General features: G+C 38.8%; 9 protein-coding genes, 2 long non-coding RNA genes and 1 pseudogene across 14 annotated transcripts; 7 read left to right on the forward strand and 5 right to left on the reverse strand.

The window, feature by feature from the left end:
• The first annotated feature begins 1974 nt into the window (after window positions 1-1974).
• Window positions 1975-3806, forward strand: LOC122659895 (protein AGENET DOMAIN (AGD)-CONTAINING P1-like). Its single transcript, XM_043855054.1, has 2 exons — window positions 1975-2442; window positions 3278-3806. The coding sequence occupies exons 1-2, from the start codon at window positions 1993-1995 to the stop codon at window positions 3788-3790; spliced, it is 963 nt and encodes a 320-aa protein (XP_043710989.1). The 5' UTR covers window positions 1975-1992; the 3' UTR covers window positions 3791-3806.
• A 6496-nt stretch (window positions 3807-10302) lies between these two features.
• Window positions 10303-10845, reverse strand: LOC122657522. The gene has a single exon (XM_043852244.1). It carries the CDS (start codon window positions 10797-10799, stop codon window positions 10311-10313), a length of 489 nt encoding a protein of 162 aa, XP_043708179.1. The 5' UTR covers window positions 10800-10845; the 3' UTR covers window positions 10303-10310.
• Window positions 10846-18822: 7977 nt separating this feature from the next.
• LOC122658600 lies at window positions 18823-46910 on the forward strand. Its single transcript, XM_043853625.1, has 10 exons — window positions 18823-18995; window positions 23296-24235; window positions 40008-40137; window positions 40239-40690; window positions 41129-41209; window positions 41307-41405; window positions 43443-43598; window positions 43716-43802; window positions 45489-45560; window positions 46233-46910. The coding sequence occupies exons 2-10, from the start codon at window positions 23399-23401 to the stop codon at window positions 46554-46556; spliced, it is 2238 nt and encodes a 745-aa protein (XP_043709560.1). The 5' UTR covers window positions 18823-18995; window positions 23296-23398; the 3' UTR covers window positions 46557-46910.
• Window positions 44457-44720, forward strand: LOC122658602. Its single transcript, XR_006332467.1, has 2 exons — window positions 44457-44613; window positions 44647-44720. It is a non-coding gene; the product is annotated as an uncharacterized LOC122658602 (long non-coding RNA).
• Window positions 46911-76531: 29621 nt separating the features above from the next.
• Window positions 76532-88300, forward strand: LOC122658100 (long chain acyl-CoA synthetase 1). The gene is made up of 19 exons (XM_043852990.1): window positions 76532-76736; window positions 77050-77113; window positions 77230-77319; window positions 77437-77493; window positions 77596-77644; window positions 81738-81814; window positions 81923-81962; window positions 82060-82154; window positions 83864-84031; window positions 84561-84671; window positions 84813-84900; window positions 85004-85070; window positions 85170-85245; window positions 85548-85665; window positions 86599-86844; window positions 86934-87073; window positions 87179-87361; window positions 87839-87958; window positions 88050-88300. Exons 1-19 carry the CDS (start codon window positions 76591-76593, stop codon window positions 88095-88097), a joined length of 1983 nt encoding a protein of 660 aa, XP_043708925.1. The 5' UTR covers window positions 76532-76590; the 3' UTR covers window positions 88098-88300.
• A 3200-nt stretch (window positions 88301-91500) lies between these two features.
• LOC122658098 (pentatricopeptide repeat-containing protein At3g48810) lies at window positions 91501-94645 on the reverse strand. Of its 3 annotated transcripts, none has more exons than XM_043852989.1 (3): window positions 92384-94645; window positions 91797-91843; window positions 91501-91671 (listed from the first exon to the last, which is right to left on the reverse strand). In XM_043852989.1, exon 1 carries the CDS (start codon window positions 94621-94623, stop codon window positions 92605-92607), a length of 2019 nt encoding a protein of 672 aa, XP_043708924.1. In that variant the 5' UTR covers window positions 94624-94645; the 3' UTR covers window positions 91501-91671; window positions 91797-91843; window positions 92384-92604. The 3 variants fall into 3 exon arrangements, with proteins under 3 accessions (XP_043708924.1, XP_043708923.1, XP_043708922.1); XM_043852988.1 differs by having other exon boundaries at window positions 91501-91674; XM_043852987.1 differs by lacking the exon at window positions 91501-91671 and having other exon boundaries at window positions 91673-91843.
• A 116-nt stretch (window positions 94646-94761) lies between these two features.
• On the forward strand, window positions 94762-96358 carry LOC122659552 (pentatricopeptide repeat-containing protein At4g02750-like). The gene has a single exon (XM_043854654.1). The coding sequence runs from the start codon at window positions 94762-94764 to the stop codon at window positions 96322-96324; it is 1563 nt and encodes a 520-aa protein (XP_043710589.1). The 3' UTR covers window positions 96325-96358.
• Window positions 96359-96807: 449 nt separating this feature from the next.
• On the reverse strand, window positions 96808-108164 carry LOC122658101 (importin subunit alpha-4-like). Its single transcript, XM_043852991.1, has 10 exons — window positions 107810-108164; window positions 104351-104447; window positions 104164-104255; window positions 103908-104039; window positions 103608-103793; window positions 103238-103401; window positions 102949-103027; window positions 100105-100233; window positions 98399-98526; window positions 96808-97341 (listed from the first exon to the last, which is right to left on the reverse strand). The coding sequence occupies exons 1-10, from the start codon at window positions 108023-108025 to the stop codon at window positions 96960-96962; spliced, it is 1605 nt and encodes a 534-aa protein (XP_043708926.1). The 5' UTR covers window positions 108026-108164; the 3' UTR covers window positions 96808-96959.
• A 2541-nt stretch (window positions 108165-110705) lies between these two features.
• Window positions 110706-111373, forward strand: LOC122658102. Its single transcript, XR_006332416.1, has 2 exons — window positions 110706-110813; window positions 111307-111373. It is a non-coding gene; the product is annotated as an uncharacterized LOC122658102 (long non-coding RNA).
• A 6258-nt stretch (window positions 111374-117631) lies between these two features.
• Window positions 117632-123496, reverse strand: LOC122658097 (annotated as a pseudogene).
• A 2974-nt stretch (window positions 123497-126470) lies between these two features.
• LOC122660104 (nuclear poly(A) polymerase 3) lies at window positions 126471-139367 on the forward strand. Of its 2 annotated transcripts, XM_043855283.1 has the most exons (10): window positions 126471-126769; window positions 126887-126964; window positions 127744-127851; window positions 128463-128525; window positions 128612-128773; window positions 128959-129072; window positions 135382-135444; window positions 135590-135895; window positions 137538-137702; window positions 138941-139367. In XM_043855283.1, the coding sequence occupies exons 1-10, from the start codon at window positions 126512-126514 to the stop codon at window positions 139319-139321; spliced, it is 1698 nt and encodes a 565-aa protein (XP_043711218.1). In that variant the 5' UTR covers window positions 126471-126511; the 3' UTR covers window positions 139322-139367. The 2 variants fall into 2 exon arrangements, with proteins under 2 accessions (XP_043711218.1, XP_043711219.1); XM_043855284.1 differs by lacking the exon at window positions 126887-126964.
• An 845-nt stretch (window positions 139368-140212) lies between these two features.
• LOC122659553 (pentatricopeptide repeat-containing protein At5g66520-like) lies at window positions 140213-141754 on the reverse strand. The gene has a single exon (XM_043854655.1). The coding sequence runs from the start codon at window positions 141752-141754 to the stop codon at window positions 140213-140215; it is 1542 nt and encodes a 513-aa protein (XP_043710590.1).
• Between the last annotated feature and the right edge of the window lie 2425 nt (window positions 141755-144179).

Below are 144179 nucleotides of genomic sequence, written 5' to 3' on the forward strand. Positions count from 1 at the left end.
GCTAGGGTGTAGGAAACATGTGAAGGTGCATGTAAATACATAGGAGGGTATATATAATAGATGGGTAAAAGAATTGTGTCTGGGAGAGCAAGGCCTACGAATGTCGCACCCCTTGGAACCCAAGAAATTATCAGTGGTGTAGTGGTCATTTTGCACGCCCTCGTGTGAGGTTGCAAGGACAGCGTGTCTGGCGCAACCGGGTGGCATTCTTTCTCTCTCCCAAAAAAATTCTCTAATCAAAGGGTGTGTTCATAGGGATGGGACCATTGGCAGGTACGATTGCACTCATGAAATGCATGAGGACTGAAGACAGTTCAAACAATATGAAGGGTTTTGTTCCTCCTCTTGGGTTTCTACTCTCTACCAAGCTGTCTCACCTGACTGTCCTCTTTGGCTCCAAACCTGGAAACGAGAGTTGGGAAGGAAGCCATGGAAATCCCCATCAAGCTCTGAGTGGGTGAGCTATCAAACCATTCTATCTATATTTCTTTATATAATTATATTATATTTTAATTTTATGGGCTAAAAACAAGGCTCTTAAATTGAAAATTTACTTTTTGTGGTACTGAAGAAACATCCAAGGAGCTTTCAAGAAAATGAAAGATTATTTCCGCTAACATTTTATTGTGCCTTTTTATTTATTTAATCAATTCTGCTTTTTGTAATTGCATTCTTTCGTTGATTTCATGGACTGGTTGCTTGAAATAAATAAATTACTTAGCTAGCAATATTCTCTCTATTTGTTCTGATTTTTATTTCCTTTTTTTTTTTTTTGGCCCTTTTCTTTCAGGAATCAATGCATCCTCTTCGGGGGATGGGATAAGAACAATATCAAATATATATATATAGGGTGATTGTCTAGTATTTTACCTTGCTAATCTCTCAAGCATTAAAGAACAATATCAAGCCTGGATTGGTGGCCAGGGATCCTAATAATAAGGTTATGGTCTGTATAAACTAGGGAGTTTCACCAAGAAAGAAATAGTGCCCTCAAGAACTTTTGAGTGGAAATGCTTTTGCATTAATCCAATTGTTTTTTAAGGGAAAGAGAATGCTACCTCGTGTGCGATGTGCGACCTTACGTCTAGAAACAAGACGTGTGAAATGACCATCGCACCCTCTGAGATTTCTATTTTTTCATGGGGACATTGTGGTCATTTCGTGTAACCCTGTGTTTAAGTGCAGGAGCTGCGCCTTGCATGCGACGAAGTAGTGTTGTTTCATCCTTTTTGTTTTTTTTGTATTATACATACATTGACTTAAGCTGAAAAACCACACATTATTTCTTATTCATGTAGAATTATATATTTGGAGCATCTTGTTGTAATCACATACAACAAGGGTGTCAAACAGTCAGTTCGGTCTGGTTTGGGTTGATTTGAACCAATCTTTAGGCTGGACAAGGGCAAACCGAAGCCAACCCGATAAGGGAAGGCATGGTTTCTGTTTTGGTCCAGATTGGTTTCGGTTCTCTCTTAATGAGCTTTTATCAGTTTTAGTTTCAATCCTATTCGATTTCAGTTTACCATGCATTCATATAAAGTTATAAACAGCCATTGGAAAAAAAAAAAAAGAGCACACATTTTTTCTGGTTTTTAGTTTGTGTCAGCTTTTGTCGGTTTTGATTCCAATTTTCAACCTATTTCATAATAGCCAAACTGAAACCGGCTCGATTCGGTTTGATTCGTTCAGATTCGTTCAGATTCGATCGGTTTGAGTGATTCAGTTTAGGGTTTGACAGTTGACTATATTCTTCTATATTACTCATGGGAAATAGATTTTTTACTTTTTCTTCACCCTTTTACTTTATCAAAATTACTAAAATACCTTCTTCCCAATCTTGTAATGTGGGTCACTCGAAGAGTCGAATTAGTAATTCTCCATATTCCTTAATCCAACGGCATTTCCTCCCGCCAAATAATCAGGAACTTGCCGTAACCCCTTCTCTCTCTCTCTCTGTGCCGTTCTTTCTCTGTGGGAGTAACAAATCTTATGGGTTGCAGAGCAAAAATGGAAACAAGGCTTTTCAAGAAGGGAACACAGGTCGAAGCTTGCTTCGATGAGCCGGGCATCCGGGGTGTCTGGTTCACGGCAACTGTAATCCGACCGCCCAGAAGGGACAAGAAGGTATATCTTGAGTTCCAAACTTTACTGAACGAAGAGGGAGGCTCAGAGCGGCTGAAAGAGAGGACCACTGTACTCAATATTAGGCCTTCACCTCCTCGTGAAGTCCATCGGACATTCAAGATGAATGAAGAAGTTGAAGCATTTCACGATGATGGCTGGTGGGAAGGAGTCATTACCAAAGTTCATGATACGGATAGGTTTTCCGTTTACTTCAAGGTTAGCAAGGAGGAACTCGTTTTTCCTGCATGCAACCTGCGTCTCCGTCGCGAATGGGTTGATGGCAGCTGGGTTCCTCCCTTTGAAGAAATCGACAAGGTAACAGAGCTTTAGTATTTGGATTCTTTCTTGGGTTTTTCTTCTGTTTTTCTGCATTCTACTTTTTTTTTTTTTATAAATTTGTTCAATGTTAAATGTAAGTTTTTCATTTGAAAGAAATTCTTAAATGTAATTCTTCTGATGTACCCATTTTATCTAGAGAAACGGTTTTCTGATGGATATGCAACCCTAGAATAAGAAAATCAAGACCCAATTTGTTTATCTTAAGCAAACAGGCAAGTGCAGGATGTGGAAGTAGTCCGATGAAATATAAATTGAAGAACTTGGGTTTCAAATGGTCATCTTGTGCGTATTTCTCGACCTTTTTCTGCTGTACTGTGTCCAAGAATAGATGCCCAACCAAATATGTAGTGAGAACAAGAAAACAGCTGTAATTATTAGTAAATAAGAACTTGTTTCCCCCACCCCAGCCTTCTTCTTGGTTGGATTTTGATTTAGATGGGAGTGTCAGATCTCTTCTTCTGTTTCTTCACTGCTGTCTTCTATGGCTGGTATCTTCTTTGGAGAATGTTTATCTTTACGAGACATTTTTATAACACTTGATTTCCTGTCATGTTATATTACTAAATTTGGTTTTAGATTCTTTTCTTTACTGCTTGCAGTTGTTAGTTTTCACATGGATTCCTTCTTTTATAGCATATCGTAGTCTCTGTTCTTCTGTAATGTTAGGCGTTTTTTCTGTTTAATGCTTGAAGATGAGTGCTTGCTGATCCAAAATCTGGGGATCTTCAAATCAAATGTTTTATAATGTTCATTTCCTATTCGTTTTTCTTGGTTGCTCAAGTTCTCTAGTTTCTAATAACTTGTGATGCAGAGTAATATGTGGAGATCAAAGGGGAGTAACATGCTGAAACCAAAGGGTCCATCAAAAAAGTATTCATCAAAATCTAAGATTAAGTTTGTAAAGGGAATGCAAGTGGAGATTAGCAGTGATGAAGAAGGTTACGTTGGTGCTTGGTTTGTTGCAACCTTTGTCAAAAAAGTAGAGAACAAGTACATAGTGGAGCATAAGCACTTCACAACAGATGATGGGACTGAGCTTTTAAAAGAAGAGGTGGATGTTCAGCACATCAGGCCTCTTCCTCCTGAGATTCTAATGGTCGACCATTTCAAACTTCTTGAAGAAGTCGATGCTTGGTACAATGATGCTTGGTGGGTAGGTACAATCTCCAAAGTTCTTGACAATTCAAAGTACATAGTCTACTTCAAGAACTCCAAAGAAGAAATGAAGTTTGAGCATTCGTCTTTGAGGCTTCATCAGGAATGTGTTGATGGCCAATGGATCAGGGCTCCCTGGGTAATGTTTCCTTCATACTCTCAGTTCTGATTTTCTCTTCCTCATATCTTGAAATTGAGACAGTATAGCTTTCCTCAATTGCTATTGTCTCCACAGCCCACAAATATAAGCAGTCAATCCTTCTGGAAATTCTCTTGCATTTGCATAATATGAATCTAGTTTATTTTCTGAGATCATTCCAAGCATTAAACTCAATCTGCATTTATTTATGACAAGAACCTGTGTTTTCTTAATAAGAATTTTCTATGGGTGTTGATATTTGGCTTGTTGGGTCCTTGCCAGGTTTTGGTGTGATCGATATTAGAAGTGCGGGAATTTTGCATAACAACCTTCCATCTGGTGGCATATAATGTGTATCCTGCATCTTGAGACATCTTTACTAATAATTCAAGCCTGTGGATTGTTGAGATATCAATATTGCATATCCGATCCATGGTCTCACAATTCATATGGAATTTAGCAGTGACTTGGCTTCTCTAACCCCCCCCCCCCCCCAGCATGCTTACAAATTTGTTAGTCTTTGAAGATACCTGAACTGTGATAAACCGATAACTCCTACAAGGCAAGATTCTTTGTAATTTGATTATTTCAATTGGAATCAATTCACAGTTTATGTGCGAACTGCATACTCCAAGTCTCCAACAGTGATTTGATTCACTGTTTCATTGATGATCTTCAGACAATAGTTAGGTTCATTGTTTACGTCCTACAAGCTTAATGTCTAATTTTGTGATGTTACTTCTTCCATAAGAAAGTATTTGCGTGATATTATAATGTTCAAAGGAGAAATTTTGCTTATGATTGTGGCACATTAGTTTTTGTCAGATCACATGAAGTAGACTGTTGGAAACAATCCTAAATGGTATGGTGTGATCCATGATAAAGTAGTTTGGATGGACCTTTGAACATCAATTGGAAGTTCTCTATTTGTTCTTCCAATACTCAGTAATCATACTTTACCCCAATGTGAGATTGATTTCCCCCATGCTAGTTTGGAAGATTGGTTTCAATGAATAGGGTATTTGCAGGAGATAGCCTGTCAGGCAGGGTTTAAAAGAATGGAATCAGGATCCGGATCTACCCTGGAACGGAATTGGTCTTTGGCCAAAATGTGCCCTAACCCTAGAAATCCTGTATGAATCGACCTATCTCCAAATCCCGATTTGTAAAACACTACTTCCAGGTAGAGATGCCCATTTTGCTTAAGAGCATTTTCCTGAAGTGAAAGTGACGAAAAGCTCACTCGCTTGCTTAATGAGTGAGATAAACTGAATAACCTTTTATGTAAGAATGAGTTAATTACACTTAATTGATGGTTGGCATGCTGATGATGAGACTGGACCAAATCGAGTAACAAGAGTATCAAGAACCACCTTCTCACACACGAAGTGATAGTCAATCTCAACTTGCTTAGTACAAGCATAGAAAATGGGATTGACAGTCATATGCAACACACTAAGATCATCACAAAAGAGAGTAGCCAGCAGGGTTGGAAACACCAATATCTTGGAGAAGAAAAGAAAGCCAAGTCAACTCAACCTCTGTGGAAGCCATCGCACGGTATTCAGTCTCCATGCTAGAATGAGCGATGGTAGGTTGTTTTTTGGCTCTCCACGAAATATAGTTTGGAGCCAAGAATAGTGCAAAAAAACCAATAGTGGAATGCCGAGTGATAGGGCAACCAGTCCAGTCAGAATCAGAATCACAAAAGGCAGAAAGATCAAGAGAACTGTCTCGTACAATACGAAGACCACGATCCAACGTATCCCAGACATAACGTAAAATGTGCTTCGCCATACCAAAATGAGTCACAAACTCACACTAGGGGCATACATGTACTGACAGACAGAATTAGTCGTAAAAGATAAATTCGATCTGGTCATCGTAAGCTATTGCAGGCGCCAACAAGACTCCGATATAGGGTAAAATTGAAAAAGGGAGTATCATTTGGCGCGGAGGGACGAACCACCATAGGAGTGGAGACATGTTTAATATCAACCATATGAGCACACCTAAGAAAGTCAATGACATATTCTGACTGTGACAAGAACAATCCTTGAGAAGTAGGCGACACCTCCAAGCCATGAAAGTAATGAATGGGACCGAGTTCCTTCACCACAAAATACGAGCCCAAAGCAAGAACAAAAGCATCTAAAAAACCAGAATCATTACTAAGTAAGAACAATGTCATCAATATAGAGCAGCAAGATCAGTATATGGCCATGATGGCGATAGACGAACATAGAGGATTCTAAGGCACTACGGAAAAATCCTGAGGCAAGAAGAAAGTCACTAGAATGGTCGAACCAAACACTGAGATGTATCAAACCCCAGAGGTTGATACATATATACTGGTGTTCACATCAAGTTGATGAATGAACCAACGACGTATAGTAGCAACAATGAGAACTATATTAATCGATTTGGGATTGATTATTGGGCTTAATCAACACCCTCTTAAGAGATCACCTCCGCTATTTTCTTTATCATCATATTGATTTTGGCCTGGTCTAAACTAAGCCCCTTCCTCATGAAGAAAAGGAAGACCCTCTGCGTCTTGGAAAGATGGAAGTGCCTCTCCCTCTTAGATTTTCCCTATTTTTCTTAGTATAAAAAATCCAGATGAGGGTTTGGTAACTCAACATGATTTCCTCTATTTCTCAAATCATAACTTTGAAGAAAAGGGATCAAATCATTATAACTGGAAATAAGGGATTTTAGCATAGTTGTAACAAAATTGTCATAAGCGGGTCAAAGATTCGTAAGAAGTTAAAAAACCTTATGTTGGCCTGATCTCGGTTTCCTAATTGAACTTTTAGCCGACCACATGTTCTTTTGAAGTCAAAAAGGAAAGTAGACAGAGGTGTGGAGTCCTTCGAGAATTGAAGCTTTGACAGGAGGTTAATTTTATGTGCCTTTGAAGCTTGTGAAAACGCATTTGAGAGAGTACTCCAGATATCAAAAGTAGGGTTGTACACGGATCGGATTTAGCTCGGATAGTTCTATATTTGCAGTCATATCCTATTAGCTATCGGACAGATCCGGATAGTGCTAAACGGATATGGATACGGATATGGATACGGATCGGATATTTTATCCGTTTACATATAAATATAGCTTTTCGGATAACTATAGCCTATTCGTATCTGCATCCGTTTAGCTTTTGGACGGATTCGGATAGTGCTAAACGAATACGGACACGGATACGAAAACGGATTTCGGCTATTCATTTACACCCCTAAAAAAATTATTTGATTTCAATCGTTAGTCCAAGAACCTCTTTTGAAAGTGTTCCTATGATCCAAGCTTTAATCAAGCGGTCTATTCGAATCCATGATGTGAAGTAGGGTTGCAACAGGGTCGGGTTAGGCCGGGCTTTATAGAATCCTAGCCCAACCCTAAATCCCCTTAGCTAGGCCCAAGCTCGACCCGACCCTAACTCAAGGCCACCCTGACCCACCCTCAGGGTTGGGCCGGGTTGACCCTGATTGGCCCTGATCATGGGGAGGGGAAGAAAATGCATGGACTGAAATGGGTTGGAGAGAAAATTATCAATTTTACATAAAATAACACTGTAATAAAATGTATTATATCACTTATTGTCTTCATAAATAATATATCATATAACAAAATGTGGGTGATGTTTACAGTTTATAATATATATATATATTATGTTAATATATATTTTATAGTATAACTTAAAACAGGGTCGGGCCGGGCCGGGCCAGGCTTAGCTTGATGCCTCAATCCTAACCCGATCTGACCCTGACTCAGAACCAGAAATTTTCAGCTCTGACCCGCCCTCAGGGCCAGATATTTCAGCCCAGGCCCTATTCGATTGGGTGGGTTCGAGCCGACAGGGCCAAACTTGCACCCCAAATGTGAAGTATGGATCACCACTCTCTTTCCTTCGGAAGTCTCAATCTCCTAATCTAGCAGAACTCTCGCCAGTAATAAAACCTAGCAGATCTTGACTCTCGATCAGAGAAGTCATCTGCATCTCCTATAGAAGATAATTATCTTGAGTAAATTTGATTGTGACGAAATTAGCAACATTCAAAGTGATAGGATAAGGTAACAGTGAGATCGAATTTGAGGATGCCATTGTCATCTTCTTCGTGCGCTAGAAGTTGTCTCGAGAATATTCTAATACCATAAAGGCTTTTTACAGAAAGTGAGAGTGACGAAAGGCTTACTCACTTAATGAGTGAGATAAACCGAATAGCCTTGCATATATATGAGAAATGAATTAATTACACTTGGCTGATGATAGCTCACACTTAGTTCTTTACAGTATATTTTGGATCGGATACGGATCGGGTGTGATCGGAGCCAGATATTCTCTAATCGAATACGGATACCTCTAAACGGATTCGGATGTGGATCAGATTTGGATTTTTGACCATCCGTTTATATCTCTGTCTTGTGTAACCCAGACCTTCCCCCCCCTAGTGGATACAATTCACCCTCAATCCATATCTCTTAGATCATGATTCTCTTTTCATCATATTCTAGAACCTGTTAAATCTTCAACAACCCTCCAAATCATTATTTACTTAATTTTTATTATTAAGTAATCGAATTTTTTTTCAGATAGATTTTAATTGAAAGTACTCGAATTGTTTTCTGGATGTCACTAAATGGATATAGATGCGGATTCAACTTCGGATTCGGATTTCGATTATTCGTTTACGTCCCTACTCTTAACACATGCAAACAAAATGACTCAAACAGATGCAAACCAAGGCAGTTGGGTCACTTAGCTTGCATGTGTTGAATTTGTTCAAGTTGTTAGGCATGTACTTGAGTAGCTTAAAGGTATTGGGTTAGACCCTCAAACACGTTACCATAGCCTACATCTCGCCTTACCCTCATTCGGGCAGGTGTAAGACAGTCATTGTGCACCTCCTTGTGTCTGCACAGCAAAGGCCGATGGGGCAGCCGCGTGGTAGAGGATCTAGATTGCTACATTCCTTGTTGATTTGTCCACATGTAGAAACAGATATGTCGAAATTACATGGTTATGACTTATGCCACGAACACTAATCTCTCACTCCATTTTAGTTATCAATCTGGATGTGACACGAACGCGACTTCTCTCACACTCCAGCTCAGTTATTCAATCTTGTTGTTTAGGGAAAAACTTAACAGATTAACATACATTAGAGGTCCCTAATATTTGTTTTGTATAAAAATTAGGCTGGGTGGTAGCAGAACGTACGAACCGCCAATCTAATCTCACTTATCTTTAATTGTAGCTGTAGAATTAGTAAAAGATTAATCTATACCGTTATTTGAATTTTCGGAGACACTGGTTCTCGATTGTTACGATAAAACATTTTAAAGGGATCTAATTGCAGAAACAGATTGTGGTTACCTGATAAGAGGAAGAAGGCGGCGACGAGCCACCGACGACTCTTCCCAGGTGTAGAGAAGGTTGAATGAAATGTGAAACTGGATCGATTGATTTCCAATAAATTACGTGTAGAAACAAAAAGTGGCGACTGAGACTCTGGGGAGATGAGATTGTTGAAAATAACAATAAAGAAGGGGTGGGATTATATCAGTCCGTTGAAAGAAAATTAACTGCCTAAAGTTGAAGAAGATGGAAAGAATTGGAAGAGGTGGGGAGCTGAAATTAGAAATCAAGCTTTAGGACCATTTCTGTAACGATAGAGCTTGACAAAGACGTGGACAGCGGTGACGAAATTAACCGATGAAGCAGAGGCTCATGACGAGGATGACCATGGGAGTGATCTTCAAGCTCGGGGCGTCGTTCGTGTAAAACCTCAACATGGTTGCTTCTACTTTCGCCAACACCAAACCCATCGGATCCGCCTTCTCCACCACCGCCGAGCCTCCGCCGGATGCAGTTGCTGCCACAGAACTGCACGGGGCCATAATACCCGACTGGGTCGCTGGAGAAGAGTTGGGGGGGGGGGGGGGAGGAGGGAAGGGGGATATGGAGAGGCGGGAGGGGGGAGAGAGATGGCGGGGAAGGGGACTGAAATGGTATAGGGCGAGGGAAGGAGATGGGGTGAGCACTAGCAGAGTTGCAGAGGGGAGAGGGCAGGGTAGAGAGAGTACGGTCCCAGCCGGTCTTAGGAAAGTAATTCAATGGCTGAGATTGGATGGACTTAAATCAACGATAATGAACTGAAGAACGGACTATCTAGCTATTTTTACTCATGTACTGCTACATTTTAGCCTGAAAGTTATGATGAGATTATATTAAATTGGTAAATTTTCAAAAAATTAGGAGATGAGGATTCAATTTTTCATGTTCAGGCATAAAATACTTTGGGATTTTTTTAAAAAATATCCATAATTGAAAAGTTATGCCAAAAATTAAGAACTTTAATCCAAAAAGCATGAATTATTTATAAATGGAACTCCTTGGCCTCTTAATTTGCATAATAGTACTAATTAAATGTTAAAAAAACCAAAGACCATGCTACAGAGTAGAGGCATGGATAGTTCATAGATGGAGGTGATCGATGGACTTGCGAAGCCATTTATATGATTAGTACAGAAGAGTAGTACCAATAGGCTAGATTTCGACTACATTTCCTTGATTGGCGGTGGCGGCTTCCATTCCTCCTTGATCGTCGTTGTCCTCGATCTGAAAGGCAGATACCGGAAAGGTCTTGGAGATACCGACGCTGCTCTTGAAGGTGATTTTGTCGTCGGAAGGAGGATCGTTCACATGTATATCGGTGAGTGTGATCCACAAAAGCAGCTCCCTCACCTTCACTCCGGTCAGCTTCCTGATCTTCTTTTGTTCAACGTATGCTGTGACCATTTTAGCATACGATGTCAAATCTCCGATCTTCTCGAACTTGTACTCTGTCTTCTCTTTTTGCTTCACCCACACGAATCCCGTCTCTTTCACGTAACCACATTCCTCTATGTTCTTCAGCGGCAGCAATCCGTTCGGCAACTCTGCTTCCTTGAGGAAGAACTTCGTCTTCTGCTGCCCGATCTCGTCTCCATAGTACACCTCTGCCTTCGCTCTTATCTCCTCCGTCACTACAGACATCTTCTTTCTCTCTCAATCTCTATTTCCTTCTTCTTGAAGTGGACGATGTGAGGTTGCAAAGAGGAGGAGAGGAGATTAATATAGAGTTGTCGAGGGGGAACATTAATTGAGAAATTATTTGGTAATGGGGGTAATTGGATTAGCAGAGTAAGTAGGAATTAAAGAAGGAAGGGGGTAGTTGCAAGTTGCCCACTGCCTGTCAGGTCTCATTTACAAAAATACCCTTCTTCTTCGTGAGCTTCAAACCTTCAGCAACCCGGTGACTCAGGGTTTGAAAGTCCCATCAATCGAATCGGCAGATTCGAAGCCCGCTACTAATTCCTACCAATCCAAATTGGTGGATCCAAGAAGTGTTCCTAGTGTTCAATTCAATTGCAACCAGTTGGGATCAGGCTGATTCTGCCAACTTCTCATTCCTTATTGATAAAAAACAACGTCAGGATAGCACAGTTGGCTTGGGAGGAGGCCTAAGAAAATTGAAGGTCCTGAGTTCGATTCCACCATCCCCCTTGAGACCATTACTTGAGAGGAAACTCCCTAATGAACATGAAATCCCCAATATCTCTCTGGCCCAAGTATCATTGAAATTCGAGATGGGATTGAATCGGCCAATGTCAATTTCAAATCACATAGAATTAAAATCAGGCATAATCAGCCAGATTCAATCTCAGAAAACCTAGAATTGACCCCTCATATCTGAAAACCCAATTGCTATTATCCAGCAAGAAAAATCCTAGAATCAGATACATTAAAATATCGACAATAAATAGAATGGGTCACCAATCCGAGTTTTGAAAGAGTGATGTGTTGGAGAGGATTATTTTCCTAACCCATGACTCATAAAAAACGAGAAGGCATGTGCCGTGTGGAGGAATCCTCAATCTGGATTCTAGCGTCGAGGGAATTTCCCAAGTATAAATATGAAAGTAGGATCGGGCTCCTCTACGGCACTGTCGCACTGGATTGCGTCAAGCCATCAAACATCTTCTGGCGCAACATTAGAACTTGCCATGTGGATTAGTTTCCATTTGAACGGTGTGGATCGAGTTGAAAATTTAAATTTTAAAATTAAGAAATCTCTCTATCCATCGCATGTGCAGTATGCTCAAGCGTGCTTCATCCATCCATGCCGTCCAAATGAAAAATTGTCCATGTGACGAGCTCTGGTATCATGCTCAGAAGATGTATGACGCACCCTGCGCCATAGAGGAGTCGATGATATGGAAGGATGGGAATCATGTAACTCATAAATGGTAAGGGGCAATCCGGGGACATGGTAAAAATGGTTAATTAGAAGAATTAAAGCAGCAATTTAAGTAGGAAATGGAGAGCAAACAGCATTAGTGTGGACCCACTGGTGCCAGACGAGTAGGAAGTAGGAAGGAACCTCAAGGTTGGGTCATAAATGCAAAAAAGGCCGAGAACACCTGCCCACCTTCCCTCATTAAATCACTTCTCTATTCAATTCGCTAAATTATATTCTGGCCGATTTCGAACCAATTCAGATTGAATTGGCCAGCATGGTTTGAGGCATCAATACGAATCGGTCGTATGAGGTGATCTATACACAAGCAGATCCTATATCGGTGGAACAATACAGACCATGGGTAAAACTGTCCAAAAAACCTGATTCTTTAAGAAAATCGGGGACAAAACTGTTCAATATAGGCCGATTTCTCAAGTTATTGGCATTGTTGAAATGTTCAACCTGGGGAGGAAACAATCTCTAATGTAAGGATTTTAAACTCAGAATCCAGGATTGAAACGGACCTTACCCATTCAGGTTAGAATCAAAATCGGCCCTAAGAACCCTAGAATTGATCCCAAATATGAAAACACAGCGATCCGATCCAAAATCAAATTGGGATCGATCATGGTCGTTTCCAATCTAAAACCACCAATTTCAATCCACATGGGCCGATTCAATCGATCTAATTCCGATTTTTTAAACATTTATCTGATGTGAAAATATATTTGTTCATGTTATTAATGATATGCAAAATTCAATGTTTAAAACTCAGAGTCAAGTATAAGATTGGTCCTCATCGATTCCAAATTGAATTATTCTGAAATCAATTGAAAAAAGAAGGCACTTGGCGTAACTCGATCGAACTTAGTATGCATAGAATCGGGTTTCATTGCAATCTCAACCTTGTGCTTATTTCATTCCTCTTTTTATGCTTGGGATGGTGTGGGGGATGAAGGAGGGGTCTGGTTCCTCTCCAATGAGCACACCAGCCCAATGTGCTTAGGGATGTGTGTCAGTCAGCCAGCCCAGCCCAGTCCAGCCGTCGGATGCCTCGTTAGGCACTTATTGAGCGGATGCCTCACAAATGTATTTTTAAAAGCATTGTACTTTGTAATTTTGGAAGGACAATGATTTCTCATATTGCATGTTCGATGTTTTTCTTTAAGGCATTATAAATACTTTGTGATTTATGCCAAGATGATGATTTCTCATATTGCATGTTCAATGTTTTTCTTTAAGGCATTATAAATACTTTGTGATTTATGCAAAGATGATGATTTCTCATATTACATGTTCGATGTTTTTCTTCCAAGGCATCATACTTTAATCAAGCATTGAAGATGAGTACTCTTATTCGGCTTTTTCTCGCAACTCCTTTTATGAATTTTCAAAGATGTTTTACTCCACATTTTATAGTCTCTTGAAACTAAATATTGAAAAAGTTTCCAACATATAAAATTTTACACTTTTACACGGAAACAAATGGAGCCTAAGTCCAATCCATTGTGGGAGTTCGAACTTGGATTCCCTTGGACATTTCCTAATGTGATTCTATAGAATCTCTCAAAATAATCATACAAAAATTATATCAATAATGCCTTTGATCACCCAATAAATAGTCAGTGATTGGCATCTCTTCTACGATTTACTTTACAATCCTCCCATACCTAAGAATCAGGGGACCATAAAACTCATCTATCAAACAAATAAACAAAATTGCAAGATAAGTTCGTCAAAGCGGGGGCTTGGAAAGGCATCTCTCTGAAGAGTGCCATGGAAATTATGATCGTTGAATATCTAGAGAATGATGCAGATTGGGCATATGTCAATTTAAACCTAATTTAACCAAATAACTCTTGTGTCTTGGCATACCATCCAAATGTATATCAAACATACTTACGATTGGATATTCAAGTTCTTAGATTTTTTTTTAAAATCAGGGACAAAAATTTTCAAAATAATTTGAAAGTCACATACTATTATATCATTCTCAAGATGTGTCATTATCTTACATATTTTGGATTACACATGTGAAATGAAAAGATTTTACCTTTTATTGAAGGAATTGTGTTATACTAAGGAAAAAAATTACGATTTTTTTTCACCGACTTTGATTACAATAATATTTTTTTTAATTCAAAATTTGTATTTTATTGCATGTAAAATTTTACCTAAATTTTTTTTATTAGAATGAAAACTTTACATATAAAGAACCTTGGAGTAACTTGTCGACAAATTTTGAGCCCCACCTAAACCACCATTTATCAAATATTAAGGGGCTGCTTGGATATTTGATTCTGAGGCAAACCTATTGGAAAACCCTCTTTCAAAATTAATATTTTGTCATTTTATATAAACAGCCTTCTTGCACTTCTTTTTTTATGGGACGGGGAGGGTTGATGAATAATTATCACTTTCAATTTGCGGGCACCTCCAATTTCTCCAATTCCTCTAATAAGAGGGGAGTGGACCCCACCTTGTGTTTTTGGACGAGGGATATGATGGTTATTTCTACCCCCATGTGAGGAATTGGATGGGATAACGATTCGAGGGTTGGTGGGGTTGAAGGGTGGTGTCCTTTCTTTTCTATCGCAGTTCCCCCACCCAACTAAATTAATTAACCAAATAAAGGATGCATTGATATCACCAGTAAACAATGGCCAAGGGGTATGTAAATTTGACAAAAAAAAATAAAAATGGAATATACTATTTATGTGGCTCCCAAAGAGTAGACTTAAGATGGAAGTCCAATCCGAAGGCTGAAAAGTGAGAGAGCATCTTAGCTCTGAGCCTCAAGATATATTCAACAGGTATTGCCATTTACTAGAAGGATGAGTTATTCGTCGCCCACAATGAAGAGCGAATCTCTACACTCATGGGTTTTGGCATTGGATGAGACTACTGGAACAGTGAAAATAATAGTTCAGAACCCAAACATTCATTTAGAGAGAAATCATTATGGAATCTCATTAGTGGGATTCCTTTTGTTTTATTCCATAAGTTTTTTAAACCAAAGATGAAAAAATATTTTTGAAATAATTTGAAGACAGACTTTTCATTATTGTCAATATCAAAAGATGTCATTGTCTTAAACATTTTTTGAATAAGCACATGAAATGACATAATTTATCATTATTGAACAAATAATGTGTTTTACTAAAAGGGCAAAAAAGTATACTTACAAGTTATTTGACACCATAAGGATATCAATAAGAAAATTCTTCATGCTTTAACCACGGTTATTGGATCGACAAGTCTATTCCTATTGGCATATGGTCGATTCATATCGGTATCCCGTAATACTTGATTGATACAGATCGGATCAATACAGTCTAATACAACCGATATATATTGAAATTAGTGACGATCGATACCGTTAATAAAAATCCATGATTTTAGCCAAAGAAAAAAATCCAACTTTGCAGAATCGACGAATCACACGGATTACCGAAGAGTTTCAGTGGCTTTAAGGAAATTTTCATAGAAAATGTGCATTTGACCATTATTTAGCTCACATGTGGCTTGTAATTTATGGGAAATTAAAAAAAGAAATGAAAATTTATGTTCACTACTACTGTGGTTTCAAACAATTATGTCTATCACCTCTAAAATTTCCAAAATTATGTCTGTACCCCTGAGTGCTAACTCTGTCAGTTTTATTTTGACAAGATAAGATAATTTTGCCCTTTCTTATTTGCTATTCGTTCCTCCATGTTGGAATCAATTTTGGAAGGGTTTGAGTGTGTGCTTATTGAATTGGACAACAAGAGTGTGATTTTTCTATCTACAAAAAGGAATCACGATGTCCCCTCTTCATTTGAGATCTTTCCTAGAGGATGTTGTTTATCTTTTACTTATTTTGAAGTTTGTAACTTCACTTTAATTCCAAAGGAGTACATCAGTATGACCGACTCTTTGGCAAGGAAGGCCCTATCAATAACGTGTACGATAGTATGACCTAGTTTCGATCCATGGCTTCTTGAGTTATGTAATTCACAGCTATGAGCTTTCACGTTTCTTCAATAAATAATTTTCTTTTACAAAAAAAAAAAAAAAAAAAAAACCCTCACCCCATCCACCCTTGTAATTGTTGCATACCTTGTTCCCTGGAGCGAGAAGGGTTTGGGAGCTCAAAGACGTTGCAGCTCCGACGACCACCTGCTAGATGCATGGACAAAAGTGACCAACTATTTATTTCTTTGCCCGTTTTCCACCGTGCAGAGAGAGAGAGGACTGAAAAGAAACAAAGGAGAATCCTATAAATAAGAAACTGAATAGGCAAAACCCAGTAAACTCCACAGCTAAGGAAATAACAAGTAAAACTCAAGTTGTAGAAAGGGGTTTATTGGTACAATTAAATGACAAAAGCTTTTTAAGGTATTTCCTTCATGAATCGTTATTCCCTTCAATTCCTCGAATTCCTCACATGGGGGCGAAAATGATCACTCTACCTGCTGCCTTAAAACACTGTCAAAGGTGAGATCCACTCCCCCCTATTAGTGGAATTGGAGGTGCCCGCGAATTGGAGGTGATAATTATTCTTTCCCTCACGCAAATGAAACTGAAGGGATAGATCGGAAACAAATTTGGAACACCACCAACACCGTATTCATTATAGAACTCAGAGAGACTCGCAGAGCCGCATAGATTTGTCACTTCTACTCCTCATTTCATGTTTCAATGCCTCCTGGACTGACCCAGTGACCCTGCATCAACGTAAAGCCAACTCACTACCCCTTTCGAATCTATCCTCCTCTTCTTCCTCTCTATTTCTTTTCTATTCCTTCCTCTGGCTCAGGGAGATTGCGACCTTCTCTGTTACAGACCTGCTTGTTTTAAAAAAAAAATCAGTAACCCCTGCGTGCTTGCTGCCTTCAGGTAGGTAAGCAGTTCAAACACGCAGAGGAAGAGTGGCCATGTCAGAGTGTGAGGGGAATGACGATGGCGGTGCTCAATGATGGTGATGGCGACGTCGGTGATGGGAATGGCGATGGCGGCGTCGATTGTTCGGAGATGGGAATGGCGATGGAGGTTTTCATTTTCACTTTTGAGAAGATGGTGGTTCATCCCAAATGAGGGGTAAATATGGAATAGCACTTCATCCCAAATGCAAGTAAATATGGAATAGCACATCCATTAAGGGTATTATGGTCATTTCGATTATATTTGGGTGATGACATCATCACTTAACTATTTTTTTATTTTTTTTTGTGAAATCATCACTTAAGTATTCAAATCTAACGGTAGGGTTACATTTGTAAGAATATTTTAAAAAGCAAGGGAGGTTTATGAAATAGATGAAGTTTCAAAGATGACAGATGTAATTGTTTTAAAACACAGGGATGATAAACGTAAATTTTCCAAAAAGAAAAGTATCAAATTAGTAACTGAAAAAATCATATTTTTCCTATTATATGGAGCAATATATACAAATCAATTTTCATACATGGCTGTGTAAGAAACCCGGTCAATAGTTCAGTCAATCACATAAAACTATATGAGAATCGAATATTCCTATCCAAATATTGTTGAAGTATTGATCATGTTAATACATCAAGAAGAAAAGATTCTCTTATCATAAAAAATAAAAAGATCCTTTAAACCATCAGGGAGGGTACACTAGCACCTCCCTCTCTCTCCTCAAATGAAATGACATTGCTCCCAACTACGTACGAAATCGTTCTACTGCATCTCATTTGTGTGCTACTCTATGCTTCCTCAGGTCAAATCAGGATCCTCTCCAATGAGGGCATCGCTCAATGATCCAACGGTTGGATTGCCTGGGCACACTAATTGGGCACACGATAGGGTGTGTGCTAGGCAGCCCAACCTTTGGATGCCTCATTGGGCGATCTCTTCATTGGAGAGGATCCGGATCCTCCTAAGGGAACCCTCACCTAATATACATACAGTGAAAAGGTTCCTTGAGCCACCAGTGGAGGGTACACAAACACCCTCTCTTTCTATCACTTTCTTTCTCCCATGAAATGACCTTCTTGCCCTCTTATGTATGAATCCTTTTTGTTGCACCTCACTGGTGCACTCTTCCATATCGCTTGCTCCAGAATGCCAATGTACCCTCACTTTCTCATATTGAATTTTAGGAAAAAGAATAGTTCTTGGTCGCGATCCTACATCCAAACACAGGAGCACGGAAATTATTGTCCCCCCCCCCCCATGAAATAAAAGATTTCATCCATATCGATGCCTCTACACGTGCTCTCATTGGCCCTGTGCTGGTGCAAGGACCTCTCTCACCTTTGATTTTTGTAGGGTGAGAGAACGTTGCCTAGGCCTCTAGAGGCTGCATGCGTGCACTGTCCAATGGGAGTGCATGCTCAAGCATCGACTTGGGTGAGATTTCCACTTCTCCATGGGGTTAGGACGATACTGTGTCTAGGCACAATAGCCATGCCAGCCATGTGACAAGTTAGCGTTATTTTTCCTATTTTTTTTTAAGGGGCATTGTTCTCTATGTCGCAACGCACGCTGCGCCCAGGCACATGGGAGTGGACACAATAACCACCCTGCCCCGCTGAGTGGTAGGCCTATGTGCCTAGGCGCAGCTTGGGCTGCGGCATAGAAAACATTCTCCCTTTTTTAATTATTATTTTCTCTCTACTCTATTCACATCATCATATGGAACTAATGGAAGCCGTGCTACCACTGGTGCGACATGGGAGATTCCCTTCTACACGAGCGTTGTGGGGAATCTCTCCCTGCACGAAAACTGCAATCTACAACTGGACGAAACTTAATTGGTAACATTTATATCCTTTGAATGAAAGAACTCTTTTTCTTCCATTCTCTGGCTTATCCGACCGCCGTCTAACATTTAGCAGACTCGCATCGCCAGCCCGCAACTGAGTCAGTGCCCTCGTCTGCCGACCTATGTGCCCACCGGCTTCTCTTTTCCCTCTGCCGAATTGCTTGCAGCTCAATTTTAGGTATTTCTTGTACTAACGCAGACCTTTTTTTGGTTCATCTTTTAATTTCTGCAACGCCTTTTTTTTATTTTTATTTTTTTTGTGTCGCTTTCATTTGTTTTGGGTTCGTTTTGATCGTCTTGATTCTCACTTATTCACCATTTCATTTTTCTGGGCTTTCGTTTTTTTGTTTTCTTTGAATTGGGTTTGTGTTAGAACTGTGAAATTTGGGGGGTTTGGTTCACGGGTCTCCGTATCGTCTCACATTGTTTAGTTACTGCTGCTTATGGTTCGAGCACCTCAAGAGGTTTCGATGTTACCCTAAAACTGGTTTTCTCTTCTTCAATTAATTTTTTATTCTCAAGAATATTACTGGTGGAATTCTTTTAGGAGATGGGTAGTTAGTCTACTTTTACGGCAAATCCGAATTCCTTACGGATAGGAATTGTTTGTTAGTCCTGTAGTTAGTTTTTGCACTGGTTTCAGACCTTCTTATGGTTCTTGCATACAGACAACGTTCATTCTGTATGCCGGTTTATTTGGGGCCTCTTCGTCCGTTAATAAGGACGTCCACGGTCCGTGTGTTGGGAGAGCATAGGAACTTCTACGTCACACTAATTTTTCCTCGGAGAACCCTATCATGATTCTGGTTTGAAGGAATTATGGGCCTCCCATGCTTATAGACTTAATTGTCTTATCATGTTTGCGTTCCATGAAACACAGAATTTGAGAAATTGCATGCCAAAGTTTAGACTAATCCACTGTTTATTACCCACAAAAGGGGGAGTTATCCTGCTCATAGCAACTGCAAACTGTGAAGACAATCACTCTATGCCTTTTCTCGAAAATGCCTGCTAGAATGGGGAATGTGTCTTTATGAGCTTAGCATCCGTACACCCTTACTCTTAATTTCTGCCCCAACTTTGGGGTAGTTGGAAATAGACAATCTAGGATATTGAATTTGGGGCAATATTCTTGGGGCCACTTGGCATGGATATATGATGATACAATTGGTGGAGGAGTCTAGTTCATGTCCAGGCGGCTTTCTGATACGAACCTTGGGAGAACTCAACCACACAAACCGACTTATAAGGTGGGGGAACCCAAGACTATATCAATCCAAACCAAATCCCTTTCATTACCGAGGTGGGATCAACCCCCGATATGACTGATATGGGATCGTAACACTCAGTTATTGGCATCATAGTCTGTTGAAGTCAGCTCTCTTTGGACAGCTATTGTGATTGTAATAGTATAGTTTGGCTAATGGAGATGGCTATGAATCTCTAGGAAAGTCTATTAGGATTTCACAGTATCTAAATAAAGTGATCTTACAGGCTTCACGGGGTTGAGATGTTAGGGTAAAATGTTGTCATATAATCGATAAACCGTTGATGTATTTATGTCTTGAGAATACATTCTTTCGTGATACCAAAACTCCTAGTAAGTAGGAATATAGCATTCGGATTTACAGTAGGCTTCATACTATCCTGCAGCAACATCATGGGTAGTAATTCTCCTTCATCCGTTTCAGAAAAGTTCTCTGGTTACCTTCAGCATTGAATACTGTAGCAGACTCAGCCCAGAGTAGATAATTTGTACTGTATCATTTTTTCTTTTAATATTTGTCTGTAATATTAAATATAGATTCTGTTGTGTCTATTGATGTTGTTTTATGTTTTAAGCAGGATGAGCTATACTTTTACTTCCTTTCCTTTCTCGTTAATAAGACCTTTCTTCTTTAACTCAGAGAGAGAGGCAACGGTGACAAGAAGACGTGACAAACCGAACACCACCATCTTAAAAATTTACTTCTTTATTTCAAAGCTATGAAATTTAATCGTCCTCTTTACCAGAGTGCTTTGTTCTTCACAAACATAAGAGCGCATATGACAAGTGCCTTTCTTTTTTTTGTTTGCAATGATTGGCCCCATCTGATGTAGAACTAGGTATGACTATCCTAACTCCAGACAGGATCACAATACAACCCCTAAACAAGTACTGATTTCACTTTAATTACAGTATATAAATATGAACTCAGCAGCATGTAACAGTAGGTTAGAACAACTCCCAGAACTCCCTACAATACTCAACACGTAGTATATAACCCCAGCTCCAAAGAGTAACAAACAGCAGCAGTAGCAGTGCTACCTCTGGCCTGGAACAGGGTCAAACAACCAGAAAATTCACCCGACTTTGAATCAGTAGCTATACATATTGGATGGGTCTTATATTCCGATTGAGTTTGGGTCTCAAAGGGGTGATTAACTCCTAAAAATCTCAGACTAAAACAATAGAAAGATGCTGAGATATTACTGTGAGACATGAAAATAGAAACTAAACTCAGAAATTAGTAAATAATGGAGTTAGAAAAACCCGGCCATCTGACGTACTCCAAATCAGCATCGAGTGGAGTTCTTGAAGAGGGGAATCAGTCCTCAATAATACAGATCAAGTTGGTAGCTCAATTGTAAGATCTCTCAATTCTTGAATTGAGGCACAAAATTGGGGATATTTGATATCTCATAAACGAAGGTTCAGATAGCCTCCAAACTCCAGTCGAGTGGAGGTACTCCTGGGTGTGTTGGTTTGACCCTCCAATTATCACCCAAAGTTGATGGGTGGTTGCTGAGATCTGTGAAATCGAAGTAGCAGCAGGTTCCTTGGAGAACCTCAGAACCACAAGTACTGGGAATCCTTCTCTGATCTGTAACCAAAGCAGCAGCAACTTGGGGCTTCAATGAGCACTTTAATAGAGATAATCAGCAGCTCCAATAAGGTTTGGTTGATCTTAGATGTACTCAGGAAAGAGAATCAGAGTGGGGAAAACAGAATACCGATTGGGGAAGAAGGGGAAGGGATAATGGCTATCTCAGCCAAGGGTTTCTCACCCCTAAAGGTCTCTCATCTCACAGCCTCTCACTGCTCCATGTTGCACAAAACAAGCAAAGTTTTCTCTTCATTAAAATCGTGGGGAGGATCCAAGAGGTTCATTACATTATATAGTTAAATCTTTCCAAAAATAAAAGATACGAAAATCCTGTTACAAAGAAGAATTGAGGCTTGCACAGCAAACAATCTAAGAACTTAGCTAATAAAATTTACTAAGTAAACGTGGTCTGAAATTAAAAAGGAAACAAAGTGTTAAAGAAATAACTTGCTGTCCAAGCTACACTAATCCCCACGATTTGGCTTTGAGTGAGCCAAAAACACCCAGCCTAAGCTAGTTGGCCCTATGGCCCATGGGCTAGCCCATATTTTTGAGTGATGGACCAAGCCCTTGTTGATTCCTGCGGTTATATTTCAAGCCCAAGAATCGAACTGCTTTGCCATCAACCTGAGATATGATAGAGCGCTCCGGAACTGGGAGCTTACACCTTTTCAATAGATTTCCATACCAAAAATTAATTTTTTTGGTTTAAAAAATGGTTTAGAGGATTCTCTGGATGTTGCCATTCGCTGAACTACCTAGAATGAGTTGCAGTAAACAATTGGCAGGATTCAAACCACAGCTGACCTATTGACATTAATGCGGTGTTTATCTGTGCTGTCAATCAGGTAAATGACCATACACAGTGGCCCATATTGATGAAAATTGGCTAGGCGTACTGAAATACTGGGTCATACCTAATGAGTGGTGGGTTCACCTATCTGCATGTGCTGTATGCATGTTGCATACTTGATGTTTAGCTTATACTTCTCCTTTTTCATCAGGAAGATGTAGTATTTTGACCTATTTTTCCATTTTCATCATCTTGAGTTTTGATAAATAATTCTATCTATTTCCAGTGCTGTCTTTTCTCTTTTTCCATATGCACATTCATACAAGGTTTAGGGATTGGGTTCATTGGACAGATTAGACCCAGGTGATTCCAATCCGATCATTCGGGATCAGATGATCCAATCAAACAACCAGCCAATCCAGGAGGAATAAAAAACTACGGAAGAGTGTGGATCGGCTGATCCGCTAAATGTACCAGCTCAACTAGTCCAATACTGAATTACTGATATTGATCAGACTATTCCATACCAACTTATAAAACTTTGCATTCATGAGTTTTGTTTTTTTGGATGAATGAGTTATGGTAATTTATTCTGCCCTGTTCAGACTGCTTTCTCTCTTTCAAGCATGCTTATTGTTTCCATATGCATCATTCATGAGTTCGTTGCATTTTTCCAGTGTTACCTTTTTCTCATTCAATCATGCTTATGATTCCTCATGAGTTTTGATGATTAATTCTGTCCATGTCAGGTGTTGCCTTTTATTGTTCAAGCATGCTTATGATCTTATACTGTGTTACCTTTTTTGTATGGGTAACAGGCATGAATCTTTCCAATGGAATCCAGTTTGCATTGCAGTGTGCTCTTGATGGATTGAAAATTGATTGAAGCAGCTTGTCTTTAAAAAGATATCTTATACCATCATGGCTCGGAAGGGAAATCAACAGAGAAATGGGTTGGATCGTAACTCTTTAAATCACAAGATTAGGGTCCCAGAATCAGGGGCTGTGTCTATGGCAGAGAAAAAGGAAAAGGTAAAGTCGCGCAATGGTAAAGCTGCTGATGGAGAGGAACCCATAACTGGTAATCAGACAGGTAGTCCTTCAGTGTACATGTCAACTAATACCAACTATACAGGAGATGATGAGAAAAATAACCAAAGATCCAGAAACTTCCCCTGCAAAGAGAAGCCTATAATGGATAGCAGTCCAGATTCAGCACCTTCGGTTCCTGCATCTTGTAACCCAAAAGAACCCGGGGGCCATGCATCTGCTTCGAATGCATCAGGATCAAGAGGAGACAGAAGATCATCACTTAGAGGGAACGACAGTTTGAACAAACTAAAAACTAGTCTTGGCTTCTTACTGCGTCATTTACCCACCAAAGATTTGATGGAAGCTTCAGTTTTGTCAGATCATGTAATTTGGAGAAGTTTGGGGGCTTCTGCTCTGTCTATTTTTAATGCAGCCAGTGGATGGGTAGAAAGGCAGAAGCCATTGTTTTTTATTATAACAACCACAATATTTGATGCCAGTGGTTATGCTCGACTCAAGATCCAGGAAGCATATCCTATTGTTTGGAGGTGGCTTGTGCAAATTGGGAAATTAATGCTACTTATATCCATGATTTGGTTGGACTGTAGTCTTAGGGGCCTTGACTCCCTTGTACGATTTGGGACAACATCCTTTTTTGCGGTCATTTGGTGCAGCATTCTCTCACTGGTTGCTATGATTGGGATTTTTAAATTTCTGATAGTCACGGTGAGTTTAATCCAGCCCCTTCCCCCCCACGCACCCACCCACTCAAAAGGAAAGGAAGAAGTCTCTCTACCTTCTTTATTATCTTTCATTTGTGTATGAGAATTTTCATTTTGGAAGCTAGAGTTCTAATTTTATTTTAATTGTTCAGCTCAGTAATATTGTGTCCAATGGCCGTTTTTTCTCCAATTCATTGAGAGTTTATTTTAAGTTAATTTACCTTGATCTCCAATCCAATTTCTTTATTTATCATTGAGTTGGAATCTAAACCTGCCCTTTATCTATTTGAACTTATTTTTGCTGAAGAATTAATTTTATAAGGGTGTAATCTTTCTGTGGCCAAACGGCTAAAGCTCAAGCACACTGCCAGTTTCTTGCACAGTCAAATGTCAATATGTGCCATTTTCTTGGAAAAGAGCCCAGTGGAAGGTAAAGTTTAGGGATGACAAGCAATGAGGTCTATGCACCTGGCAATCTATGATTTGGCATATAACTCTAATGCCTCTCTGTAAAATGGCATTGTTTCATGCATAGTTAAAATGATAGATATGCTTTTCTGTTCCTATTGTCAAAAATACAGATACAACAAGTAATTTTTTTTTATTAAAGTACTGAAAAAATTACCTCAAAGGAGTGTGAACAACCCAGTCTTCTGAAATCTGGATCTGCAATGCCAGTTGAACTGGTTGTCTTGCCAACCGACCTTCAGAATGGATTGCTGGGCAGGCCAGGTTTCAGAACATTGAAACAACTGAATTTATAAAGCATGAAAATATCAAAAGCAACAAAGAAGCACAAGATGGGAAATTAAGATTCCCAAATCAGTTCTACTCATGGCCAAAGTAGATCTTCAAACACCAGAAGACCCTGTGTTGGATGATGGACAGTCCACTAGCAAACGTCCAATATCTGCATAGATTCTAATCATGTGTCAATTTATTCCTTGAAAAATAGTTTCTAACTCTTGCCAAATGCCAGGCAGATCGCATGTGGATCCATTTTCCACGACATGCTGCTTTTCTTTCCAAAGAACCAAGTGAACTGTAAATTTCATCTTTTAACTGCTAGAGAGGTCCAGTTAATCCCCAAAATCTGTACCGAATAGACTGAACCACAATTTATTAAAAAGTGTGTAAATGACTCTTTGGCTTTATGATTCACCAACTTTTTGTATGACTTTCTGAAGTGATTTCTGTTTGTAATTACAACATTATCCTTCTTGTAACATTTTATATCCTCTAGTTACAAGGATCGATGTTAAGATTCGTGCCAGCTATTGTGGGTTGATCAGGCTCGTAGTCAGATGAGCTGAGCGCAAGAAGTCTACTCGTCGTTGAGTCTTTCTGTCTGTGAGAATAGCCACCCACTTCTGGTAGAGAATGTGGGTGTTTCTGTTTCTGCTGCCGGGGACTCCTGAAAAGGCGAGAGTGAAACCCTCAACAACAGAAATCAAAATTGCAAATAAAAAAAATATTCCTGCCACTTATGAAGCCCAAAAACTTATGAATGAAATTAGTGGGGAGAGAGATGGGGCTAAGAACTGAAGCTACAGTGTCTAGTGTTTGAGAAATCGATGACTGAAGCTATTTTATTAGTAGGCATTGATGGAAAAATGTAAAGAGAAGAAGAAAGATCTTCACTGTCAAATTCTGATTACAGAAAGTGTGTGGTAGGGTAACTAAATTGATTATTAATAGGGTTTTGAAAAAAGATCTCAAGTAAATTTGTTAAAGTTGTGAGTCTTGTGACGAGTTCAGAACAAGAAACCCAGATTCTGCGCAGACAAGAAGAAGAAGAAAAGAAAGGAGAAAGGAGAAGAAACGGGAGAAGGAAAAGAGAGAATATATGAGAGAAGGAAGAGTTGATCAAATAGGGTGCAATCTGCCCCCTAAGCGATATCATAAATTTATAAGATAAGAATCATATGATATTACAAGTAGCCCCATAGGCTTATGGCTAATTACCCATAAGCCCAAGAAATAAAACTCCCCTTACAATAAATCCCATATTGTACTAATCTACTGCAGTAACTTCAACACTCTCCCTCAATCTGGAGCATAGATATCACCCATGCCCAGCTTGGAACAACCTTGAAGAAACACTGTTTAATCAAGGGTTTAGTAAACAAGTCACCAAGTTGATGAGCAGAGTTGACAAAAGGAGTGGAGATCATCTTTCGCATCACATCATCTTGCACAAAAGTGACAATCAACTTTGTTAAAGTCGTGGTTATGTAACCACGATAAGAGGATTCCTCTCTATCGTGGGTGTCTATCTCTCTTATCTCTTTCTATTTTTTCTCTCTTTTTTTGTTTCCTAGTTGAGTTGTATTTGATCTCTAGAGTTTAGGTTTCTATTTCTATTTGTATTTTCCTAGTCTGAATAGGAAAGGTCATTGTCCTGATACGTATAACTATAAATAAGAGTTGAGAGGGGGAGCCAGATATCGATTTTTATTCTCTGTCTGTCTGTCTTCCCCACTCGGTTTTCCTCTGCTGGTGTTCTAGCTCTGATTTCGTTACTTGGTATCAGAGAAGAACTAATTTCTGGTCGATTGTTTGACTTCTGGTTGATAGTTCTCTCTCTCTCAAGCATTCTTGATCTTGGTTTCAGCTACCATAAAGCTGCCTGCTACTTCAAACTGCCCTAGTTGTTGATAGCTATGGATTAAACTAGGGCATTCTCTGCTTCATTGCTGCATATGAAGATTGAGTCCTTCAAGCCTCTTGATCCAAGTTTTTGAAGAAGCTGAAGCCTGCGATATTGTCTTCTGCAGATTTGATTTTCTGAAATTACTTTCTATTTAACCACTTAATGAAGCTAGCTTTTGAAGACTTGAAGTCTGATTTTAATTGTCAAGAGGTACACTAGCTTTAATTTCCAAAGCCAACTTGTGGTCTGATTGTTGGCAATTGAATCTCTTCTTCTGGCTGGCGGTACCCTGTTTAGGGTTACAAATCAGTCATTGTTACTGCTGATTTATTCCACCGATTAGTTTCAGTGTTGGGAAGCTATTCCCCTTCCCCTCCGTAAATACTTACTTCAATCAAGTTGTTTTGGGTTATTCTAACCCACTGATCGTGAGATACTGTTGTTATCACAACACTGGGATTGTAACAAACACTGCCAGCTTCAACTTTGTGATCTTTTCTTGCTGATTATACAGATTATTCCACTGATTATGGACTACTACTTGGTGAATGCTTCCTTTAATTCCTGTTGTACCTGTTTGCATGATGGCTGAGTCAAAGACTTCTATGGACAATGTCCACATTCAGATCACCAACATCAAGTTAACTGGTTTTTCAAACTATATGTTATGGTCTCAGGCTGTCTTAGTCTATATTCATGCTAAGGGGAAGATGAAATATCTTACTGATGATCCCCTTACCGCTGATCCTAATGATCTTGCTTCTCTCACTGTATATGAAGGTTGGATGCGTGAGAATTCCACTCTCAAAATATGGTTGTGGAGCAGTATTGATCTACCATTGCTGCCAATGTCATGTTTCATACAACTGCAAAAGGTGTTTGGAATGATCTGAAGTAAAGTTTCTCAAGAGAGAAATATCACCCGCACATATTTGTATGAGAAATTATTCAACTGTAAGCAGGGTGACAAATCTTCGAATGAATATTTAAGCAGTTACGAGGGAATAATTGAAGAACTCTAGGTACATCAACCTTTTACCATTGAATTGGAGTAGTTAAAGCATCAACGTGCTGAATTTCATGTTGCCAAATTCCTTGCTGGTCCACACCTGATTATCAGGTGGTTAAAAGCCAACTTCTGGCTTGCGAGAAAGTACCTTCCCTGAATGGAACTTTCCCTTGTCTTAAACGAACATCTACTGCCTCCAAGGTGGAACCTTCACCGCCTATCAAAGAAAATTCTGCCTTTACTGCTGGTGGAACTGGAGGATATGGTTTATCTGAGGGAGGTCGTGGTCAAGGTAGAGGCTGTGGCCATGGAACTGGTGGTCGTGGCACTGGTGGACAAACTGTTGATAAAGGTTCTCGTCATTGCTCTTATTATGGGAAGTGAGATCATACCGTAGAAACATGTTGGGCCAAACATGGTCCTGAATGGGCTAATGAATTGGTCAACACTGCTATGACTGACAATTCAACTGAGCAAGCACCTACTGGAGACACATCATCTGCATTTTCGTCCACTGTTTCTATGCCCCGTGATGACTACAATCAGATTCTGAAACGACTGCAACAACTTGAGGCAGCTACTACTTCCACAGCCAATTTAGCTCATACAGATCACACTGCTTTATTTACTACTGCTATTACTACTCCCTAGATCAATGACTCTGGAGCTTCTTCTAACATGATTGGTTAGACTACTTTATTTTCATCAATTCCTAAACTTCATAATCTTCCCCAGTTTATTCTTGCTGATGGCTCTTCTACCAAGTCTCCTGTCTGTTAGCCAACTTACTAAAGCTCTTAACTGTTTTGTTACTATCTATCCTTCCTATTGTCCTTTAGGACCTTCAGACAAGGAGGAAGGTTGGTGGCGGGGTTGAACAGGCAGGTGTTTACTATCTGGACGGCATGGGACCTTCTACTGCAGCTACTACACTTGCTGGTGGTTAATGCAAGGCTAGATTAGAGATAACCTAACACCAATAATACCCACAATACAATGAAATTGAAGCAGCAACTAATTCCCAAACCCAAGCCTAGTATGCTGAAACCAGAAATTAGAAGGTAAGCAAAACTAAGCAAACCAGACAGCAGTTTGATGCCAAACTGGGATCGAAAGAAGGCCTGGCAGCAGTGAGAAACCTTCCAAAATTTCAGTCGGATCTGACCAGTGGTTGCGGTGATGTGAAGGCCTGAAGTTGCAGCAGTATTGAACTAATGGACAAGGCAGTCAGATACTGGCTTGGGAGATTTATTATGTCTCTCAAATCTGAGGTCTAAAAGCCTTCAAAGGCTGGTCAAGTGGAGCTCCTGTGGGTCTGAAACAACCCTCCAAAACTTACCCCAATTGGAGAAAAGGGTGCTGAGATCAGAGGCTTCGAATCAGCAACAGAAATAGAAGGTTGATGTAGCCGCAGGTGTCTAGATGTCCTTTATTTTGTGGTGCGAAGTAGCAGCAGTCTTGTTGATGATTGTGGATCAATTCAGGTCTTCAAAGATGTAGTTGCAGCAGCAGCAGCAGATTGCAGTCTCAAGGTAGCAGGAACAGCAGGGGACCGAGTAAGGGAAGGAGAAGAAGATAGAAGATAGAAATAGAAAAAGGATAGGGTTGGCTCTCTCAGCCCTTCATCCTCTCACTGGGACACAAAGTTGCATAAAAGCAATATTCATTCATCATCAAATTGTTGGGGATGCCTCTAAGGGCAGTACATTAAATAGACTCAAGGGTTGAGCTTAAAATAGAAACAAATAAAATAGGAAGTCTCTTATAAGGCTGAGACTTGGGTTACAAGTAATGAAACTAAAATAGAAAGTGACTAAAAATAGAAACTCTAACTCAGCTAAGTAACTAAAATAGAAACTCTAATTTAGCCAAGACTAATAAGGACTGAAATAACAAAAAAGGAAATAACTAAAAGGAAACAAAATCTTCTAGAAGTTGTCCCATTGATCCTTGAGTGTCTTGCTGTCCAAGGCTTCTAGAATATTGGAAATAGAAGCTCATATAATCTAAGTTGGGCCCACAACATTGTTCATGTGAACAGTAATTCGGGTACTGTTAATGTGAACAGTAATTTTTTTGTGACTTTTATTTTGGTCCTTCTCCTCTTCATGCTTCGATTTACATCAGTGGTTCATCTCCTCTTTAGTGGCATCATCGTCTTGGTCATCTATCCTTATTCAAGCTCCAGCATATGGTTCCCAGTTGCAAGTCCATTACCTGTCTCGAGTGTGAAGTCTATGAATTAGGAAAACATCATAGTTCATCTTTTCCCTCTAGAAGTATGTCTAAGAGTCCGTCTTTGTTTCATTTAGTTCATTTAGATATTTGGGGACCATGTCGTGTCCGAAATAGATCTGGTTTTTATTACTTTGTTACTTTTGTCTATGACTACTCCAGATCGACATGAGTTTACTTGTTAAGATCTGAATTTCTTACCGTTTTTAAAAGTTTTTACCCTGAAATAAAGACTTAGTTTGATAAGTCTATTATTTTTAGATCTGATAATGCTCTTGAGTATGTTCAAAATGAATTTTCTCAATTCTGTTTAGATCATGGCATGACTCATCGGATTAGTTGTTCCTATACCCCTCAACAAAATGGGGTGGCTGAACGTAAGAATCAACACTTATTTAGAAGTTGCTCGACCTCTTCTGATTCACATGTAGGTTCCCAAACATTTCTAGTGTGATGATATCCTTGCTGCTTGTTTCCTTATAAATAGAATGTTTTCATCAATGTTAAATAATAAATCCCCCTTCTCTCTAATTTATCCAACTAGTCCTCTTTTCTCTTTACGACCACGCATATTCGGTTGTGTTTGTTTCGTTCAAATTTTATCTCCTCTTATTGATAAACTTTCTCCTAGGCAGTTAAGTGTATTTTCCTTGGTTATTCTCGAACTAAAAAGGGCTATAAATGTTACGATATTATTTCTCATAAACAATATGTTAGTGTTGATGTCACATTTTTCGAGAATACATCCTATTTTTCTTCTTCTGTACTCCCTTTTACTATAAGTTTGCCCAGTCCTGGTCCACTCCTGAAACTCATCCCTTGGGATGTTCCACCTACTAAACCCCTACAGGTGTATCAACAACGCGAGAAGACTCTGCCTCTAGCTAGTACTTGATTCTGGTTTTGAGGTCCCTGCCTCTCCTCCCATGCCACCTGATCCTGCTCCACGGATTTTCCCAGTGGATTCTGATCTTCCCCTTGCTGTTCATAAAGGTAAGTGTTCCTATACTAAAAAATCCTTGACTGCTTATCCTATTGAGCAGTATGAGTCCATTTCTCATCTTCCTCTTCAGTTACATAACTTTGCCTTTTCTCTCTCTACCAACTCCGTTTCTTATAATTACCATGAGGCTTTCTCTCACCCTGGCTGGAAGGTAGCAATGGACACTGAAATTGAGGTACTATTATCTCGGGGAACATGGACATAGGTTGATTTACTTCCTGAATCAGTTATACACTATCAAATACAATCCCAATGGTACTGTTGAACGTTTTAAGGCCCGTCTTGTTGCCAAAGGGTATACTCAGACATATGGTGTTGACTATTTTGAGACTTTTTCTCCTGTCGTTTGTCCGAAATTTGTTCATGTTATCATTTTTCTTGCTATTAATTTGGAGTGGCCCCTCTATCAGATGGACATAACGAATGCCTTTCTCTATAGTGACCTCCAGGAGGAAGTTTATATGGAGCAACCATGGGTATGTTGCGCAGGGGGGAGAATTCTGCCAAAGTATGCAGACTATATAAAGCTATCTATGGGTTGAAGCAATCTCCTTGAGCCTGGTTCGATAAATTCAACACTACTGTTACTCGCTATGGTTTCTCTCAGTGCTACTCTGATAACTCTATTTTTTTGTGTCATAAAGATTCCAAGATTGTGGTAATGGTTGTTTATGTGGATGATATAATTATATCCATAATACAAAAACTCGTTCCGTCTCGGTCGAGATTTCAAGTATCTCGGTTGAGTCGAAACGAAATGCAACATCAAATTGAAAAAATGCAATATTTCGAAAATTTCGGTCATCTCGTTTCGGAAATTTTGGAAATCTCGGTAATTTTGGCATTTTGTACCCACGGAAAAAATACCATATTTCGACGAAACGAGATTTTAAACCTTGATTATATCTGGGAATGATGCTTTAGGAATTGCAGCAGTAAAATCATATCTGCACCATTATTTTCAGTATTTTCTTGGAATTGAGGTGTTACGCAGCAAGAAAGGTATCAGTTTGTCTCAAAGAAAGTATGTCCTGGATCTTTTATCTGAAACTGGTTTGCTTGCCTCCAAACCTGTTGATACTCTTGTGGACCCTCACTAGAAGCTTGGGATTGATGATGGAGAAGAACTTGAGGATAAACATCAATACAAGAGATTGTTACTAGGCCAGATATTTTCTTTGTTGTTGGTGTTATCTGTCAATTTATGCAAAATCCCAAGAAACCTCATTGGGATGCCACTTGTCGAATCTTAAGATACTTGAAAGGTGCTCCTGGAAAAGGGCTTATTTATAAGTCTTGTCAGAGAGTTGATCTTATGGGATTCTCTGATGCTAATTGGGCCGGATCCGCTAGTGATAGGAGGTCTAGTACTAGTTATTGTGCTTTTGTTGGAGGTAATCTAGTCACTTGGCTGAGCAAGAAGCAAACTACTGTGGCACGATACAGTGGCGAGGCTAAATATAGGGCTATGACCCATACTGTTGTTGAACTTATGTGGTTGAAGTCCTTACTCACTGAGTTGGGGTTTCCTATTACCTCCCCTATGTAGATGTTTGTGAGAATCAGGCTGCTATCTATATTACTAGTAATCATGTGTTCCACGAGCGCACTAAACATATTGAAGTTGATTGTCATTTTGTGTGGGATATTGTTATAAAGAAATTGCCTGTCACTCCGTTCGTTTCCTCTAGCAATCAACTTGATGATATGTTTACTGAATCCTTGTTCAATCTAGCATTTCGGAAGGGTTGTTCCAAGCTGGGCATGAATGATTTGTATCCTCCAGCTTGAGGGGGAGTGTTAAAGTCGTGGTTATGTAACCACGATAGGAGGATTCCTCTCTATCGTGGGTGTCTCTCTCTCTGTTCTCTTATTTTTTCTTTCTCTCTTTATTTTGTTTCCTAGTTGAGTTGTATTTGATCTCTGGAGTTTAGGTTTCTATTTCTATTTGTACTTTCCTAGTCTGAATAGGAAGGATCATTGTACTGATACTTATAATTATAAATAAGAGTTGAGAGGGGGAGCTAGCTATCGATTCTTATTCTCTCTGGCTGTCTCTTCACTTGGTTTTCCTCTGCTCTACCTCTGATTTTGTTACAAACTTCAATATGCGTAGTCCTTTCGTGGAAAATAGAATTACTAACAATATAGATAGTTGTCTGATTATTACAATGCATATTGATAAGCTTATTAACTGGAAAATCGAGCTCCTGAAGAAGTGAGTTTGACCACATCAACTCAACTGCAGTATGCTACATGGCTCTATATTCAGTTTCAACACTAGACCTAGCCACTATAGTTTGTTTCTTATTCCTCTAAGTAACAAGATTACCACCTATAAACATCCAATAACTAGTGGTTGGTCTCCTAGCACCTTTAGCACTTTCCCAGTCAGCATCGGAATCACCAACAATATCAATATGGTTATGAGGTTTATAAATGAGACCCTTTCCTAGGGTACCCTTTAGATATCTCAAAATACGCTCCCAATGAGCCTGCTTGGGTTTCTCCATGATAACAACTACAAATAGTCACTATAAGATAGAGGAGTTTACCTACCAATCTTCTCTATTTATTTTTGTCTACAAATTCTTTATTGTTACAAACTCCAAGTTTCTAATAAGGATCCATAGGGATATCAATAAGTTTGAACTTAATGTGACAGCCTCAGACAGAAGATCAAGCACATATTCCATTTGACACTAACTAACACCTTTCTTGATGCAAACAAACCTCAATTCCCAGAAAATATCTGAGAGCATCCAAGTCCTTCATCTGAAGATGGTGTTGTAAGTAGGCCTTGTTACCATCAATACTAGATAAATTGTTACTAGAGATAATATCAACATAAACAACACACAACTTCACCTTGGAATCTTGGCAACGAACAAACATAGACTGATTAGAGAAGCACTGTGTGAATCCATAACTAGTAACAATTTTGCTAAATTTATCAAACCATGCTCTTGATGACTGCTTCAAACCATAATTGCCTCGCGAAGCTTGCATACTTTCTATGCATTCTACTCCTGAGCAACAATTCCTGGAGGTTACTCCATATACACTTTTTCATGTAAGTCCAAGGTTCTAAAACTTGGTCTCGACCAGGTCAAGTTTTCTGAGATCTCGGCGAGACAGTGTATTTTTTTTTTTTTTTTTTAATGTTTCGGAATTATGTTTCGGTGGGCATATGGCCATAGTTGGCTCCGAAACTTTAAGGTAAGCTTGTTTTAGGCTTAATAAACATATTTAAAGGTTCAAATTGAAAAAAAACCACCAATTTGGTGTTTTGGATTTGCATCCTTGGTTGGCAATAAAGGCCGAACCCTTTATATAATATTGCCTATTCTACACATTGTTTGAATGATATGAGACATAATTGGCAAGTAAAACAAGTAAATTATGCACATAATATTGAATAATTATTTAAGAAATAGTTAAAGACTTAAAGTTTCTACTACAAACCATAAGATACAATAAAGTGTTCACAATGCCTATTACATAGACACCCAACCTAGTTACAATGAATAATACATAAGTCATAGACACCTTACTACCCTAGTTTTCCACATCTTAACTCCCGAGTCCCAACAATACAATACCATGACTCTATGAGTACTGAGGAGGTTGAGATTCTTGAAATATTCGAGATTTCACCGAGATTCTCGAAATATTCAAAATCTTGGTAGAGTTTTCCGAAATTGTGCATTTTTTGTGTCTCGTATGTCTTCTCGTCTCAAGAAGCTCGAGTTTTCCGAGATCTCGGCGAGATTGTGAACTATGTGTAAGTCACCATACAAAAGTGTATTCTTTATGTCAAGCTGAAATAAGGGTCAATCAAGATCAACAGCCAGAGAAATAAGAACACGAACAAAGTTAAGATGGGCAACTGGGGAAAATGTCTCAAGATAATCAATGACACAACGCTGAGTATATCCCTTAGCAACCTAGCAAGCTTTACGCTGCTCAACTGAGCCATCTTAATAGAATACAGTCAATGACACTTCACAAGCTCTTTATCTAGAGGCAAATCAACCAGATTTCATGTCTGGCAACAAAATAGTGCATCCATTTCCACATCCATAGCCGATTTCCACCCAGGATGAGACAAGGCCTCTTGAAAAGTGGTAGTAATAGAATGTCCAGATAAAGACGAGGCAAAGCTACAAAGTGAAGGAGGATGGGAAAGAGAAACAAACTGAGCAATTGGGTAAGTAAAAACTCATTTTTTAGTACACAAACGAGTATCTTTCCAAAGGGCGACACGTTAGGTTAATGGTCAGATGTGGAGGAGAAGGATCCCTAGACAATGAATCTTACTATGTAGGGATTGGTTGAGAATGTGCAATTTCAATTGATGGAGGTGAATTAGAACTGTGTTGGTACACTTGTAGTGGTGCTGACTAAGATGTAGGAGGATCTTTAAGAGTAATCAACACAGGAAGGGGAGGAGAGCGGAAGGATTCAGGTTCCAGTACAAGGATACTACCCTTGGCAGAAAAATACGAAGTACTTTAAAAAAAGTAACATCAGCACTAATAAATTGTTGTCAAGTGACAGGGTCATAATATAGATGTCCTTTTTGAGTTCGAGAATACCCAAGAAAAATTCATTTGATGGCTATGGAGATAATTTATTAATTTCAGGTTGCAAATTCTGGACAGAACAAGTGCAACAAAAAACCTCAGGTGGTTAAGAAAACAATGGAGAGGATAGGAAAAAAATTAGAAAAAGGAGATTGATTTTGAAGAACAAACGGGAACATGCAATTAATAAGATAACAAACACTTAAAACAAGATCCTTCCAAAAAGTCTTGGGAACATTCATATGAAATAGTAATGGGCTTGCAATTTTCAATAAATGCCGATTTTTACTTTTAGCAACTCCGTTTTGTTGAAGAGAATAGAAGCGATTAGTTTGATGAAAAATGTCATGCTTAGAATAAAATAAAGAAAGTGCTTATCAGAATGAAATTTTTTTAAGCAAACACCAAATTAAGTCTTTATTTCATTATAGAATTGTTTGAATACAGGTAAAAATTTAGAATGATCTTTTAACAAATGCATAAAGTTTAATTGAGAATGATCGTTCACAAAGTAAACAAAATAAGAAAAACCATACCTACTCTTAATACGATGTGGACCTTTGTTATCAGAATGGAATAAGCAAAACAAAGGCGACTCCTAGACACATCATGAGAAGTAAAGGAAGTGCGATGATGCTTGCCGACCTCACAAGCCTCACTCACTACGTGAAATAGACTTGCAATTGGAACCGTATGCTGAAGCTTGTAGACTAATAGATGTCCAAACCGGTAACGCTAGTGAAGAGGAGAAGCACCACTAGAAGTAGTCGAAGCAGTTGTAGAGGAGGAAGCACCGTCAAGGTAGTATATCCCACCCTTCACATGCCCTTCACCAATTGTATTCTTTGTATTGAAATCATGAAAGACACAATAAGAAGGATAAAAATTGACAGAGTTGACTTACAAAAAGAATATTTAAAGGTATCTGAGGTAAATGAAGTATAGATGATAAGGATAAGAAGGAAGGAAGAGAAACAACACCATGATTAGAAACTTGAGTAAAAGAGCCATCACTTGTCAACGGTATGATTAATTTTACCAGTGTAAACATTGATGCAAAGATTGGTTGGTTGATGTCCTCCATGATCACCATAACCACGTCTTTGACCTTCCTCTAAACCATGACCTCTTCTTCACTATGAATTGCAAGGGAATGAGTGCAAGATGGGTTATAGGATAGGTTGTACCTTTTCCAACATAAGTTGTGAGAGGAGGGCCGATTATATGCGCAAGAAATCCATTACCATGACCATGACCATGACCATCGGTGTTAGCTACAAAGGCAAAACTGTCCTTGGAAGAAGACGATGAAACGATGATTCAGATTTAGTTAGGAGAGAGATGCTGGATACGGCAAAATGCTTCATTTATAGAAGGAACCTTTTTCAACAGAAAGAAGTTGTCTTTTGGCGGGTTGCAGGTCAGAATTCAAACCAAATAAAAATTTAGCCACCTACAATTTTGCATGTTAAAACAACTCCAAATCAGTAGTAAGTGGTTGGTAGACATTCACTTCCTTCCACATGCATTTAAGTGTACTACAGTATTCACCCACAGATTTGTCACCTTGCTTGAAATTAAAGATCTTCTCATAGAGATTATAACCTTGTGATATATTTTTATCTCGAGAAACACTCTCCGTTAAATCATCACAAGCACATTTGGCTAAGGAATGGAACATAACATTCACTGCAATAGGTGGATACATACTATTCCATAACAGACCAATAATGTATCATTCTCACTGATCCAATCAGCTAAAACATTTATACATTTTTTTTACTACATCAAAAATTTATGGCGCTCAAAAATTTATAGATTCAATGTCACATTAAACAAAGATTTATGATACATGTATAGGATGCATTCAATATGTTCGAGCTCAAAGTCTTTGGAGTAGATGGAAGTGCTGAAGTTAAGTAATTCAATTTGCCCTTGGAATTAATATAAACTTTCACAGCTTGAGCCCATAATAAATAGCTAGAAGCAAGGTTCTAAATCTTGGTTTCTAGGCCGATTTCGACCATGGTCGAAACCGAGATTTCCCAGGTTTCGGTCGAATCTTGGTATTTTGCTGGGCAAACTTGACAGGTCATGGTGATTCAGTATCAAGCCTGAAGAAGATCCCTCATGCTGTTTTGGTCTACATAAGAACTAGACCCAAACCACAGGGCCAAGAACCAAGCCCAGCCATGGTGTATGCTGGCCAGGAGTCAACCCCTGTGTTTCCCTTGATTGTGGGGGCCATGTGGTCCAATCCTTGAAGCTTCCAAAATTTTAGAGTATCTAGTTGTGTGTCTTTTCTTTTCTTTCGGTACTTGTCTTTTCAAATTCCTAGGTGTATTAATGTAACTTTTTAAATTCTTAGACTAGTAGTTTTAGAGTTAAAGTCTAAGTCTTCAATACTTTATTGGTATTAGTTTCTAGGTGAATTATTGTTTAGGAAGTCCAATAGTTGTATGCTACAAATAAAATTTTCTTGTTTTTTGTTTCTAGGCCTTTATTACTTCAAGAGTTTTACTTTTTCTTTAAGTACTACCTTTGTAGCGAACAAATGTAACATTGAGAATGAATTGAAGAAGTGAAACTGAAGCCTTGCTGGCCCAAGTAATGCGTTGAGCATTCCCTCTCCCCCCCCCCCCCCTCACGTTTTGGTGAGTTCTTTCTCTCTCCTACCCTCTCTCTCTCTCTCTCTCTCTTTATCTCTTTATCTCTCCCATATTTTCTTCCCCGTATCTTCTTTAACTTACAATCTATCATCTTCTTCTATTCTTCTTGAATTTGACCCTTCATCTACTGAAATGTGCGAAATATGGTTGAAACTGATTGAAACTTGGTTCGAGTTAGTATTGACTCAAGGTTTTGTCTTGGTTTCTGTTGAAACTGAGATTAAGAACTATGGTTAGAAGCATCACTTAGCTGGATAGCAGTAATTTGGACATTAACAGAGTTCACAGGGGGTTTTGAGTAATCCATTATCATAACAAAGATAGTTGCAGCACCAAAACAAATCATAATAACGAAAAAAGTTCACGACCACAGATCAAGGGGTGAAGGTACAAAATAACCAGATCTCAATTGCAGGCCACAAAGAAGAACAGGAAAAAAGAGAATATTCAAACAGTATCAATAAAATTCATCAATATCAACTTAGAAACAAGAAGAATCAATACTAGAAGCCACAAGACGGAGTAAGTCCAGATCGCTGAAGATCTCCAAAATCCAAATCACAAGGAATCAAAATCCCAGAAAAATTCTCAAGCAAACCGCGGGGCTGAAGAGTGCTCTGATGATGCTGAAAGTTTGTTCATATTTAATGCTTGACATATACAATAAGTGTAAAATATCAAGATCTGAAAAGGGAAAGTAGGGTTGTTGAAAAAACCTTCTTGGACATGGATTCTTGAAAATTGAACCAAGAAATAGCAAGAATTCATCAAATCATAAAGAGACTGATCAGGTCACATCACAAAGGCTTGATTGAAGGTTGATTGTCATCCACGCATGTTAACAGCAAAGAGGGCTTCTCCGTGCATAGAAAATCACTTGTTTTAATATTTTATTGAACAAAAGAAAAATCACGAACAAGAAAAAACAGCAGAAATTGCTGCACACTGCGATGATCAATTTAAGGACTCTCAAAACAGAAACAATGGTAATGCCATCACTGATTAACCTGCTCTGATTCCATGTGACAAGTTCAGAGCAAGAAAACCAGATCCTGCACAGAGGAGAGAAGAAAGGAGAAGAAATGAGAGAAGGAAAAGCAGATCGATTAGGGTGTAGTCTGCTCCCTTACTGATATCATATATTTATAAGATAAGAATCATACGATATTACAAGTAGCCCCCTAGATTTATGGGTAATTACCCATAAGCCCCTGAAATAAAACTTCCCTTACAATAAATCCTCTGCTGTTCCAATCTACTGCAGTAACTTCAACATATGTAAACATGATATCAAATGCACTGCTATGTAGAAATGAGTAGGAGTGTGATAATGCAAACGGAAGGAGCTAAACGATAGGGGGGCGAAGTCTGAAAATTATTTACTTTGAAGTAGTGAGAAAGACATGAATGCGTGTAATATGATAGATGGAATTGTGGGCCAAGACTTGTCTGGGCAGCACCAACTAATTGGGTCAAGGGCCTCAAGGCCTAATTGAGTTGAGTTGCATTGAGATTTTGTCATCTTATTTTATTTTCTGGTATGATGCTCTTTTTCCTTGTCAATATTATTTGCTCATTTTTGTTAAAGTACATTTAACATTTAATTTTCTTGATGATCCAGGCAATAGCAGCTTTGGTTGCAGTTTACATTGGGTTCACACTAGCAACTTTATTTGTTGCAATCTCTGCATCTGTTTTATTGTGGTTATATGGAAGTTTTTGGACTACAGGAATTGTTATCCTTTTAAGCGGTAATCTTCTGACCTTTCTTTGAACTTTAATAGAATCATCTTGTTGGTCAATTTTGTGTCTTTCTGAAACTAACTTAGGCTTCAGTTGGTTTAAAATGCAGGGGTGGCATTCACATTGAGCTACGAACGCGTTGCACTCCTAATCACTACTTTATATTCCATATATTGTGCAAAGACATATGTTGGATGGCTTGGTTTGCTTTTGGGAATGAATTTATCTTTCATCTCAAGTGATATTCTTGTATACTTTCTAAAGAATAACATGAACAAGCGTACTGGATCCTATAGGAACAGAGAACAGATGCCTGGGATGCAAGGACAATCATTTTCCTTCCATGACGAGGCAGTGCATCCTTCATTTTCTGAAAATGCTTCTGTGAAGTCAACAGATCGTTCTGCTGGAGAAGCCTCAACCAGTAGGGTTGATTCTGAGCTGACATCTGAAGATGAAGTTGTGCGATTGTTAAACTGCACTGATCACTATTCTGCATTGGGCTTTTCTCGCTATGAGACCATAGATGTATCTTTACTCAAGCGGGAGTACAGGAAAAAGGTGTCAGTTTTTTTTTTTTTTGGTTCTACTACTACAAAAAGATGTATCTTTACTCTAGCGGGCCTTGGTGCAACAGTAAGGTTGCTCCATTGTGACCAAGTGGTCATGGGTTCGAGTCTGGAAACAGCCTCTCTGTGAAAGCAGGGGTAAGGCTGCGTACATTATGACCCTCCCCAGACCCCACAGTGGTGGGAGCCTCGTGCACTGTGTATCCCTTTTTTTTTTCTCTACTACCAGAAAAAGAGAGGTGGGGGGGGGGGGGGAGGGGGTGCCTTGAGGACAGGAGAGTCAAACCCGTGACCTCTTCGGTGTCAGCTATTCTCACTGGATATCCCTATTAACCAGTTATCTGTAGCCACCTAACCCTAAATTACCTGGTTTTCTTTTATCCCTGTTGGTCACTTCGTGAGTTTAAGCCTTCTCTTATTTTATCTTCAGGCAATGTTGGTCCATCCTGATAAAAATATGGGCAATGAGAAGGCTGCAGAAGCCTTCAAAAAACTCCAAAATGCATATGAGGTACATCTTGGTTTGTACTATTTTCCTCATTAAAAAAACTCATAATTTTTATATTTCTTTTAGGTCCTTTTTTCATTCTATGGTCTTTCATATACAGGTTTTACTGGATTCTCTGAAGCGAAAAACATATGATGATGAACTCAGGAGAGAGGAGATATTGGATTGTTTACGTCGGTTTCAAAACGCCTCTCAAAGGGTGTGTTTTCCTGACCTTAATTCTGCAGTTAATTAGATTTAAAGTAGAAAAGCTAGTGAGTTATTTTCTTTGTTAGTGATGTCCGTGAAGAGAAGTACAACAAAAGTTACCAATGCGGTCAAGATCCCTGATGAATAGCTTCAAAGCCCTGAGAAGAAAGAAATCGAGAAATGAAAAATTATTCATTCCAGTATGCCATTATCTCTTCTCCATTAACTAATGAAGGAAAGGGATAAATGTAATACCTAGAGATGTGAAGGAACTCAAGATTTTGGAGTTTTAAGTGACCTTTCAGAGCTGAGTTCTTTCTTGTTTGACCATTTAGCACTTTTTAGATATTTCCTACACTGCTCCACAATCATTGGGCCTTGTTAAATTACTCCTTGATTTCTAGCAATCATAGTTGTCAAGGTGATGTCTTAGGCGTCCAGGCGCTTTGGGTGCCTTTGTCGCCTTGTTGGTGTCTCCTAGATGCCGTGACAACTATGCTGGCAATCAACTGCAGCATAAAAAGTTATATTTATTGCTTTACCATCTTTATACTGCTGTCTGTTCAGAATGACTCGGTTACAGGCTTACAGCCTGTGTTCTGAAAGCAGATCTTTCCATTGGACCATCTCTCCACTTCAATCTGTGGTTGCTAGTTCTTACCTCCTCTAGGCATATTTGAGCTAAAAAACTGATTGAATTGATTTGTTTTATCTTGGCTGTCACGACTTGTTTGGATGATCCTATGTTCCACGAAAATGAGACCTTGAACATCTGCATGGATTGGCAGCCCGCCCACCCCCCACCCAAAAAAAAAAACTCTTCCAAGGGAGTATCTCTCTGCTTGTCACCAATTCTCTGTTTTATTCTTAAGGTTAGATGGTAGAAAAACATTTTTATTTTTGGCTGTTCATGTTTGTCTACTGGATAGAAAACTTTTTTGTATTTTTTTTAGCTGTTTGATCAGTTGACCCCTGACCACCATGCTATGGACCCATCTTGTATACAGATCAGTAGATAAGTGTCATTGGAACTGTTGGTGACAAGATTGGCCCTTGTAGGTGTACAGCGGGCAAACTTGCTCAAAAGTCTGATCTAATTCTTGCATTCTGCACAGGATATTGGACTCTGATGTCTATCCACTGGATGTCATTTCCGTCACATGCACATCTGATCACATTGATGTATCACCCTTCTAATACGCTAGGCTTCTATAACTTAGTCTCTTGCATCCTGTAAGATTATGTACTCTTTAAGTAATGATCTGCCAGCTGCCATATAACTGGTGTTTAGTTGCAGCCTTGCAAAGAGAATTGAGATTACCCCTTAATAAGATCACCATGAGAAACATCAGTCCACATCCATAATTCAGGGAGGCCACAACAAGCCGGGAGAGAAGTAATCTTGTCGAGCATGTATAAACTCGAGAAGACCTACATATGCAATCAGCTCATAAAATACAGTTGTGAAGATTGACCGGTGTTTTAAATACCGACGAATCAACACCCCTTTTGGGATTTGACCTCATACTAACCCTCTTGTGGCAGAGCTACCTTAACCATTGAATGGGATGGGGACGGCTTTCCAGATAGGTGCCCAACTCATACCCTGGTGCACAGGTTACCTCCTGTAGTGTCTTCTAGTATCAACCTCTTGTCGAGGTCACAGTTATTTTCCTTGCAGGACAGCAATGAAAAATTCTCCCTTTGAGACACTCAAAATTGTTGCATGTGTTTGTAAAGACATTCATGTCACATGAATTACAAACGCAATAAATAGTTCATTTACTTGGTTTCTGCATTGCTTATACCCCCTCCCCTGACCCTACAAATGCACCCACACCCCATAAATCTCGTAGGCTTGTGTGAGGTTTTATGATGGGGACAAGGATCTAGGAACCTATTTTTTTGGTGGTGGGGGATGGGGTGGAGGATCTCTAGCATGTCATTGTTTATTGTTTTTATACTTTCAAGTTTCAAGCTCAAATTCTAAAGTTGGAAGAGTATCATGTGGTTTTACTTGAGCTTTCAAATATTCTTGATTCTCCAGAATGGAAGACATGGCCTATTTTCCTCCCGATTCACACATCAGGCCGATGGTGATGATCCTCATGGAGATTCTAGAAGAATAGCCTGCAAGAAATGTGGCAATTTTCACATCTGGGTCCATACCTTTAAATCTAAAGCTAGAGCAAGATGGTGCCAGGTTTCCTTTTCCCTCTTAAGTATATGCATGATTTTATTATTACCTATAAAGTGCATTGGTGTTACCTGGTTACTGATTTCTCTCTCTCTTTTTTTTGGGGGTGGTGGTTTGGCTTAGGATTGCAAAGATTTTCATCAAGCTAAAGATGGAGATGGATGGGTCGAGCAGTCTTTCCAACCCTTCCTTTTCGGGTTACTGCAGAAGGTATTGATCAGTGAACAATCCTAGTTAGCCCTTTGGCAATAGTAATTGCTAGTGGCTAAGGTTTTTCCAGTGTCGTTAAAAGGAGACAAGGTGGGTGCCTAGCTGTAGAGGCAAGGTGGCAATCTCGCTTGGCCCTAGGCAAAGTAACATCAAACAAATATGCATAGGAGTCATCTGGGCTAGACAGGAGAGATATGAATATACAGTGGTGGGTCAGATCTTGAGCTTTCTTGACTTCATCCAGATTTGGGCAGGATCCGGTTTATAAGATCCATATTCAACCTGTTTCTAAGACCTAAGTAGCACTTTCATACCTGGCTCCTATTTTGGCATTGGTTCCTGTTATGCGTCAGACAACTTATTAATTTAAAGATAAGTATTAGACAATTATTCATACATGATGGTGCAATAAATTCTTCACCCAATCATCTTCATTCTTGTAGACGATTCAAAAGTTGAGTTACAAGAGGTTTCATTGAACAAGGGCCTCCACCTTAGCAGCTTAACTTAACAAAAAATGAGAAAAGTAGGGAGCCGATTAAGACACCTTTAAGAGAGAGGAAAAGTATCATGTTCTTCATTTCATGCCCAAATATCATATTAAACCTGCAAAGGAAATAAGAAATCATGTAGGGAAAGAGTTGTTATTAGAAAAATGTACATTTATAAAATGGGGTAGAGTGAGACAGCTTAAGAGAATCGTGAATGTAGGTGCCATTTCTATTTTAAACAACTCTCAGAAACATATATCATAAGCATCATGCAAAGAGATGGGAACATAAGCAAGGACAGGATAAATCTATGACAAAATGTAGTTACCTTGTGAAATTGGGGAGGTTTGTAGAGATGAATCATAAATTGATGAACATCAAAACTGAAAACTAAGTAAAGACCTAAAAAGAAAAATATATAAAACAATAAAAAGGTGGTGGCAAACCAACTGAGGTGGCTTTTCTGCCTTGCTGTTTATTGGCACCCATAATTTATCCAGCATTACTCTTTGTCATAATAATGGCTCGATAATTTTTTGAAACAATCAACTCTCTTTAAAGACCAGTGATGTTGAGAAAACAAAGGTAAAACCCATACATGGTGGGCTATATGGTTGAAATAGTTACCAAATTTAATATGTGGCCTATCCAGGGGGTACCCCCTCTATCTGACATTCAGAACGACCAAATGATTAGTCATTAATGTGGCAGAAGTGAGTGCCTCACTTTCCAGCTTTTCCTCAGGCCTTTTGCTGGGAACGTCTAAAAACTAATGCATTGAAGGAAACAAACATACTTTGAAGAAGCTTGAATATCTGTTTCTAGTGAACTTTGGTATTGATCAGTGCCTGGTTTTCTGTTCCTAATGCCAATTATAAAAACCTCTGAAATATTGTAAGTTTTTGTTGGACAGGTTTGGATACTTGTCTTTCTCTATTTTCACCATTTTTTGTTTTGCTTTGGTTTTTTTTTTTTTTTTTTTTTTTTTGAGGGGGGGAGGGAGGTGGTGGTTGGGGTGAGAAGAACACTTTCACCTAGTCAACATGTCAAATTTACTATCCAAGGGAAAACTGTTTTTCTCAAACAAAGTCGCAAGTTGTTTACTGTTTAGAAAATTATATTTGCTCTTGGGAAGCACATAAATATGGGGAATATGATTTTTCTTACAATATTAATGCAGCATCATTTTGTACAGGTGGATGCACCCTCTGCATATGTTTGTGTTGAGAGCAGAATATACAATGCCACTGAATGGTTTATCTGTCAGGTAACAAATTACATCTTTTGAACTTCACGATGGATGGCTTGTCTCTAGCTTTCTACCATACACCATGAAAGTATTCATGGTGAAATCCTTCTATAAGGAAACCCAATGCACCCATTTCAGGGTTGACTTTGGCTGTGGCACATTTCAGGAAGCTAATCTTATATTTGAGCAAAGAAATAATATTGCTTCTATTATTACTTGTACAAACCCCTCTGAACTAAGGATGTTCTTAGTAGGACATGGATTCTTAGAAATATTAAAGTATGATGGAACTGATTACATTTGGGAATTCGTAAATGCTGTATGGATAGTGACTTTGAGAAGATGTTTAGATTGGAGCGCCAAGTAAAATACGTAATGTTCCACTGCGTGATTTGTGTGGATTATGTATGTGGAGAAAGTAAAATTCTATAGAAATTTAGAATTGGGGTGGTTCTTTCTTAAGAGTTGTTAGAATATGACTTGACCAATCCGTTAAACAAATGTTCCTTAGTGGTCCAGCCTAGCAGGTTTGGGAAGATACCCATAATCTGCCTTTTTTTCCCCTTTCCGTGCCAAAGTTGTCCAACCCCATCCCCTCTCCTTAAATTTATCAGTTTTTATGTTTCTTTCAAATTAGTAAAAGTAAATAAAGAAAAACTCACTGTAAATGTACATGGATTGTCATTACAGGGCATGAATTGTCCGGCAAATACTCACAAGCCAAGCTTTCATGTTAATACTAGTATTATCTCCAAGCATAGCACTGCCAAGGGAACGGGCTCAGGACAAAAGGGGGGTGGGATGCCAGCATTCAACATGGAAGAGAGCATGACAGAAGAGGAGTTTTTTGATTGGTTGCAGAATGCAATGCAGTCAGGCATGTTCGAAGCTGCAGGCGGTAGCCCTTCGACAGGGAGTCCTACTTCCCAAACAGGAAATTTCTCTAGGAGTGGTGGCAGTGGCAGTGGTGCTGGTAATAGCAAGAGAAAGAAGAAGGGCAGGAAGCAGTGGTGAGCATTTCTTGGCAAGGTTCTCACAAGCAATCTGCTCATAATTTGAGTCCCCTTCCATCAGACACCGGTTAAAGAAGGTGATATATGTATCTCTGTTTACACCCACCATATTAGCACCCTGGAAGTTGGGGGGAGGGGGAGAGAGATGAAAACCGAAAAGGAGGGGTTAGTTTTTGATATTCATATAGAGAAAATTTGGTGGCACCATGAGAAAGACTATGCTGGTATATTCGTAGTAGGCATCCAAGCCTGATATACAGAGAAATTTGTACAGGCGCAATTGGTTTGCGATACAAATCATTTGTTCTGATGTAAACGTAAAATGCCCGGAAGGAAAATAAGGTAGTATCAACAATTCACTTCCAGCTTCTTGTTATTTCTTTATAAAGGTGATGGAAAACATGTGGTGCCCTACAATTTTATGCCCACCTAGGGAAGATATGGCTTAAAAATAATACAGGAGATTTAGTCTTTAGGAAAGCAGTATGAATCTGCTCCCATGGCTATTGCTTAATCAGCTACAGCAGCCAGCAGGGAAGGTTATAGACTCCACTCCAAGCCCCCACAGAATCCACTATTGCTATTCCACAGACAACAAAACAACAGATGAGGACTGGACTTAGTTTTGACTTGGAATCATATCTCCTTAATTGGGTTTGTTGTTGGAATGATAATGAGGGCAAAACTAATTAACAAAGGGGTTAATCTAGACTAAGAATTGGTGTTGAAATGATTAAACCATCCAGATATTCTACATCTTTTGAATTTAACAACTCAACCTTTTGTGTTTTAACATTTTAAAACTTTTGATTTAGAACATGACCATTCATGCATGTAGAATTTCAAATCATGGTAAACATGTTGCGACAATTTAATTTAAGATCAGACCATCAAAAGTTTCTCAAAGTTTCTCTTTGGAAAGATATGGTTTAAGGTTCTGACTCTTCTACTTCTGTCTGCCCAGTACTGCCGTGCACCCCCACACACAAGCACGGCGGAAAGTACCACCTTACCCCTACTTGGGCAAGGCGCTCGGGCAGGGGTGGGGCAGTACATTCTGCCTTACTTGTGTGTGGGGCGCACATGGCAGTAGGGGCAAGCGGAAGTAGAGGAGTCAAATTGTATGGTTTAACCACATGTTTTTACTATCTAAACATTTGATTTAGATCATAGTTGTTCATTTAAAGTTTTTTACATTATTGCAAATATGATGCTATAATATGATCAAACGATCACAAGTATGTAAAATATATTTCAAGGGGAAGGATATGGTTTTTTTTTTTGGTGAAAAAGGGAAGGATATGGTTAAACCATAATGTTTAGGCTTTGTAAACCTATTATCTATATCATGGTAGTTCATCTAGCAATATAAATCATTACACAGACGATGATAGAATCTGATTTAAGATAAAGACTATTAAAAGCTTCTAAATGATTATGATCAAGAAGACCATATAAATTCATATTTTGGAACTTTCCTGGTGAAGATGTGGCAAATCTAATTAATGGATATATGGGAAATAGTTTCATGAGCCATGTCTTGGTAGTCTTAGGTTGCGTTTGGAATGCATTTTTGGAATAGAATTTTTTTGGTAACATTATGAAGGAGAAATTGAGAAGAACCAGATTTCAGAATGCATTAATACACAAATTCTATTCCGAGAATGCATTTCAAACATAGTCTTATATTTTTCAGTTCCTAGTTTTGCTGCTTGGAAAACTTATATTTGTCTAAGAATTGGCATGTGAGTAGGGGACATTGGGTTAAACCTGTCCATATAATTTTAGCTCAGTTTGCTTTGCCATGTGGTAGATCTAAGCCCACATTAAGGATGTTTTTCCTGTAATTTTCAAGGAAAAATCTAGTCTAGTCAATTTTAATTGCCTTCTGTTTTTTGATCATGTGGAAGGATGATTTGGAAATTCTAACAATTCGATGTTTAAAAAATGACGTGGATTGGTCGCATGTCAAATTTCAGACCATGAGTCAATATACCATCTTATATGTTGGCGTACCTTCTCTTGTATGTCCATGCACTTCCATGTTGTCCTATTAATAGTCACCAATTTTTTACCTTGTTTTGTCATTGGCAAATTTGATTAACTTGAAACTTATTAAGCAGAAAACCTCATAATCTATCTATATATAAAATTTCTGCCTCATTTGAACTACTATGTAGTATTATTGAAATTCACATAAGATCGTACAGGCACACCTCATAAAGGTGATTGTCATCAACTAATGATCCATCCTCATCCTATCTAATGGACATAAAGATGATTGCTATGAGTCATGACATGTGGATAACATTCATGGTGCCCTGTCAAATCAATTGACACATCAACCTTTTATAGGAGTTGCACAAATAGTTGGCACGGTGGACTTGCAAAGAATCTTTTGCCTGATCAAGGTATAAGGGTTTCATGTAAAGAAGGGAAAACAAGTGTACATGCCAAGAAACCTCAATTCTTGGGAGAAGGTTTTCTGAGCAAGCAGGTATATTACACCTCTGCACATTGTTTTTTGGGAAAAAGTTTTCTGTCCAGGAGTGCGGCCTATGCCAGCACTCCCATGAGTCTATCTCTCTCCTCCCCATGTGAAAAGATATCTTAGAGAAGGAGAGAGATAGACACATGGGAGTGCTGGCGTAGGCCACACTCCTGGACAGAGAACTACTTCCCTTGTTTTTTTTAAATCATTGTCTCTATCTCTTAAAAGCAATTAGTAAAAATATATATGTGAGGTGACATAGTGTATGCCTTAGGTCAGAGAACCTTTTTCCATGAAAGATTTATCAAATGATCCATTTTGTTATTTAGTATTACACTACAACTATTTCACTCGAATTGCTTAAGCTATTAAACTAACCATACATTGACCCAAAAAAAAAAAATAACAATATTCTGTTTCTTACGAAAAAAAAAACAAAAATCTAATCATATTTTGTAACATAAATAAATAACTAGACACATCTATGATTTATGACATTAGATACATTTATGATTATGACATTGTATGCGCATATACACATTTATCATGTTTATTATAAAAAATTCAGACCAAAATTCAATTTCAATGTACCAAACTATATGTTCGCACACCATCATATATGTTAAACTCTTTTAACAACCCTTTGGAGCGGTTCACAATCCAAATCATAGAATACAATACATCAATTCTTAATAGAATCTTTTAAGGAATACCGTGGATTAACCGCATGTCAAATTTAAGATCAAGATTCAATGTACATCTCATATGTTGGAGTACTTTCTCTTGGATGTCCGTAGCTCTCATGACATCCCATTGGTGGTTCGTAATATTTTTTTTGGCGGGGGGGGGGGCGATGTGGGGGAAGGGAAGAGTGTCAAGTAAAAGAGAGAGATACACATAAGGGTCCGAGAGCATAGGACACACTATGGAATAGAAAACAATATTATCCTTTTTTATTAATAAAATAAACTCAGTTTAGAATTAAATTTAATGGGAGAATGTTCTCCGTGCTGGGGGCGCAGGCTAAGCCCAAACACATGAGGATGAACACAATGACCACCCTGCTCCCCTGAGTGGCAGACTCATGTGTCTGGACACAGCTTATGCTATGGCACAAAGAACATGAGCCCTAAATTTAATGAAAACCCTTTGAATCGATTTATATATAAAATTTCACTCACCAAAACTAAGATGTAGGTTGTGTTGAGTGTGGAGATCATCTCCTCTCGAGTACACATCGTGCAGTTGGAGAACCCCTATCCAAACATCCCGATGTGCTGACGTGTGGATCAGAGACTCTGCTTAGCCGAACAATCTGCGCTACACACCGTGCCACGCGGGTGAGGAGCCCCAAGCCCCCAATCCGTCGACCAGCGGTCAACTACCATATTATTATTACGGTACGGTCATGCAGTCACGCCTCATGAAGGCGATTGTGATGACTTATGATCCATCCATCCCGTCCAACACTCCCAACGGCCATATTAATTTTTGAACGCAACTAATTCTTCCTCTCGTTTTCATCGAACATAAGTATCTCATGATACAATACTATCATTAGTGGGACCGGAAGTTGATGGCTGGTGGTGAGTATTTAATTTAAGGGCATGGGTTGGACATCCGCCCGCCCTCTTGACCAATGGGTGGGCTGGACGGGGTGGGGTAGGGGAACTCGTCTTTTTCTATTGGGGTAAGAAGAGAGACAAACACATGGTTCGTTGGTGAAGGTTGGAAAATAATTTAATAAAGGTGAGGGTTGGGCACGCAGTTTGCTTTTTGCAAAATAAAAGCATGCACCAAAGGAGAGGGCGAGATGAGTTGGACAAGGGCGTCATCTTACAGAGGTTAGGGAAAAAGACAAAACACATGATTGGGCAGCCCGACAGTGTGCCCACCCAACCTTTTCCTATTAATAAATAGGAAAAAAAAAGTTCTTACACCTTCATGGTCTATGTCTATTTTTAATATGAGCAAGAAATCACTTTCTGATTGCATGTGTAAGTCTTTGCACCAATGATGCGCTCAATGAGAGCACGCATAGAGGATCAACATGGATTGGATTTTTTATTTCATAGGAGTCGGGGTGGTAATTTTACGTGTTCTTATATTTGGGTATAGAAGCCACGTGACTAGGATTGTGTTACGATAGAATACGTCTTGTTTATCTCGACAAAATTCCAACGCCAAAAATTTTACGATGTTCAGTAGTTTCTCGATGGCTTCTCTTGCATTCCCCCTCTATCCAATACATAATGACTGAAGCCAACTTTGGTTGGTTAATCCGATCAGTTCATCGATGGTCGGTAGGTATGATAGTTCTAATGATGATCCTGCACGTATTTCGTGTGTATTTTCTTTTTCCTTTTAAATATTTTTATGGATAGATGATGTGGCTATTCTGACTACTACTGGGTAGAGAGGGCGCATGGTCTAAATTAGTCACGTGTAAAAGTTTAGAGTTTAATTCAACCCATCAAATGTCATCCCATGATTTGCATGCATTCCATGTAATGTCCATGTACACCTACATACTTCAACCACCCCGTGCACTTTCCTAGTTTCCCACACATGGATCAAGGTATCGGTATCGTATTGACTCTATTTGCCAATATTTACTAGTATTGTCAATATTAATCCTCAATACTTGTACGATATCAACACATATCTGGGGTACCGACCAAAAAGAGATGCGGTTATTAAATTTTCGTCGATAGTGGCCGATACGGCCCAATCTATATCATATTGGTATCAGTATGTTATGTGTTCAATACGACCACCGATACTAATTAATACATATATACCCATAACTCTTACATTTTCAAAACTCTATTTTAATATATGGAAAATCTTTATTGTAACCAAAATTGGTGAAAAAGAAATAGATATTTCTTCCCCATCATTATGTATAATGCTTTATTATTTGTCACATGTTAGTCCTATGATAGTGAACATTTGAAGGTTTTCCCAAAAAAAAATTGTGCCAAGTGAAGTATAACGCTTCAATATATGCCACAATAATATTTAATTTAAGGGCAAGGGTTGGGCATCCGCCCGCCCTCTTGACCAATGGGTGGGCTGGACGGGGTGGGGTAGGGGTCTTTTTCTATTGGGGTGAGAAGAGAGGCAAACATATGGTTGGGTGGTTTGGCGCTGTATTTAGCCTCTTTCTTTAATTTAATAGTGGTGAGGGTTAGGAAATCATTTAATAAAGATGAGGGTTGGGCACGCAGTTTGCTTTTTGCAAAATAGAAGCATGTACCAAAGGGGAGGGCGAGATAAGTCGGACAAGGGCGTCATCTTACATAGGTTGGGGAGAAAGATAAAACACATGACTGGGCAGCCCGACAGTGTACCCAACCTTTTCCTATTAATAAATAGGAAAAAAAAGTTCCTACACCTTCGTGATATATGTTTATTTTTAGAGTAAACTTCTAGTAGACCCCCTGAGGTTTGCAGACATGTCATGTAGCCCCCCTGAGAACTAAAATGTTACATACGGATCCAGAAAACAGATGGAACACTCGTCCCGTTAGAGAAAACTAGTGAATGGATGATGTCAGCAAGTCAAGGATAGGTAAAAGTCCAAATTACCCTTCTGCTAATCCCTAAGCCATCATCTTCTAACTTTACTCTTCTTTCTCTTCTTTCTCTTCTTCCTCTGCTAGGTTTGAAAGAGAACAGCGCCGTTTTCACCATAGAGAGGATCATCTTCTTCATTTCTTCATCTCTTCCTCTGCTGTGCACCGCCGTTGTCACCACTGCCGTGAGGAAGTATTGTGAAGGACACCGCGCTCTACTGCTTCATCTTCTTCATCTCTTCTGCTGTTGTGCACCGCCGTTGTCACCACTACTGTGAGGAAGGATTGCGAAGGACCTCTTCTTCACCTCTATGGTTTCGTTTACACAAGAAAATTGAAGGACCACCGCCATATCCCTCGAGCTACAACTCTTTGTATCTCTCTTTGGCTCTCTGTCCCCTCTTCCACCATCCACTAAGGTACTCTGTCTCTCTCTCTTACTCTCTCAATCTGTCTCAGTATTCTGCTGTATTACATTTCTCTGTCTCAGTATGCTGCTCTATTACAATTTTACAGTTAAGTGACACTAGTTTGATGCTTTCAATCCAAAAGAAAGTAAATTTTGGGCCAATTTTCAGCATTTAGGATTGCTAAATGACCCTTGGACCTTATCCCTTCTGAAATGGCTCAACTCAGCATGTCTGATTTGGATCATCTCAACCCTCATCTATAACCCCAAAAGCAGCAATGCCTACACCTAGGTTCTAATTAGACACAGACCACAGAGCACATTGGTTCTAATTACAAACCATGACCTAGACCACAGAGGCACATAATAAATTTCAGACTTAAAAAAAGCAATTTGCAGTGTAGAAACATTTGATCTTTCAACCCTTTCAACCAATTGCAGTTGCTGCCCCAGTATTGCAAAGTGTGAAAGTAGGCTTATGGGGATCCTTGAAAAAATAATTAGCATCATTGGGTGATTATCAGTACTTGATTCTTTTTCCAGTTGGCTTCTTATTATATTTACTGTCATTAGAAAATGACCAAGGCAATGGATAAAAGCATGAAAAGGCTAAATTTTAGAGAAAAGCTTGAAAATTAGAATAAGAGATGTTGTAAGCTTAGATTAAAAGTTATAAATTATCATTCCCAGTTGGCTTCTTATTATATTTACTGTCATTAGAAAATGACCAAGGCAATGGATGAAAGCATGAAAAGGCTAAATTTTAGAGAAAAGCTTGAAAATTAGAATAAGAGATGTTGTAAGCTTAGATTAAAAGTTATAAATTATCTAGTTATATATGGTTTGTGCTTTGCAGAATTGTAGGAGACATATTTGGGCTCACTCTGTCAATTGTACAGTAATGTCTGTGTTACATGAAGTTGAGTACAATTGGTATATGGTGAAGGAAACAAAATTTGTTGACAAGGATGCATATGGCTACTTGGACATGATCTCGGACATATATAATGGAGTAATCAAACATGTCCCCACAGGACATGATGTGACCTTTAAGGTGAAAGCCATACTCCCGAATAATGATGAAAAATTGTTAACAAATGATGCAGAGGTCTATAACATATATGATGAATTTGGGGTGAATCCAGTTAGATTTTTTGTTTATGATGTGCAACATAGGCTGTCTGAAACTGAAGGAGTGTATACAATCAATGGGCATCCCAATCACATTGTTTATAGAGAACAACCTCGGTCAGCCAGAAGGGAAAAACAACCAGTGAGAAGGGGTCCAGTTGTATGTAGGGCTACTACTAGTGCCACTTGTAGTGGTAATGGAACTGCTGCTGCTACTGCAAATGCTCAGCCTACTAGTAATGATAATTCAAGGGTTAGTAGTGTTGCCATTGGATATACACAGAGTCCTAACAGAACTGATGCAACTCCCATGGGGTTGAAGGATAGTGATCAGGTTGCTGAGAAAGTACCATGTACCAGAATGGGTTTGACTAAAGATGTTGATGTTGATAGCCAGAGTGATGGTACTGATGATGAATGGGCACAAAATAGTGACAATGAATGGGAAGAAGAAAGTGAACAAGAAGATGGTTCAAGTGATGAAGATGATGTAGAATATGAAATAGAAGAAGATTTGAGTGATGATGATTTAGATGGGTATGATTCTGAAGAATTTTATGGGCAGTTTTCCAATATAGATGTAAATGAAGATGAAGGTGAAGGAAAAGTGAAATTGCAGTTAGGTCAGGTATTTGATAATGTGACCAAGTTCAGAGCTGCCCTCCAAGATTTTGTGGTGCAAGAGGGGTTTCAAATGCAATTCAAGAGAAATGAGAGAACTAGAGTGACTGTAGAATGTGCAGCAAAGGGTTGTATTTGGAGAATCCATGCATCACCCATTGTTGATGGTGTGACATACAAGATAAAGTCTTATGAAAGTAAGCACATCTGTGAAAGGAAACAGTCAATTAAGCATGCTACAATTCATTGGGTTGGAAAAAAAATTGCTCCTCTTATCAAGTCTAATCATGAAATGAAGCCCAGTGCCATTAATGAGTTTCTGCTTCAGAAATATCATATTCAACTTCCTTACCAATGGTTGTACAGGGCACGTAGGATTGCTCAAGAAATCAATGAAGGTAGCTATGCAAAATCCTATGCTCGGTTACCTGCATATGGTGGATTGGTTCTGGAGAAAAACCCTGGGAGTAAATTCATAATAGAGTATGAGAGTAGACAAGAGCATGAGTTGGACACAGTCAATCCTATGTTTTTTAGAGTTTTTATTTGTTTCAAAGCATGTGCAAGGGGTTTCTTGAAGGGGTGCAGACCATTTATAGGTCTTGATGGATGCCACCTCAAGGGCAGTTATGGTGGAGTGTTACTGTCTGCTATATCAGTGGATGGGAACAAAGGGTTGTTCCCTATTGCATATGCTGTAGTGGAGGTTGAGTGCAAAGAAAGTTGGCTGTTTTTTTTTAATCTGTTACATGATATCATAGACCCGGATGATGCTAATAGGATGTTGACTTTCATGTCAGATAAACAAAAGGTGTGTATACTATACTTTCTTATTAAATCATGTCAATTGGTTAATAATGTATAATAATAGAGTATGTAACTGATATATAAAATGCATGTTTATGTTTGTAGGGTCTAGGAGATGCTATTGCTTCAGTCTTCCCTAATGCCTACATTAGGTGTTGTAGTCGCCATCTCTATCAGAATTTCAAGAAAAAATATCCAGGTGATGCATTTAGGAAACACTTTTGGACTGCATCTTCAGTATGTACTGTGAATCAGTTTGAAAGTGCAATGAATGGCATCAGAACCATGGATAATACAGCATATGAGTGGTTGATGAAAGATCCCAAAAGCATGTGGGCTAGACATGCTTTTGATACTGGAGCGAAGAGCGACCATATTACCAACAACATGTCAGAGTCATTTAACCAATGGGTATCCACCATCAGGACAAAATCCATTCTCACCTTGATTGATACCCTTAGATTAAAAATCATGGATAGAATGTATCACAAGTTTCAAAAGGGTCAAAGCTTCCAGGGTACACTTACACCAATGGTGAGGAAGAAAATAATCAAAATCCAGGAAGCATCAAGGGACTGCATTAGTCATGGTGGTGCTGATGATGAATTGAGGTAATTGAGCTTACTGGAAGAAGGTGTGTGGTGAAATTGAGACAATGGTCATGTACTTGTAAAGTTTGGGATGTCACTGGACTACCTTGCAAGCATGCTGCATCAGCAATTGCAATGAGGAGGTATCGAATTGAAGACTACTGTGATGCATATTACACTGTGGAGAAATACATGGAAGCATATAGGGAGATGATCCATCCTCTAGACGATTTGACTGATTTGAGAGAAGATGGTCCTGTTGGTGTGGTTCAGCCTTCAAGGCTGAGGAGGATTCAAGGTAGACCAACAAAAAGTAGGAGAAAAGATTCTGATGAAGCACCTACTGGGGAATCCAGTCAGAGATCAACAAGCCTCAGATGTAGCAGATGCAACATGGTAGGCCATAATAAGAGAAAATGTAAGGGACCTCCAGTAAAGGTTAGCAGGGCATCTACTAGTCGGATTGTTGGTGTGAAGGTATAACTATACCTATTTATGCTTCAATATATACGTGTCACACCTGTATTTGCATGTTTAACTAACCATATATATATATTTATTACTTATGTAGAGAACTCATGATAATATGAGCCAGGGTGAAATCAGCAACTCTTAGAGAGTGACCAGGTCACAGTCTTCTTCAGCTACCACTGTGAAGAGTAGCCAAGCAAAGACACGAGCCAAGATGGATGCAGCTACAACAAAGATTAGAGAAAAGAGAAAGGCAGCAAAGAAGAAGAACTGAGACTTTCTTTTATTTAGTTTAGTGTTGTGCTGTAGTGAATTTTATTGGGGTTGTTTGTATTATGACTTTGAAGTGGATGTTGTGTTTGTAATATGTACTTGGATTGGTTGTGGTATTTTGAAGTGGATGTTTTTTCAGAATTTGTATTAACACTTGGGTGTGATAGATGATGTTAAATCAAGTGTTCCCATGGGATTGAATGCATATTACTATGGTTTTATTTTTCAGTTATTTTCAACAGGGATATTGCTGCTACTGCTGCTGGCTTGCTGCTGTTGCTTGCTGCTGCTTGCTTGCTACAGCTTGCTTGCTTGCTTGCTGTAGCTCCAGCTCCAGCTTGCTTGGCTGGTTTTTTTTTTTTTTTTAGCTTGCTTGCTTGCTGCTGCTGTTTCAGCTTGCTTGCTTATGCAGCTTGCTTGGTTGGGTTTTTTTTTTTTTTTTTTTTTTTTTTTTTTTTTTTTCTGTTTTTAAGCTTGCTTGCTTGCTGCTGCAGCTGTTGATTGGTGGTGGTGGTGGTGGTGGTCTTCTCAGGGAAGTTGGAAGGATAGTGATCATGAATTGGGTGAGAATTGCTCTGAGCCATGATCCATAGAAGCCAAATCCATTGTGGTTTTGAGGTGTGAAGCTTGGCTCCTATTTGGTGGTGTTTTAGTTGTTAGTTTTTTAAACTTTTGAAGGGATTCAGATGTACCTACTGGGGATCTACCACCTATTATCTTTGACAATCCAATCCATAGAACATCAAACAAAATGTAATAAAACTTCCATCTATTATTTTATAATCATCACTACAAAGTTAATAACAGACAACACTAATATAAATTAAACAACAAACATGATTACAACAAGCATCTTGTGCACTTGGTTCACTGTGCTCTTCAACTGGAACAGTTCATTCTCACTTCCACCAACCACAGGGTTGTTAGCAGCAGGGTTGCTCCTTGCTGACTCTATCAAGGGAGTTGACCTTGTTGGAGCATCATTTGGGTGCACCCATTTCCAAAAGTTACAGGCATCCACTTCACATTTGTAGTATAGTCTTCCTGGATTTTTCTCCGATTCCGATATCTTCACTATAGCTTTACGTCCACAGTAGCATTTCTTGTTCTCAAATTTGATATAACCTGAGGTACTGTTTGTACTAGAAGCTGAGGCCATTCTTATCTGCAATAGTGGAAAAAATTCAAAGTGTCAAGGAACACATTCCGGTTTCACTCTAGTTGATGGAATCAAAGTGGGAAAATTTCAAAAAATCTAGAATGAGAAGATAATATTAACCAGGAAATTTTATCCTTCTCAGTTGGGGAAAATTATAGGCTAGGGTTCCATTCTTTTCTCTTACGGTTGATGTGCAGAGATAAACAACAGAAATCAAAGTGTCAAGAATATATTCCGGTTTCACTCTAGTCGATGGAATCAAAGTGAGAAAAATTCAAAAAATCTGGAATGAGAAGATAATATTAACCAGGAAATTTTATTTCTCAGTTGGGGAAAATTATAGGCTAGGGTTCCATTCTCTTCTCTTACGGTTGATGTGCAGAGATAAACAACAGAAATCAAGTTGCAAGAAGAATAGAGGTTAAGGGATTTACTTTACTCACCTTAAAGACTCTTCTATCGCCAAAATTTCAGTGACCGAAGAGAGAAGTCAGAGCTTTACAACGGTCTAAAGATTTCACATGGGGCAAATTTACATATAGGGAGCTTCAGATCTTACATGGGGCAAATGATGTTAACATAGAGGAGCTCCAGATTTCACATGGATAGATGTGTTTAAATAGAGAAGCTCTTCATCAAATCGCCTGCAACTCCTCCAACGGTCTTCGGTGCAACGGTCTTCTTTGAGTTCATCTTCTTTTCTAAGGTTGAAGAAGATAGAAGGATATAAATGTACTTTCCATCTTTTCACTTTTTCATCAAACATGTATAAGGGTATTTTTGGGATATAAAAGGATGACATCATCACTTAACTGTGGACTCTAACGGGACGAGTGTTCCATCCGTTTTCTGGATCCGTATGTAACATTTTAGTTCTCAAGGGGGCTACATGACATGTCTGCAAACCTCAGGGGGTCTACTAGAAGTTTACTCTTATTTTTAATATGGGCAAGAAATCACTGTCAAATTGCGTAAGTCCTTGCACCAATGATGGGCCCAATGAGAGCGCACATAGAGGATCAACATGGATTGAATTTTTTATTTTGTAGGAGTCGGGGTGGTAATTTCACGCGCTCCTACTCCTATGTCTGCGCATAGAAGCCACGCGACTAGGAACGAGTTACGATAGAATACATCTTGTTTATCTCGACAAAATGGGAGGAATAGATATTCCAACCCTAAAATTTTTACGATGTTCAGTAGCTTCTCGATGGCTTCTCTTACATTGCCCCTCTGTCCAATACATAATGACTGAAGCCAACTTTGGTTGGTTAATCTGATCAGTTCATCGATGGTCGGCAAGTATGATGGTTCTAATGATGATCCTGCATGTATTTAGTGTTTATTTTTTTTTTTCCTTTTAAATATTTTTGAATGGATAGATGATGTGGCTATTCTGACTACTAGGTAGAGGGGGCGCATGGTCTGAATTAGTCACATGTAAAAGTTGAGTTTAATTCAACCCATCGGATGTCATCCCATGATTTGGGTGCATTCGATGTAATGTCCATGTACACCTACATACTTCAACCACCCCGTTCACTATCCCAGACATGGATCAAGGTATCGGTATCGCATCGGCTGTATTTGCCAATATTTAATAGTATTGTCAATATTAATCCTCAATACTTGTACGATATCAACACATATCTGGGGTATCAACCAAAAAGTGATGCAGTTATTAAATTGTCGTCGATATTGGCCGATACGGCCCGATCCATATCATATTGGTATCTGTATCGTATCGGCTGTATTTGCCAATATTTACTAGTATTGTCAATATTAATCCTCAATACTTGTACGATATCAACACATATCTGGGGTATCAACCAAAAAGTGATGCAGTTATTAAATTTTCGTCGATATTGGCTGATACGGCCGGATCCATATCGGCTGTATTTGCCAATATTTACTAGTATTGTCAATATTAATCCTCAATACTTGTACGATATCAACACATATCTGGGGTATCAACCAAAAAGTGATGCAGTTATTAAATTTTCGTCGATATTGGCCGATACAGCCCGATCCATATCATATTGGTATCAGTATCTTATGTGTTCAATACGACCACCGATACTAATTAATACATATACCCATTACTCTTACATTTTCAAAACTCTATTTTAATATCTGGAAAATCTTTATTGGAACCAAAATTGGTGAAAAAGAAATAGATATTTCTTCCCCGTCATTAGGCCTAGTGAAGGTTTACCGAAAAAATTATGTCTAGTGAAGTATAATGTTTTACTATTTGTCACATGTTAGTCTTGTGATAGTGAAGGATTGAAGGTTTTCCAAAAAACAATTGTGCCAAGTGAAGTATAACGCTACAATATTTGCCACAGAGTAATACATGAGTTAGTCCATATGATAGAGGAGACAAGCATCTCATTGGTACAATTTAAGCTTAATATGATTAGAGGAAGTAGCTAACATTATAAAAGATGTCATCTTGTATTTTTATATTCATCTTCATTTGATGGCATTTTGGTAGTCTAATTAAAATTTGGGCAAGAGATCTCTACTTGGTGGTGTTTCCTACACTCTCCAATGAGTGAGAGATCTCTCATTTGGGCAAGAGATCTCTTTCTCTTAAAACTTTTAGTACAATTTAAGCTTAAAATGAGTGGAGGAAGTAGCTAAAATTACAAAAGATGCCATTTTGTATTTATGTTCATCTCCATTTGATGGCATTTTGGTAGTCTAATTAAAATTTTTATTCAGAGGTTGAACAACTTTCCTTGCTTATTTTGGACTAAAATTTGGCTATTGAGATGTATGTGAGATCTTCTATGACATGGACTAACCCATGGACTGTCATGTGACAAATAGTAAAGCATTATAATTCTTAACATAAAGAACTTTTGGGAATAAACCTATATTGATAATTAAAAGAAGGTGTCAAGTTCTAAATGACACCTATAATTTTTATAATATTATATAACACTTATTTTTTAAACAAGAATAAATCTTATTAGTTCACATCAGAGTCATAGTTGGAAAATCGGATTTTGATTGGGGTGAGTCACCCGAGTCGAGTCAAGTCAAAACTTTGGAAAACCTGATCAAGAGTCGTGTAGACTAGGTCAGAGTAAAAGATGATGAGACTGGGTCATTAATCATCCGAGTCAAATAAGACTCGGTATTTTTACCTGAATCATGACAAACTCGACGAGTTTAATCATTTTTAAAAAAAACCATAAAGCCGGTTCACTTAGAAACTGAGTCGAGTAAAATACTAAATATGTATTCTAACATCGTAAGAAACCGTCAACTCTTCGATTCCCTTCTCTTGTTCAATGGTATAAACTCAAAATGCATCGATATGTGATTCCTTATTTTATCCGTGTTTTTTTCTTCTTTTTTTTTTGTATTTTTCTATTTTAAACTAATTTATATAGATTTATTGTATTAAAAAAATTAAAAAACATGACTCGACTGATCGGGTTTGACAAGGCCGAGTTACCAGGTTTTTCTCATAGTTGAAAAACCAGGTTTTCTGACTCGACATGCCTTTTAGAAAACCTGGTGACTCGGCCTAGTTAAACCTGATCAAGCCGAGTCATGTTTTTTTATTATTATAAAAATAATAATAAATGCTACATTGTTTTTGGATTGGTTAATGAAGATTGCAATGTGGAGAGAGAGAGAGAGAGAGAGAGAGAGATCCAAAACATTAGTTTTCATAAGCATTTTTGGTCTTTATTGTTTTACACATTTAGTTTTACATTTATTAGTTGTTATTTATTATATTTATTGATTATTGATGTATTCACTCATAGTCAAGTAGCATTTATATTACCAAAAAGAAAAAGAAAAAATCAAGTAGCATTTATGTATTTAAAAAATGGCAAGACTAGCCTAGTTAAAAGTGACTCGAGTTTGAGTTTTGCTTGACTCGAGCGAGTCAATGCCGAGTCGCATCATTTTTCATCTTGGATGAGTCTACGTGATAGTTGACCAAATCTTTCAAAATTTTGACTCGATTCAGGTGACTCGATTGAATCAAAACCTGGTTTTCCAACTATGATTTTCCTAAAAGACGTGTGTCGAGTCATAAAACCTGATTTTCCAATTCCAACTATGCATTAGAAAATGAGCAAGGACGATTTTCTTTACCTAAATTTTGGGTCTCATTTGATCAATAACGTCTACCATAAATGCTCAAGGACGATGTTTTTACCTAAATTTTGCGTTTGCGTCTCATTTGATCTATTACATCTACATTAAATAAGCAAGGACGAGGTCTTTAAACACAAATCCATCTTTAAAAAAAACAATCAATTACTCTATCGTCGCAGTCTGTTTGAAGGAATTTTTTTTTTATTTTTTTGTTTCAGGGTTTTAAGAATCAAAATTGGATCGGTGATTTGACCGGATCAGAATGGGCCATGACTGATCCCAATTTTCACTAATCCGACATGATCAATTCACATCCAAAAACCCTAGAAATTCTCTGTTTTTTTTGTATCTGAGGATCAATTACAGGGTTCTTGAGCACCAATTCGAGCCGATTCGAATCCATTCCACATCAAAATGACCAATGACCAATTGCATTCCCGATCCAAGTTTTAAAACCTTGTTTTGTTCCCCATAGCATTATAATCTCGAGATTTGAGGATTGTTCCCCTCTGCAACCATAATTCATTGGAATCCTTACCCCCTCCAATTCCTCACATGGGTGAAAATGACCACCCTACCCCTTGCCCAAAAACACAGCCCAAGGTGGGGTCCACTCCCTATTAGAGGAATTAGAGGAATTGAAAGTGCCCGCGAATTGGAGGTGATAATTATTCCATTGCTTACCTTTTTAATTGATGATTACTCCTTGCCCCCTTTGAAATGTGTAACCGGTTGTCTTTATGAGCTTCTGAGATTGTTGCCAGGGGTTGCCATTGCTTTATGGGGATTTTTTTTAGGTAATGCTTTATGAGTGTGGGCCTTGCAACGGTAAAGTTGGTCCATTGTAACCAAGCGGTCCAGGTTTAAGTTAGGAAACAGCCATACCCCTTTAACAAGGGTAAGGTTGTATAATTACGCCCCTCCTCAGACTCCGTAGTGGTGGGAGCCTCATGCACATGATACGTTTTATGAGATTTAAAATGTAGATTGAAGTACCGGTATCGTGACTAAGGTTGTTCTATTGTGACCAAGTGGTCACAGGTTCGAGTCTATAAACAATCTCTCTATGAAAGCAGAGATAAGGCTGCATACATTATGACCCTCCCTAGACCCCACAGTGGCGGGAGCCTCGTGCACTAGGTACGTCTTTTTAATTGAAGTACCGATATTGTATCGATTGAATTGGCCGATACCGGAATCGTTAGAGATCAATATTATATAATACTAATATGGATCGGAGGTAACGGTTAAAAAGTGAATTTTTTTTTAAAAAAATTTTCATCTGATATTGTACCAATACGTCTTGATACCAAATTGATATAGATGTATCGTTATCAGTTTCAATTAGGGGTGTAAATGAATAGCCGAAATCCATTTCCGTATTCGTGTTCGTATCCATTTAGCACTATCCGAATCTGTCCGAAAGTTAAACGGATACGGATACGGATAGGCTATAGCTATCTGAAAAGCTATATTTACATGTAAACGGATAAAATATTCGATCTGTATCCGTGTCCGTATCCGTTTAGCACTATCCGAATCCGTCTGAAAGATAATCGGATGCGGATGCAAATATAGCATTATCCAGGCCGAATCCGATCCATTTACATTCCTAGTTTCAATATCAGATAACCTTGGTTTAATGGTTTCTTATCTTGTTTATTCTAGGTTTTTAATTTTTTTTTTTATTATTTTTTTTTTTTGTAAAGAGTTTTTAACAGAGTTCACACGTTTAGTTTGCATGGGTTTCCAATTCCTTGCTTTTTATTTTTCTCTTTTACTCAGATCTTTGGTTGGATCTAAAATATTGTCTTTGACTTCCAATTTTTCGGCTGGGAATTTAATTTTTTGGGGTCCCTAGCCTCTTTCATTCATTTATAAGTGATCATCTTCTAAGTAGTTGAGTTGGGTTGTTCATGTAATTGGCCGATACCGGGACCGTTAGAGATCGATATGATATAATACCAATATGGATAGGAGATAATGGTTAAAAAGTGGTTTTTTTTTTTTCAATTTTTTTTAGTCCAATATTGTACTAATACGCCTTGATACCAGATTGATACAGATGTATCGGTATCAGTATTGGATAACCTTGGTTTAATGGTTTTCTATCTTGTTTATTTTGGGTTTTTAAAAGAGCGTTTTTTTTTTTTGGTAAAGAGTTTTTAACAGAGTTCACACGCTTAGTTTGCATGAATTTCCAATTCCTGGCTTTTCATATTTTTCTTTTACTCAGGTCTTTGGTTGGATCTAAAATATTATCTTGATTTCCAATTTTTTGGTTGGGAATTTAATTTTTTGGGGTCCCCAGCCTCTTTCATTCATTTATAAGCGATCATCTTCTAAGTAGTTGAGTTGGGTTGTTCATGTAATTGGCCAATACCGGGATCGTTAGAGATTGATATGATATAATACCAATATGGATCGGAGATAACGATTAAAAAGTGAATTTGTTTCAATTTTTTTTTGTCCGATATTGTACCAATACGTCTTGATGCCAGATTTATATAGAACTATCGATCAGTATTAATATTGGATAACCTTGGTTTAATGGTTTCCTATCTTGTTTATTCTGGGTTTTTAAGAGAGTTTTTTTCTTTTAGTCTGGAACATTCTCTAGGACCCGGGCTGGCCCTCAGGATATTATTAAACTCAGAATCAAACAATTACAACCAAATACAAGGGTGGGGGGGGGGGGGGGGACATTCTTTCCTTACCCCAAACCGAATAACAAACAAGATCACACACTCGAAATAGTTACTCTCTCATTACAAAGCCCAAATGCACCTACTGCTTTCTTAAAACTGGAATACCCATTGCATCCCCACGCAAAATCCGTCTGAGATCCAAAGGAATATTTGAATCAGAACTAAAAAGAGAATTATTTGCCGAATCACAAGCAAATTTTGTCAACTAGTCTGCTGCCATGTTGCCTTCTTAGAAAGAAAAGGCAATAATCGGGTGAATAGCATCAATTAAATCCAAAATTTCTTGGAACCATACCAAGCTTTCCAAGTTTCGCATCTTCTCTTGCAAATACAATGAACAACCATGGAAGAGTTCAAGTTCACATGAGCTGCTGAAAATCCCATCTCGAGCAAAGTTTGGGGCCATCCCTCATCGTTCTAAATTCCACTATGGAATTCATACACTCCCCATAGAAGTGTTGGAGTTTTTCAACATAATGATGTTGGGAATAGTCCCACATCGGAAACGTTAAGGTAAATACATGGGTATATTTAATAAAGCTCTATCTATTGTTTAAGTTAATAAACAAGGTGGATGCTACAATGTATGTGCGAGGACTTTCGTCCGAGCGTGCACGCGCACGCATGGCGTGGGCAGTGGGCTATAAAGGCGCACGCACTTTGCACTTTGCACTTTGCATCGCATCAAGCAAGATCTGATCTGGACCGCTCCTTTTGATCTAGTGGTCCGATTTGAATCTGGATAAGATCATTGTATACAATTGATCAACAATTAAGATTATTTTATTTTGGATGGTTTCGATCGTACAGTTATGATCTAAAGGACCAGATTCAAAATTGATCTACAGTTATGACTGTTATGTGTTTGGATGATTTAGATCGTACGGTTACGATCTAATGGACCAGATTCAAAGACGGAAGAATCCATCTATTGGGAACAGGTGCCAAGTGGCTTATTAATATCCAGAGGTATTTCACATTTTTAAAAAAAATCCAAAAACGTTCTCTTCTCCTCATTCTCAAAAGTGGTCTTGCAGGGACTCTGTTTCTGACTTTGCTGCTTCTCAAAAGGCTTTCTGGAATCGTTCTTGGCTTCGTTTATGCGAAACGCAGCCAAGATAATCAACATAGTTTGAGGCTTCACTGTATCTTGGGAGACAATTCGTCTGCAACCTGTTTGCATCTAGAAGTAGGGACGAATTTCGTCTTAAGGAAAGCGACTTTGTAACACGCCTTGAAGTTTCAAGCTAACTCTTGTTCTAACAAGAAGTTGGCAAATGCAGCCAACACATGACCTTCCTGATCTCTTATAATGCCCCCTCGTCCCCCCAATCCTGGATTCTCCCTGCAAGCCCCATCCACATTGAGCTTCACCGCATTAAATGGAGGGCACCAATACACAGGAACAGGCGGTTTGTGTATAATTGGAGGATGAGGAAGATTAAGAATTTGGAGAATAAGAGCTTTCTTACGATGGTGGTTTTGGGGAAGAGAAATAATAGGGGATCTCCTTAATCCAATTTTTAACAGCTTCTACTATGAAACTAGCTGAACAGTTCTTCTCACCATGTCACCTATTGTTTCTCTCCTTCCAAAGCTCCCATATGATAAGTGAGGGAATAAACCCTGCGATCATCCCACATAGGTTCCTTCCATGAGCATGATTTTGCTAAAACACAATTCTATTTTTGATACCCTGCGATTGAATCACTTCCACATCGAAAAGCCTAAACCCCATACCTTTGTAGCTGTGTTGCCCTCCACTATTCACTAGGATGTTGACTCTTCTCTAAGGTGACCACAGCAATGACATTTGGATGCAAGAGGCACACCCAAACCCTTTAATGCATCATCTGTGGGGATGCTACCACACATTACTTGCCATGAAAAGAAACCAGTTTTTGAAGGAATAGTCTGGTTCCAAAACCATTTTGTAAAAAGTTTTGTCACTTTGGCGTTCTTGATTTCATTACAAAGGGATTTGATAGAAAATTTTCCATCATTCGCAAGTGTCCAAATTAAAGTATCTTCTTTATTGGATAAGCAAAAATTGTTGTCAAGGATGCTGTCACGAATGTCACAAAAATCTATTTGCATAAGAACCTCATGGTTCCAAATCCCCTCTACATTTAGAACATATCGTAATTGTATGCTAAGATTCAGATTGAGGGCTCCATCAACATGATCCATAGGAAGACCCCACCCCGACCAATTATCAAGCCAAAAAATTGATCTCTCTCGACCCAATTAGCTACCTTGATCTTGAAAGCATAAAGTCTTTGCACATTAATACTCTTCTCCAAGATATCGAGCCTACCGACCTCAACGCAGCCAAAGCAATGTGTTCATTTTTGAAAAAATTTGCTTTAAAGAAGGAACACCACAACGAGTTTTCAGTCAAAATTTTCCAAAGCCCCTTAAACCTCAACCCATTGCTAATGTCTTCCAGTCGACGAATGCCAAGATCTCCTTCAGCCTGTGGACGAGTAATTTTATGCCAAGCCACCCAATGATGTCGCCTCCCCCATATTGGCCCAACAAAAAAATCTGAGCAAATGCTATTGAATTTTTAATCAACGTGCTGGGAAGATCCAAAGTTGAAATAATGTGAATGGGCATAGAGGCAAGGACATGCTTGAGGAGAATGATTCTTCTACTTGTAGATAATAACTTTCCTTTCCAACCAGCCATTTTCTTGCTCATTTTAGCCAAAAAAATCATCAAAGAAGCTGATTTTGAGACGACTTGCATAAAGAGGATCACCAAGATATATAATCGGCAGATTCTTCTTGGTGAAACTTGTAACCATCTCAACCATACGACCTTTACCATCATCAACTTTATTCCCCAAAACAAAGCAGTTTTTTTACTTGTTTACTAGCCGTCCTTTGTTTAAGAGAATTTTTAAGACACCTTGAAAAAATTATCGTGTCATCTGCAAAGAGGCTATGGGAAATTCCTGGACATCCCGGAGACAATTGGTAATATTCCGCTCTACCTTCCACAAATAGAATTCTTAACCCTCTACTAAGCACTTCTTTCACTATAATAAAGAGGGGGGGGATGAAAGGGATCTCCCTTGCGCACTCTCCTTGAAGATTTGAAGAAACCAGTAGGACCCCCGTTCAGAACAATTGAGAATCAACAATTTTTCACTGTTTTTTTAATCAAATTTATCCATCCCTCCACAAAATCGAATCTGGCTAAAACTTGAAATAGAAATTCCCACTCCAGACGGTCATACACCTTTGTCATGTCCAATTTTGAAACCACATTACCACCACAGGATTTCCTGTTTATGTCATGGACAACCTCTTGAACTAAGGCGATGTTATCATGAATACATCGGCCTTAGACAAAGCCTGCCTGCTCCTCTAATATAATGGAAGGAAGAATAGAAGCCAATCTAGATGATATACATTTAGCAATAATTTTATATGAAAAATTATGCAAGCTAATAGGGCAAAAATCAAACATTACCTCGGGATTTTCTTTTTTAGGAATAAGCACCAGATGAGCTGACGTATAACTCCTAGGCAAGAAACTACCCGCGAAAAAATCCTTGACCGCCTCCCACACATCCTTGCCATCAATTTCCGAGCACACCACGAAAAAATAGTCGGAGAAGCCATCAAGGCCAGGAGCAATATAAAAGGTTTTTAACGGAGTTCACACGCTTAGTTTGCATGGGTTTCCAATTCCTTGTTTGTTCATTTTTCTCTTTTACTCAGGTCTTTGGTTGGAATTAAAATATTGTCTTGACTTCCAATTTTTTGGGGTCCCTAGCCTCTTTCATTCATTTATAAATGATTATCTTCTATGTAGTTGAGTTGGGTTGTTCATGTAATAGGCCGTACCGGGATCGTTAGAGATCGATATGATATAATACCAATATGGATCGGAGGTAACGGTTAAAAAGTGAATTTTTTTCAAAAAAAATTTTTGTCCGATATTGTACCAATACGCTTTGATACCAGATTGATACAGATGTATCAGTATCAGTATCAGTATCAATATCAATATCGGATAACCTTGGTTTAATGGTTTCCTTTCTTGTTTATTCTGGGTTTTTAACAGAGCTTTTTTTTTTGTTGGTAAAGGGTTTTTAGCAAAGTTCACACGCTTAGTTTGCATGGGTTTTTAACAAGTTATTCAAATCCTTGCTTTTCATTTTTCTCTTTTACTGAGGTCTTTGGTTGGATCTAAAATATTGTCTGGACTTCCAATTTGGTTGGTCCGTAGCCTCTTTCATTCATTTATAAGCAATCATCTTCTAAGTAGTTGAGTTGGGCTGTTCATGTATGGATTCCTACCTGATATGTATAGATGTACTTTGATAAGAAACAAACTAAGAATTCATATTTGAAAGTAAAAAATTCTAGAAATAAAATAGTGGGCAAGAGATCGCGTGGTGTGTAGTTAAATTTATTTTTTTTGTCCCTCTTTCCCTTCTCCTTCTTTGGTCCCCTTTCATTCATTTATAAGCGATCTTCTAAGTAGTTGAGTTGTTCATTTATGGATTTCCTACCTCATATTTTGAGATGTACTTTGACAAGAAACACCCTAAGAAATCATATTTGAAAGTCATAAATTCTAGAAATAAAATAATGGGCAAGAGATCGATGTCTAGTCGTGTGGTCCTTGGCTCCTTGCACTAGTGTGGGGCTAATGAATGGGGGTGTAAATGAATAGCCGAAATCCATTTCCGTATCCGTGTCCGTATCTGTTTAGCACTATCCGAATCCGTTCGAAAGCTAAACGGATGCGGATACGGATAGGCTATAGCTATCCGAAAAGCTATATTTACATGTAAACGGATAAAATATCCGATCCGTATCCGTTTAGCACTATCCGAATCCGTCCGATAGCTAATCGGATGCGGATGCGGATATAGCACTATCCGAGCAGAATCCGATCCGTTTATAGCCCTACTAATGAATGCTTACGCAGAGGCCTCTGCCTATATGAGATTTTTTATTTCACTGTGGTCCTTGACATAGTCCTAGCTTGCTTATAGTGCATAGTCAATAGATAATGATTTCAGTAGTGAAACTCCTGAAGTTGATGATCTTGTTGAAACCCCATCTAGTAGAACAAAAGATGGTCTGGAGGATATTAGGATAGGAAATGAAATTACATACCTTTTGTAGAACAACTATCAACTACAACTTGTCATTGATAGATCTTTAATAGTTGTTAACAAACAATATATTTATTTATGATTAAAAATTTAGGACTTGTTCTAATATGTGTGGTTCAGATAAAATTTCATTGCGATTGTAAATTGAATTGAAACTTTTATTATGTAATTTATCACTTTTTTTTTCTAACTCATATTTGATTTTAATGAATAGTATTATATGTTAAATTTTGGTTAGTAATTATCAATTTTAATGTCTCTAAGTGGGTAGATGAATTTGATGAGACGAAAGAAGTTTGGTGTTCTAATATGGCGCTAACTGGACTTCTTCCAACTCCATCCCATTCTTCTTGGCCTTTTGAAGTCCTTAAATATTTCTTGCAGATTTTGGATCGAGTCAAAGATGTCTCTTTCAAAAAGTTAACAAACCCTACATTGCTAAACTGGTTAAGATCGATCTTTTGTTAAACATACCTATCATACTAATGCACCCTATGTTCTAGAACACTATACGAATTTGCCATCCTATTAATATATAGAGTAAACTTCTAGTAGACCCCCTGAGGTTTGCAGACATGTCATGTAGCCCCCCTGAGAACTAAAATGTTACATACGGATCCAGAAAATGGATGGAACACTCGTCCCGTTAGAGTCCACAGTTAAGTGATGATGTCATCCTTTTATATCCCAAAAATACCCTTATACATGTTTGATGAAAAAGTGAAAAGATGGAAATTACGTTTATATCCTTCTATCTTCTTCAACCTTAGAAAAGAATATGAACTCAAAGAAGACCGTTGGAGGAGTTGCAGGCGATTTGATGAAGAGCTTCTCTATTTAAACACATCTGTCCATGTGAAATCTGGAGCTCCTCTATGTTAACATCATTTGCCCCATGTAAGATCTGAAGCTCCCTATATGTAAATTTGCCCCATGTGAAATCTTCAGACCGTTGCAAAGCTCTGACTTCTCTCTCCGGTCACTGAAATTTCGGCGATAGACGAGTCTTTAAGGTATGTAAAGTAAATCCCTTAACCTCTATTCTTCCTGCAACTTGATTTCTGTTGTTTATCTCTGCACATCAATCGTAAGAGAAGAGAATGGAACCCTAGCCTATAATTTTCCCCAACTGAGAAATAAAATTTCTTGGTTAATATTATCTTCTCATTCCATATTTTTTGAATTTTTCCCCCTTTGATTCCATCGACTAGAGTGAAACCGGAATATATTCTTGACACTTTGATTTTTGTTGTTTATCTCTGTACATCAACCGTAAGAGAAGAGAATGGAGCCCCAACCTTTAATTTTCCCCAATTGAGAAGGATAAAATTTCCTGGTTAATATTATCTTCTCATTCTAGATTTTTTGAATTTTTCCCACTTTGATTCCATCGACTAGAGTGAAATCGGAATATGTTCTTGACACTTTGAATTTTTTCCACTATTGCAGATAAGAATGGCCTCAGCTTCTAGTACAAACAGTACCTCAGGTTATATCAAATTTGAGAACAAGAAATGCTACTGTGGACGTAAAGCTATAGTGAAGATATCGGAATTGGAGAAAAATCCAGGAAGACTATACTACAAATGTGAAGTGGATGGCTGTAACTTTTGGAAATGGGTGTACCCAAATGATGCTCCAACAAGGTCAACTCCCTTGATAGAGTCAGCAAGGAACAACCCTGTTGCTAACAACCCTGTGGTTGGTGGAAGTGAGAATGAACTGTTCCAGTTGAAGAGCACAGTGAACCAAATGCACAAGATGCTTATTGTAATCATGTTTGTTGTTCAATTTATATTAGTGTTGTCTGTTATTAACTTTGTAGTGATGATTATAAAATAATAGATGGAAGTTTTATTACATTTTGTTTGATGTTCTATGGATTGGATTGTCAAAGATAATAGGTGGTAGATCCCCAGTAGGTACATCTGAATCCCTTCAAAGGTTTAAAAAACTAACAACTAAAACACCACCAAATAGGAGCCAAGCTTCACACCTCAAAACCACAATGGATTTGGCTTCTATGAGTCATGGCTCAGAGTAATTCTCACTCAACTCATGATCACTATCCTTCCAACTTCCCTGAGAAGACCACCACCACCAACCAACAGCTGCAGCAGTAGCAGCAACAAGCAAGCAAGCTTAAAAACAGAACAAAAAAAAAAAAAAAAAAAAAAAAAAAAAAAAAAAAAAAAAAAAACCCAACCAAGCAAGCTGCATAAGCAAGCAAGCAAGCTAAAAAAAAAAAAAAAAACCAGCCAAGCAAGCTAGAGCTGGAGCTGCAGCAAGCAAGCTACAGCAAGCAAGCAACAGCAGCAAGCCAGCAGCAGTAGCAGCAATATCCCTGTTGAAAATAACTGAAAAATAAAACCATAGTAATATGCATTCAATCCCATGGGAACACTTGATTTAACATCATCTATCACACCCAAGTGTTAATACAAATTCTGAAAAAACATCCACTTCAAAGTACCACAACCAATCCAAAGTACATATTACAAACACAACATCCACTTCAAAGTCATAATACAAACAACCCCAATAAAATTCACTACAGCACAACACTAAACTAAATAAAAGAAAGTCTCAGTTCTTCTTCTTTGCTGCCTTTCTCTTTTCTCTAATCTTTGCTGCAGCTGCATCCATCTTGGCTCGTGTCTTTGCTTGGCTACTCTTCACAGTGGTAGCTGAAGAAGACTGTGACCTGGTCACTCTCTGAGAGTTGCTGATATCACCCTGGCTCATATTATCATGAGTTCTCTACATAAGCAATAAATATATATGGTTAGTTAAACATGCAAATACAGGTGTGACATATATATATTAAAGCATAAATAGTTATAGTTATACCTTCGCACCAACAATCCAACTAGTAGATGCCCTGCTAACCTTTACTGGAGGTCCCTTACATTTTCTCTTATTATGGCCTACCATGTTGCATCTGCTACATCTGAGGCTTGTTGATCTTTGACTGGATTCCCCAGTAGGTGCTTCATCAGGATCTTTTCTCCTACTTTTTGTTGATCTACCTTGAATCCTCCTCTGCATCATTTGTTAACAATTTTTCATCATTATTCGGGAGTATGGCTTTCACCTTAAAGGTCACATCATGTCCTGTGGGGACATGTTTGATTACTCCATTATATATGTCCGAGATCATGTCCAAGTAGCCATATGTATCCTTGTCAACAAATTTTGTTTCCTTCACCATATACCAATTGTACTCAACTTCATGTAACACAGACATTGCTGTACAATTGACAAAGTGAGCCCAAATATGTCTCCTACAATTCTGCAAAGCACAAACCATATATAACTAGATAATTTATAACTTTTAATCTAAGCTTACAACATCTCTTATTCTAATTTTCAAGCTTTTCTTTAAAATTTAGTCTTTTCATGCTTTTATCCATTGCCTTGGTCATTTTCTAATGGCAGTAAATATAATAAGAAGCCAACTGGGAAAAGAATCAAGTATTGATAATCACCCAATGATGCTAATTATTTTTTCAAGGATCCCCATAAGCCTACTTTCACACTTTGCAATACTAGGGCAGCAACTGCAATTGGTTGAAAGGGTTGAAAGATCAAATGTTTCCACACTACAAATTGCTTTTTTTAAGTCTGAAATTTATTATGTGCCTCTGTGGTCTGGATCAGGGTTTGTAATTAGAACCAATGTGCTCTGTGGTTTGTGTCTAATTAGAACCTAGGTGTAGGCATTGCTGTTTTTGGGGTTATAGATGAGGGCTGAGATGATCCAAATCAGATGTGCTGAGTTGAGCCATTTCAGAAGGGATAAGGTCCAAGGGTCATTTAGCAATCCTAAATGCTGAAAATTGGCCCAAAATTTACTTCCTTTTGGATTGAAAGCATCAAACTAGTGTCACTTAACTGTAAAATTGTAGTAGAGCAGCATACTGAGACAGAGAAATGTAATACAGCAGAATACTGAGACAGATTGAGAGAGTAAGAGAGAGAGACAGAGTACCTTAGTGGATGGTGGAAGAGGGGACAGAGAGCCAGAGAGAGATACAAAGAGTTGTAGCTCGAGGGATATGGCGGTGGTCCTTCAATTTCCTTATGTAAACGAAACCACAGAGGTGAAGAAGAGGTCCTTTGCAATCCTTCCTCACAGCAGTGGTGACAACGGCGGTGCACAGCAGCGGAAGAGATGAAGAAGATGAAGCAGCAGAGCGCAGTGTCCTTCACAATACTTCCTCACGGCAGTGGTGACAACGGCGGTGCACAACAGAGGAAGAGATGAAGAAATGAAGAAGATCATCCTCTCTATGGTGAAAACGGCGCTGTTCTCTTTCAAACCTAGCAGAGGAAGAAGAGAAAGAAGAGTAAAGTTAGAAGACGATGGCTTAGGGATTAGCAGAAGGGTAATTTGGACTTTTACCTATCCATGACTTGCTGACATCATCCATTTACTAGTTTTCTCTAACGGGACGAGTGTTCCATCCGTTTTCTGGATCCGTATGTAACATTTTAGTTCTCAGGGGGGCTACATGACATGTCTGCAAACCTCAGGGGGTCTACTAGAAGTTTACTCTAATATATAAGTTTCTTGTTCAGATGAGACGAAGGAAGGGATGAACATGCATTGGTTACTTGCTATGGACCAATGTCTGATTACAACATTACTTCTACAAATTCAATAAGGAAATAAATGCCCAAATAGATTTAAACCTGTAACATTCAATTCACCTCCTAACATTTATTTATTTGGAAAGGAAAGTGATACAGAGGGGCCCGCAGAAGATACTCAAGGGAATGAGAGAGGATCATAGCCTGCAATGAGTCCCATTACAAATTCTCAACCAAACAATGTGGGAGGGAGTTCAAGAGCAATGTCATCTTGTCCACAGACAAATGAGAGGAGACGAAAGAGGGTTAAATATTTGGAGCCCGAGGTTGGATGTATGGTCACCTGCTGCTTCACTTGTGGATCCATTAGTTGCTTTCGCCGTCGTAGTACGTGGGGTGATTATATGGAGAAGAAATAATCGTACCATTTGAACATCTCATTCAAAACGAGAAGATGGCTAAGGCATTTCTTGCTCTACCTCCTAAGGTGAGATTATGATTTTTATTGCTCATATAGTAAATTTATAAACCAATGAAAAAATATTGTGATTCAAAAATATAATTTTTTGATATTTTAGTAATAGGTATGTAATTACCTTTTTGGGCCTAATCAACTACCCCATGTGCTTATTGAATTGGAGAATGACATTGTGATTGATGCATATGGACAAGACAATTAATAACATTAAACATGATTATAAATTTGTGGTTAAGTATAATTATTATGTTTGTCTAATGGCCTGTGGTGACGTTGGTGGAGGGAAACTCAGTCGTAATTTAAATGCGAAAGTTTTTCCTTATCTAAGGTGAAGATAGAATCTCTTCATCCACTCTGCTTTGACGTTGTGATTGAACTCTTGGAATAGCAAGTCCTATCATAATTCTCGTCCCCTTTTATTGAAGGTTTGAAATACCTCCTCTCGATCAAATTAAAAGGTAGGAAAGGGTTTAGCATGCCGCTAGCTTCCTGTAAGCAACATGCACCAATCCAAGGGTTGGACATAGGAGGGCAATGGGGCCTTTTCCAATAGCTGAGGACAGAGGACGACATGTGTTGGGCACCTTGGCAACGTTCCCAATTTTTTCCCTTAAAAGTGAGGTCTTGTAAATTAAAAAAGAGAAAAAGAACGCAACCTAGGTGCGTGCTGTGCACTGCCCCTATATCGAGACACAGGGACAGGCAAAATGACCGCTACCTACGCCCCCATGGATAGGGGGAATATATTGAGGGTGCGACAGTCATTTCCCCACCCCTATGTCTGATCACAAGAGCAGCGTACTACACACGCCCAGGTAGCGTTCTCTTTCCCATTAAAAAAATTCTTACTTGTTATTTACACGAGAGAGAAGAAAAGACACAAGGCCCCAGCATACGTTTCGTAGCGTTCTGAGCAAATTTAGCTCGTCTCCGGGGAGCCCAGGGTGCTGCTAGCCGTTGTGTCCCACACATCCCTAGGCATGCGCCGAGATGTGTGCGGCACAGCTCAACCGCTGGATGCCCCCTGGGGGCGCTGGGCTCCCTGGGGACGATCCTGATCCCAACTTATATCGGCTCCTGTCAATCCGGGCAGCTGGGCTGCATGTGCAGCGCTAGAGGTGAGGCGGTGCGCATTTACCGCCTTACCCCCTGCCCGGGCGCTCGGACAGGGTGTAAGGCGGTAAATGCGTGCCGCCTCACCTCTGGCGCTGCACATGCATGCAGCGCAGCTGCCCGGATTGACAGGATATTTTTCAAACTTATATAGTCGTTCCCTGGAGACGATCCTGATCCCAACTTATAGTCGTTTGGCAAAAGTTTTCCGCCACCTTCTATCTTTCTTTCTTTCTTTCTTTATATATATGAGCTCGTAGTCCTCTTTTCGTATAGGTGTCAATGATTCTGTGTGGGTGTGTCACTGGCTCTTGTTCTTGACGTTTTGGAACAGGGGAGGAAAAAGCTATGAAATTCTTTGCCGTTCAAGTCGAGGATGGAAGGGTCGGGAGGGATGGAAACCCAGCTGTTGGTCCTGTCTACAGGAATCCACTCGCCAAGAATGACTTCCCACCACCAGATTTTAACTTGAGCAACTCATGGGACATTTTCAGGTAGTCTGTTAAGATATATTGCTGAGTTTTGATGGTTGGGTACTCTCTGAAAATCCCACTGAGAGGTGCTTTTTCGGTTTAATGGCTGCTCACCTATATACTACATTATTTCCAACTCAACTTGTAAATAATTTCTATAAACTCATAGTAGATTTTATCTATCCAAGTCCTTATTGGTCTTTGCATCATTGTCTTCATTACAATTGATTGAAACATCTGATTAACTTCCACAATTAAATTTTTACCAGATATGCTTTTTGTGATAGTTTCAAGATAAATGTTTCTTTAACAACAAAAATGTCTTGATTTGCAGGGCTTCTGTAGAGAAATATCCTCGGAACAGGATGCTTGGTTCGCGTGAATTTAATACTGGAAATGTAGTTTCTTATGTGAATTATGTACAATTTGTAGAAGTAGTGGTTATTTTGTTCAGTAGATGTTGTTTTCTTTTTCTTATATAGAAAATTGCTTTGTGGATGTTCTTGGTCTTCAGTTAGGACATTATGTGTGGAAAACTTACAAGGAGGTATACGACGAGGTTCTGCTTATTGGCTCCGCATTAAAGGCATCAGGTGCTGAACCTGTAAGTTGGGAGTTTCCACTAAAATATTGCTTTCTTCTGGTGAAGTTAAATTCCTTCAATATCATTTAATTTGTAAAGGCTTCAGTGTTATTCCTCTTCTTTTCTTTAATTTGATAGGGTTCACGTATTGGGGTTTATGGTTCGAATTGTCCCCAATGGATCATGGCAATGGAGGTCTGTTGGGTTTTTTTTCTCCATTTTAATTTACATGAATTCCCAGGACTAGATTTTTTCTGAGATGATATTTTTATGACCAATAGTTTGAATCTTGTGCAGGCTTGCAATGCTCACAGTTTTATTTGTGTTCCTCTATACGATAACCTTGGTAATTTTATTTTATTCTTGTTTTGTTTCCTGCTGTTGGTGGTCATCATTTTATGCTCTGTTTCTCTCTCTTGTTTGTTCATGCCACTATGTCTATGTGATGCAGATTGATCAGATCTGATGGATCTGATTGGTCTGCGAGTAAGTTGGCTCTACTAGAAGAATGGAAGGGATCCCAATCTGACAGATAGATATGGGCCAGATTTGATCTCAGATCTTACAGTTAGATTCTGATCTAATAATTTATATGTTCAAATATGAAATCTATATCTGATGGTTCAGATAAAAAAGAAAATGACCAGATCTCAATAATTAATTCCCAGAATAAAATTAGGTATTAAATAATCCAAATAAGAGAAAATCGAATAAGAAAGAAGGAAGCAAGAAAAGACAGCTTGCAACTTGCAAGTGAGAGAAAATATGAGAGAAATTTAGTGTGAATGGGAGTGAGAGAAGGAAAGAGCGAATATCTCTTCTAGAAATTAGAATTTGAAACTAACAACAGAAAAGGGAGAAGAAGAAATAAGGAAGAAATATAAAGAGAATATCACCAACTGCAGGGAAGGAGAGACAAAAGATAAGAAGGAAGAGAGAGGGAGATCTCTTACCATGGGGATGAGAGAGAGTTAGCTCATGTAAGAAAGGGAAACAAGAGGGAGAGAGAGAGAGAGCAATCATCAACAAAAACTAATCCATTCGAAAACCATAAATCATGGTGAGGGTTGAACCCAAAAGAGTAATAGACCACACTAAGGACTCTTTAACACTTTCTTACTCTATATAAACAATCAAAATCAATAAACCTCCAGGTTTGTTTTTGTTATTATTATCTAGATTATATCTGTTTGAATAGTTTAATTCTATAAACATGCAATATAGTTCTAATGTCACAAATAAGATGGTATATGTAAGAATGGTATAGAGTCATGACATGATTTTGATTAATCTAAATATAAATGGTAGCTTTAATCTGGCATCTAAGTATGATACTGTACAGTAGCTGATCTGACCTGTTGCTCAGTGATTAGTTTTACCGTCTTTCAAAGTATCTCATGGCATATTGCTGTTGAGCCTTCATAAGATGTAACCTTTATGAGATTCAACCTAACTAGTTTGGGCCAGAGGCTGCCGACATTGTCTGTTGATTTGGCTAAATATGGGTTCTACTCCCAATGGGTTTGATAGAGGGACTGAAACCCATCTGATGTAGGACAACCACTGCTAAACTTGAAGTTTGATGGACATGGAAGATGGAGGATTTGAGGTGGTTGATTGAAAGAAATATGCTGGGAAAAATGATGAAGCTTTCAATGGGTATAAGGATAAGATCTATCTGTGATGGTATCAAGTTATTCACTGATGGAAGATGGAGGATTTGAGGTGGTTGATTGAAAGAAATATGCTAGGAAAAATGATGAAGCTTTCAATGGATATAAGGATAAGATCTATCTGTGATGGTATCAAGTTATTCACTGATGTTTAAGAAATTTTGGATGAACTGAGGTTGGTAGTGCAGTCTTAGAATGAGCTGAGGGCCTAGAAAGCATGAAAGCTTTAAGAGATTGTGATGGAAGGCCAGACTAGCAGTAACTGTTCATTAAGTTATTGGGAAAATCAAGTATGTCGTGTCTATATAGACTTGAATAGACTAGACTAATTTGATTTTTATCCTTACTATGATAAGTTGACAGGATAACTGACTGAACCATTGGGCACTGAAAATACCATTCCAGGCTTCCAGCATTCAATTAGGTAGCAGTTTCTTTGTAAAGAGGTAAGTCAGGATTGTAGAATTTGAACTCTTCTTTCTATAAGCCTGATTTCCAACTGTCTACGTCAGTTTTCCTAATAAGTTGATACCATGTTGAGTTGAGGGGATGTTAAACCATTGGGCAGTGAACAATCCCCTTGCGTTATTTACCAGTGGTCAGGCTTTGGAAACATTGGTTATAACAATCACTTAGATATTTTCCTTGTTAAGATATAATGCAGGATTTTAGAATTTTAACCCTCTATCCGGTGAACCTGACTTCCAACCAGTGAAGATAAATGTTTCCTCAGAAGTTGATATTTATCCCTACCATGAGAGTTTTACAAGATGACTGGTTAAACCGTTGGGCCGTGAATGATCCCCTTATACTATTTAGCAGTTGTCTGGCTTAGGAAACTCTTATTAAAACTTCAATTTGGTAGTTGTTTTTCTTTTATATTTTTCATCATTTTCTTTTCCTACGGCTGAAAGGATGCAATAGGTTTTGGGTTATAATTATCATGTTGACTGCATAGTTGTCAAGGCGGCAAGGTGACCCAAGGCGTTGGAGGGGTGTCTAAGTGCTTAGGTCACAAGGCACCCGCCTAGGCGACCAAGGCGCCCAAGTGTTATTTTTATTTCCCCTCTTTTCTAACATTATTTAGTATGCTACAATATGTACCTTATATCATCAAAAATCAACATTAAGCCACATCAAGTCATCAAAAATCAACATTAAGTCACATAAAGTCATAAAAAATCAATATTAAGCCACATCAAGTCATCAAAAATCAACATAGAAATAGAAGACAGAAGAACTAAAGAAGCAAGTTATTGGAAGTTTGAAACAATCAAAACATACATTTGGTTTATATTGTTCTTGGAATTGGTCATTTTCAGGTATACCTAGTCTCACATTTGGTTTATATTGTTCTTAGAAAATATGATCTTATCAATAAGTAATTAACCTGCTCTCGATTTAGAGGAAATATCTTGTTCTCTAATAAATTTGATTGATCAAATGATTTTATTTTTACATGAGACTTTTTGTATTAGATAGAGCACAAAACCAGCTTTCCAACAAATCCAAGATTGATTAAATCTGATTTATATTGAAGGAGTTATGTTCCAGTCAAACCTCATTTGGTTTGCGCGAATGCTGTCAAAATCACTTTGATGAAAATATTTTTTTAGGTATCAAAACAAAAGAATATTTTACCGCACTTTTGGTTTTTAGCAATGTTTTAGCATATTAAGATTTATGAAATTTTTAGATTTAAGAAAAACCCCAGTATTAGAAAGTTGAAAATTTCACCTGCCGCAAAAAATGCAGTTTTTGTTCTTGAATTGGGGGGTTGACTTTTTATCCTTTTGGAATTTGATTGTTTAACTATTTTTATTGGATTTAAATAAGGGGTATTTGATTGGTTATGAATAATATCTTAAGTAAATGAAAACCTTTTTTTTTTTTAAAGAGCAATTTTATTGAATATATAAAAGGGGCCAATCAAGCCTATGACAGAGTACTGGCAAAGAAAGCTACAACTTAAAAGGGGACTCAGACCTTAGCCATATTAGCGAGGGCTAACCCGAGAAAAAAAATTAAAACAAGCCTACGAAGGCTCTGCGAGGTGTACCGAGGTGGTCCTTGTCCTATTTGATCTTCGAGGGATCCCAGAATATACACCAGGCCCATCAAAAGCCACACGAGCCAAAAGAGCCTCCTCCTCTAGTGAAAAGGGAGATAAAATCTCCTTTTCTACTATCGTGTCCACCGTTTTAACACCAAGCTTTGCCTTCTTTTGACATCTTCGCCTTGAAGCAGAGATAATATTAGTCTTCAGAATATGTTTCTCACGATTCTGCTTCCGTCTCACCACCTTGATGAAAGGGGTCTCATTGCAATTTTCATCCTCATTCCCCGGTGATGAAGCATCATGATGCACCACAGCCAGCATCATCATGAAAACATTTACTTAAATAATATTTGGCATAAATAAGTGTCAGAACCTAGTTCGATAACAATTAAACCAGTGCAAGATGCCCTACAATAAGGTGGCAGCCACCTAGGCACCTACAAATCCGCCTGGTGCCTAGGCGACACCAACTATGGTTGACTGCCTGTTCAGCATACTAGAGCTCCTGTAAAGAAGCAATGATTAAGTAGTCCCAACTCCCTGCATGTGCACTATGCTTACTGGTTTGACAGCGATATACTTTCCTAGTCCGATTTACGTTTTTTGAGCTTTTGTGATGTTCTCAATTGTTATATATTTATTTAAGGCATTCAATTTGTCATGATTTTTGAACAATTTATGATCTCAATGGTGTCTCATGGAGGCAGGGCCAGGGGCTGTAAACTTTATAATAGAGCATGCAGAGATTGATTTCGTTTTTGTTCAAGATAAGAAAGTGAAAGAAGTAAGTATCAAAAACTGAATCTTTTCATTCATTTGGTAGCTTGCTTTACCATTGAAGAATCCACAAACTGATTCATACTCACTGGATTCCATTTCATTTTCGTTGCAGCTTCTGAATTCTGATTGCAGATCTGCTCAAAGGTTGAGATGTGAGTGTATTCCTGACATGAGTACATATTTCGTTTTCCAGAAGCTGTTGGACGAACCTTATAATGACCTTCTTGGAGTGTCTTCTTCTGGTTGCAGTGGTGGTTTGCTTTACTTCACTTGCAAGGGAAGAAAAGGATGGTTTTTCCCGCATTGGATTGAAGCCATTCTCCTGGAAGGAGTTCCTGGAGATGGTTAGTATCTCAAGATTGATTTCTTTCCAGTGTCGTATGATGTTTCAAAATATTGGATGATCCACATCTTCGGGTCAGGCGCTGATGAATCTGTATCTTTTGAATGTTAACATGTATGAAAGGTAGAGAGTTCTAGCAGAATTGCTAGGGAACTTCCTTCAGATGGTTACAGATGCCCACAGACATGCACTTTCAGACACTCACCAATCCACACCTAAGTGACTCGTCTAGATTGGTTCACAATACATGATGCATATTTTACCCAATTAGAGTGATGATGTGGCAGATGTAGACTGTCCATCATATGGGATCACTGAATTTGTGATGTCAGTTCTGTAGTCCACCTCAGTTCTAACCCAGGCATTTGTGGTAGCCATCTTGCTTAATGTAAGTCACTAGGATTTCCAAAATGCTTGGAAGACATGGTTTTCTCTCTTTTCTTGGATGCCTCAACAAACCATTCCCTTGATACAACTCAATTCAACTCACAAAATCCTTATTCAACTACTTGGGTGGCCACATGAATGATGAATCTTTTTTTTTTTTTTTTTTTTGATAGATAGGCCCCAAGGAGATTTGAACTCATCACCTCTTAATTATGAGGTGTTGGTCTTTTCCAACCGAGCTATCCCCTTGGGGTTTATGAATGATGAATCTTATTCCACCACTCAACTTTTCTTCTAATAAATAATGAGCCATCATTAAGTTCATTCTACCCCTATCCTTGTCCTTTTAAGGCCTTTAATTTCCAGTATATCAGCTTTCACCATTGCATTCATCTGTCTGTGCTGCACATCAATCATTTTTATAAATTTTGCCCCATCTTGTCACCTATTGGTGCTACCACTAAGTCCTTGTGGATGCATTCGTTTCTGATTCTATCCTCTTTTTTTTTTTTTTTTGAGTTTCTACTCATCTCTATGAACATCCTCTTCTCAGCTATGCTCATTTTTATGTCTCTGTTATTTCTTTTTGCGCAGCAGCAAGCTCCAAAAAGCATTGCTATTCTTAAGCTGTCTTATAGGATTTTTTTTATTCAATTTTTAGGTTATGCATTGTTCACGCTGCACTCTGAAAGCACAATCTTCACTGCATACTCCTTTCTCGAATTTTGTTGGCAACATATTGCTCAACCTCTTTCTCTTTATGGACAAGGGATTCAAGATAATGTAACATGCTCACCCTGCAGTATTTCTTGGCCATCAATCCTAGGGGAAGGTTTTCCTGCACCGTGCAGTGAAGGAACTGTACAGCCATCAATGGCTGTCAATATCTGCCCCCCCCCCCCCCCCTATTTACAAATGATCGATAATACTCCCCACTGTTCCCCTATACCATATGGACACCATCTGAAGGCCTCGGTCAAGGGATTCTCCCTTGAACGTGGCTGAAGAAACTCGGTCCTTAATCTTATATTCCCTTGTTTCATTCCTTGGTGTCCAAAACAGAAATCTTACAGCTGCCTCTTAGCTACCATAAACAGTGACATCATTTGGTCAAGGATAAGTTTTTAAGGGGTGTCAGCTATTACTTAAGTCACATCAATCTATTGTGAGTAGCTCAATGTCTGTGTTTTACCAGGTGGCACTCCTTCAGTATCCAAGCATAAAATGTTCTATTTTTCACATGTCTAATGTACTAAAAACTTGCTGTTAGTCATATGCATGCCTTGTCTGTTTTAGTTGATTTTAGTGTTTCTTCATCATCAGGGAAGAGAAAATCCAGCAGAGCTTTCTGTGCCTCAGCCTCTTACTATATCTACAATAATGTATACCAGTGGCACCAGTGGAGATCCAAAAGGTGTTGTTTTGACACATGAAAACTTGGCTATGATTGTAAGAGGTCTTGACCTGTTTATGGACCAGTTTGAAGACAAGGTAAAATTAAGGGAACCTGTTATAGAAATATATTTTAGCCATATGAATTTTTCTCAGAGCTGTATCCAGAATCTCTTGATATGGGATCATTAATGGATAATTCTCAATGAGCCAACTTAGTTTTTTCAACCATCAAAGTGGTCTACCAACACGTGCAGAATCTATGGGAAGCAGACAAGGGTGTTCTGCTTAGATTTGATGGTTTCAACCTCAATGATCTCATTCATCAAAAATGTTCCTGATTGAATGCTTCTAATTGTCAAAATTATGGGCTTTTTATCTGGACTGTACCATGATTCCCTTTCAATAGTATACAAAATAGGGTCATAGTTAGGGTGGTTATGCTTTCTCTATTTGGTATGTAAATATCTCCTGCGCGAGACATATGCAATGGTGCCTTTCTTCATCCCACTTGTATACTGATAATGTAGTCTATATTCTTCTTACTGGGTAATTTAGATTTTCTCTTCTAGAATGATGTTTTGCTTTCATTTGTTATCCTGATATTTGCATGTGGGCTGGTGAATAGATGACGGTGGATGATGTTTATCTTTCTTTCCTTCCCCTTGCTCATGTCCTTGATCGCATAATTGAGGAATACTTTTTCCACAAGGGTGCTTCTGTTGGCTATTACCACGGGGTATGCTGCTTGAACTTCTCTACCTTCTTAGTTGAAATTCAAAAAGCAAGAACCCTTAATTACCTCTTATCTAACCCAATCTATACTAGATTCAGGACTGTCTGTTTTAAAAATTGTGTTGACTTTATCTATTATTTGAAGGATATTAATGCCTTGAAGGAAGATTTGACAGAGCTGAAGCCAACATTGTTTGCTGGTGTTCCTCGAGTTTTCGAAAGAGTACATGAAGGCATGGGAAACCCATTTGGACATCTGTTATATGCTAGTTAATTTTATTGATTTGGATTGGAATGGACCTACTTACATAGTGGTTCAGCATGTCTGGGTTTCAGGTGCAATGAAGACTATAGAAGAGCTTAGTCCATTAAAGAGGAAGATTTTTGGCATTCTCTACAGCTAGTAAAGTTGCTATACCTCTTTCTTTTTTTTTTTCTAATAGTAGAATAACTGAGATACTTATTATATAAAAGTGACAGAATGCCTTTTTTTTAATTCCAGTAAACTTGCATGGATGAATTTAGGGTATAAACAGAAACAGGCATCACCGCTGGCAGACTTACTAGCTTTTAGGAAGGTACCTTCTATCATTTTCTTGCATTATTGTTTTGGTTTTCTTTTCCCTCAAAAGACTAAAAGAGTGGAAGATGGTTGCTCACAAACCACTATAACAAAAGTTATGGTGCTCCCTACACTGTAGAATATGCAACTGACATTGATTATACTGTCTGCAATTGTTGGTGATCTTAGAGCACATAGGCCCGCTCCAGTATAGTGGTGCGTTGTTTATTTTTTTCACTAAATTTTATTTTCCTGGAAATTCTCCACACATATCTCTGTCGAAAGATGACTTGGCTATCTATTCTGTTTAATGTATAGGTTAAGGCTGGGATAGGTGGCCGGGTTCGACTAATAGTATCTGGAGGTGCGCCCTTGAGCACTGAGTTGGAAGAATTCTTGCGTGTCACTACTTGTGCCTTTGTTGTCCAGGGCTATGGTAAATTTCTTTTCTTCTTATTGCATTTGAAGCTTTTCACGATGAAAAAAGATTTGATTTTGAGATACTCTATGCAGAAAGTTCACTTTCAAAACAGTGGGAGGTTGTGTATTTTTGTGAACTGGGATTTCCAAGTGCTTGAATGTGTTAAGAGTTTCTTCAGCTTAAATTCTGAAACTCTTCCTCTTCCAACAATAAAAGTTGCAACATTCATCAAGTATTCCTGATCTTTTCTCCTTGTCATTAAAATAAGTTTTGGTTACTCTTAAATCAACTCCAGGTTGGGCATCTTTTGAGAATGTCCAACCAAAGTGTAATATATCTTCATTCTGAAGCCTCACTCATGTACCGGATCTTCTTGTTGCTGAGATTATCCCTGTGTCCACGATAATGTGAAGGGAAAAAGTATCAACAGGTGTATTGGTAAAATAAATCCCAGACAACATATCATTTGTTTCTCGAGTATGTATGTGCCAAAAGACATCCAATGTGCTAATGATTGTGCATGGAATAGTAATCAGGGAGCCTCCCCTATGGCAGTCATGTGGATGGGTAATGTAGCTGATTCAGACATTCATATACGGGACACTAGGGATTAGCCAAGTCAATTTGCCCTGTTTGTAATTTCACATTAGCTATATATCCATCATTTATCAGACTTTCTCCTCATAAGACTAGGGCCTAAAGTTTTCTCAGAACCATTGAGACAGGCTTATACAAATGGCCCTAAATATCTGCCACGTGGCTGCTCAGGTAGGCTTAAGTTAGTGGACATCCTGTTCATGCCACCATCTATCCACTGGCTAAAAATTTCAGTCGAAGCACAAAGATAATGCTTTACTCTATTCAATTTGAGTATGTATGACTATGCGCGTACTTGCTCATACTTGTGAGCATCTTTTAAACTACTTACACTGTGATTCATTCATTCAGGTTTAACAGAGACATGTGGCTTGGCAACGGTTGGCTTTCCAGATGAGATGTCAATGCTTGGAGCTGTAGGTGTTGTTTCAGTATTCAGTGAGATACGACTTGAAGAGGTTCCAGAGATGGGGTACAACCCACTTGGGAATCCTCCTCGCGGTGAGATATGTGTGAGAGGGAAGACAGTTTTCTCTGGATACCACAAAGCTCCTGATCTGACAAAGGAGTCCTTTAAAGACGGGTGGTTTTACACAGGTTGAACTTTGTCATATTCTGGAAAGGCTGGAGCTTTTTATATGAAATTTTATAGTGTTCATTTCTGATCTGCTTCTTTGTTTTCTCAGGAGATATAGGTGAGTTTCTGCCCAATGGAGCTTTAAAGATTATTGATAGAAAGAAGAATATTTTCAAACTCTCTCAAGGAGAGTATGTTGCTGTTGAATATCTAGAAAAAGTCTATAGTTCTGCCCCTGTCATTGATGATGTAAGTATTCTCCTTGTTATCCAGGGTTACGGCTTAAAAAGTTTCCATTTTTTGTCATTAATAACTACTTAGGAGTCTAAATTGTTGCTTGGTCCTTTATTTAAGATCTGGGTATACGGGAACAGCACTAAGTCAATGCTGGTAGCGGTGATCATACCAAATGAAGATCACACAAAGAAATGGGCAGAATTAAATGGTCACAGAGGTTCCTTCTCTGAACTATGTTCACTTGAGCAGCTACGGAATTATATCATCCTCGAGCTCAAGACTGTAGCCAAGAGAAACAAGGTAATGGTTTATATTTTGGCAATTTTTTGTCAGTTTCCCCAAACTCCTTAAAATGATTCAAAACATCATTTGAGCACTTAATAAGACCTCTAAAGAAAAAAATTTGGCCCTGCATGTCATTCTAGAACACCTGTCCATTTTTACTATGCACGCTTCAAAATGAGATGTCTACAACAGCTTACTTACATAATGAGCTAAAATAGGAAAGATCTCCATGGGTGGATTCTGCTTGAACCCAGCTGGTTAGAACTACCATTATGTTTGTGATGAAGTACCTTCTAAGATTTCCTTGATTACCATTTGATTCATCCCCCTGGATAGATCTATTTAATGGTTTTTCTTCTTTATTTCTTCTTCCTTTTTTTCCTCTTTCTCTGCAGTGGGAGAGGGGTAATTACATTTTCTCTTTAGCATCAGTTGGAATTTAATCTTGGATGTTTGTTATTCTTACAAAATATCTGCTTTGGCTCAAACCAGCTGAGAGGTTTTGAATATATGAAAGGAGTTATTGTGGATCATGAACCCTTTGATGTTCAAAAGGATTTAGTGACTCCAACTATGAAGAAGAGAAGAGATCGACTTCTGAAACGCTATCAGGTTAATTAGTTAACCCCCTCCCCCAAATCATCTTCTCTCTCAAGCATATAACTCCCAAGTATTTGACAAAACTTGTTAAAATGTTGTGCAGGTGGAGATTGATAAACTCTATCAAAGCCTGACAGCAGGGATAGTTTAAGCCCTTGAAGTGTTGTGCATCATTGGATTATGCAGCATACTGATGATGTAAATAGTTGCAGTACTTGGACTATAGATTCTGTAATATGTATTTAAATAATACTGGGAGATAACATCTTTGAATTCTAAAATCATCACATGCTTGAGTATACAAGAAAATGGGTCATTGTAATCTCTAGCGTTCTACAGACAATTATGTTGGGAGTGTAGTCCCTCGTCAGCTGCTAACTAGCCTACCCCTTATACACCTGAGAGTCCCTCCACCTACCAGTTTGAACTTTTGGGATAGAAACTTTACAAAATTTTCACTGGCTTCACTGTCTCGTGTGTTTTTTGGTGTACTTGCTTCCCTATAACCACTCTTAAGCTTCCTTTTGTTGCTATCCTAGAAAGAATGGAAGGGAAGCCATTCCCAAAACTATTGGAACATGTATCTAATTGTCTTCCCAAGGAAAGGAAAAGTTATCCAAGTGATGATTTTGGTTGTGTTTCACACAAAATGTGCCACATGAAAAGGTTGGCACAACTAGGAATGGTAAGTTTTCCCAGCACAACCAAACAGCAGTGAGAGGGTTTCTCTCAGTCACATTTGTCTTCCCACACATCTTCCTGGTCTACCTTGCATTTGGTTATTTTCCGTCAAATTCTAAACAAATGGAGACATTAGCTTGAAGGGAATAGGTCTGAACTCAAATTTATAATTGTCTTCGGCAAAAATCTAGAAGGGTCCAACTGGCCTTGACAAAGTAATATAAGGGGTACTTATATGGTGTGGCAAGAGCCGCAAGACAGGAGCTGTACCACAGCTTTTCCAAGTGCCATGCTTAACCTTGACCCAATTAGGGTTGGAAGGCGAGAAGGTACCTGCTTTAACCTGCCCATTGTCATCCACAGTACAGCCACACTGCTGCTTTTAAGTGTTAGAGAATATAAATGTTTGGGGACGGTTCTTCTTCAGCCACAGTACTGAAGCATTCGGATGGTTTTGAAAAGGTATCGAGAACGTAAAGAGGTATTATCAACTTCGTACTATAGAGGGCAGACATTGATGACCCTAGATGAGTTTACTTTTCCTCAATGGTGACTTTCTCCTATATATTTCTGGTGAGCACAGAGCTCCATATTGTATTTATATCTTTATGTTAGTTACAGAAGTCCATGAAGTGATGAATTGCTCAAACCATCTCTCTTTTTCACATCATTATTTCATTGAATTAAGTTTTCCTCCACCTGAGAAGAGAGAATCTCTTCAGCTATTGGTGATGTGATCGAACTCCTGTGTCATCATTAATTCCCACCTCTACTGTATAGGATCGAAAATGCCTTACCGATGCAAATTTTTTTCCTCCCAGGTTCCCTGCTCCGTCCGGTTGTCTGGTTCCTCTCATAGGGGGGCGGAAATGATGACTTAACCACACCCGAGCAGTGTGTTCGGGCAGGGGATTAGGTCGTCATTTCCACCTCTAAGAGAGGAACCGGACAACTATACCGGGCAGGGATCCTGAGAGGATAATGACCCCCCAATTTCATGTTTGAGTTTTCAACACGGACCATGAAAGGTTATTGGGATTACTTTATCCTCTCTTATTGGAATTAGTGTTGCCTTTGTTATAAAATAGGGATTTTTGAAAATTTTATTTCATGAATTATTCTTCATGTAAGAATATGGTATTCAATTAATTAGAGATAGGTTTAGGATCACATGTTGATTCACAAATACAAATCCTTAGCTATCTCTCCCTTATGAAATAAGTCCAGTAGTAAGATTCCATCGGGTTACTCTGCCCTAAGTTTCCATATATGTGTAGATCTCTGCTTTTAAAATAAATATCACTTCACATAAAACCAATTAAAAGTAGATATAACACTCGAGCTCCAAGTAAGTAAGATATTTAAAAACAGTATTATTAACAATTAATACTTTTTTTTTGGTAAATTTATTAACAACTAATACCTGTTCAAACACTTTGTAAACAGTTTACAAACCATATCACTGGATCTGAAATTTTTAAGTCCAATCATGAACAGATAATCTCTCTTTTGATATTCACACTTACAACGGGAAGTGAATTCCATATCGAGCATCTCCAGTTCACAGGTAAATACCATGAGTCCAGTGCTCTATAAATTGGACCAAATTTGAGTCTTTAGTCCAAATGATGCAGATTTGTGGATGATTGAAGAAATCAATCGGCGGTAGAAGACAACATTTCCTATCTTCTGCCGTATCTTCTTTCTCACTCTTGTTTCACTCAGAGAGAATGTCTTAAGAAGCTCATGTTCTGGCCTGAATCTAAGGGAATTTTACCCCACCATCATTTCAGCTAATAAAATTATTGTCATGGTCAAGCAAAAAAAAATATAGTCAGCATACAAATTATAGAGAAGAGCAATGCCAACTGTAAATCATTTCAGCTAATAAAATCAATAGAGAAGAGCAACGCCAACTGTAAATCTATCCTAGAGTAGCTATGCAAAACCAGTTAGCCCGTAACTTGACTTACAAATACAGTCAGCATACAAATTATAGCCCCACACCTCAATCCTTGGCAGTTCAGTGTCTCTGAACTCCACCTTGACGTCGGAAGGAACTGATTGTACTCCAGCCGCCACTACCCTGCCTCACATGGCTTCAAAACCAACGGTTTCCTGCGGCCCTGTGCACAATCCCGGTACATACCACAAAGCTACCAAATTGCAATCAACTATGACTTCTGATTCCAAATTATTCCCTGAACAAATCAGAATCAGAATCAGAATAAATAGGGACAAAGGCCAATGTTAAACAAATAGATGAGAATGATGAAAAATGCATCCTCCAATGAAGAGTTTTCTGGAGTATTAAATGCATTCACAGCATTAAAGTCACTGAGGACCTTCCAAGCCCTCTGGGTTACTCACCAGACTTCCCGCTGGTAAGATCTGTTAGGCCTTGGAAGGTGTAAAGAAGAAGAGCCAGAGTGACAGTTAGGATTAAAAAAGTAGCAATGTTAAACATAAATAGATCCAATCTATTGGCGTGGTGATAAGGGGGTGGGGGGGAGGGGGGAATAGGCCCAGATATTTTCCAGAACCTAGACTTTCAGAAAATTGGATTTCATTTTCCAATATTTGCTAGTCATTTTTCTTTTGGCAGCATAAAATTGTTGGTTGGCTGTTCTTTTGCATCTAAACAGAAAGACCTCCATCTTTTCCAAAAATTTTGAACATTAAGTGCATACAAAAGATTATGCTTCTGAGTTTACACACTAGGTTCCACATGACCCAAGATAAATTAACATCTGGGAAGTTTAAACTCCACCCCCCCCCCCCCAAAAAAAAAAGAAGTAAAAGCTACAATAAAGAAAAGTGAAAGGGAAAGCAAAGATTCATTAGCAATAGGGAAAATTGTAAGTGACTTTTTGTTCGAACTGATAGGGCTACTCATTTTCTACCTCTCCATCTTGGTTCTTATACTTCATCTCTTTTGGTTCCAGAGCTTCAATCATCTTGAACTAGTGAGTGTACTAATGCAAATCTTCTTCTGTGCTTCAACTCTCCAATCTCCAGAAGCTCCTCAGCATCTAACACTCCATCTTCTTAAAATAAAGACAGAATTTCGTAAACGACCAAGAACATTAGAATTACTCATGACATAACAGAATAGGAAGGTCGGCTATATACGTTCTACCATCTTTCCATGAACTTGCAAGATTCTTACCTCCATACTGCTTGGAAGATATATTGGCACCAGGGTCCCATCAAGACCTACAAAATAACAATAAATTGGCTGTGTTTGCAGAGAAGAAAAAGGGAAATTAGATTTGAGGTCATCATAAATACAAGCTAGATAATCCTAAATGCCATCTACCAACTTCCCTGCCTTGTATAAACAATATAACTCACTCCCAACCCCACAGCTCCATGCATAAAACAACAGAAGTGGGTCTCTCATTTACGACAACAGTTTGATAGTTTCAGACAAGTTTTTTGCAATTTGTGTTCTCCCTATGCATGGCATATGGTGCTGCCAAGCTACAGCAACTGATGTGCCCCACACGTTATATTCCCTAAGCAACAAACTGTATCCAATATTTCATGTCCTGTGGAAGCCACAATTATGTGATGAATATTCAAAGGAAAATCAAAAGACCATTAAGTAGGTCAATCTAGACGTATGAAATATCCTGGGTGAGTTACTTTGATTATGGATGAAACCCTTCCCAACATATGTTCTCCAATACGTATGAAATAATCACCCAATTCTCATAATTTATTACATATATGATGAAAGGGAAAATTCATTACCTCTATCTGTAGTGGAAAATTCTCACCGATCAGTAGAGCCCTCACTGTATTGCACACCAAGCAAGTAATAAATATTGCATTCAGCAAACAAACCATGAAATCTTGTTTTCCCCCAGCAATATCTGGGGCCCAACTGTGAGAGGTAACTGGGATCAGTAGCTTCCTCACAAACAGGTGTCATTTCAAGGACTCAGTTTCAATTCCTAAAATCACATTTATCTTCACCAATGAATGCTAATAATGTTAGAAGTCCTTTTGTCTGAGCCAGTACCCAAGACATCTTCTAGCAAGTGGATTGACCTCAAGGACCCAGTCTTGCCGAAATAGCAGCTCACCAAAACATTCCATGTGGCAACATTGGGGGAAAGGCCTTCGTTCATCATCCTATTAAGATAAACCATGGCTTCTTCTAAACCAAACCATTCACAAAGACCATGTATCACACTAGTGTATGTAACTAAGTTTGGGCGGCAACCTTCTGCAATCATTCCATCCATAAGTTGAACAGCAGTCTCAACTTGACCTCTCTTGCAATAACCATTGATGATTATGTTAAATGTGATTGAGTTGGGCTTAATTCCCTTAACAACCATCTTCCCCAAGAACTGCAGTACCTCCTCCACTACACCAACACGGCAAAGTCCATTGATAATAATGTTATAAGTCGCTAGGTTCATCTCGATATCCTTTTCAGACATCTCTTCAACAAGCATATAGGCTTCTCTGACATTTCCTCCTCTGTAGAGACAATCTAGAAGCTCATTGTAGGTTGCAGTATTAGGCAAACACCCTTGTCTTTCCATTTCATCAAAGACCTTCATTGCCCAAGCTACTCTTCCATTGCTACACAGTCCTTTGATAAATACATTAAAGGTTACTGTATTCGGTTGGCAATCCTCCAGTGACATTTTCTCAATAAGGCACTGCGCTTGATTAAACATGGAATGCCTACAAAGGACATCCACCATGCAGGTGTACACCACAACATTTGGGTGGCAACCACTGTTTATCATCCTGTTCCAAGTCTCTGTTGCGGCCTCCAAGTCTCCACCTTTCGAGAAGCAGTCAATAAGAATAGCATAGGTTGTCACGTTCGGGAGGCAGCCATTTTCCTCCATTAGATAGAAAACAGACAGAGCCCTACTGGGATTCTCATTACAGCAAAGACCATGAATTAGTGTGTTATATGCCACGATATTGGGCTGACATCCCTCTCTAACAATCCAGTTCCACACCTGGAGAGCTTCGTACACTTCTCCTCTAATGAAAAACCCCTTCAACAACGAAGTAAAAGTATGAACATTCGGATGATATCCTCTAACAAACATTTGTGCAAACACAGCAAGTGACAGCTCAACAGCCCCAACATCACACAGACCATTTATGATTGTCGTGTATGTGATGACATTAGGGTGAATTCTCCTATTCAACATTTCATTGACCAAGAGTAAAGCATCTTGTATTTTGTTTTCCCGGCATAACCCACTGATGAGAGCATTATAAACAGGCACAACTGGAGTGAATCCAGTGGCAAGCTCCCTTGCTTGGTTCACCTTACCAAGCCTACAGAGCGTGGATACAATGGTAGTGCAGCTCACAGCATCAGGAGGGCAGCCCTTGTTTGACATCTCAACAAGCAATTTTTGAGCTGCGTCAACACGATTATTCTTGCACAACGCCTTGAGAAGAATGTTATACGTGAAGACGTTAGGCTCTATTCCATCTTTCTTCATGTTATTGTAGATAGGGTTGATCGTCTGAAATCTGTTCTCGTTAAGCAGGGCATCCAAGAGATGATTGTAGATTTTGACAGTTGGTTTGCAACCGAAATCTTGAATCCGATAAAATGTTTTCAGAGCTTGCTCAGCTGCCCCAGCTTGACTGTAAGAATCGATCACGTTGATGAATATTTCTTCCGAGCAGTTGATTCCCTCTAACTTCATTTGCTGTAGGAGGTACTGAATGCAATCCATGAGCTTCTCCTCCCCGAGCTTCTCGATCATAGCTTGATACGTACGCTGAGAGTGTTTGAAAACTTTAGAGTTAGTTATGGACTTGAAGTATTCTAAAGCCACTGTGATGTCTCTCTCTTGTTTCAACCTCTTCAAAACTTCAGATTCTCTTCTTGCATCAGGGACAGATTCTTTTTTACGATGAAGAATTTGGCTAGTATTGAGGATAAAAGGTAACATACGCTTCTGGGTTTTCAAGATTAACGAGCAACCCTTCTTCAAATTCATGATAACACTCCACAGAAACTTGTGCTCTCTCTTTCTCTCTCTCTCTAAAGCAGAGCCCTTGTGAAGTGTTATAGTAAGTATATCGAAGTGTTACTCTAATATTGGAGCCTCTGCCTCTCCGGTTATAACTTATGAGTGATGAGTGCTCGTAACATTTTAGTTCCTTCCACCGCTTACCTGAATCAAATTATTAATAAGCGTATACGTACCGGTCTTGTAGATGATGCTCGAAAGCTGTTCGATCAGAATCCGGAGTATCGCGACATCGTTTCGTGGAATTCTATGATCGCTGGGTATGTCAAACACGATCGATTACGATATGCTAAGGAATTGTTCGATAGAATACCCCTGAGAGATACCGTAACATGGAATACCATGTTACTGGGGTTTCAACGGACCCATGATTCGGAAAATGCAGTTCAATATTTTGTAGAGATGGGAAGGATTGGAGAGAGACCCAATGAATTCACTTTGTCAACAATAATTAGCACAATTTCGAGTAGGGATTCCAAGTTTCTGATCCAGCAGATTCACACCCGTGTGGTTTGTTTAGCTTTCAACTCAAGCGTGTACGTTGGATCGGCTTTGATGGGTGGTTATGCGAGTTTGGGGTGTCCGATCTCCTTACGTCGAGCCTTTGAGGATATCTCTGTGAGCAATGTGACTTCATGGAACGCACTTATATCTGGTTACATGGGTTTGGGCTTTGTAGCCGAGGCTAGTAGGGCTTTCGATTTGATGCCCGAGAGGAACGTGGTTTCATGGACAACGTTGGTTAAAGGGTACATCAGCAATAAAATGCTCGAAGAAGCTCGTTTCAATTTCGATAGAATGAAAGAAAGAAATGTAGTTTCCTGGACAGTAATGATCAGCGGGTACGAGCAAAATGGCCGCTTCGTTGAGGCTTTAGAAGTATTTCTTTCGATGTGGAGATCAGGTGGTCGGCCGAACCACTTCACGTTTTCTAGCGTGATCAGTGCTTGTGCGGGTTGCTCAGCTCTGCTCTTAGGCAAGCAAGTCCATTTAAGCATCTTCAAGTTAGGTTTATTGGTGGATGTGATCTTGTCAAGCTCACTGGTAGACATGTATGCAAAATGTGGGGATATCACTGCAGCAGCTTGCGCATTCGAGTCCATGCCAGAGAAGAACATTGTCTCGTGGAATTCCATCATTGGTGGTTATGCTAGACATGGACTTGGAACGACAGCACTGGAGGAATTTGAGAGAATGCGGAACAATGGTGTCCAGCCCGATTACGTAACATTCGTTAATGTGTTATCTGCATGTAGTCATGGAGGGTTGGTTGAAGAAGGTGAGAGACACTTCACGTCAATGGACACAAACTATGGTATCAAAGCAGGGTTGGAGCATTATGCGTGCATGGTTGACCTCTTTGGAAGAGCAGGGCAGCTAGATAAAGCAGAGAAGATGATCCAGGACATGCCGATTGAGCCTGACGTGACTGTGTGGGGTGCACTGCTTGGGGCCTGTGGCCTGCATTCAAGTTTGGAGCTTGGTGTGTTCGCTGCAGAGAGGCTGTTCAAGTTGGAAAAGGATCACCCTGCTGTTTACTCGGTGTTGTCCAAGATTCATGGTGAGAGGGAAGTATGGAGCAGTGTAACTGGGTTGAGGAAGATGATGAAGGAAATGAAAGTCAAGAAACAGAATGCAGGTAGTTGGCTCGAGTCACAGTTCACATGAGAGAAACAAACGTATAGCAATCTTTGCCTTCTCTACTTGGCAGTTATAAGGCACCGGCTGTACCACAAACCTTCAGTACTGTTATCATAGATATGTAACTTCAGTATTGTTACACGAAAAAACTGATTTTGGTTAAAAATTACAACCTGCATCAAGGGTTTAGAAAAATTCTTTCAAGTTTTCTGTTCTCTTGCACACTTCTCTCGCTACAGCAAACATCATTAACCATCATGGTGGGGAAGTAGAGCCACAAAGGGCATGGAAATGCTAGTGGAACCATCATGGCTCTGGGCAGATGTGAACCTGGACCTGAGTGCAGGGTGATCGACGGGGTCCGAGGGTGTTCTCATCAACCATTGATTGATATCCCATTGTGAATGTTGATTTAGTTTAGAGATAGTTATGAACCTTGATTTTCTTTATCCAAATATCAACCCCCACCACCCCCCACCCCAAAAAAAATAAAATACATACGAATCAAGATGAAAACAACGAGTTCAAACACTTAAAACCTTGTCAGCATCCATTAGGAATCTACCTAGAGCCAGAGCAAAAATCCTGATTCATGTAGTTGTTTTCCTGCAACAGACTTGACACCTAAAAAATACACAATTAAACACTACATCCAACTTGCTTCAACCAAAATTGAAACCACCAGATGGAATATTAGGCTGGTTAGTTCCAAAAGCAAAGTTTCGTTGAGCAGCCTCCCCACCATCTTGAATATTCTGTTCTTCCTCTTCATCGTCAACCCAGTATCTCTCCAAGATCTTCATAGCCTTCTCATAGATCTCATTGTTATCGTGGTTTTGGAGATTCTCAATCTTATCCAAACCCTCACATTCATCAATTATTTGTGCGTAGATATTGACTCCATCATTCTTCCCCATCTCTTTGTCAGCCTCACTCACCTTTAAAATGTTTTCAAGTCCCTCGAGGCAAACTGTCACGATCCTAGGATCTGGACAGATGAGAAGATCACAGAGTGGCTTGATGCAGCCCTGGCTCACCAAATATCTGCAGCAACAAGAGTATTGTTAAGACATTCAGAGCTTAAGCAAATAGTGGCAGTAGCAGTAGTCACACCAGCACAGCAGTGTTGTTCCCACAATTGTCAGCAATGATCTACAACTTTTACAGTATAAAGTTCCAGAACACCAATAGTTTCCTACACTCTTCCTACATCAGTCTCGTTTTATATAACTTAAAATGAGAATCAAGAAAACAAAGGAATGTCTGGTAAATGAACTATTCTTGACTAAAATAAAACCTTCAACCAAACTGGTTGGGGTCTGCAAGGAGATTCGGTGCTAGTAAATACTAGATAAGAATGTTGCCACGTCACAAGATTATGAAGTAAATAGTCTCGGCGAAGGGGGAAATTAAGTTTCATGTCATCACTCCATAAACACAACTTATCAATCAATGGACTTGCATGTAGCTGACCCCATTCAGTTGGGATAAGCCTGAGTTTGTTGTTGTTGTTGGACTTACATGTGGTGCATATGGTCAAACAACAACATTCAATTAACCCAAACCTGTAGATATTAAAACTTTCCTGTCAACACCCCATTAACACTATTTACCAATCAATGGGCTTGCATATGGTGCACATGGTCAAACAACTTTCAATTAAGCCAAAACTGAATGATTTCCTGCCAAAGAACAACTCAGTGGAAAGATCACAGAACCACCTGATCTAATGCATTCTTACACAGCCCCTGAAAAACATGGAGAATTATCAACAAGATTCCAATAGATCAGATGCTAATGATGAACAATAAGGATGCTATCTGGTTATCAAGACATCCCGGATTGCACGCACTGAATGTAGTTCCTCTTCCCAAATACACCAGGTACATCCATTGATTGACCAGATACAATCCATCAGGCAAGACCCCAAGAATCAACTTAAAAAGATGGCAAGATAGACAATTTATTTTGATTCCTACTGGCCCGTATTTTTCTCTTCCATAACCAAGAAGAGAGAGAGAGAAGCCTATATTCAGCTATAGCACATGGCTGTTTAGAATGGAGACCAAAAATCAAAGTAGGGCAGATAGGATAAACATACTGGATCTGCTCATGGGATCCCCCAGAGGTAGCATTTGAAATAGCCCAGGCAGCTTCTTTCTTGATGTCAAATTCTGCATGTTGAAGAAGCTGTACTAGAGGGAGGATAATGTTGGCATCAATAACAGCCTGTTGCACAGCAAGTAGCAGAGAATCATAAATGCATCCTGCTTCCAATATAATCAGTTCTATCTTGGGCACAACTTTGTTGGGCTAAACCGAAACCCAACTGATGCAACCAAAACTTAGGTCAAGCTGAGCAGTAACATTTCTGTGTATATTTGGTCTCGATTGAATATGACAATTAGTTGACTTGTCAAGAAGAGGGAAAATGTACACAAAGTAGACATATTTGAATGGTCCTTACAAGAGATAATTTGAAGTTGTATTGGCGTTTTCAAACCATACTTAAAGATAATTAAAGTGCCTTATAAAATGTAGATGTTATTTTCCATCACAATTACTTGAGAAAATATCTGACATATGGCAGCTTTGTTGATGTTCAAATTTTGTGGAGATGTCCATGTCATCATCTCTCAGTCTGGAAAGTTCAGCCTAATACTATGTTCCAACATGGAGATATGAAGGTTGCAAATTAATAGGAAATTCAATATTGGCAGTTTTGGTACAATTTTGGTTTGACCATTGAAAACACAAGGGTAAAAGACCAAACATGGTGGGTCATATGGCAGAGATGGGATCCAAACTTGACACATGGCTAATCCAAGAGGGGACTTTCCCACTCAATAGTCATGGCTCAAGAAGGCCAGCAGACCATCATGAGAGGGCTCTCTTAACGGGGCCATTTAAGTCCTCCCCCCATTATAATGTAGCTGCAATTATACATGTAATTTCTAGTGGGGCCATGAAAAAGATATTTTTTATTTTTTATTTTTTTAATTTAGTAGTTAGTCAAAACAATCCTATAAATTTTATAACACAGTTACTAGGTTTTACCACCTAGCCTGTTTTCCTTTCAGGTGAACCAAAAATGTTAACACTAACAGATTCATTTTTGGGTTGATTGTAGCACTTGCAGCTTAACACTTTTTAGACTTCAGAGTTGTTGGATAATGTTTCAAACCTGACCTGAGGTTACCAAAACAAAGAACACCCAACCACCCCGATCCAAACTCTGCTAGGGCCCAAGAACTGTAGCAAAAGTTCTGTTTCAGTAGAATAAGCTCAGGTCTGAGATCAAATTGGGTTGGGCTATTTGGCTCTAATCTCAATCAACCATCCTAAGTTGCATTCCTAGATTGCCACCCCAAGACAAAAAGGACCATGGAAATAACTGTGGATCACAGATAGTGTTTGAACATTGTCAGTTACCATCTCTTCCTAATCTTGATCGGGTGTCAATCTTGGCCATCAACCGTTTAAAATGTAAAATAATGGCCTAAATCACATAAATTAGGCATTATGTCCAACTGGGCTCAATCTAGGAAGTTGCTTGTGGAGAATCTGGATACCAGGATACACATTGCCTGTACCGAGAAGCTACAGTAGTAAGCCAGCTATTACACTTACAATCTTCATAAAATGAATTACTTATTCAGTAGGGAGTAGGAACTAGTAATTGCAATATCTTTACTACCTGTATGACGCTAATGATTGGCTAAAACCAGAAATACAATCGACATTTGCTCTGGGTACCACAAAACATAAAGAGTTCCAAAAAAGCAAAACAAGCAGCCAGAACTTCACCTGTATCTGACCTCTATTCCCGGCAGTGATGTTTGAGATTGTCCAACATGCTTCTTTCTTGATGCTTTTTTTGTGATTTTGAGTGAGAAGTTGAAAGAGGCAAGGGAGCACTTGGTTGTCAATTACAAACTGAATACAAAAATCATTGGTTAACATTTCCATGTTGGAGAGTAGAAAATTTCATACGACAGAGTAACTCCTGCTGATACATCACACATGTGCAAAAGGTTTTTAGTAGCAAGAAAATATCCCACATGCCTGCCTACCATAAAGGCCTTCACGGAAAGGAGGGAAAGAAAAGGCGTATATAATATTAGTTATAGAAACTATAACTAGGAAGGCAATTGACAAATACATTCAAAACAATAAGGACACCAATGGACTAGGATAGGAATACTGCTCGCTTGATGAGAAGAGGAAGATTTCATTGGCTTCTCACAAAGTGTTCCAGGCTTTCTCTAAATATGATCAAAGATTGGTGTCTGTGGGCTTGTGGCCCTCTTGGAGCTCATGAGCAAGTTTCTTTCAAAACCTGGATTTTGAACAACAGATTCCCACCGACACTTGGTTAAAAGTCGGTCGAACAGAATCAGTTGGGCAGGTCAGTCAAAACATTACCAGCCCAACTTGGAGTTAGAAATAATATGGAAACATCATAGACAAGTTCAGATTACAAAAAAACAAAAACAAAAATAGAGGGAGGGAGAATCCTGCCCTGTTTTTAATGATCAAATGTCTTAAAAATAAAAAAATAGCCCTCAGTAGGTTAAAAGAATTTAGAAGGCTAACTATTTTGCATAATAAGAAACAGTATAGATGTGTATTATAACAGAAAAGTGAAACCCAAGAGAGGGGAGAGGCCAGAAAGCTTTCTTAAAAGGTTAGGAACTCCAGCCAGATGACTGGGTCTGAATCAAAAATAATTGGAATGATTCATAAGATTCACAAATCAAATTAAAAGACTGGAACAGGAATCATTAGATTGTTACAGAGAAGGATACAATGTTAGGATTCAGATGGAACGTCAGTATTCTTCAACCAAACCATAAACCCTATGAAACCCCTTAGATTTGATCAGGTAACAACATCATTCACTAGATCTTTGCTATATTGTCCAGTCCAATCTTAAAGAAGTAAGTTTGGGCATGGCATGTTTCTTTTGCTTCGTTCTTCTTTTTCAGACACATTTGGTATGGTTCTAGAACCTTGTTCAGAGACGTTTTTGCTGAGACTGACCCAGATTTGGATGCTCAAGTAAAATTTGGAGCATTCCAAAAACTTGGAGATCCAACTACAAGGAGACAAGTAGTCTAGCAAGTTCTTTCCCAGTCCTCTAAACAGTAGTTAAAACTGGATTGAATTACAATCAAGATGCTTAAAATTAATAATAAAAAAAAAAGATTATATGTTCTTTTTCAATTTTCTAGAACCACTGTAAAAAAAAAAAAAATTAGTTGCTAATTCATCTTGGTTTCATGCATATACATTTAGCTAATGTATAACAAATATTCCACAAGTCCATACTATGACAGGATGCATGGTATGTACATTTTAAAGCAATATAACATCACAAATTCACACTTCAGAACAAGACAACTAATAAAACTAGAAACCACACACCTTGAGAATATATTCTTATGAATTATAACCATCAGAGCAGTGTCAATGATTAGAGCATAGTCATTATTTACTAGAAACCACACACCTTGAGAATATATTCTTATGAATTATAACCATCAGAGCAGTGTCAATGATTAGAGCATGGTCATTATTTGTTAACCAGAAAATTATTCAGGGCACCTTTAATTTTATGCACCATAGGTCAATGCACCACGCCAATCATCCATCTCAACATCATCTCAATGAGTCAATTTTTAAGTAAAGAAGATTAATAACAACTACTTTGCAAATATACAGTTTCTTTATTATCCTATATGCTGCTCTTACAACCATGTTAGAGAAATTATCTTTAGTTTCAGTGGAATACATTGATCATAAAACAACCAAGAGCACCTTTCACTTCATCTACCTAACTCTAATTCTACAGGCAACATTTTCTAGAATACCCCCTCCCATTGATGATTGAACCATACGAATGGATACTTTGGGGTATCACTTGGTTATCAATCTTAACAACTCCATTTTTACTCCTGTTTTTACAAAAGGTGCATTCTCCGCGTTCTTTTTTCAGTTGCACTCATCTTAAACCCATAAAGCTTAAAGCACCCTCCACAATTCAAAATTGGTATTTATCCTTCTCCAGTCTCACCAATAGAAACTACAAAATTGGATTTTAAGGTTTAAGCAAACTTATTCATAACCAGTGCAAAGAGGTATTGACTCATGCTGACTGCAATCAATTAAAGGAGAAATTCAATACAACCATCAACCAATGATTCCGACAAACCCAGACATACCCCAAATTTAGGCACCCTTAGCATGGCTCATGCAGCCAGAATAAGTACCCTCATTGTGGGGCACAAACTTAGTGTTGGCCTCCTGCAACTCAATATATTTGCCCCTTTAGGCCGTTTCAGTAGAATTTCAAAATCAAATAACAATCAAGTAATTGATCAGCTGTCAACATTTTTGGTGTCTGCAAAGGATATCAGCAGCATTCCTATAGCCATCAAGATATTGTTATGCACCCTTGTTGAAGTTTGAAATCATAGGGGAAAAAGTGCTTAGATCATAATTCTAGACATCAGAAGCAATAGTTTACATCCCCATTTTTCTTAATTGTCTTTATTATCCATCAAAAAGAGTTCAATCTTTCTTGTCACATTCAGAAAATAAAAATAACATCTATCTTATAATAGAAATATGCACAGATATTGAAAGTACCTGTGTCTGAGCATCATCTCCTGTGACGATGTTTCCGATTGTGCGAAGAGCGGGAATAAGAACTGTTGGTGATGGATGACTGCAGGAAAAATAAACATTAGTCAGATTAGTCATGAAATGCATCCCATGTCTAAAACCGAACAAAATCCAGCTAAAATGAAAAACATGTGCAGCAATCGTCATACATGTAGCCAAAATGTTCCAGTGATCATCAAAAGAGAGTAAATTGTTAGACAACTATAAATAGGAAAAAAAAAAGAATAAAGAAAATGCATAGGTAGCAACTTACAGGAGAAGCTCCACTAGGCGTTGACAGACACCTGCCTCAATCACAGCCTGAATTTTGTCATTCGTGCCATCAGAAAGGTATGAGAGAGCCCAACATGCATCCGTTAGAACTTCATCATCAGTTGAGTGGATAAGGTGCTGAAGTGCTGGCAAAGCAGGCTTCACCTGATACATCCCAGCAACAAAACCAATTAAAATTTACAAATCTTAGACACAGCTAAACAATATCCCAACTACATGGGACCATCTTGATAAACAGTGTCTACCATTCCACTCTCTATGGACAATAGAAACATGACAATTTAGTTACCTACAATACAACAACTGATAAGTTATCCAAGTAACCAAACAGAAGTTTATAGATGTGTCACCTGCTCAAATGGAGCTGGTGGCTTGCCACGGCAGAAGTTCGATAAAGTCCAAGTTGCATTTCTTAGCATGGAGAGTTTAGAATGTTCATTTAGCTGAGCCAGTAATGGCATGAGAGCACCGTGACTCAGAACAAGATCCCTACAACTTGGAGAGTCACCGGCCACATTACCCAAGGCCCATACAGCCTGTTTAAGAAACAGAAAGGTGAGTAAGAAAAAGTCCTCCACAGTCACAGCAAAGTGGTCTGTGTATGCACCTCAATTAACAAAAAGAGAAGTACAAAGCCAACCAAAATCAACCTGTTCCCGAACATCATCACTTGAAGAGCTAAGAAGTTGCACAAACTTAGGGACAGCACCCTGCTCAATTACAACTCGAGTATGCTCCGATGTCCCAGATGCAATATTGGTCAATGCCCATGCTGCCTCAAACTACATTGAAAGCATCAAGTAGGCTTAACAATGGATTACAAGTTCTTTGCTACTCAGTACATAAAAGGAAATATACACATTATTTAAACAAAAAAGAGAAAGCAAACTACAGTGCAGTCCATACTTGCAATTGAGGCAAATCAAGCCTTTCAAGAAATTCCACAAACCTAAGGACAACACCTGCATTGATTACCTCCTCAATGGGAGGACTGCGTTCTGCAAAAGTAATCAATTATGTCAACTAACTCAATATTATAAACAGAGAAAATGAAAAGTCTAACAGATTTCAGTGCAAGAAAACCTGCACCTACCAATTGATAGAAGCTTCCGGAATTGAGTGGTTGCTTCCAATTGTGAAACAGGATTATCAGACCATACTCCTTGTACCATTACAGGAAGACTTTCCAACTATTAGAGAATAAAAAGAACAAGAAGATTGCATTAGGTTATTAGTTATTTACAACAAACAGCAGTAACAGAGACTAAATGGGAAAATCAGGTTTTTGGAACATTTTCTGTAAGTAAAGATCCAGACCTGATTTTTTTTTAAATCAAGGATAGAGTATCTGAAGCAAACAAGTTAAATTCATATTGCAATTTGTAATGACCCGACGAAGCAATTGCGAGTGAAGAATGAAGCCTGGTTTGATGTTATATGGGCTGAGCTTGTTATTTTTAGTAATGGACCAACATACTAAGTCCTGGGGGGTCACGAATTTACTTCAGTTTTTTAAGTTGTAATTCTGAGTTATTGATGAAAGGAGGCTAGTGCTGGGTCCAGTTATGTTCAGTTTTTAGTTTAGTGTGGTTGAGATGAAATAAAATTTTGGTACATGTTTGTGTCAGCTGTGTGGTGTTTGCTCATGTGACTCTCTCTCACACCTTCCTTTACCTATTCTCTTCACTTTTTCTTCCAAGTCTTATCCAACCAAGTGACCAACCGGGATCAGTAGGATGAATCCTCCTCTCTCATTCCATCTTATTTACGGAAATATATCATGTCTTCTTTCACCACTTCAATCAAGTCATTTCAAGCCTTCCTCTCATCCTTTTAACAAATCCAACTCACCCCCTATTACTCCTTAGCAATGCTTTCATGGGTATTCATTGCACATGGTAAAACTATCTCAATCAACTTCCTAACGTGGTCACCTATTTGTGCAAGTCATGAGTTCCTTTAGGTGCAGTCAATTATCATTCTCACGTCCCAGGCTTGCCATTCATTCATCTCAGCATCTTCAACTTAGTTACATTCATTTCTTCTATACATCATTTCATGACAAGAACACCAATGCTTCCACATTGCTGATCCAAATCTGGTCAAAGGAGGGCAGAGGCATAAGATTGGCAGCCAGCATCCAAAACGCGTAGAAAATACAGTTAATACAGAAGCTGGGAATTCACTATTTGATTATGTGGATTGCTAGGGCATTCCGTAGAAGTGACTAATTGCAAACTAACAGTTACCATAGCTTTAAATAGAGTTAAATAGTTAAACAGGATTCATGCAGCAAACCCAACTGATGCTTAAATGAGTCGAGTGGATTTGTTTATTACTCAACATTGGTTAATGTTTTAATAAAGAAAATTTTATTGGAGGTTGAAGGCAAGAGTCTGCAGTCGCTCAAACTATGATCCACCTAATATTAGTATTGGAGGTGGACCCAACCGGTTTAAGCATGATTTCCTTCTTATTAGATATTATTACAGGTTCATACTATATAGATGAGGTTCCCAGGCTTTCAGGGGGAAAAAACTGTTGATGCATGAATGTTAGTATTTAAACTCTTTTACAGCTACAAATCAAGTATCACTACCAACACACAGTACTGGCATTGAAATACACTCCCATGCTCTTCCATGTCTGATCTAAGTGGTCAATTTTTAAGATAAGAAAAAAGAATAACAACACAAACATGACAACTGAAACTGGGATCGGCATTGAAAAAAAAGAATCACTAAACTATGCTTTGTTGAAAACAGCCCATAGATTTCAATACACTCACTAATTAGTTTAAGCATACAAATAGATTAAAATTAACTCGTAGGCAGACCTCAGACCCTTGACAAGTGGGCCCAAGTTTTACATCTTCCACCTCAAATAGAAAAAACAAAATTCAATTTCACTTGCATTTTTCCAATCAACAGAGAATATCTCTCTTTTTTTAATTATTGGGGGGGGGGGGGGTAAGGATTAAGAATTAAGTCAATGTTTTCAGTGATAACCCTGCAATCCAAAATTTATTATAAGGAAAGTGTTATATGAATTGAAGAAAATCCCTGTGCCAGTAGCATGTTTGTGACAAGCATCTTTGCATTAGCTGCCCAACTACAATGCTGGTAATTTCAAGTTTCTACCATAAATATTTTAACCTTTAACTATCTAAAACTGCTGTAATGCTTGTAATTATAAGCACACTACGTTGTAACTCAGATCCTCTGCACATGGACATCGATGTACACATTGTGTTCATGCCATGAAATTGCAAAAAATATTACAACAAGGATTATGTAAATAAGATGTGATCTACTGTCATAAAACATATATGCCCCATGCCTTTAGAAGACCAAAACCCATGATTCTTTTCGCATCAAAAAAGCACGGACAGAGACAAATGCAGTGAACAGCATGTGCAGAGAATCCTAATCACACTACATCATGGTGTGATGTTTGGTTTTGATATAATCAAAGTATATCATCATCTCTCTCTCTCAAATAAGTAATTAAATCATGAATTAAACTCATTCATATATACTTATGTACAAACATAAATAGCAATACACAGTTGGCAAATGGCATACAGTTTCCCAAATCCTTAAACTTGTAAAATCTTTGAAATAAGTACCAAGTTCATGAACCAGAAAAGTTTTCCCTTCAATTGTACGAGCTTCAGAATAAAAGCACAGACATGCAAAGATACACAAAATGTATTTTGAAATCTCTAAGAAAAAGGTCCTTTCAATCAACTAAGGAGACTCATTTTTAAATCACAGGAAAATCTAAATAAAATCAGCTGTTTGCTTATATATCCATGTGAAAATCTACCCCAAGAAGCAATTTTTATAACCAGAAACCTTGAGCATATTATTAAATGCCCAACTAAATTGAAAATAGACAAAATTTTGTCTCCATTTCAAATTTTTTTAACCACCTTACAGTCTCTTGTCCACTCAACCCAAGGTACCTTCTAAATCAGTTTCATGCAAAATGTAATCAGTTTGTTCTATATCATCACTTAGCAAGGACATAAACTTCAACGGTGATAAACCCTTACTTCCCTGGTACGTTGAGCCTCTTTCTCTTATTGCACTTCGCAACTAAACAATCTATCCTGGTTCAGAACTCAAATAAGTGGTCCTATGTCGATATAATTGTAAGAGGAGGGAAAAAATGCAAAGTCCTGACTCAAATAAGTGGTCCTGCCGAACTTTCCTATTTACTCAGAACTATAAAATTAGCTTAAAAAAATGGTTCATCGATGCAGCTGCTGGATAAGATCACCTACGGAGCAGCATATGTACGGATTTCGTACTACTAACACATAAAATGTTCATTTCCTAACTATACAATCTCATCAATCAAACCCTATCCCACAATACTTTGGGGGAAAAATGTAAAAAGTAAAAAAGAAGGGGAAGGGTGGCATTGAGGAACAAAAATCAACAGAAAGAAAGGCAGAACAATAAAGCATTGTGAAAAAATGGAAGGCCAGGAAGACACATTAATCGAAAATGGACAAACTAACAGAACTCTAATATTAAAATGGTACCCTTCTCTCGATCCCTTGCGCGGATTGAGAAGGTTCGATTGCTTGTTGAGATAGAAGCTGCCCTTCTCGGCGTTTCTTAAGGAGATTATCTTCTCGTTTGTTCTTTCTGATCTCGACGAGATTGTCTTCTCTTCTTCGCCGAGCTTCATCTGCATCAACGCCCGTCTTGTAAGATTTCTTGCGGACCTCTGTTCGAGAATTTGGCCGAAGAGACATTGTTCCAGACCTCCTCTTCACCCCCTCGCTCTCTCTGCCCTTGCGAGAACCCCTGGAGAGAGAAGAGAAGCGAAGGAACAGAGGAAAGCGTGTTGATGAGTATTTTGAAGCCAAAGCAGAGACGCAATCATTGATGAAAGAAATGTAAGTAGGAATATAAAATCCATCTCTTCCCCCGCCCATCTTCTCCTGCCGGTTGGATCCCTCCTGTAACAGTTACACAGAGGGTGTCAAAGTGTCCGGTTTGGTCCGGTTTGGTCAGTTTTATTGATTTTAAACATATATCGGGTTAATCTGAAAACCAGGCCAATGATTGGTCGATCTATACAATCCAAACCGAATAGCTTTGGTCCGATTCGATCTCTTATCATCTATTATCAGTCCAGTATCTTTTTCATGTATAAAAAATAAAAGGGTCGATGTTCTTTGTGTCACAGCATAAGCTACACCCAAATACATAGGGGTGGCGTTTCCACCATTCAGGGGGGGATTGGATGGTCATTTCGCCCATCCCCATGTGTTTGGGCACAGCCTTAGTTCAACTTTTCTCCACTCTTTAGGGCCAACGGCCTGAAATGGTCTCATACTTTCATGGTTTGTGGTTATCATGGGCCTATCACACCGGTTCATGTGGCAAGAGGATCTTACATGGACCAGGGGTTTACTCACCCGGTCTACCCATTAAAAAAAAAATGGTTTTATTTTTAAGAAACCCATAAAAATTATGGTGGGTTTGTATGAAGGAAGATGATTAGATAGGGAAAGGTCTGGTTTGAATGTATGATGCCATCCTTAGTTCGTTACAAGGGACCATCTTCTATCCTACCCAAAGTATAAAAATAGTACGAAATCTAAAAGAGGAACCACCGACGACCCAACCAGAGAGAGAGAAAGAGCATATAGTTAAGGAAACAGTCTGTTAACATGTCAGAATCGCATTCCTGCCGGGTTTTAAAAAATCGGTAGCGACTGAAAGTGAACCACTAACAGTGGGACAGGCCACCATGGTATTCATACCAATACACATGATTTGTACTTTCCTATGAGATTCCAATCTGACAGTTGACATATTGATGGCCATATATGAACGAGTTTTTTTACGCTGTAATCTAGATAGGTCATTAGCTGGCCAACTTTCATATCCAACCATCCAATAGATGGATTGATCAAAGTTTTAACCACCAGGAAACGTTGTGGTGTAAATGTTTTTTTTTTTTTTTTGGTTGAAAATTGTGGTGTAAATGTCAATCATATGTAATATAGAAAGGCACGGCTGTAATCTTATGACACATTAAACCTATGTTCTTCAAATCTCACCGTCCATTTATTCGAAGATCAGATGTCAGAGAGTGGGGCCCAACATTAAGTACAATCAACAACAATAATAACAAGCTCAGCCTTATCCCAACTTAATGGGGTTGAGTACAGGATCCAAAACAAAATAGAATAGGGATCACTAAGGTGTAACCAAAAAAAGGAGGTGGGGAGAAAAGAGGAATGATAAAGGAGAAGGGAAATGCAAAATAGAGAATGGCAAATGAAATATGGAAAATAAAAAGAAAGAAAAAAGAAACAATGGAAAATAAAATATGAAAGTAAAAGAAAAGAGGAACAGTCAACAAATCAAGAGAATCTCAGTAAAATGAGGTCTGGTAAATAGATCTTTGGTGTCTAATAGGTTCTATCGGAAGTTATACTTAGTACAAGACCTATGCTATACAACTTCTCTTATGATCATTTTAGATTTGCCTTTAGTTTTTTTAGTTCTTTCAATTAGAATTGTATCACTCTTCCTTACTGGGGTGTCCCTAAGCCACCGTTGAATATGGTCATTCCACCTCAAACGATTCTTTCAAAGTTTGTAATTGATCAGAACAACTCATAGGTTAGCTCTAATACGTTTGTTCCTTATTTTATCCTTCCTAATTTTTTCGCATATTTATCTTAACATCTTCATTTTTGCCACACATAATTTATCAAATTGACATTTTTTAACTATCCAATATTATACCCCATACATTATAGTTGGTCATACAATAGTTCCATTGTCGGTCACACAGTACTTCGGATCTATATCACCTTATTTATTTATGATTGACACCAGATGCCTAAAGTAATCACTATCTCCCTTTCCCCAACATTAAAATGACTAAGGTGATGAAGTGATTATGGTGACGAGGATAAAGGGGAATGTTAATTGCACGCGACAGTCGACACCGCAGGAACGCTCCCACTGTTATCACACCACTCTAGTATGGTGGGATCCACACGTTTCACCTCCGACCAAAATTGTGACGAATGGCAGTTTCTGCAATTTTATACACACTGCCTCGGTACCCTGCTATGAACTAACGACTCCAGAGTCAGAGACCGGAACAGAGTCGGCATTAAAGAATGTTCTTTGTCTTTGTGGTCCTAAACAACGACATCTTCTCTTCAGTTGGTCTTTAATTTCTCCTGCTAGCTTTACATTTTACGAAGAATTCCACAAGTCGCTCTCAGTCACCGGTCACCACTCCAGTACGCCATGGATTGAGCTCCTCTCCAGGGAGGTCATTGCCATTTGCTTCCTCGAACGAAATCCATTCCAGGGTATTTGTCCTTCACTCTCCGCCGATTACCAGATTTCTTATTACGATTTCGATCAGATCTGGCTTTCTGGCAGAGTTCTATATAACTAGATCTGGAAAATGCTCGTCAATTTGTAGATTGTTTCTCTTTAAAATAACCTGCACAGTGGTTTTCTTCTGCAGAAATGGCGATCGCAGGACCTGTAACTCCTGGTCAGGTATGAGAATTCTAAGATGAATTGAGTGTTTTCGAAGTCATTTTAGCTGCGTTACATAAACTTGCTATATTTGTTGAAGACATTTGAATTATTAACAATGCTTTCTGTGTGGCTTAGCTTCAGAATTCGGGCATTTATTCAAAAGGTCTAGTTTCAGTTTCGTGGTTCCATCATTGTTTCAGTTACATGGATGGTTATCTTTTAGCGCCGTGATTCTTGTCCATGCATTGATGTATAGAACTAAGAAAAGGAGAAAAGAAGAGTAGCTGATTGTTATTAAGGGACATCATTTTGGATATTCTTTAATTTCTCAGTCTCTTCTTATAATATGTTGAAGAAGATGCTGAAGGTATTTGGCATTTTAATATGGCTGGTAGATGGTGGCTGTCATTATGCTTTAAGCTGTATTAGATTTGAGAACGGCCATGTTGTCTTTCTTTCCCAACAATAACTTGCCTCTGAACTTCATACTCAATCTATTTATTCATTGCAGGTTTCATTTTTCCTTGGGACCGTCCCAATATTTGTGGCATGGATTTACTCGAAGCTACTGGAATACAGGAAAAATTAAATTTCTTCCAAAGTGTGAGTTACATGTAATCCCTATTGAGGTTAATTTACCCATACCAAACTTCTGAAATTGGTCCTTGATTTGTATTTAGAAGTGCAGTGGACCAAAGTAAGAGACTTTTTTACTTTAATTTTTCATACACCTTGCTGGGTGTTTACCCTGAATTCAGTTGACTTCTGGTTTTAACTTGTCGTCCTGTACTCTATTGATTAACTCTTCACATTTTTGCACTTTCTTCAAAATTTTCCCAATGAAGAAATTGAGCTAGAATGGAGAGATGTAACACTTGAAAATTCCGTCTACTCTTTTATATCAGAGACAAAAACTGGATGGCAGATAATTCTCATTTTGTGTTATTCATTAATTACTTGAAGCCTCATTTTCTTTTTGTTTTTGTTTTTTTTTTTTTCCTTTTTTAATTAGTTGTTATGAGTGCAAATGCCATAGTTCATTCACTACATGACTAGGTCATTTATGTTAGAACTTCTGTTGGTATCACATACTTAATGTTTTTGTTCTCTGACAAACTTCCCATATATCAAGTTTTTGTCCATATGCATTTCACTTTGTTAGCAAGGTACAGTTCCAGATAACATGATAAGTGGCACTTGTTGCTACCATATTAACATACTATGTCAAGGTACAGATGGTAATCAAATGCATGAGTATCAAAGATTCAAATGGATATTATGTGTATGTGTGTAACCTAGTTAATCATGCACCAAGGGTGTGATCTGTGCAGTAGTTCAGTTTTGAGATTATATTTTCGATATCTCAAACAAAATCTGTAATTTTCTTTTTTTTTTGAAACTTACAAATTACGACATTTTTCAGGAACAACCATCATGATGCATTTACATTGTTACATTCTAATTTTTCAATAACAACCATTATGATGCATTTACATTGTTGCATTCCCTTTTACCGGAACAACCATCATGATGCATTCACACTCCAGACTCAGGTTGCTCTAAGTCCCATGTTCCCAAATTCCAGAAACAACCATCATGATGCATTTACATTCCAGACTCAGGTTGCTCCAAGTCCTATAAGATTCACATGCTTGATGTAGAGGGGATCGGCTTTTATATCGCTCGTAGGTGTGTAGGTTACTTTAATTTCACCTTTTCTACTATATCTCATATATAGTGGTACTGCATTTCTACATGTTTTCCCTTTGAGTTGTGTGTGCCACTATGTATCAAGCTTATTGCCGCTTGATTAACGCAAAACATTTCCACTAGTCTGTTTACTAGATCCAACCCAAGATCCATTAAGAATCGTACGGCGTTGGTGATTGATGGCGCTGGTCATCTCCATACCCAACTGAAGCTCTCAAGCCCTAGTCATTGCAGTTAAACTCCATCAAATCAGTGGTCTCCCTGTTACAAAATTGGTCTGAAATAGTTTTTGAACGGAGGGCCGGGATTGGATTGAAGATGCATGACACCCGTAACCCATCTCTCTCTCTCTCTCTCTCTCTCTCTCTCATAACAAAACCATGAACATCAGAAATGTTGATGATAGCAGGAATTGGTCGAATCAGCCAATCCGGCTCTAGATCAGATCGCCTGATCCAAAAGAAGCTGTGGAGAATCAGTCGTAATCGGGATCAGGTGACGTCAATTCCAATTTGAATCGGGCAATTCATCCGATCCAATTCGGATTCCTCAATCCATGGAAGATTGAGATAAGTCGAACTTCTTCCACTTCATCAATTGGTTGGCATGAACCAATAATGCATGCCAAATCAGAATGTACTTGAGCATGGCATGCTTAAACACTTTGTTTTATCTGCATTGCCTAGCATATTCTTTCTTCATCTTCTATGCTTTTAGATCTCTAAACCATTAGATGTGCTAAATTTACTTGCCTAGATCATTTGGATACTCTTCTCTGAAGAAAGTTTCTGCGAATTCTTCTAAGCATTTATTTGTTCTTCTTCTTCCGGTTTTGAGATTGGTTGGGGGTTACAAAAACAATTAAACATAACAAGTCATGCACAGTATGCAAATATGCAAGAAATGGATTTATACTTATTCTTATTTTTTAAGCTTTTTTCTGGTCAAACCCTGAAACTTTGTCCCCTACTTATCTGACCATATACATAGACGTCCTTTTTTATATTTTTTCTTTAATGTAATCTGGTGAGATTGTAGGGGCTTTGAGTTAATGTTGCCACACTTTATCCAAGGGCTTATTTATTATATTTTACCCAAGTATTATTTTTGCTGAGCCTATATAATGATGTAGGTTACAGGCTTATAGCAACCCAAATCCTTAAAAACCAAAGTATCCCTTATTACATGAGTGACACTTCCACTCAGGGCTTGATCGCTACATGTGGATCATTAAAATGATATATGCTTAATATCACCCCACCATAAGTTTTTGCAGTTAGATTTCTGTTTCCATATTTAGTTTGGTTTCTTGCTTGGAAATGTTTTCTCCTTCTTGTTTAGGTCTTATATGATTTTGTTATCCACGAATGGTAGCTTTAGTATGTCATACTTTATTTGTTCATGTCTTATATGATTTTGATGTGTTTCTTGTGGATTTGCCATGTATCTTAACTACCAGCATATTAAAGTGTGTTCACCATACATGATACATCTATCATGATTGACTTTTACCAATACACACCTCGATACCAATAATCAATTCTTGTGTCCCTGAATGTCATATTATGCCCCCAATGTGTACAGTGGATTTAATTGGATGGATGAATCATAAAATAAAAAGGTGATAATTTCATGGAAAAACCTTTGAAGTAGATATCTAATGGACAATGTATTCTTTTTTTGTCTGGGGACATTTTTATGGTGGGGCTCCTTAAATGCTGTCTTTCTTTTTGTCCCTCATTTGTATGCTAACAATATGATGGAATGTCAAACTCATCCCTTCCATGATTTCTTGATTTCTTGGCAGAGGTTATCAATTTTCAGGGATTGAACTGTTGCATTTCTAATGAACTTGTGCAGATCAGGCATGCCAGATGGACAGCCTCACTGGTTACTGTCTCTTATCCCAAACTATCCCTTGCTGAACTTCATGCTTACTACGTCTATATATATTAAAGGACATACCTAGTGCATGAGGCTCCCACCACTGCGGGGTTTAGGGAGGGTCATAATGTACGCAGCTTTGCCGCTTCTTCGTGGAGAGACCGTTTCCTGACTTGAACCCACGACCACTAGATCGCAATAAAGCAACCTTACTTTTGCGCCGAGGCCTGCCCTCTTTACATCCATATACATTGTAGTATGTAAAATGTTACATTAATCGAAATTGTGAAATGGAGGGAGTAGAAATAAATCAGGAATCATTTAGTCTACCTTGTTGGTTGCAGATCTCGTGTAGACACTTTGAACTGACAAACACACTGAAGACAGCATTTATGCCAAGTAAAGAAAACAAGCTCTTGATGTACAACTTGATCACAGTTGCAGTGGTTGCAAGTGCCTTGTACTCATTTTTTGTTTTGCCACAAGCACCTTGAATACTGGTAAGAATTTTTAGTAAATCAATGACAAGAAAGTGGCTTGACCTCGATCTTATGCATGTAGGCAACTACTTGGCTCTGTTGAGGTTCATCCATGAGAGGCCCAAAGATGTCCCACTTTGAAGTTCAACACCTTTCCTGAAGTCTCTGATGAATGACAGTTTGGAACACAACAACCTCAGGTTGACAAAGACTTAGGCCCCGTTTGTTTAGAGGGGAAGGTCGGGTGGGATTGTTGGGAAGATGGGACCCACATGTTGGTGGGGTTTTATTAATGTGGAAATGCTGAGGTAAAGTTATTTTGAAGTGCCACATCAGCAGATAAAGAAATCAATGATGTTCCCATAGCTTTTGCAAGTTCACCACCCCAGGATAATCAAACAAGATTGGGGTGGAGTTTTGGAGTGCCACATCAACATTTTTCCACCCCAAATCTCCTCACCTAAGACCCCTGTAAACAAAAGGGGCCTTAATTTTTCCATTAGCAGTTCGTAATCTTAAAGCATTTGTCTTCTTTATGAAAGACATTTGATCTCTAATTTGCTGATGAGGTCATAAAATGATACTTGCAAGGATGAAAACTTAAAGTATGAAGATAGTCCTCATTTTCAATTCTTCCACATTAAAGGCCATGTTTGCACACATAAGATAACATTTTCCAGCAATGTCTTGCATGTAGAATGAATGGACAGTGACTTGCAAGTTGCATCAATGGAGGTAATGGCATCAATGAATGATCACTGCTCTTCTACGAGGGGAAGGGCTAAGATGTTAAAAGATGTGCTATGTCAATTGTACAGCCACAGATGAGGTGTTATTGAACTTCCTCATCCATTTTCTCTATTAAATTGATCCCAAAGTGCACTGCTACACTTACGATGAGCCAAAGCAGTGAGACCATACTGCGACATTGTTTCTCATCTACCCAAATGATATCAATTTGAATTGTCATATTAAACCATGTTTGCTCTACTCCCCTGTTCAATCTGTCAATATTTAACAGTAGTTTAGCATCATCCCATTTCAGTTGGGACTTGCATATTCCATCGGGTCTCGGGGATGTCACCGGTGAGGAGGTAGAGCTCTTGAAATCAATATAAGTTGTCATATTGACCATATCAGCCATGTGACAACCAAGTAAAATGCATGAGATGCTCATACATTGGAAACCCAGAAATTAGGAACGCCATGAGGGCAGCCAAGAAACACTTTAAAGTTGAGCAAAGTATACATCCGGATTTTTATCCGCTTCTGTAATTGCAGCGCTGTTGTACTCATCGTGCGGTGCAGCAGGTGCCATGTGTGCCATGTAGGACCCGCTGTGTATACATGGCACCTGCAGTGCCGCACAATGAGTACAGCAGCACTGCAATTACAGCAGTGGATAATGATCCGGTACACATCCATATAGATTTGTAGATACAATGAGGATAGTTAATTCCGTCATGAGGTTAATGAAGTCTGGCCTCAGCAAGTTGCAGACTTACATCTGCTTTGAGATTTCGGGGCTTATCTAATTTATTTACTTGCTGTGATTTAATTTTCAAAACTATGGTTCTTAGTTTGGAGCCTCAGACACGAGCAATGTGGATATATCAGAATAATCATCAATCAGCATTAAAATCAAGTCTGTCCGTGAGCTGTACATTCTATATTTAGAAATTTTTTTTCTACTCTGAGTTTTAAACTGTATAAATCTGAATGGGGGGAAAAGAACGCTGCTGCATGTGTAAGAGAGGGCATTAAGGAAACACAAGTGTACTCTACACAGCTAGACAGGAGACTCGATCCTTGAATGAATATAGGGAGCTGTTCTTTGTGCCGCAGCGCAGCCTGCGCTCAGGCAAATGAGAATGGGCACAATGACCACCCTGCCCCCTGCACAAGTTGGCCATGTGCCTAGACACAGGCTACGCTGCGTCACACAGAACATTCTCCCATGAATATATGTCCATGTTTGCCTACACCTATGGTGAAAGAAGAATTCATTCATTAGTCGGATTGCTTAAAGGAATGTGAATAATGACGAACCAAAAGTCCAACCAAGAGATCACTTCACCAATGGAGAAAGAATTCTTTCGACAGTTTTAACATGAATTCATACATGTGGTAACCAAAAAATCACACTTTTTTTTTTTTTGGTAAACGGAAAAAATCACACACTTCATTCAACGAAGGAAGAGTAATACAATAGTTATAAAAGGTGTACTTAATGCATAAGGTTCCCACCATTGCCGGGTCTAGGGAGGGTCATAATATAAGCAGTCTTACCCTGTTTTTGCAGATAGACTGTCTCCAAACTTGAATCCGTGCCCACTTGGTCAAAATGGAGCTACCTTTACAGTTGTACCAAGGCCTGCCCTCGAGAGTAATACAATAATTACGATCAGTAAATCCGGACCATCATTTTATAGTTTTCATTCCCCTAAACCAGCAGCTCATTCACAAGTTCAAAATAAAAAAATCGATAGGAAGAAACACTAACATCCTAACTGCAACCTTGATACCACTGTCCCATAATGATGGACTACATTTCATGATTTCGAGCATAGAGGTTTGAAAACAAAACCCATCAAAAAAAAAAGTTGGGGGGCAGAAGGGGGAGGGTGAAGCTTTCAGAGTGTTAATACAGAGTTCACGAGCTTATATAGAGGGTAACTCATCAATCTTATATTTCTCTATTAACCGCTGGCCTTTTCCAATTACCTTCGTTCTTACAATAGAGGTGCACACGGGCACAAAAGACATCCTCTCCCAGCCTCCAGAAAGTAATTTCAGGGATTTCCCCTCTCACGCTTCTTGTAAAGCCTCTCAAGAACACGCTTGGCCTCGCATTGAGGGAAATTAGCAAGGTCATAGTAGTGGGGTGCTAAGTCCACCAGCCTGTTCAAAGAGGGGCACAGAATTAGCAGATTATCCTGAAAATTAAAAAACAACCCTATCTCATATTCCTCAGTGCAGCTGAAAAGTACTAGAACAATTTACAATGACCCAACTTTGTCTCCCCTCTAAACCCATGGAAAAACCCAACGTATCATTCATCTTTCTATCATCCTATTCCTTGTTAATCAACATTCTATGGTGAAGAGAGATACTCTATGGCCCTCTTCCTTGTCAATCAGCAGTAAATAAATAACAAACCCCCCCCCCCAAAAAAAAGAAGAAAAGTGAATGATTGTAATGCAGAGGTAGGACACAATTACCCTAACACCAGACAGGATCACAAATACAGTATAAAAGAGTCACTGGTTTCAGACCTCAATAACAGTATAAGACTACTCTCCCAATAGCGTACAACAATAGGGTAAAGTAACCCTTGAAACCCCCTAACAGTACTTAACAATGGTATTATGAAACCCCAGCCTGAAGGACAATGAACAGCAACAATTTAGTAACTATCCACAGGCAGCATATAGGCTCCAAAACTCAGAAATCAGAGGTTAACCAGAATACCAACAACCAGCCACTTGATGAGCCTCAAACTCCCATCGAGTTCGAGTCTCTAAAGGGTGAACAAACCCTAAAAGTCCCAGGTCGAAGTAAAGGCTAGATACCGAGATATTACAATGATATGAAAATAGAAACTAAGAATTGAAATTAGTAACTAGTGGAGTCAGACAACCCAGCCAACAGATGTGGACCAACACAGTGTTGAGTGGATCTCTTGAAGTGGAGAATTAATTAACAAAAGATCAGATCAAGTTGGTGGTCGGATCTGAACTTAAGTCAACTTCTTGAATTAGGGCAGAAAATAGGAGACTTTTTACATCTCCCAAACCAGACCTCAGAAGAGGTCAATGTGCTGGTCAAGTGGTTTGCTTCTATGGCACTGTTTTGACCCCTCCAAATATCACTCCAGGTGGTTCAGGGGTTGCAAAAATCTGAAGACTCGAAGTTGCAGCAGAATTTAAGGAGAAAACCAGAACTGCGGGTACTGTTGTGTCTCTGATCTGCACCTATACCAGCAGCTTGGGGCTTCAATAAGGAACTTCAGACGATGAAAACAACTTTAATGGAGCTCGGATGGTCTCAGTTGCACACAGAAATTGAAATCAGAATAGGAAGAACAAGGAACCAATGGGAGAAGAGAAAAGGGAAGATAGGATATGGCTATCTCAGACTTGGGTATCACACCTGAGGTCTCTCACCTCAGACTCTCACTGGTACTCATTGCACAAAGCAACAAAGTAAGCCTCTTCATTAAAATCGTGGGGAGGATGACCCAAGAGCTCCATTACATTATATTGTTAAAACTTTCCAAACTGAAAATAATAAAAAAGGAAACAATAGATGTCTCTTACCAGGAAAATTGAGACTTGTTACTCAAGCAACTAAAATCTAAACCAAGTAGACATAGATTGAACTTAAAAAAGGAAAGAGAAAAAAATAAAAGGTTGTTGGAATCTATCCCCCACAATTGGCTATGAGTGAGCCACAACACCCAGCCTAAGCTAGTTGGCCCTATAGCCCATGGGGTGGCCCATATTTCTTGAGTGATGGACTATCCCCTTCGTGATTCCTGCAGCTGTACTTTAAGCCTAGAAATCGATCTGCATCAGATTTCCACTGCCAAACTACTCTGATATGGTCTCTCTCAGAAAAGTTGACCATGAAAATATAGTTTTCGCAAATGAATCTTAAGCCTCACTGTGAGAATCTATTATTCTCAACCTAGAGATACCCAGTGACTCTGCTAAAAGAGAAGGCAGCCGACCTACATCCAGCACTAATCCCATACTAACATTACACAATTTAGAAGGCAGATCTTTCATTAACTTGGGGCGAACGGGTTGTGATGCATAGTAGTTAAAACCATACACAACATACAAAGTAAACTCAAGGTCCTTTAGTTTTATGTAGAAACGTACCATTCCCCACGAACATCAGTAACTGTACGGATAAAATTCTGACTCGTTAATACATACTCATTGTAGATAACCCACTCTGGCTTGTGATCCAGGCAGTTAGAAGGGTGAAGTTGAACCTCCTGTACCAATAGTTGTGGGACATTACCATCAGAGATTTCTCTTGACATTAAAGAGATTCCTACAATTGAAAGAAAACCCATCAATTGAAAATTAGAAGTTATCAATACAAGAAACACCTACTTGATTGTCTTTCACCGTCAGATAGTGACCAGAACGCTCGAGGTGAGCAACCTGCATAAAATACCCGGCCAGCATAGCTTTCCTTATGTTAATATAGTAGTCACGGCTGTTGAAATCCGTGCTGCATAACTTGAGGTTGAACCTCGCCATAATGCGAACCAACTGTTGCCTGACATTATCAGCAGCCTTCAGGGCCCTATGATTAATAAAATTTTCGTAGCACCATTGAGGATCTTCGTCTGCGACGTTTCATTAAAGGGAAGATTATATGCAGAATATCCATTAAGCATTGCAATTAATCTAAATGAGTAGAAAATTTGGTACTCACTGTTTTGCTTGAATGCATGATACACATTCAAAAGTGTGAGATGATCTCCATCAATGTGGCCAAAACGAGCTTTGGCTTCATTTGCAGCTTTTTGAGCCTCCCTAGGCCGGACAAAGCAATTGGGTACTAGAGAAAGAAATTATTATCACAGAGGAGGCCCACTGTATGTCAGCAGATGCAGAGGCGAGACGACACCATTTGCTTCATGAGAGAATACTGAGAAACTGCAACTAACTGCATCAGCACTTACTTAGGAATTTCTATGGTGCATGCCAACCAGTGGCATGGAACCTCAACAAGGCAATTGCTGATGACAAACCTAATTGGACAGAGGAAATAACCCTAACCTGCACACTTGCAAGATCCATGACGAATTTGATCCACCAATACATGTTAGAAATGTATGGGGTTGTGTGCTATACACAGCACATGCATTTGAATGTGCCAGGACACTTTACAGCTTAAACATGCCTCCATCATGTGACACTTACTGCATGTGCTCAGCCCAGATGGGTCCACAAAAGAGCACAAAACATCAATGAAACAAAGAATGGAAGAAATAGATTAAGCAATTGTATAAAGAAATTGGTACGATACCTGATAGCATGGCTGAAATAGAAAGAATTTCATTTGACCAGTTAAACTTGGGACCAATGACGAGCATCTTTGACATTTGAGGATCCAAAGGAAATTCACTCATGGTTCCCCCCAACTTGGTCAAATTTCCATCATCATCCAGTGCACCCAAGTAGTTCAAGACTTCCAGAGCCCGCATTAATGTCTCCGGAGCACGAGGGTCCATAAAATCAAAATGCACAAGATCATCAATTCCAAGCTTCTTCAAGCTCAGAACTGTGTTAGCCAGATTAGACCGCAGTATCTCAGGGTAAGTTTGTGCCTGGAGATGACTGTGGAAACTTTTCTCAGTGTAAAGTCTAAAGCATTTTCCTGGTTGGGTTCTTCCAGCACGCCCTGATCTCTGGTGGGCACTTGCTTTTGATATTGGGGAGACCAGCAAAGATTCCACTCGAATCCGTGGGTTATAAACCTTTTGCGTGGCGAACCCAGGATCTATGACATAAACAATACCATCAATAGTCAAAGAAGTTTCTGCAATGCTGGTTGACACCACAATCTTCCTCCCAGGAATGCCACCCTCCTTCACTGGAGGTGGAGCAGGATCAAAAATCTTCTGCTGCATAGCTGGAGAAAGTGTCGAATACAGAGGTACTGCTTTCACTGGGCCCACCTGGTCACCCATATTTGCAATTTCTTTTGTTATTTTCCGGCAGGTATCTTCAATCTCCTCCTCTCCAGTAAGGAAAACAAGGATGTCACCAGGAGGCTCACACATGTGTATCTGCACAACTGTTCGAATTGCTGCTTCAAGGTAATCCTTCTCTGGTTCTTGAGTGTAGAAAATCTCCACTGGATGAAGCCGTCCAGGAACTTTCATCAGCGGTGCACCATTAAAATAACCTTGAAATTTCTCGGCCTCGAGGGTGGCACTCATCACCACGAGTTTCAGATCGGGCCTATTTCTCAGTACTTCTTTCAGAAGCCCAAATAGAACATCTGTTGCTAAAGTTCTTTCATGAGCCTCATCCAATATAATAACACTATAACGTTCCAGAAGGGGATCTCTCATAGCTTCTCTTAGAAGCATACCATCTGTCAAATACCTACAAGCCAGAAAGGCAAGTAACAACAAATTCAAGACAAATGTTTGCAAGAAAACAATAGCAACAGGCTACTACAAAACAAGACAAAATCACAAACAAGAAAACAATATGAAGTGAAATTGAACAGCCTGGGTTCAGAATCAATATTATTACATTAATGCAACAAAGAAGCTTACTATAGAACTGTTTTTGAACTAGTGCAGTCTTCAAACCGGATGTTGTAACCAACTTCTTCTCCAATTGTTACATCCATCACTTCAGCAACTCTACGGGATACAGACATTGCAGCCACTCTACGAGGCTGTGTGCAAGCTATCATTGTCTTTTTACGTTTGTCAGGTGTTTCTAAGTCAACAGCATCCAAAACAAACTATGGAATCTGTAGAGCAGCAATATATACACATAGTCAAATATAAATAAACATGGAAAATTAATCGATGACAGCTGTCCAAGCTTCATTATTTCTTCCCCCCCCCCTTTTTTTTTGGGTGGTGAGGGGGGGGGGGGGGCGGGGGTTGGTGGGTTCCTTCTGGTAGAAAGCCGAGCCCCTAATAAGGTCACATTTGACTAACATCAAGACCATCGACTTCATGCTGATTTCCACATCTATGCATACCAAGGGGTCCAAGGTTGATAATAAAGAATGTGCTTTTCAAGTTTCTAGCAGAATCAACCAATCAATTTCCAAAAGACTAGCACATAAAAACTGTTCTTTTTCTAGTTTCTAACAAAACTGTCAGCTTTTTCCTCAATCTTTTAAACTAAATGTTCCATGACACAAGGATGAGGTATAATCAAACTGGGCTCTGTAACCAACCATATACAGCCAAGATCAATAGTTGAGGGAGGGTGTAATTATACACCCAATCAATGAATACGAGTAGTGATAACATGAAGGAACAAATGAAGCAATGAAAGCACATACTCGTAGGCATATTTAAGCCAAGACCTAGACGGAACACCTTCACATAACGTAAAGTGCATAACTAACACAAAGAACATTACTCAAACAGAGACAAAATACAACGCATGGACCGTCAAAGAAACAACAATGTAAATTCTAAAGAGGAGAACAAGAGGGACCCATTTTGAAAATCCACACTAACCTGAGTTGTTTTCCCGCTGCCGGTTTCCCCTACCAATATCAAAGTCTGGCTACCATTCAAAGCCTGAAAAAACTCTTCCTTTTGAATCCATACAGGAAGTGTTTTTCTCTTCTCCAATATTTCATAGTACCTCTGCGAGTAAGGCCGGCCGTTCCATCTATTAACGGCTGGGTTGGGAATTACTCCACCATTAACTTTAGTTTTCTTCGCAGAGACAGAAGTTTCGTCCACCACGTCAAATAAGCTAACCTTCTTTCTCCTCTCTGTTGACATTCCTTCAACGAATCCAAATTCAAGCTAAAAGAACCAAGAATTCGATATAGAGAAAGTAAAACTCAGAGCCCTCAAATGTGTCACTGATGTAAACCTTAAAACAATCCCGTGAACAACGATTCGCAATGATTTAGAATGATTCAAGAATAAATGGACTTTACCTTGCGCCCACCGCAACGCAAAGCAAAAACCCTAGCATTTTCCCCCTTCTCCTTTCTCCGCGCGCAAGTTTGTAAGTATCACAGATTAACAGATAAAGAACACCAAATAACTTTAGGTCTTCGGCAATTAATGAGAACTAACCTTCCATAATTACTAAAACTGCCATTACTCTATATATAATTGCGTCGTAACTGCTTAGTCATCTTGGGCAATTAGAGACAGGAGAAGGTTCTCTGAGCAAGCGGCATATGTGATTGTGATGCACCAATAAGGCCCTAGGAATGTGAAAGAGTTCTTTTTCCTTAAAATCATTTTATATGAGTAAAATTTTATTTTAGTAGAAGGAGAATTTACTGATGATAGTCATGTGTACAGCCAATAGCTTCATTTACACAAAGATCCTAAAACCACGGAATGGAAAGTGGTCAATCTGTCTTACACATGATAGATAGGGCCTTTTTAGTCAGGATATCTGTCACACTGTTCAGAACCCGTAGAATACAAGAAAAAGACACCTCTACAAACAAAACAGCTAGTTTATGTACATGTGAAATAATCGATGCAACTTCAATAGGTGGAGGTCGACCTAGATGAAGAAAATATTGAATCACCTCTGGATTGTCCAACTCAGCTTGCAGATGTGTATACCCCATATCCACTGTTGATGATAGTGCGTTACGAATAGCTACAGCTTCTCCCTGGAGCACCAATCTGAAGTGGTAAGGGCATGAAATAGCTTTCAGGTGTACACCTCTATGGTCCCTAAAGACATAGCCCAGCCCACCCTTGTCATCAACTTGTGAAGCAACAGCATCACAGTTTACTCTTATAAAGCCGACCAGTGGTGATTTCCGCATTGAAGTTATGGAGGTGCCATTGAGTTCAGTAGTGGCAGCAGACTTCATAGGTGTTGTAGTGGCTGAGTGGAATTCATGGTAAGCTTATCTGCCACTAAGATAACCTCTTGTGGAGTCCAATCCTTTGTTTTAAAAACAAAATCATTCCTCGCCCTCCAGATGTACCTACATAAGAATGATGCTTGCGAAATAGTTTCCCCAACCAATCTCTTATTTGGCCTGAACATCCGGTCCCAGCTTTGCAACCATTCAGCAACTCTTGGGCTTTGATCTGATGGTGGTGTATATGTTAGTACACTCCCGAACCATACAGCTCTAGCAAAAGGACACTCCAGAAGTATGTGATCTCCCGTTTCCTTTGCTACTCCACATAGAGAACAAGATGGTTCTATTGGCATTGGCGAGAATTTAGGCCCTCCCATGTAGCAAGACCTTCATTGCAAAATTACATTGCGATCCCCTGAGGTTTGTCCTAAATACCGAACGACCCATTGTATTTCTAAATTAACAAAAACACCCAGTCTATTAAATGTACACGTTAGTTGCAAACGGTAGCAATTTTTAAGTCTTGTTATGACCAATATACTCTTGATGGGGATAAAGAATCCAATAGCATTTGGTTGTACCATGACCACTGTTGTGCAACGGCCAACTGAAACTCCCCCATCTAGTGGACCCAACGCTGCACACTAGTATTGCTTTTATGCTTGTCACAGGGATTAGGAGAGGACCAGATGTTTCTCATGATTTCAGTTCATTTGTACGTACGTTCACCTATATGTACAATTCTAATGTTGATGCATGTTTATTTTACTTCCATAAATACCCCTATTTCCATCAAGAAGGATCTAGGGCCCTTGGCTTGAAGTTCTTATTGGGTATTGAGGTCTTGCGCTCCCCTACAGGCTACAGGCATGATCACAGTCTCGTTATATTACAGATGTACTCAAGCGTACTGTGTGCCGGCATGACAGAGTGCAAACCTGTGAAGACCCTCATGGATACTACTACCAAACTATCAGTTTCAGGGGGTGTGCTGCTTTCGGATCTTATTGAGTATCACTCCATTGTGGGAGCCATATAGTATATTACTTTGACTCGACCTGATGTGACCTTATTTGTAAATCTTTTTTTTTGTTTTTTTGTGAGGACCTTATTTGTAAATCAAACATGCCAGTTCATGCACTCCCTGATCGATCTTCATTGGTCTCATGTCAAGCGCATTTTGCGCTATCTCAAGTCTACCGGTCACATTGTATTTTTATTCATCGCTCTATTGATCTTAGCCTACCAGCGTTCTCTAATGCAAATTGAGTTGATAGTGGGAATGATCACAAATAAATGATCGATTATGCAATTTTTATGGCGCCCAATCTCATCTCTTGGTTATCTTAGAAGTAGAAGACTGTCGCATGCTCATTTATTGAAACAAAATACAAAGCCCTTGTGGATGCCACAAAACTGCTTGAGTTTCGCAATGGCCTCTTTTCTCTTGAACTCGAAGAAACAGTCATTCGTTTACCATGAACTACAAAATAAAACCTCAAAACAAAATCTCAAAAAAATCACAAAGAACGAAATAGAGAAACAAAACAAAACGAAATGGAGTTTTTTAAACTAAGGTACCTGAAACAGATATTGTGTCCTTTCCTCGTCCATAAAGATCAAGAGAGCAGGATTCACTATAAATCTAAATGAAGCGACGGGAACCAAAATCTCAATCTGGAATTTTTAATATTTTTTCTTTCTTTTCCTGGCATCCAAACATAGCCTATTGACTTCCAAACATGGCCTATCAAAAAACTTCAGTATCAAGATCAATACAGCCGCGACACGTATACAATTATCGCGCCGCGCCATTTCGGATTTGGAGTGTGAATGCTAAACCACACAAAAGCATCATAGTGGTCGAGATGTTTTCTCTAGAAGTTTCCTTTATTTGAATTCAGTGGAGACTGCTCATTCCTTCTTCTCTTCCCCTTGAATCTGATTTTTTGGCTTTTCCTTCGTTCCTTCGCTCTTACGCAGAGTAATACGTTCTCGACTCTTGGTCTTGGTCTTGCTCTTGCTCTTGCTCGTGTACTTCTTTCTGTAATCGGAGTGGTGTGTATGGCATATGCATACACAAATCAAAGGCGTGTTATTGTACCAGGTCCTCATTTTGTTGATCTTCAAACTGTGATTCCTGCTCCGGTTGGGTTTCCCACTGGATCTTTTGCTGTTGTGAACCCTAGACTACGTCCGGCAGTTCCCCAGATTGAGGTTTTGGTTCCCATCGCTCCTCCTGCTGTTGCTCCTTTTAGATTTACAGTGAATCCAGCTCTCTTGATCCGTATGGACGAGGAAAGGACACAGTCTCTGCTTCGGGTACCTTAGCTTAAACAATCTATTTCTTTTTATCTTTCTTTTTTTCTTCTCTACTGTTGCGTTTTTTGTGATTTTTTTGAGGTTTATTGATTTTTGTTTGGAAGTTTTATTTTGTAGTTCATGGAAAATGAAGGACTCATTCCATCTGCTGAAGAGGAGTTCAAGAGGAAAGAAGTTATTATGAAACTTAAGGAGGTTCGTTTTTATGACTTCCCCTCCTGCCTCCTTTTCTGATTTAGTAACCTCGTTTTTTTTTTTTAAGATTGCATTTCTGAGGCGCCTGCAGTTGTTCGTCATTCTCTCTCTCTCTCTCTCTCTCTATATATATATATATATATATTTGCCTTTAAGACGTATCGGAATAACCGCCCTGCTCTCTCTGCTGGTGCCATTGCTGTGCACCGGGATTTATGGGAAATGGGATTGCATCTGATTCAGATCAAACTCCGGTGTAGGGTGGAGGTTGTCATATTAAATTGTCGATGGGATCTTTGAATACTGAATAAAAATTTCTTCAATTATTTTTGCTGAAGAAGACCTTGCCTAAGCTACATAGTAACAAGTATTTATGGATTAACAAGTGTATGTGGATTGGAAACTAAATATGACGCACAAAATTTTAGTTTCATTCCATTTGGACAAGAGTAAAGCAACTAGGCCATTACAGCCTTTAACCATGCATTCCCTAACTGACTCCAGATTATCAAAACTTTGAAGAAATAGGAAAACTCTAATCTATATCTTCCCCCAAGTATATAACATGTCTAGTTTTGATGTCTACAACTTCGTCCGTCACGCTATTTGTGTGAATAAATTGGTGGGCGCACTTGCAGCTGTTCACTTCTAATGATTGATTTAAGGACTCTACTTCCTTTTGTTGATTTTAATTGTTGAAGAATCAGTAACTGTTCAGTTCAGATGGTTTTCCATGTATCTGTTATGTTAAACAAAAGCTGTTTTGAGTCATATTGTAGATAGTGTTGTCGTGGATAAAGAAGGTAGCATGGCAACGCCGATTTCCTAGGCATCTTATCATGAGCACTTCTGCAACAATATTAACCTATGGATCATATGGCCTGGGTGTAAGTCTCTCCCTCCCTCCCCTTCTCTTTCCCTTTTTCTTTCATCCTTTTGTAGTTTAATGCTACTGATTCTTTGTTTTCTCATTTTTTCAACAATTTTATTTTATTGAACTGACTATGCTTCAACATCTCGGTGTAGAGGGTGATATGATACTTCTATGTTACACAGTTCTTTAAAATTAATTTAAGGATAATGATGTGTTGAAGATTCTCTTGTTTTGCTTTGTGCTTTAATGCTGTAGTGACAGAGTTTTCTGCCTATTGGGGGTTTTGTTCTGGCAGATTCTGATCCTTCAAATAAGGAGGGACTGCCTAGATATGCCACATGTACATAATACAATTTATTTGTTTTGCCACTTGGGATAGGCTATTAAGCTACAACTTGCCATATGGAAAGGGGATAACCTGAATTAGACATGAAACTTTTTTTGGGCTACCAACTCAGATATCAGTTGTCAGAATCATTTCTGAACAACTCTTACCTTTTCTTGCCAAGTTCAATTCTAATATCTGACATTGAGTTCCAACTTCAAGTTAGAATATTGAATGTTATTTCTGGTTTTCCTATGACACTGTTGGATGTTATTAACTAATGCCTTTGGTCCTACTAGGTTCATGGGTCGGAGTCGGATATTGATGCTTTATGTGTTGGTCCTTCGTTTGCCACCATGCACGTGAGTTCCTTCATTTGATTTTTTGGTTTTCAATCAGTTAGATGGAACAATTCATGTCTTGATTTTTAGTTTTTGAAATTTTGCAGGAAGATTTTTTTATTGTTTTGCGCAATATGCTTCAAAACAGACCTGAAGTCTCGGAGATCCACTGTGTTAAGGATGCTAAAGTTCCTTTAATGCGATTTAAATTCAATGGGATCTCAATTGATCTCCCATATGCACAGCTTAAAGTAAATTCTGTCCCAGAAGTGAGTCAAAATTCTCTCTTTCTCTCTCTCGTTCCTGAAATCCCACTTCCCACCCCATGCTGTGTAATTTTTCCTGGATCCCTCCATAAAATATATACTTTCTTCTTTTTCTGGTCAGTCTTTTTTTTTTTCTTTTCTTTCTAATAACTAAAAACTATCGACCTGTTGACTGTATTACACTGCAGAATGTGGACATTCTGAATCCTTTCTTCTTAATGAATATCGATGACACCAGTTGGAGAAGCTTGTCTGGAGTCCGGGCCAATATACGTATTCTTCAGCTTGTGCCAAACACAGAGGTAAACAATATTCTCTTTCCTCTTATGCTTCACATAATTTACATTCGTCTCATGTCTTTCTTGCATATCTCTTTTCCCTTTATTCTCTTCATCGTTCCACTTAACTGAATGCTGAGGTATGTATTACTCATATCTGTCTGTAGTCACTTCATTTAATTGTATAATAGTATTTTATGCAGTGGTGCTGCCAAGGTGTGGTATAGGTGACTTAACAGTGTCTGGGCACGCCATCTCCTGTGAGCTATAACATGACACTTATGTTGGCACCATGGGTGTCTCCTAGGCCACTGGATGGACCATTAGGCACAATTGTGGCCTATTGACTTGTATAGACAAAGATATGTTTTGAATGTGTTGATCTTAGTGTACATGTGCTTTATACTGTATCAAGCTTTGCTTACTTTGAAATGAATTTTGATGCTAATTGTCAACTGTTTATTGTGCTTTACAAACTGTGACAGTTATTCATATGTATGTAAATCTAGAAGCCCACAAATGACGTAGTTGACCCTCTTCCTGACCGTAACCATTATTCATTCACTGTTTGAACCTGCTCAGCTACTCCATTGTAATCCCATATGCGATATGGTATATTAAATATTTGATGTGGTTGGGACCTTTTAGATGTGCAAGATTTATTTGTATTAGTAAAGAAAACAATATATGGACAATATCTTTCTAGCATCGTTGGAGATTAAATGGGACCTCAACTTATCAACTTCCACAGTGCTATTATTAAACTAGATAAGCTGGATTAGCCTCCTTTTGTCCTACACTTTTGATGTATTTTGTTCAAAATCTTGGTCATTTGGAAGTCAGTCCTTGGATGGTCACTTCAAATTGAACCTTTACCAACTATTACTGTCACAAATAGTGGTGCACCCCATGGGGTTGCTTGGTTTCCCATCTTCAAGTTAAATTGTCATTGACTAAATTCTGGTGTTCTTGGTGAGGCTGTAAACTGCATATACCATGGTAAGAGTTAAGTTAATTCATATTTTGAGTTTTCTGAACTTGTAGTATAGATCTTTTTACCATGTTTCTTGTCACTATGAACTTTAGTGGCTTGGGTAACTAAACTGGAGGAAGAGTTATGCTATGTTTTACCTTGTCTCAATTTGACAGGCATCCAAATCCATTTAGTTTGGGATGGCATAGGCTGTGAAAAGCCTTGTAGCTTGGTGTAGGTAGGTAGAAGCCTAAGGGATTAGGTTCAGAAGCGCACTGAAAGCCAGAATCACAATGAAGAGAAAAAGACCAGATTTAGAAGAAATTCTGTAAATAACAATCAAACTCCGCTAGCATTTGCTGCTGGTCCCAAGCCTGGATAAAGGAGGAGTGTTGGAGCATTAGGTCGGCAGCTCGAGCCAAAAAATAACCCTAGCCAAATCCTTTTACATGGATTCTACTTGGGAGGGCAAGGATACATGTGGCTGACCCCATTTAGTTGGGATAAGGCTGAGTTGTTGTTGTTGTCAGTAAATAACAATCAATAGCTCAGATAGGTTCAATATTCTGATCGAAGGTTAGTGTTAGATAGGAAAATAATATAACAAAGCCTGGTCCAGATCCAAGGGTCTGATCTGAAGTGTGATAGTATCCTATTAGGAACATGGTTCTTATAAAAAATATCCAGAATTGACTACCAATGGCAGATCTTAATGTTGGAATATGTAATCCAGAATACCGTGGGGGTATTCTGGTCTTTTTGGGGTAGTTTTATTCTTCTTATGTTATTAAGTGTAAGTGGGCTATGTGGGTTTTAGTCCCACATCGCCTAGTTTAGTCTCTTTGTAATTTCCCCTCTATTATAAATAGAGGGGCTTACCTATCAATGAATACAACACATTATTTTCTCTCATTTTCTCTTTCTAACCCACGATTCTGCCAACATGGTATCAGAGCTGGTCTGATCTAGGTTAGAAAAAGAGAAAGAAAACCCTAATCCAACTCTTCAATCGACTTCTCCTTTTCTCGGCTTCTCCTTCTTCTCAACCTTGTAAAGGGGCAGCATTAATGAGGTAAATACAGCATACCAATGATTTAGTTGCTGCCCCCCCTCCCTTTCTACCTTTTTTTATTAAAAAATTCTGTTCGAAATCTGTTGGAGCCATACCTGCGATATTGGAGCTGTCCAGAATTTTTTGGAGATTTGATTTTTACCTAATGAAGACTGATCCTCCATTGTTGGAGCCTCCCTATGCACCCTTCTCCAGCCCCTTTCTACCCTATTCCATTATCCTCATTCCCTATTTCCTTTTTCTCCAAGCTTTAATTAATTCCAGCCACCATACCCTAATCGATCTCAACTTGTCAGGGTTTTTGAAAACCCTGACTCCAATCGATTTTGGTGTTTCCTTTTTCAGATGCAGCTGATCTTTTGGGGGTGATTCCCTATTACTACAAGCCCTACTCGATCTAAGTTTGGACCCTTTCGATGGTCTGGAGTTGTTTCTACAAAGAAAATTCCTTAACCTCGCTAATTTGGTTACCGCCAAAAACCCCGACTTTTGTTTCGCTTTTGCTAATTTTTGGAGGGTTGATTACTCCCACTTCAAGGACCAATCGACCTCAATATTGCACCTATCCAAGTTTTTTGAAGACCCCTACCCCAATCGATCTCTTCTTTTCAGGGTTTTCCAAAACCCTTATAAAAATCGATTTGGGCTAGGGATGTTTGCTGCTGTTCGAGTGCTTTGGAGGTGGTTCTAACATTAAAAGAGAACTCTCCTTCATCAGTTCAAGGCTTGAAGAAGGTCCTTTATGCTGGTGTAGTGTTGTAATGCTGCCCTGCTTTACTTTTACAATTTTTTGGAATCTCTCCCCTTTGAAGATCAGGTCTCACTCTCACTGGAGATTGATTGTTCACCTTGGAGGTTCCATTCTAGCAGCCTTGATCAGCATCTATTATATGTCTACATCAGCAATTACAGCCCCCTTTCCCTAAATCGATCTCAATTTCAGGGTTTTCTAAAACCCTGACAATAATCGATTTTAGGGTTAGGGTTTTCTTATCAAGCTCATATTTTGAGGAGAGTCTTATACATATCAAAGGAGTATTCAACCCATATTTCAGCATCATTCATCAGTTATTTTTGGAAAAAATTCAGGTTCATTGTTATGGCTCAATTTTTCCAATTATCAACTTATTTTCCTTGTTCTTATGTGGTTGGTTGGTTCAACTACCTGTTGGATCTACTGAGTGATTATCTTATATTTGCTGGTTCTATTGAGCTTTACTACCTACCTTGCTGGTTCTATTGATTGGCTTCTGTAAGCATGACTGGTTGACATGTTACTGCTGCCTTTATGTGGACTATTGCTGCGCTATTATTGAGACTGAGTATCCTACTATTGGAGATCGAATTTCTTTCATTATTGAAGACTCGAATCTACTACCCTGGAGATCAGCTTATTTGGGATTACAACAGTGTGTTCCAAGGTTATTGGTTGCAACTACGAACCTATTCAGTTATGTGAAGCTTTTTTGGTTCATATCCGGCTTAATTTGAGAGCTTGATCCTAGCCTTATTCACTAATTCAGATCTGATCCAAGTTTTTTGTTGAAGCTTCTTACATCCATTGCTGTCCAGATATCTTCGTCAATTCTATTTAGCATGTGGGAGTTTATAGTTTGGAATTTTGCACACTGGTTCTTCCTTGTGTGAAGATCAATCAAGTGTTTGAAGAATGGTGCCTTCTCCTTCTAAAAATCAGACCTGTTTTTTTATAATTCAGATCTGATCATTGGAGATTGGTGTTTTGGAATTAGTTTGATCGATTGAAAAAGGTTGAAGATTACTGTGTTGCATTGTTTTTGTTCATGGTTCATTATCCCATTGCTCTTTTCACTTCACCACCTCCCAAAACATACCTTTGGCTTCTACCCATAACCCCTTTGGAAGTTAATGGTATTCTCTAATTTGCCATTTCTTCCTTTTCCATCACCCTTAGCACCTCTTGGAAAATTCTGGAATATTATGTTTTTGCCCTATCTCTTACATCATCTCTGTTATGTCCACTTGTACTACACGTGAGGGGGGGATTATGTACAGTACACTTGCAGACATTGTAGAAGCAGAATTTGCAGGAACACTTGGTGCAAAACATAGAAGATCAGAGTTTTCACCATTGCCAATGGGTATCTACTTTGTTATTGGGTTGAGTTTGCCGTAAAGGGGAGATTGAAGTATTAAAGTATTGAAGATGTTTGGTTATTGCCTGCCTATATGAGGCTCTACAGTTGGGTTGATTTTTTCCGCTGCTTGATTCATCTGCTCGCTACCTTAATTACTTATCTTCAAGATTATCAGTCAGAGATTCATCGCTGGACAGCTGTTAAAGATTGGTGAAAGTTTGCTGCTCAAGTCTGCCCAGGTTTTGAAGATTTATTTTTCAAGTTCTTGAAGGTTTATTTGGGAGCTGCATTCATCTGTCAAGCTGGATTCTGCTACAACTTAGTTTTTTCCTTTTTTTGTTTAAGTTGGGCATTAGTACCTTGTATGCGCCAACTTGAGGGGGAGTGTTAGCATTATTAGGAGTTATTTTTTCTTTAGTTCAAGCTGGATCTTCTTTCTTTGCTTATTTGTATAATCCAGCTTGAGGGGGAGTGTTGGAATATGTAATCTAGAATACCATGGGGGGTATTCTGGTCTTTTTGGGGTAGTTTTATTCTTCTTATGTTATTAAGTGTAAGTGGGCTATGTGGGTTTTAGTCCCACATCGCCTAGTTTAGTCTCTTTGTAATTTCCCCTCTATTATAAATAGAGGGGCTTACCTATCAATGAATACAACACATTATTTTCTCTCGTTCTCTCTTTCTGACCCACGATTCTGCCAACACTTAATGGCTCAAACCAGTAACAAAACAGAAAATCTGATCTTAAAATAGGATAGAAATAAGATTCCAACTTGAAGTAGGACTCTTAAGAAACAACAAAAAATAAAGTTTTGAAACCGTGGGTGTGGATTGAAATCTCAGATGGAAACAATGGAGAAATTGAAATTCCAGGTAGTAGTTTATGCACAAGAGTAGAATAGAACCAGTGAATACTGACCTGATTTGATGGTGAATAGGATGAAGAAGAATGGAAGAAACCAAGCTTCTCATTTGGAACTAGATTGGAATCCCACCAACCGAACCTTGGCATCTCACCAAGGATTGATGCTGCATCTTAGTAGCTATTAAGGATGACACAAAATATAGGTGCAAAGGCCAATATTCATCAAATTCATTTGCCTGGATGGCTGGTTATGTAAATATATATAGACACTCATGACTCAAAATATGACTTACACCTATTATGCCTGGGCTCAAGTCTTGAGGGCGGCTACTTCGCACAAAAATGCTAAAGGTTAAGACCGACTCCAAACTCACCCCTTCCAGGACCCCGCATAGGTGGCATCAGCATTGGGCAATGACCTTTTTATTTACTCAAAATATGACTCGTAGCATTACTAGAAATAGCCTAAACCAACAGGTAACCAAACTAGCTACTCAATTGACCAATAAAAGACTTAAAACAATCAAACCTGACTCAAAAGCCTCCAGCTGTGTCTGGAGTTGGGAGAAGACACTAAAAAGAAAACTCTACTTAAATAGAACTCCATAGTAGTCTAGGAATATGATTCCCAGTAAGACTAGGATTGTGAGAGAAACTAGGAATTCTGATTTTACTGTACCCACAAGCAATTCTTCATCTTGCATTATTGGTGCGTAGACACTGCACAGATGTTTTGTTTTGTCGGCAGTGAAGTGGTTGCGTCCAAGCTCTTTTTCATAGGGAACCAGTACAACACAATTTTACAATACAATTTTCCCGATAATTCGTAATTTGAAAGTAGTTGCTTTTTGCTAAGAAAGTTTTCTAAGTTACTAAGTTTGCAGTTCTCCAAATTTGAGTTGTGTTTCTTTAATATTGTATTTTTGCATTATTGCCTAATTTATTTTGGTCATTCCTTCAATGATTTTATCCTTTGTTTCCATATCTAAATTTTTTGACGGTAGAGGTATATTTTATTTTCTGCAGTTAATTGTTTGGTTGGTTTTGTTCCCATTGTAAAATGCAATAAGATTTGAGCTGAAGAAAATATGTAATGATTGGTTGGATAGATATCTTGTTCTGTTGTTAGTGTTCGAACAGGCTTGCTTCCTCTATTATGGGTAGTGAAATTAAGGGAAGTAGAGCTTACAAGGGGAAGTGGGTAGCTATTAAAGAAAAAGAGCTAAATTCAGTACTTACTTTTCTAACTTAAGCAGTTTAATCCTTTATATATCATCTGATATATTCTTTCCTTGATCAATTTTAGAACTTCCAAGCGATGCTACGGTGTCTTAAGTTATGGGCAAAGCGGCGAGGAGTGTATGGCAATGTAAGGAAGCTGTAAAATTTTCTTTTATTTTTTTTCAAACATTGTAATACTAAGCATACAATCTTCTTCTTAAGATGTTGCTTTGGCCTAGATGTAGTCTTGAATTGACTTTTCAGTTGTGTTCCTTGTCTCATACTCATTGCAGTTACATGGGTTTCTTGGAGGGATCCACATGGCAGTTCTTGCAGCTTATGTTTGTCAGTTACATCCTAATGCAAGTATAAATGTTCTTATTTCAAAGTTCTTTGAGACATTTGCTCTTTGGCGCTGGCCCACACCAGTGATGCTGCAAGATGAGATGGCACCAATGGGTGTAGATGTCAGTGAAGTGCGTTCCTTGATGCCAATTATGTTACCCTGTAGCTCACGTGAATATTGCCATTCAAATATCACAAAAAGCACATTCAACCGGATCAGATCAGAGCTTCTCCGTGGACATGCTATGACCAGGGTATGTATCATATTGAATGTTTTTTGTTATTTCTAAGTGCTAGGGTAGCTGTCTGGACCTTGGCCAGTACCACCCTTTTACTGGGACATTTTGGGAGTCATGACTATGCGTTCCAGCTGTGTTGACACTTGACAACATGGTGAAATAGTATTTTATCTTGATGAGGTATTTCTATTTGGTAGAGTGTTTCCCCCCCTCCGCTCCTTTTTACATTATGTATAGTAGAGTGCTTGAAGGGGCCATTGCTTGGTTTATTGGTTAAAACCTCAGGCTCCCAGTGTGAAGATGTGGGTCACCCCACCAGGGACTTTGTGTAAGCAAGATTTGCACTATATTATGACCCTTAAAATAAGGGATTTGATTCGGAACTCTTTCGTTATGCATGGAGGACATTTCTAAGGATGTAAAGAGATTTTGTCTTAGGCTTTGGGATTTAGAAGTTGGAATTGATTTTAAAGTTGTTGGAACACTTGGGAGATTTAGGTGCCTGCTTGATAAACTGGGTAGCCGTAAGAACTAGGAAAAACATCTGGCAGCTGTTAGAGTGTCAACTTTAAACTATTGCTGGTATTTATTTTCATATCCTTTGTATTGATTTTACCTGCAAATTTTCCTTTGACATAGCTTTTACCTAAAACAAATGGGGCCCTTTTAAAAGGGAAACATTGCAAACTGAGACGACTGGAAGCGTTTCTAGTGCTGTTCATTTGGTCATTTGACCACTGGATTTAGACGGGGAATCTGCTGGATAGGCTAATGTTAAGTTGGTGGTGCCCTCCCAGATGTATGGTACATAGTGTATTGGGTTTCTTCCCTTCTTATTTTAGAATTCCTTGTTCTTCGAATAGAAGTGATTTTCAAAGAATTTCCAGAGCATTACTAAATGGTGACCTGGATAGAAGTGCCATCTCAGATGTATGGTACATAGTGTATTGGGTTTCTTCCCTTGTTATTTTAGAATTCCTTGTTCTTCGAATAGAAGTGATTTTCAAAGAATTTCCAGAGCATTATTAAATGGTGACCTAGATAGGCTATTGTCAAAATTTGTTATGCATTTCACATGTGTGGTACACAGTGTATTGGGTTTCTTCACTTCTGTTTTTTTAGGGTACTTGTTCTACGAATGGTAGTTAATTTCCAAAGAATTCCCAGAGCATTATTCAAACATGTAGTAATATCAGATTGTACTGAAGGTTTACTATGTTTGGATGATATTGTGGAGAAGATGTACATATTGAGTGTTACTTGACACTGCCACACGGCTGGAAGGGCTGCTGGCTGAGGTGATGCTGGAACTCTTTACCCTTTACAATATGTGAAAACTTTGACAGTTGGTCGGGCAAAGTATCCTACATTGTGGACTATGCAGACAGCATGGAGTAGGAGAAGGTTCTCCATTTGATGAACCATTGGGTTGTTAATTGGTGACACTCCCCCGAGTTCACTTTGTAATCAAACCAGGTTAATTATGTATACTTCAGTTTCAAAGGCTAGTGCAATTATTGGTCCAGTATGGGTCCTACTTCAGCTTATCAATATTTCACTATAGCTATGAATAATGTATTTGTAATTATTAAATTTTAGTAAATTCGGCAGTTGTTCGGTTCTTATCTATGGAACTAATTAATTTCCTAACTTGTAGGATTTTTTAAGACCAGATTTTGAATGGGGTACTCTTTTTGAGCATTTTCAATACACAAAGATATATGTTCGTTTTGTTCGGATCTTCCTTTCTGCTTCAGATCAAGATGAGCTAGGGGATTGGGTTGGTTGGGTGAAGTCACGCTTCCGTTGTCTTATTCTCAAGGTAAGCTGCTAAGCTTCTGATGGTACTAACTCATTCTAATGTATTTCCATTTGCATATTGATATAATGGAAAATTGCTTCCCTCATGCCTTGACCTGGGGGCCTTTCCATCATGCCCTGTATTTTCAGCCACATGGGCCTGATGATTTGGCAGGTTGGCTCTTGGGTAGGTTTTGGAACCAATTGATAGGCCACCTGTCAAATTTGGTGACCTCACTCAACTGCATGACCCATGTTTAAGCTTCTTCTTTTTTCGAAGTTCCCATTAAGTTTCTATTGACTTCGACTTGCTAGACTTTTCATATTTACAAACCCTTGAAATAACAAGGATGTCAAATTGGCCAAAATTAACTATGAATGGATTATGATGTGGACATATCCACTAAATTTGGGCCAAAACTGAACTGCCACACGGAAGTTATTTATGCTATGATGAAATGAGTTCCAGCCTGACATGACAGAACCCGACTACCTGATTTATTGTTTAAAATGAGTACAATAACATTATGCCTTATAATTACTGGTTTTTAGATAGAACTTGTTCAATGGCCTATGCTTAGAGATGGATAAAGAAACCTAAATGTGTACAATTTAAAATGATGAACCTGATTTTCAAGATGCACCCAATGTAAGTTTAGGATGGAAACATTCATGACACCCCTCATTGGTATGACTGGTTTCTAGATCCAGGACAGCGTGGGTCAAATTCTTCAGTTGATTGTAATTGTTTGTTACCTCTCGTTGATATGGCTTTCCTGTACTCTTGTTTCTTAGAACAGTCTTATCTCACACATGCACAGAGCCAAAAAGAAAAGGGCTATGTCCTGACGTGATTTTTTTTTTAAAATTCTATTCTTTACCTGTCTTTGAAATCTCTAGAATAAATGCCTATAGTTGGGTTCTTGTTTCCATAATATGAGGTCTATGAATGAATCATAAAACAAGGCTTATCTATTTTCTCATTAGAAACTGAATAGTTTATTCCAACCCCCTCCCCCTGCCCCCCCTCTGTTTTTTTTAATATCTATTCATTGCATTTCTTTCTTTGAAACCGCTGAAGTAAATGCCTATATTTTGGCACTTATTTCCATTATATGAGGTATACGAATGAATCATAAAACAAGGCTCATCTGTTTACTCGTTGAAGTTGAAGAGTTTATTCCACTTATCTCATAAATGATAGCAGTACTGCCTTTTTGTTTTACCCTAGGGGCCTCATTTCTTCTGTTATTGCTGCAGCTGGAGGAGGTGCAGGGACTTTGTGATCCCAATCCTACAGAATATGTTGATCCAGATGTAGCGGATCCAAATGTTGTCTTCTACTGGGGATTACAACCCGGACGGAGTAGATTCACAGATATAGATTATGTTGAAGAGGATTTTATAAAAAGTATAAATCATGGCTTTCAAGGTCCTCGTGGAATTATTGAAATGTCTATTGTGGAAGCTTCTGAGCTATCTAAGAATGTCAAGATCGATTCTGGAAATGCCGAGGAACCTAAAGCTTGCTGGAGGATGCCAGAATACAACCGACAGATGAAACCTATATATTCACAGTATCTGCCGTATTACTTTGTTGGGTATGTAGCTAAAGCTGAAGATACCAGTGCTGGGGGTTGAGTAGTGGGATGTCTTTAGACCTTACTGTCTGTGTTTTGATTTTGGCGTTCCCACTACTAGGGCTTCATACTATATTCATTGCAGTTTTGAGGTGACATTTTTTTGGCTTTGTGAGGGAACTTGAAGACTAGGTTAAGGGTTCAATCAAGAGGAGAGATACCATAGAAGGGGAGAGAGACCAGTTAATAGTATGATTCAGGTTTTTTTTTTTTGCAATAGGGTGTTTATGTTAGTCCTACCAAATTGTAAATGTTATGTCTTTTGAAAATTGTTGGTCTTTTGTCTCCCCTCATCATAGGGTAAATTTTTTTTTATGAACCTCATCAAAGGTAATTAACACACAAAAAGAGAAAATATATTGATATCACTTGATTGGGTATTTTATTTTACATGCATTCTTAGAATTCAAATATATTGCAAGTAATTAACAAGTTGGAGGGACTGTGCCTACAAATGCAGGCAAGTAATTTGTAGTTGCTCCATGGTTTAAAAACTTAGAATTGAATCAGTTGAATGTGATCCGTTGCTGATTTCCACTGATTCTGCTCCACTTCCATCCGATTATTGCTGATTCACTGTCAAAACATTGAATTGCTTCTTTAAACTTGTGATTTTTGAATTAATAGTTTATTATTCTTGGAGAGTGCAAAGTGAAAACCTATTGATTTCTAGTTCTGTAGATCAAAAGGAAAATGCCATGGAATTGAGAAGCCCATCAGGCTTCATTAATAGCTTTCACAAGGAGAAAGCTGAATGCTGGGTGACAGGCTTGAATTGAACTTTCTTCTATATTTGAGAGTTTGGTGTACCAGTTGCGATCATAATGATCTGTTCCTTAAGTATTGAAGAGTATCTCAAGTATTCAGTGAGAGCCATGTGTGGACTGTGGATTTATTTATCATCATCGTTATCATTGTTACTATTGTCCTCAAATTCCATGACCAATTGACCTAAATTCAAACACAATTCTAAAACATAAGGTTGTGATTTATCACCCACCACAAACTCACAACAGATGCCATTCACTTCAATCAAACTACAGCCAGGGTTCTTTCTACAACCAACCTCTTTCATCTTCTGCTTCACCTTCTCCACACAGTCCCATCTCTCAGCTTCTCTATACAAACTCATCAAAGCTACGTACAGAGCTCCGTTCCATGGCTGCTCCCTAACCAACCATCCCGTAGCTATTTCAGCAATCTCCATGTTCTTATGTACCTTACAGGCATTCAGAAGAGCACCCCAGATGGCGGCATTAGCCTCCACGGGCATCTCCCGGATGAACCGGAGCGCCCGTTCTATCTGCCCAGCCCGGCCGAGCAGATCAATCACACAACCGAAATGTTCGATTGTGGGCTCAATCCCAAACTCACCTTTCATCCTCTCAAAATACACCAGACCTTCGTTCACCAATCCGGCATGAGTGCATCCAGAGAGCAGCGCAACGAAAGTCACAACATTGGGTTGAACTCCCGACCTCAGCATTTCTTCGAACAACTCAATGGATTTATGGCCAAGACCATGCATAGCCATCCCAGATATCATAGCAGTCCATTCGCCAACTAACTTCTCTTGGGTTCCCAAGAAGACGTGTAGTGCGTTCTCTATACTTCCACATTTGAAGTACATATCTATGAGCGCAGTATTTATTCGAGTATCAACAGTCCTCCCTTTTCGGTTGCAGATATAGGAATGAATCCACCGACCCAAATCAAGAGCCCCAAGATTCGCGCAGGCACAAAGGACACCCATGATCGTAGAATCATTAGGTTCCATGGCTGCCATTTGCAAATCGCGAAACAGCTCCAATGCTTCCTTAAAACGTCCCACTCGAACATATCCGGAGATCATGGCACTATAAGAAACAACGCTTCTCGTCGGCATTTTATCGAACAGCCTACGTGCCGATTTAATAGAGGCGAAGTTCGCCACGCAACTCACCAAAGTGGTCCAAGAAACAATGTCCCGATCAAAACCCATATCCTGGAAGACTCGATGCGCCAGCACGATCTTGGCATTGCACCCGTAGAGGTGGATCAACGCGTTCTGGATGAAGATATCGGAGTGGAAGCCGTGCTTGATAATTTGGCAGTGAGTCTCTTGGCCTTTGGAGAGATGGGGGAGAATGGAACACGACTTGAGCAAGAAAGGGAATGTGTACTTGTTCGGCGGCGGGCCTTCTCCCCGCATTTGGTTGTAGAGGTGTAATGCTTGACAGGGATCGGAGCTGGAGGCGTACGCTCTGATCATGGTGTTGTATAGTACGGTTGATGGGGTTAGAATATTAGAGAAGATGATGCGGGCATAGTGCAGAGAGGAAGCATTAGAGATGGCGAAGAATGTGATGAGATTTCGGAGGTAGTGCTCTTGCTGAAGTTGATGTCCAGCGACAATTATGTGGGCGTGGAGCTGCTTGGTTACTTGCATGCTCATACTCGTACTCAGTATCCTCCTCCTCGAGGGTGGCTCTTGCAGCAATGACAAACGGAAGAGAATACAACAAAACAACTACTATAACAACAAATCAGGCTTATCCCAATTTGATGGGTTTGGATACCAAATAGAGTTCTAACCAAAAAAGAGGGAAAAAAGAGATGAGGAATGAAAAAAGAAAAAGACAAATGAAAGATAGGGAAAAAAGATGAGGAAAAAAAGATAATAAGAGAAAAAAGGCATAGCGCAACACGTAGGATAATCTCAACTAAATGGAGTTTGCGACATGGATCATTGTCCTCCAATAGGTTCTGTCTGAAGTCTTACTTGGGATCAGACCATGACTATGTATGTCCTTCCTCACCACTTCTCCTATGGTCATTTTAGGTCTGCCCTCATTTTTTTAGCTCCTTCAATCATAATCGTATCACTCCTCCTTATTGGGGCATCCCTAGGTCTCCGTTGAATATAACCATACCACCTTAAATGACTTTTTCGGAGTTTGTCATCGATCGGGGCAATTCCCAAGTCCGCTCTTATAAGTTCATTCCATACTTTATCATTTCTTGTTTTTCCACCCATTCATCTTAATATACTCATCTCTATTACACAAAGCTTATCAATATAACACTTCTTAACCGCCCAACATTCTGCCCCATATAGCATGGTGGTTGAACAACAATCCTATAAAACTTTCCTCTAAGCTTTAAAGGAATATATTAGTCACACGACATTCCAAATGCAGCTCTCCATTTCAACCATCCCACTTTAATTCTCTGTGAAATATCATCTTCTATGTCACCATCTTTATTTATGATTGACCTAGATATCTAAAATAGTCACTTTGTGGTATCTCTCTTTCCTCAATTCACATCATATTAGTATCAAGCGTAGTGTGACTAAAATTACACATCATGTATTCCGTCTTCGTTCTACTAATCTTAAAACTTCTTGCTTCCAAGATTGACCTCCAAAGCTTTGACTTAGAGTTAATACCTTCACTTATTTTTACATTATAATTCAAAGCCTTTTTCGATTTGTTGTAGAGTCTTCTTTGGGATTTGGGACATTTCTATTGATATTTTTTTTGATATATTTGCATCGGAAGTCCAATTGAACCTCTAATTTTTGTTATTTTTCATCGTTAAAGAAATGACGTAGCTCATTCTCCGGCTTCTTAAGCTGTTAAGCTTCCCTAAAACGGAGTGGTCATGCCTTGCTGTTTTTTTGATCTGTAAAACTGGATAGTACAATAACAACAACAACAACAACACTAAAATCAGCCTTATCCCAACTTAATGGGGTTGGCTACATGGATACAAATAAAACAAAGTAGGGAAAATATAAATGAAAGATAGTATGAGGAGGTAGGCATAGCCCAGCACATCAAGAGAAACTTAGCTAAATGAGGCCTGCAATATGAATCCTTGCTCACCAATAGACTCTGTCCGAAGTCATACTTGGTACAAGACTTAGGCCATGCATGTCCTTCCTCATCACTTCCCCTATGGAAGGACCCAATAATGGAGACTATTCTTCTCTTTCTCAGTTTTTTTTTTTAAATTTCTTTTCAAGGGTTATTCTTGATTAGATCCTTCTTTTGGCGGCTGTGAAATTAAATCCCTCCCTTCAATATAAAACTACTCTTAGTTCACTCTCTTATTTCCACTGCATCTTTTTCAATTAAATTAAATGGTAGTCCGTTTGAGTACTTTCATGCTTCCCGGGGGCTTCGACAAAATTGTCCCCTTAGTCTCTTTCTATTTATTATTGCTAGGGAAGTTCTGTCCCGTTTGCTTGATGCTTATCGGGAGTTGAATCTGTTTCGCGGTGTTAAAATTTCCCATTTCGGACCTGAAATTTCTTTTTTTTTTTTTTGCGGATGATATTTTCATTTTCTGTCGTGCTAACCAGGAGGATTTGCTTTCAATCAAAGCTATTCTTGATCTCTTTTCGGATCTTTCTGGACAAGAAATTAATTTTTCCAAGAGTGGAATTCATTTTAGTAAAAATGTCCCTGTGGTTACTTGATCTTTTTTATCTTCGGTCATTGGGATTAAGGAAATGGCTAAGGATTCGGTGTATCTGGGAACTAACTTATTCCATGACAAGTCCAAATCTAGGGAATTGCAGGGTTTGATCTCGCGCTTGAGCAGCAGGCTGGCGTCTTGGAAAACTAAATCCCTCTCATTTGCTGGTCGGGCTATTCTTATTAAATTTGTGTTGGCTTCTACCCCTGCTTTTCTAATGCAATGCTTCCGTTTTCCCACTTAGGTTTGTCGGAAAATTGACTCCACTTGCCTCCAGTTTTGGTTGGGTAATTATGGGGACAAGAAAAAATCTTCCTTGATTTCTTGGAATAGGATGTGCAAGCCTAAAACCTATGGGGGCTTGGGGTTTAGGAAAGCCGAACACCATAACCTGG

The sequence above is a fragment of the Telopea speciosissima genome, chromosome 4, assembly GCF_018873765.1.
Source record: "Telopea speciosissima isolate NSW1024214 ecotype Mountain lineage chromosome 4, Tspe_v1, whole genome shotgun sequence".
Classification (NCBI taxonomy): domain Eukaryota; kingdom Viridiplantae; phylum Streptophyta; class Magnoliopsida; order Proteales; family Proteaceae; genus Telopea; species Telopea speciosissima.

Excerpts from the sequence above, each read along its gene's own strand:
- LOC122659895 (XM_043855054.1), top strand. The coding sequence starts at position 1,993 with ATGGGTTGCAGAGCAAAAATGGAAACAAGGCTTTTCAAGAAGGGAACA. Across the intron at positions 2,443-3,277 it reads CCTTTGAAGAAATCGACAAG|AGTAATATGTGGAGATCAAA; the intron begins GTAACAGAGCTT and ends CTTGTGATGCAG.
- LOC122657522 (XM_043852244.1), bottom strand. The coding sequence starts at position 10,799 with ATGTCTGTAGTGACGGAGGAGATAAGAGCGAAGGCAGAGGTGTACTAT.
- LOC122658600 (XM_043853625.1), top strand. The coding sequence starts at position 23,399 with ATGGCTCGGAAGGGAAATCAACAGAGAAATGGGTTGGATCGTAACTCT. Across the intron at positions 40,138-40,238 it reads AATTGTTATCCTTTTAAGCG|GGGTGGCATTCACATTGAGC; the intron begins GTAATCTTCTGA and ends TTTAAAATGCAG. Across the intron at positions 41,210-41,306 it reads AACTCCAAAATGCATATGAG|GTTTTACTGGATTCTCTGAA; the intron begins GTACATCTTGGT and ends TTTCATATACAG.
- LOC122658100 (XM_043852990.1), top strand. The coding sequence starts at position 76,591 with ATGAAATTCTTTGCCGTTCAAGTCGAGGATGGAAGGGTCGGGAGGGAT. Across the intron at positions 77,645-81,737 it reads TCCTCTATACGATAACCTTG|GGCCAGGGGCTGTAAACTTT; the intron begins GTAATTTTATTT and ends TCATGGAGGCAG. Across the intron at positions 84,032-84,560 it reads TGGACCAGTTTGAAGACAAG|ATGACGGTGGATGATGTTTA; the intron begins GTAAAATTAAGG and ends GCTGGTGAATAG.
- LOC122658098 (XM_043852989.1), bottom strand. The coding sequence starts at position 94,623 with ATGAATTTGAAGAAGGGTTGCTCGTTAATCTTGAAAACCCAGAAGCGT.
- LOC122659552 (XM_043854654.1), top strand. The coding sequence starts at position 94,762 with ATGAGTGCTCGTAACATTTTAGTTCCTTCCACCGCTTACCTGAATCAA.
- LOC122658101 (XM_043852991.1), bottom strand. The coding sequence starts at position 108,025 with ATGTCTCTTCGGCCAAATTCTCGAACAGAGGTCCGCAAGAAATCTTAC. Across the intron at positions 103,794-103,907 it reads GTGATGATGTTCGGGAACAG|GCTGTATGGGCCTTGGGTAA; the intron begins GTTGATTTTGGT and ends TTTCTTAAACAG. Across the intron at positions 103,402-103,607 it reads CACCAGCTCCATTTGAGCAG|GTGAAGCCTGCTTTGCCAGC; the intron begins GTGACACATCTA and ends GGGATGTATCAG.
- LOC122660104 (XM_043855283.1), top strand. The coding sequence starts at position 126,512 with ATGGCATATGCATACACAAATCAAAGGCGTGTTATTGTACCAGGTCCT. Across the intron at positions 126,965-127,743 it reads TTATTATGAAACTTAAGGAG|ATAGTGTTGTCGTGGATAAA; the intron begins GTTCGTTTTTAT and ends GTCATATTGTAG. Across the intron at positions 135,896-137,537 it reads GTGGACATGCTATGACCAGG|GATTTTTTAAGACCAGATTT; the intron begins GTATGTATCATA and ends CCTAACTTGTAG.
- LOC122659553 (XM_043854655.1), bottom strand. The coding sequence starts at position 141,754 with ATGAGCATGCAAGTAACCAAGCAGCTCCACGCCCACATAATTGTCGCT.